Consider the following 132,371-nt stretch of genomic DNA (forward strand, 5'->3'; position numbering starts at 1 on the left):
CTTTTTTATCATATATGGAGGGAAATATAACTTGAGGACTATGGAAGTCATCAATCTTAATTCCTATTTATTCATATTCAGGTGAATATTATACTTAAGATTGTGCTATTTTAAAGTGGCATAAGGATTATAATAGAAAATAAACTATTCTGTGTTTTCAAGAAGGGCACACTTATGAATTTGTTGGAAAACAACAATGCTCCTCAATTATATACCATTATATTTATTAGTTATGTGTAAGCCTTGTATATTAAATGTGAAAATTTGTTAAAGGCACATATTTCTATCAGTTTTATTTTAATAAGGCCATATTGTTTTTCTGTATTTAAACAACCTTCATTTCTAAATGAAACACAATTATATCTAGGTCACTGGAATTTCACTCCGTGCTTTTTGTTGGCTGCCATACCTTGGGGGGGAAAAAAGAGATAAAAATTAATGGCTGTCTAGTTGAATTTCTTGTATATTAGTTTGTCACGTATGTCAACAGTAATTCAAGGTGGCAGTTTAATTGAATCTTCATGAAGAAAAATAAAAAGGATAAGACTGTGAAGAAGCACGAAAATGGTAAGATGACACTATAGTCATCCACTTGAGTGTCAATTACATAAGCAGCGGGTGAAATGATTTATGCACGTTATTTAATACTAATGATAAGTTATAACATGTAGATATTATCACCCCAGTTAACAGATAGGAAAACTGAGAATCAGAACATTGAGTAACTTGAACAAGACCACCAGGCCAGTATGGCCGAATCCGATTTTATACCTTGAGAAATTAGTCAGTCTAACTGGAGGTTTAGCTAACTGGAGGTCCTAAGGCTAAAGGCCGGGTGGTGGTGGTGTGGTCTTTAAAGTCATGTTTGACTCTGCGACCCCATGGACTAACCCGTCAGGCTCCATGCAAGGCCCACTAATAATCGCTAAACGGTACCCCACTTTGTACTAGCGGCAGCCCCTACCCTAAGGCAGGAACCGCTTAGCGGCGGTATTTAAAGCCACCATCAGCATAGGCCCCGCCTCTCCGCCCTGCGCAGGCGTCGTTCCTTCTGCCGCCGTTCGCTGTTTCTTCGCCCCGCTCCGCCCCTGCTCGGCTGCCTTCGCAGCCGCCTTCATTCGCCTGCGACCGCGGCGCCCCGAGTGACGTCACGGGGACCGGCACCTTTCATTGGCCCATTTCAATAGTCGCGGGATACTTGAACTGCAGGAACAGCCGCAGCTCCGGCGGGCTGCTCGCTTCATTTCGGGGGCGTCCTCGTCCCTCCACGCCCGGCAGTTTCTGCGTCCGCCTTTCTCAGTCTCCTCGGTCCTACAAGGTCCCGAGCGGACGGGCAGGCTGGCTCGGGCTGCGGCGGGCGGGTACGGCTGGAGTGTTCCTCGGCTGGCCGGCGGGACGCAGTGCACGCTGCTTGGCGCCGGGCTGATCCCGCCGCGCCCCCGGGAGCAGTGATGTTGGGTAGCTCCGCGCACGGGCCTGCGGCCCGCGAGGCGGGTTCGGCGCTAACATTGCAGCAGACGGCGTTCCAGGAGGACCAGGAGAACGTCAACCCCGAGAAGGCGGCGCCCGCCCAGCAGCCCCGGACCCGGGCTGGGCTGGCGGTACTGAAGGCGGGGAACTCGCGGGGTCCAGCGCCCCAAAGGCCTAAGACGCGACGGGTAAAGCAATGAACGATATCCTCAGGAGGGAGGGCCTAGCGGGGGTTTTGCACGGGTCTAGTCGGCAGAGGAGTGTGGCGAGAAAGCATTCCCTGGGATTTTCGCGGGAGGCCAGAATCTGGAGTCCTTTGATCCCTGGGTTTCTGTAGTGTAGGACGCCACATTACTCCCATTAGTTTCTCTCCCATACTGTCCCTGACAGCGCTATGCGTTCATGCTGCCTCTCCTCTCCATTGGGAGTATTTTTCCATCGATAATGGGATCAAACCGAGCCCCACAACGTTGCGTGTGGTCTTTGCCCGCCTCCGCGCCTTTCTCCTTTAAACCCCAGGCACTATTCCGACCTTCTTCATCTTCCCCATATGGGTAAAGAAACTACCTCTACTTTGGGCAAAGGTATAAAAAATACTTTGCTTTTGGTCAATTCCGCCATCTTACTGATTTGCTCTGTTGCTCCACCCTGGGGTGAAAGAGGAAAACCACTTTTGTTTTTTGCCATCTCTGTTAAATTTGGCATCTTTCGGCCTGCCACTCCAGCCATCTCGTGGCCTAGTTTTGCGTAATTCCATTTGGTGTGACTCTGAAATCTTTGGTGTCACAGGAATGCCTATGACAAATTGAAGCATCTCTTCTTTCTCCAGCTACTCAAATTTCCTTGCCTGAACTTTGCCCCCCAAAGTTTTAATTTTCCTGATAGAGGATTTGGGACTAAACTCAGCAGTATAAGGGGGTGAAAGTAAAATTCCATTTAATAGGCTCAAAGCAGTTAATTATTTCATTTTAGGTTGCACCTCTTAAGGATCTTCCTATAAATGATGAGCATGTCACTGTTCCTCCCTGGAAAGCAAACAGTAAACAGCCTGCATTTACCATTCATGTGGATGAAGCAGAAGAGACTCAAAAAAGGCCAACTGAATCTAAAAAATCAGAAAGTGAAGATGTCTTGGCTTTTAATTCAGCTGTTACTTTACCAGGACCAAGAAAGCCACTGGCACCTCTTGATTACCCAATGGATGGTAGTTTTGGTAAGTTTTAAAGAAAACTTGAATAAATGTAATTATTAAATAGGTTGGATTAATATTTTCCTTTTAAGACGTTTTACCTGAGCCTTACTACATTATGAGTTAGGCGTAATGTAACGAGTTTAGAAAGGGTGTGACTTACCTCAGGCCTCACAGCTAATCTGTGACCTGGTGACCTCCAAGAAGATTCTAATCCTGCGCCCCTTCTGGTACACTGCTAGTCACATCAATTTCATTAGATCCCAAAGACTTAACTGACCCTCGACACATTTGCTTGGTTGGGAGAATATATTTCAGTTAACTTTTTTCGTACCATTTCAGAGAATGCCGTCTGAGGATGCAGCTTTAAATACTGAGATAGCCAACATCCCTTCCAGCTCTAAAACTTTGTTTCTGTAAAACCCGTCTGAGTGATTGTCTGATATCAGAGAAGGACAATTGTCTTCCTGTGAGTCAGAGTAACTGCTATGGACAGCTCTGTCTACAGTTTGTGCTGTTTTACCATCAGGCTATGGGTTCACTGGACAGCTCACTGAATTCACTATCAGTTTTAGTTGTATAAATGAGAGGTATAGCAGAGAACTTTGGAAATACAGTAATTTGTGTATTCTTATTTAAAATTTGCAGCAAATTTTAACCTCAAAGTAAACTTTGAGCTGAAATAATAATGGACGACATTCGTTGCCTCCAAAGATGAATTTACCAATCACCCATAAATTGTACCGTTAATATGTCTGAACTGCCCATGACAAATCTGATTTCCCTTTAGCACACTTGTTAGCCCTGCTTCCAATAGTTGCCTGGATTATGCTTTGCCATGTTAGACTTTGGGGTCTGCACACTCTCTTATGACAAATCCTAGATATTATCTCAAAGTTTGGATTTTAACCTTGTTCTAACAGAACCGCTGTCCTCCTATCATGTGAGATGAATGATGGTTTAACTTAATAACCTGCTCCCCGAATTCATTTTCCTGTTAATGGTCTATCGATATTTTAATTAAAATCATTCCAAAACTAAGTGGACAGAGGTACTAAAATGAGAGTTAAATCTTATATGTATTTTGTCATAAAAAGCTCTTTTAGTTGGATGAAATAAGCTTATTGGTAGTATGGGACTCCTTACAAGGACAATCATTTTTAGCTCTTAAGTCAAAAACTAAGTGAACTTAACTGTATTTTTGAACAGTCCCAGAGTCTCCACATACTATGGAAATGTCAGTTGTATTGGAAGATGAAAAGCCAGTGAGTGTTAATGAAGTACCAGACTACCATGAGGACATTCACACATACCTTAGGGAAATGGAGGTAACTGCTCCCTGAATCTACTCTTGATACTGCTGTTTATTTACTGTGGGGAGATGAAATTAAGATGATGTTTTTAAATTTTTTAACTGCCAGTTAATTACTCTAATACTATATTTAAGTTTCTGGCATGTAGCTAGTATCTGTTAATGATAGAAGATCTAACTGCAATTTTAACACTCAACAGGTTAAATGTAAGCCTAAAGTGGGTTACATGAAGAAACAGCCAGACATTACTAACAGTATGAGGGCTATCCTCGTGGATTGGTTAGTTGAAGTAGGAGAAGAATATAAACTGCAGAACGAGACCCTGCACTTGGCTGTGAACTACATTGATAGGTTTCTTTCATCCATGTCTGTGTTGAGAGGAAAACTTCAACTTGTGGGCACTGCTGCTATGCTTTTAGCCTCGTAAGTCCAACTTGGTTCATTGGGTTAAAAGTGATAAGTAATATTTTTCTGTGTAGGGAAGAAATGGTGATTTAAAATACATGTATTTGGCAAGTGATGTTTTAACATATAACACAAAGCAGGACTCAAAACCACTTGAGTGGTAGTGTAGATGAAACCACAAATTTAGGACATTAATTTTCCTAGATCTGTCTTTCAGGGCACTTGAACCTACAGACTGGCAAGATTTTAATACACTAGGACCAGGTTACAAAGTGTGGTTCCTTCCACAGAAAAGTACCTTCTGTTAAATAAGCAAAATCTTACCTTTTCCCCATTAAGACATGAAAACTAAAATATAAAGCATTTCTTTTTCTAAGGAAACTTCCTACATTTTCAGTTACTTGATGACCTTGCTCCAATCTTGGGAAGTCAGTCTCTCATTTCCTTGGACTTCAGTAGATTATATATCTGGGGCTTTTAATTAGCATTTACCCAATTTCAGCTAAAAATGGTCAAGTATCAGTGGAAACAGCCAATTGGTTTCAGATTCATTCCATTTATTCTGCTTAAGGGATTTCAAGTTGGGATAAACAAGCTTGCTTTTCTTTTAGAAGGACTAATTACTTCTTTCATTGTAGAAAGTTTGAAGAAATATACCCGCCAGAAGTAGCAGAGTTTGTATACATTACAGATGACACTTATACCAAGAAACAAGTTCTGAGGATGGAGCACCTAGTCTTGAAAGTCCTTGCTTTTGACTTAGCTGCACCAACAATAAATCAGTTTCTTACCCAGTACTTTCTGCATCAGCAGCCTGCAAACTGCAAAGTTGAAAGTTTAGCAATGGTAAGTTCTTTTAATTCTGTTGAATGAAGATTCTAAGGTCACAATTGGGCAAGCTCTAGTTTCATTACACAGCCTTGGTCAAGGAATGTAGTGTTCTCGGACAGATTAGTGCTGCAGCACAGGAAAGAAAGCCTATCACTCGCAAAAGATAATATAAATTGAGAAGGCACTGGGAATATGAGAATGGAAAATGAATGGTAGCCAGAAGGGTTGTTCTTAAGGCCAGAGGGAAAACACAGGATGAGAATGAAGCAAAACAATGCAGTAGTGGATATATTTACAGATGTGACTGTGAAAATGTTTTATATGGTTGCTATACAGCCAGTCTTGAAAGACAGGAAAAAATTAGGTCAGAAAGGGAGGATTTGAGGTTTGAATTCCAGAGCTCTTATGATCATAAAGTTATTTACTTTTTCATTCCAGTTTTTGGGAGAGTTAAGTTTGATAGATGCTGACCCATATCTAAAGTATTTGCCATCAGTTATTGCTGCAGCGGCCTTTCATTTAGCACTCTACACAGTCACAGGACAAAGCTGGGTATGTATTACAACATCTTCACACATCTACCTTGTGATTTTAAATGCCTGTGCCAGATAAGTAACTGTACTAGACAATTGATAGTTGTCTAAATGTACTGAACGAGAAGAGTTGTTCAACCATCTACCCTGTTTAAAGCGTCCTGTCTTACCTTTGTTAGGTAGAAAGCTTAGTTACTACTTGGATTTGAAAGATTACTTAAAGAATTTGGGTGACAGGGCCTGCCACTGGCAGGGAAAATCGTTATTGAAGTCAGCAAAAAGGAGCCTAAGAAAACTGGAAAATGTTCAGTTCAGTCGCTCAGTCATGTCCAACTCCTTGTGACCCCATGGACTGCAGCATGCCAGGCTTCCCTGTCCACCATTGGAGGTGTTAAATACTAAAGTTTAACAAAACTCAAGCTTAATGCCAACTACTAACTTGTGTTTAATGTCTGTTACAAAAACAAAGTAAAATGGTTTTCTCCTCCGTCCTGCAGCCTGAATCATTAGTACAAAAGACTGGATATACTCTGGAAACTCTAAAGCCTTGTCTCCTGGACCTTCACCAGACCTACCTCAGAGCACCACAGCATGCACAACAGTCAATAAGAGAGAAGTACAAAAATTCAAAGTAAGAATTAACAGCAGTAGATATTACACAAGTTTGCTTTTCCAGGCTATCCTACAGTTCAGAGCTCCTTAATATTTTAACTTTATTATTTAAACAACTGCTCTCTTAGCAGCCATGTGTTCTGAGCTTTCTGTCCTATATTTGAGGGAGAAGAGGGGAGAGGAAGAGGGCATGCATGCATGTTTGGGGGACCAGACTGGCTTTGTAAATATTAAATCAAGTAGGCGGAAATTTGTGAGTTCCTGGTATGTGTATAATCCCATGATCTGCTTCACCCAATGAATGTTTACTAAAAATGGATTTTTTTTTCCCTACTTACAGGTATCATGGTGTTTCCCTCCTAAACCCACCAGAGACACTAAATGTGTATCAGTGAAAAGACTGCCTTTGTTTTCTAAGATGTAAATCACTCAAAGTATATGGTGTACAGATTTTATCTTAGGTTTTAATTTTACAATCATTTCTGAATACAGAAGTTATGGTCCAGTACAAATTATGGCATCTATTACTTTTTAAATGGTTTTAATTTGTATATCTTTTGTACATGTAACTATCTTAGATATTTGGCTAATTTTAAGTGGTTTCTGTTAAAGTATTAATGATGTCAGCTGTCAGGATAATAATTAATAAATTGATTTGGAAAATTTGGTTTGTAAGTCAAATTTAATTTGAAGTAAAAATCTGACTTCAGGATTTCACTCATAAAAATTCATATCGGGACTGGGAAGGCTTCTCCTTCCGACACACAGGTGCTGACATTCACTTCCTTAAAGAACTGGGCCAGCTGTGACTTGGGAATAATCTGAGACTCTTTTAGGCCTGTGTACACACTATGAAAATACTTTTTCATTCATCAGCTTTTTCATTTGTACACCTGACCTACCAAAATGTTATTTAAAACCTGTAGAGTTCTCCAAACATTTATTTTAAAGCGTAATGTAAAAAACTGTATAAAGTAGATTTTATGATGGATTTGTGAATAAAATACTCAAGGTTGTTAGCACTGAATAAATACCTTTTTAATAGTTATATACACAAATACACAACTATGTGAGCTTTAATTGGCCGCTCTCTTCTTTTTTCTCTTCTTCACTGGCTTTTTACTTGCTGCTTTCACTTGTGTTGCACTGATGGCCTGTGTTCTGTGAACAAAGTAAATTAACGTCTCAACAGTATTAGTACTATGAGCTGATTCCAAAAATGGTTTGCCAACTTTACTTCCTACACTGCCCCCTACTTTGGTGATCCAAACTTCACTTTTTCCAGCAGGCTGGATGTTTGCCAACTATGGCAGAATACTGTAACCTTAAGGCACCCATGCAGTTGTATAGAGAAACCATAGAAAGAACATCTGAATTGCTAATGAAAAAGGTGTCTGTTTAGAGGTGGGTAAGATGACAATAAAGCCTCTAAAGAGTCTTGAGTACATATTTGAAATAAATCAGAAAATTGTTACCTTATTTTCTTTGGATTCTTATCTGGTTCTAAAATGATCATTTCTTCTTCTTCACTGTCCGAGAGCACTATAGGGGCATCTTTAAGAAAATGTTAGAAGAATCAGATTTCAGATAGAAGAGGCCCAGGTGGCATTTGGCTGAAGGCTCACAGATCTGTTTGGTTCTTCCCTTCCCTGAGTCCCTTCCTTGGAGCTCTGAAAAACCATGTGTGCTGCTTTCACAGAAAAGTTAGGGGGGGAAATCTATATATTTTATAGATACAGTCCATCTTTTATAGAACTAATCTGGAAACAAGTTAATATGCCAACTGAAGTCCTTGTGCTTTCCAAAAGATTTTTGCCAAACTCCTCCAGAAACTGTCAATTTAAATTCCAAAAAACAGCCAGGACATGGAAGCAACCTAGATGCCCATCAGCAGACGAATGGATAAGGAAGCTGTGGTACACAGAAACCATGGAATATTACTCAGCCATTAAAAAGAATTCATTTGAATCAGTTCTAATGAGATGGATGAAACTGGAGCCCATTATACAGAGTGAAGTAAGCCAGAAAGATAAACACCAATACAGTATACTAACGCATATATATGGAATTTAGAAAGATGGTAATGATAACCCAATATGCAAAACAGAAAAAGAGACACAGATGTACAGAACAGACTCTTGGACTCTGTGGGAGAAGGTGAGGGTGGGATGATCTGAGAGAACAGCATTGAAACATGTATATTATCAAATGTGAAACAGATCGCCAGCCCAGGTTGGATGCATGAGACAAGTGCTTGGGGCTGGTGCACTGGGAAGACCCAGAGGGATGGGGTAGAGAGGGAGGTGGGAGGGGGATTCAGGATGGGGAACACATGTAAATCCATGGCTGATTCATGTCAATGTATGGCAAAAACCACTACAATATTGTAAAGTAATTAGCCTCCAACTAATAAAAATAAATGGAAAATAAAAATAAATAAATAAATTCCAAAAAACAGCACATGAAGAATCCATTTCCGATAAATCCATTTCCGATCCACATAAGAGTTTTCCATTCCTTCCTTTGTTTGTATGTGTGTGCTAAGTTGTGTCGGTCGTGTCTGACTCTTTGCGACCCTACAGACTTGTAGGCTCCTCTGCCCGTGGGATTCTCCAAGCAAGAAAACGAGTGGGTTGCTACTTCCTCCTCCAGCGGATCTTCCCCACCCAGGGATCAAACCCACGTCTCTTAGGTCTCCTGCTTTGGCAGGCAGGCCACCTATATATAGAGAGAGAGGCATATATAGTTTACAAAAAAAAAAAAAAGTATCAAGCTGAGTAAGGGTCTCAATCAATGGGGATTTTTTTTTTTTTTTTTTTTTGCCTTACAAAAAAAACCCCAGTAGGTTCTCAGTAATATTTATAGGCAATAATCTTCCTTAAAGGAAGGCAGGTATGTGCAACTGTTTTCTCAGTCAGTAACTGAGATTTAGTAACTATCCTTTAGTTTTCTATCAACCTACTTTATGTCTACATAAATAATTCATGATAGAATTTAACTGTCCTTAAAATATCCACAAGTGAGAACCATTTCTATAGTTGTGTTGCTTGCAGGATGTCAGGAACATCTAGGACTACTACTGTTCATGCACATTTAGGATGCTGTGGGTTCTCATACAGCTTGACTGAGCTGTATGCGGCTACTTAACTACATCAATTAAAATCCAGCATTCAGTTACACAAGCCGCATTTCACTGCTCAACACTGGCTTAGGGGCTACTGTGCCGGACAGTGTAGACGGAACATTCCTAACACTGCAGAAGGCTGTATGGACAGTACTCTTCTAATACATGTTATGATACTTCCTTTTTATATTTGAGGCTTCCCAAGTGGCTCAGTGGTGTAAAGAATCTGCCTGCCAATGCAGGAGACGGGTTTGATCCCTGGGATGGGAAAACTGCCTGAAAGAGGAAATGGCAACCCGCTGCAGTATTCTTGCCTGGGAAATCCCACAGACAGAGCCTGGCGGGCTATCGTCCATGGGGTCGTTAAGAGTCAGAGACAACTTGGCAACTGAGCATGCACTAAAAACTATACAAAGGAAAAACAGCATGCACGAATGAGGTTTAAGAAATTTATCCTTTTAAAACTGGCCTGGATATATAATAATAATAAAAAAAAAACTTATGCCACTCTCCTCACATATCAAAGAATACTTACAAAGATAAGTAAATTCTCAGAAAAGAACTGGAAGTTAATATTGCAGTAAGCCTCAACAGTTTAAATTAACATTTAATCCCTCTAAATAAGTAACTGCTGACGTAAGATTCCTAAGAGAGAAATATATATACACACACACATTACATATAGCCATAAAGTGTCACATACCTTGGCTTCCAATATTAGAGACTTCTACACCTGGGTCCATCTTTACACCATCAAGAATGACAGCTTCATCACTGCCACCTTCATCCTCGTCTTCCTTCTCAGAGTCTTCAAGACGACCCCAGGAGTTTTCAATTCCCTCTCCAATTTGGGCGGTTCCAGGAGTCCACAGCACAGGTTTAGAAACACTTAGCAAGTTAAGAAAACTGAATAACAAATATACTGCTATTTGATGCAGTTTTGAAAACAATTAGAATGAAAGTTCTCTTCTGTTAAGTCTGAAGTTCACCTCAAATTCTTAGAAAAAAAAAATTATTAACGACTACACTATGGATGGCTGAATAATGAAGAAAAAAATGTGTAACTCAGGTGAAGATTTTATGGATAGAATGGGTGACAAATATTAAGACACACACTGGCTTGGAACATTTCAGTTGTAGTAATAAATTTGGTGAATGAGTCAATTTTAAGAACAATGTAAAATGTTTGACTATGTCACTGAGATTCAAGAATTTTTCCAAAGGAAAATGAAACACTGTAAGTTGTTAAAATATAAAATTTTCTGATTTCTGAGGATAGTTGAAGAGAAGGCAGATGTTACACCATCAATTTACCTCATCACTATCTTGTTTTGTAAATGGTTTTTTCTAACTGTTTTCAGAAAACAAATTTCAGTATGCACGCACTTCACACAGCCCTAATCATGCCACAAGTATTATAAATCGTTTTTACTGGAAAAAAAAAAAAAAATCACCCAGTAAAGATACACTTCTGAAGGAGGTTCAGCTTCAGAAATGATTTCTTCTGCTTTCTCTTCTACATCGGAGGTATCAACAGGGGCCTTTTCCATTTTAAATGCTGTAATCCTTTGATTTGCCATAGACTCTGCAAAGCCAAACTTTCCACCTTCTTTCCTATGTGGATTTTTTTAGGGAGTGGGGAGGGAAAGGGAGAATGAGATGGAAGAGAAGACAGGAAGGAAAAAAAAGTTAACTATTTTATCATTTTGATAGATGAGACATTGGATGAGAAATTATTTGACTAACTTAATCTCACCCATTTATTTGGCCTATCAAGTGAGATAACAGAAAGCTACTATAATTAACCATTTATTAAACCACGTATCAAGCACGTGCTATGTGCTTGAGGTATACTATTCTCCAATCCTCAAACCAGCCCCACCAGGTAGGCAGTAACCTCGCAGGCCACAGCAGACACTGAAGTGCCAAGACATAGCCATCACTTAATGTCACAGAGTAAGAAGAGATGGGGATCAACCCCAGCTTGTGTTCTGTTAATATAAGTTACCAGATTCTCTTTTTTCTAAGAAAATGTTAATTTTTTTTAAAAGAAAATCACTGTGTGGCTTTTCAGTACAGATTATGCTTAAATGGAATGCAATACAATAAACAGTTTGATCAACTTTCAAAAACATTAAGTAGTATATTCAACTGCGATTATTACATAAGGAAAGATTTGAGTGTAAAAATTATATGGTTATGCTTGTGCGAGAAAAGTCATTAACAGAAAAATTTATAACAAGACCATTCAATTCTAAAAAAAATTAAACTTACCTAACTTTCTGGTCGTTCTCCAAAGCTTTTTGTATTAGCTCTGTAATTTCCGCTACTTTCACACCAGCTATTTTACTACATCTCAAAACCTCAAAAAAAAAGACAACAAATCAAAGAGTTTTCTTTAGCAAAACTAAAAACATAAGATTAGTGTTTCTACCTTTGCAATTTAAGCCTTACTTTTTTTAAATTAGAAAATAATAAAATATAAAAATACAAATTAAGACAAGATATAAGAGACTTTTAATTAAGGTAACTGACCCGAAAATTTTTTATGACAAGATAAGATACCGCTGAAAAGGCCACAGATACACTCACTTCCTTTCTGTGAGTGATCACTATCTCTGCTCAAGACAGAGCTGCAAAGTGTCCCCTCAGAAGTTTTTATAAAGCAGATTCCCAGGCCTCAGGAACCAGTGGATCAGGATCTCTGGAAATAACACTTACTGTATACTTAATTTATGCCATACAGCCCAAAGTATCCATATTGATCCTTACATTCTCCTAACAAGAAGGTGCTGACATTAAGATTACTTCCTATTTTACAGATAGAGACTGAAGCACAAAAAGATGAAATAATCTGCTGAAGGTCAGTTAGTATAAGGCAGAGCTGGAATTCCAACCAAGTAGCCTTTGTTCTCCTAACCAGCTGCATCATGCTCTGTGTGGCAATCTATTTTCTAAAAGCCCTGACATGAACCTTATATGCAGCTGGATTTGAGAATTTCTGCCCACTGTACCCAAATCTCAAAAGTAAAATTTTTACCTAAATCTACTTTACGGCACTTTATAAAAATATAAACCCCTTTCCTCACTGGGAGGAAGAGTATTCCTCTATGTAGAGGGATTAGACTGTGGAGCGCCACCCAGGGGAGGAAGGGAGGAAGAACCCCGTGTAGCCACACATCAACAGACCATCAGGACAGTCATGAAACCAGAGTCTAACAGTCTAGAATCACAGAAAATACCTGTTGGATTTTAGGCAAAAATCAAGAAAAAGCTTCTAAAAATAATAGACCTATTCTTAATGGAACATTAATCAAAATACTGACTTGATCTTTTAGCAGCATTATCCCACCACTGGACTGGATGGTACAAATCTCTCGATGCTTATTCATGGCAATCACCAGCAAGCCATCCATTACACGTTCTTCTCGTTCACTGGGATCCACCAATAAATATGTTCTGAAATGAATGTTAAGTGTACCTGAACAAATGTGATACTGAGTGCCTGTCAATTTTTTTAAATTGGATAACTGCTTTATAATACTGTGTTGGTTTCTCCCATATATCACCATGTATCACCCATCAGTTCAGTTCAGTTCAGTTGCTCAGCTGTGTCCGACTCTTTGTGACCCCATGAATCGAAGCACGCCAGGCCTCCCTGTCCATCACCAACTCCCAGAGTCTACCCAAACCCATGCCCATCGAGTCAGTGATGCCATCCAGCCATCTCATCCTCCGTCGCCGCCTTCTCCTCCTGCCCCCAATCCCTCCCAGCATAAGGGTCTTTTCCAATGAGTCAGCTCTTCACATGAGGTGGCCAAAGTACTGGAGTTTCAGCTTCAGCATCAGTCCTTCCAATGAACACCCAGGACTGATCTCCTTTAGGATGGACTGGTTGGGTCTCCTTGCAGTCCAAGGGACTCTCAAGAGTCTTCAATACCACAGCTCAAAAGCATCAATTCTTCGGCCACAGGTATACCTCTGTCCCCTCCCTCCCACCTCCCACCCCTCCCCTCCCCTCAAGACTGTCACGGAGCACCAGGTCTGAGCTCCTGGGTCCTACAGCAAGTGCCCACTGGCATTCTAATTTTACATATGGTTATGTATGTGTTTCAAAGCCACTCTCAACTTGTTCCCCCTCTCCTTCCCTGTGTCCACAAGCCTGCTCTCTGTGTCTGCATCTCCACTGCTGCCCTGCAGACAGGTTCATCAGTGCCACCTTTCTAGATTCCATATGTATGTGTTAGTATATGACATTTGTCTTTCTCCTTCTGACTTAGTTCACCCTGTGTAATAGGCTCTAGGTTCATCCACCTCTTTAGAACTGAGTTAAATGCTTTTCCTTCTTATGACTAATATTCCATTGTGTATATGTACCACAGCCTCTCTATCCGTTCATCTGTCAATAACCGTCCACGCTGCTTCCCTGTCCCAGCGACTGCAAACAGTGCTCTGGTGACACAAGAATATATACCGTCTTTTTCAGTTAAGAGTTTTCTTAGGGTATACATATATATATACACGCCCAGTAGTGGGACTGCTGGGTTATGTGGTGGTTTTAGTTCTCATTTTTTAAGGAAATTCCATACTACAGTAGTTGTATCAATTTGCATTCCCACCAACAGTGCAAAAGGGTTCCCTTTTCTCCATACCTTTTCCAGTATTTATTATCTTTAGATTTTTTGATGATGGCCATTCTGACTGGTGTGAGGTGATACCTCATTGTAGCTCTAATTTGCATTTCTCGAGTAATGAGCGATGCTGAGCATCCTTCCATGGGTTTATACACTGTGTGTACAGTAATGAGCAATGCTGAGCATCCTTCCATGGGTTTATACACTGTGTGTACAGTAATGAGCGATGCTGAGCATCCTTCCATGGGTTTATACACTGTGTGTACAGTAATGAGCGATGCTGAGCATCCTTCCATGGGTTCATACACTGTGTGTAATGAGCGATGCTGAGCATCCTTCCATGGGTTTATACACTGTGTGTACAGTAATGAGCGATGCTGAGCATCCTTCCATGGGTTTATACACTGTGTGTACAGTAATGAGCAATGCTGAGCATCTTTTTATGTGTTTACATGCCATGTGTATGTCTTCTTTGGAGAAACGTCTGGTTAGATTTTCTGCTGATGTTTTGATTGGGTTGTTTGTTTTTCTGGTATTTAGCTGAATGCTGCTGCTGCTGCTAAGTCACTTCAGTTGTATCCGACTCTGTGCGACCCCATAGACGGCAGCCCACCAGGCTCCTCCGTCCCTGGGATTCTCCAGGCAAGAACACTGGAGTGGGTTGCCATTTCCTTCTCCAATGCATGCAAGTGAAAAGTGAAAGTGAAGTCGCTCAGTCGTGTCTGACTCTTCGAGACCCCGTGGACTGCAGCCCACCAGGCTCCTCCGTCCATGGGATTTTCCAGGCAAGAATACTGGAGTGGGGAGACATTGCCTTCTCCACTGAGCTGAATGAGCCACTTGTAAATTCTGGAAATTAATCATTTGTCAGGCTTGCTACTATTTCTCCCATTCTGTGTCAATTTTAAGATAACGGACATTTTAAAAAGATTTGTTATTGTTCACCCAAGTCATGTCTGACATGAGCTGTAGCCCACCCAGCTCCTCTGTTCATGGGATTTCCCAGGCAAGAGTACTGGAGTGGGTTGCCATTTCCTACTTCAGGGGAATCTTCTCGACCCAGGGACTGAACCCACATCTCCTGCACTGCAGGCACATTCTTTACCACTAATCCACTCCTCCTGCCAATGCAGGGGGCACGGGTTCAATCCCTGGGTCAGGAAGATCACCTGGAGAAGGAAATGGCAACTCACTTCAGTATTGATGCCTGGAAAATCCGATGGACAGAGAAGTACCAATCTAATCACACCATTTTTAAAAGACAGCATTATAATAAAGTGAAGAGAGTGTATGCAGGTCTGAGCCTATGAATTTGGGTCACTTTAACGTGAAGAGACAACAGAATTATTAAAACACTGATTTGGTTAATTTTAAAGCTTCCTTAATATTCTGTACTTTGAAATTCTTCCAGGTTCTGCTTATGGCTCATTAAAAAAATGCAAAATATCTCAGGAATAATTTTTAAGATACTGATTACATATTAAAATAATATGTTAGATATACTATGTAAAATAAACTATATCAAAATTAATTCTACCTGTTTCTTTTTACCCTTTTAATGTGGCTACTAAAATTACACATATGGCTTATGTAGTAATTCTACCGGACAGTGCTATTTCCCTCTAATAAAATTCAATGACTGAAAGATGAAAGCTTTTCTCCAATTTTCAGTTATAAAATTGCTAAAATATTTATACTTTTGTTTCTAAATTAAGTTTTCATTTAAAGGCACCTAAGCATCACTTAAAGGACCTAAGATTTCAGGTTTTCTGTTGTAGGAGGAATTAGCAGTGAGTTGTGAAGAAACTGCTGGAGAGCTGAAGGAACCTAGATTTTTACCCATCTGTGAACCATTTCCCCTCGTGACCTGTTCTTATCCTATAATTATTGCATCTAATATGCTCCTCAAATATACTCCAAAGTCTTCTTCCATTAATCCACAGTAAGTCTCACCCACACTCCAAAATTAGAGCCTAATATCTGTATCTAGGGAAGATACACTAACATGGTGTAGTAAACCCATAAATTTCTAAGTATGCCATGAAAAGAAAAATGTGAAGTCTCTTCGTTAGAGGAGAGTTTATCACTTCTATTGAGGAAACTCTCAGTAATGAGCATTCGTCAACTAACACTCTTACAAAGAAAGAAAAGAACTATAAAGTACTTTAGTATTAAAGGAAGGATTTGTTCATTTGCCTATGGCACATCTGAGTGGAACAAAAAATTTCTAGCTTCATTAATAATTTTGGCCATGACGAGGATGAGACTTACCCTTGTTGGAAAAAGGCAAAACTGACACAAATGGGCATGTGATGGATGCTTAATGGTACAGGATCACGTTCTTCAAGTGTATACTGTTTGAAAATAAGTTTCAATAATTACAGTCACTAAGTTATATACATACAAAAAAATCATCTTGTACATCAAATATTAAGGTAAAAGATGAAATCCCTTTAATCTTGAGTATCTAAATAACTTCTTTTGCAATTACCTGTTTGACTTTGCCATTCACCTTCCTTATAACTTTATGTATTTGTCCAAAAGGTTTATTGAGGTATAATTTACACACCATAAAGTCCACTAATTGTTTGTAAATAATCCACTTTCTAGTAAATATATCAGTTCAGTTGCTCATTTGTGTCCGACTCTTTGTGACCCCAGAGACTGCAGCATGCCAGGCCTCCCTGTCCATCACCAACTCACAGAGTTTACCCAAACTCATGTCCATTGAGTCGGTGATGCCATCCAACCATCTCATCCTCTGTCATCCCCTTCCCCTCTCGCCTTCCATCTTTCCCAGCATCAGGGTCTTTTCCAATGAGTCAGTTCTAGCATCAGGTGGCCAAAGTATTGGAGCTTCAGCTTCGACATCATAGTTGTGTAATTATCACCACAATCCAGTGTTTTTTTTAAACATTCTCATTACTCACCTCAAATCCCTTTAACATGTCTGAGGTTGATCACTCTCACTCCCAGCTCAAAGCAACCACTGATTTACTTTGTCTCTAGAAATCTGCCTTTTCTGTGCATTTCATGTAAGTGGAATCAATTTTCCATCTCCTGCATCTACCTCCTTTCAACTGAACCTGTTTCATCTACCTTGAAGTATACATGACTTCAGCAGCTTGGTCCTTTTTGCTGTGAGATAATATTCCACTGTGTAGATATACCACACTTTGCTTTTCCATTCACTAGTTGATGAACATTTGGAGAGTTTCCAGTTTTTGGCATAGCAAACAATGCTGCTATGAACATTCACATAGAAGTCTTTGAGTGAATGTATACTTTCATTCTCTTTGAGTACACTCTTAGGGATAGAATTGGTGGACTGTATTAAGTTTACACTTAACTTTTTAAGAAACTGCCAAAGTCTTCCAACATGGCTGTACCACCATCAATATCTGTTGAGTATCTTTTTTTAATGAATAATTAATTTACTTAGTTGTGGCTGTGCTGGGTCTTTGTTGCCGCGTGGGCTTTTCAGGGGTTACTCTCTAGTTGCACGGGCTTCTTGCTGTGGCGGCTTCTCTTGCTGCACAGCACAGGTTCCAGGCAAGCAAGCTTCAGCAGCTGCAGCACGTGGGCTCAATAGCTGCAGCTTATCGGCTCCAGAGTTCTGGCTCAGTATTTGTGGCATGGTGGCTCAGGTGCTCCATGGCCTGTTGAGATCTTCCTGGATCAGGGATCGAACCCTGTGTCTCCTGCATCGGCAGGCAGATTCTTTACCACCCAGCCACCAGGGAAGTCCTGTACAGTATTTTTTAATCGGTGTCTTTTTTGCCTACTAATCATACTATACTTTCTTTTTTACTTCCTTATACCAACTCCCTTCCCTAAAGGAACATCTCCATTGTTAACAAAACTTTGTCTACATCTCTGTCCTTCAAGAGTCTGTTCCAACTTAATTCCTAAAAATAGCATCATGAATGACAGCTTAAGAGAATCTGGGCATCTGATGTTTCCTTTTGTAACTTCAAAAATCAAACTATCACCACAGTGCACTTTCAGTATCCTAGCATGTAATTTATATAAACTGAAATTGAGATACTCTGTACACACAAAAAAGGACAATGTAAATAGTCAAAGTCCATGGTTTTCGAAATGTGATCCTTATACCAGCACTATCAGTATCACCTGGGAACGCTGTTAGAAGTACAAAGTCATACATCCTATCCCCATCCTACTCTGAGGATGGAGACTAGCAATACGTTTCAACAATCTTTCCAGGCTTTTCTGATGGCTTCTGCCACAGAATAAGAAAAAGCATCTCCCTGTGAAAATACCGAGAACTGTTTATTTTTCACACACCCCCTAAGGATAAGCCAGCCACTCTATCAAATGCTCAATCCAATCTAGTTCTATTCTAGAACATCAAGATAGCGTGTACTTCCATTGACAAAACTTCTGCATAGGAGATTTAAGAGATTTCAAGGGCGATTATGAGCACATGTAGTTTTTGCCTTGTGAGCAAATTTTAGAACATACCTAATTGCCATTTACAACAAAACTTCATTAAAAACAAGTCGTCCTGCACATCATTCGTTCTTAAGAAGGAAACTGGCTCACACCATGGGAGCTTACCAATGTGACTTCATCTCCTTGGACAGAGACATCAGGCCTTCGGAAGTGACATAAGGCTACAATTGCAGCAATGCTGGCAGCATCGATAATATTTCCATCATGATTTAATAAATGCAGGTCCACGCGTATTTGCCAAACCTGAATGTGAATTTAAAACAAAAATAAATCCTAAATGGTCACAGGCACAGATTTACAAAGAAAGATAACATTGTGTGCAAATTCTTCTCTTGCTGTTAAAACATGCCTTTATTCGTTCCAGTGTACCAGTAAAAATATATTTAGAAAAATCTTAATCCAGACCAACACCTGAAATATCAATAGTTCACCTTTCTATGAGTCATTTGACAACAGTAAAATATATACTCCAACTGAACAGAACCACTCTTATGTTTAGTACTAAGATTTCCCTAACTCCCAAGACTAACGTATTATTCTCTCCTAACAAAAAACTCCAACACTTAGGTTCCTGGACAATATTTATGATAACCTTACAAGTAAAGGAAGTATAATATTCAAGTATGAAATGTGGAAAGATTAAGTGACTTCTCTGAAGCCAAAAAGATGGTTAAAATACCCTAATCAAGAATAAAGTTTTAATACTATTAAGCAGCACAGTATGTTGACAGTAATATTTCCAATGTCAGACTACCAGTGACTCACTATGAAGCCCGTGTAGGTCAATGAACTTATCCAAATGAAGGACTTAATCAGTTCTTTAGTTCTTCATCCATACAGAAGGATAGCATTAACTGCTTCCATCAACTCATAAGAAAGAGATATAAGAATATGTAAAAACCACAAGTTCTTTGAATAAGGAATCTGTATACAAATCTAAGCTGTTATTTTCACCAATGTTTTCTGTCCCTCCAAAGAGAGATTCTATAGAAAGTTCTATAGACAGCACTCTGTAACATCTGAAGTGAACCAGAATAAAACTGAATTAACTGAAGCTCTGAGAATGAAACTACTGGTACAGAGATCCACGAATCAACAGTATTTATCCCAAGATTAAGAACTTGGGGTATATTCCCCACCTTTTCACCAGCAACAACACAGAGAGATTCAGTGTCTATACACTTCGAGTTTCTTAGACATCTTTCCAAGAGGCGATTCAACTTCACCAAGAGATCTGACTGCCTGTGAAAACAGGAATGGGCTAATGTCATGAAATGTAACACCAGGCATTAAATCAATAGCTCATCCCTGTTAGGCTTTCCTCTGGTTAAAGCAGTTTTTTAAAAAAAGATTTAAATACCTGCCAGGTTCAAAAGCTGGGGCAGCCATCTGAGAGAGTTCAAGGTTAAAAAAAAGAATACCTTCTGTTGCCCTATTGAGTTTTGGAGAAACAAGTTCACAGGAAACCTGTCCAAGAACCCTACAAAAATAAAGTACAAATCTGTTAATTAAAATGTTCAGTACAATATATCCCTATGGTTGAAGTTACATACAAAGTACAGTAGTAGAATATATACAGAAATAAAACATATTGGCATACCCCAAAACATCTCTTATTACAATATTTACTATTCCACAGATTTCTAAGCATCAAGGACAATTACTCCTCTTTTCACAAATATTTAGTGATACAATCGGACATGCAACCTTGGGACACCTTAAGTTTTCATATGGCATAGTTCACCAACATTACTGACCAACATCTCCACAATTTCCAAATGAACATTAAAAATCAAATTCTCATGTCACTCAGTAAAAGGAGGAAAGTAGGTTCTTCTCAATGACAACAAATGTAAGGAACAAATTCAGTGCAATCACTGCTGGCTGTATATATGATTCACAGAGCTCAGAACCATGTGTGGCTCGTGTTGACAGAAAATATATTCATGATTAAAAATGTAAACTGTAGTTATAAAACTAAAGTCCTACATTAAAGAAAATATACTTGTTTGGGGCAGCTAAACAAAGTACTGTTCAGACTTCTTATCTGCTTTGTAAACTGAGTCAATAAAGTTCTTTTAAATTTCTCCCTATTGAGCTTATGCCTAATTTGAATTCAGTTACCTTGTTTTCCCAAGCTCCACAATGCAGCACCCATAATCTGTTCCAAATGAAATCTTGATGTTCCTATAATCATAGGTTTGTCTGCCATCCAGCCGCTGTAAGTAGAACATTCATTCGTTTATTCCTAATACAAATATCTATTACTCTTTGCTAGGCGGGCCCCACGGAGAAGGCAATGGAGACCCACTCCAGTACTCTTGCCTGGAAAATCTCATGGACGGAGGAGCCTGGTGGGCTGCGGTCCACGGGGTCGCACAGAGTCGGACACGACTGAAGCGACTTAGCAGCAGCAGCAGCAGGCAGGCCCCGGGCTAAGGACTTAGAGGTTAAGTGTGATACTAACTACTCCACATGGGAGAGTGGAAACTAGGTGCCCGGGCACTGACAGTCGCTGGCATGACCCGAGCCTTGAAAAGACCCCACCTGAGCCAAATAATTACTGGGGGTTTGGGGGAGCACCAGCGGCTCCTCCTGGGGTTCCCCGGGCCTACGAGAGCTAAGTCCAAGCATCCAGGCCGGAAGGCTGCGAGCCGCCTGCAACCCTACCGCTGACGCAGCGCTAAATTCCCAGTTTACCTTTTTCTCTTCAATGGCTCGGAGCAGAAAGCGGCGCTCGCAGTTCGATAGCGGCGTCTCCTTCATGCCGTCGAATCAGGAGACCAACAAGTACTGGAATCCGCGGGGAAAACCGAACTCGAACCTCTTCACGCGCGCCCAGCTCGCACCGCGGCGCAGAGGATTGACGTCATCAAAGCGCGGTGCCTGAAGCTGGGAAAGCCGAGGCTTGCGGGGCGTCGCTAGTGCGCAGGCTCAAAGCGAAGTTACGCCGTCCTGACTGAACTCTTCCTGCTAACTGGAGAAGCAAAAGGAGGCGAAATTCAGAGAAAAACGGAAAGATCTTTTTTTTTTTTTTTTTCATTACAAAGTAAGAGAGAAAAGGACCCTGACAAAACCACCAGTGATAGAAATTAATATCAGTAGAGCACTCTCACACTTTTACACTTCGGTCTTCAGTTCTAGCGGAGTAGACTAGAAGGTATTATTGCTACCTTACAGATGAGGAGGTTGAGATTTGGCTACTAAAAAGCTGCAGAGGCAGAGTTTGCTGCACATTCATTGGAGAAACACTGGAATTGGAGAAACGCCGTAAGTGAAGAGTAGGGGAAGGAAGAAAGTTGAGATGGTGATTAGGGTATTACCGGCTGACGGTGTAACCTCGTAAGCCTTGAAAAGCTGACAAGAATTGAGAATATTCGCAGTTTGTAACTAATCGTGTTATACCTACCAGTGACTGAAACAAAATTTGCTGTTTGTTTTCTTACAGTCTCCCCAGTTATTTTAAGGTCTTAACCTCCTTTTGTAGCAGGCGTAGAGGACTTTTAGTGTGTCCGTCTGCCAACCACTTGCCTTTTGGGGAGAGACAGAATCAAAAAGTACAGATCTTCCTCCACTTAGAGTAGAGTTATGTGCAGATAAAGTCATGTTAACTCAAAAATATTTTAATACACCTAACCTAAGAATGTCATGGCTTAGCCCAGCCTACCTTAAACTTGCTCAGAACACCTACATTAGCCTACAGTTGTGCAAAGTCATCCAACACAAAGACTACTTTATAATAAGGTGTTAAATATTACGTGTAATTTACTGATATTGTCCTGAATATGAAAAGCAGAATAGATGTATGGGTACAGAACGGTTGTATCAGTTGTTTGGTGGTGGTGTAGTCACTAAGTCGTGTCCAAGTCTTGTGACCCCATGGATAGTAGCCAGCCAAACTCCTCTGTCTGTGGGATTTCCCAGGCAGGAATACTGGAGTGGGTTGCCATTTCCTTTTCCAGGGGATTTTCCTGACCCAGGAATCAAACCCAGGTTTTCCTGCATTGCAGTGGACTCCTGGATGGCTAACGGAGCTGTGGTTGCTACCAGTGTCCAACATAACCATAAAGTATCGGACTGCATATCCATTGCCTGGGAAAAGATCAAAACTCAAAACTCGGAAGTATGGTTTCTACATATTGCTTTCAAACCATGGAAGAATTGAAAGTGGAACCATTGTAGTCCAGGACTGTCTGTAGTTAAAAGCAGGAATTAATTCCACACTGAGCCCAGATTCTGACTCTGCCTTTTAATTGTTCTGTGACGTTCGCCAATGTAGCCTATATATTTCACTTTTACTCATCTGCAAAATAGCAATGATAAACTTATTGATTATGAGAAAAACAGGTTAGCACATGTCAAATGCTTAGAACAGGGCCTGGCTTGGTGTTGGGCACTAGTATTCACATATTATTGTTTTATTTGCTTTAGTAATAGGCAATGTAACTCCTACACAGGCTCCATTCCACTTTTGTCTCCTCTCAAGTGTGTTTTCCTAACAGTGATACATTATAGTCTCAATTTATACCTCTTGTAATAGGTGTACTCAATAATTACTTCTATTACTTGTGGAGCTTCTTATGTCCTAAGAATGATTCAAGAGCTGGCATAAGCAGGGTGGACAAACTCCTGACCCTTAAAAAACTGTATATTCTCTTTGGAGGAGATTAACAATTAAAACATACACAAATAAAACAGTTTCACATACTAAATGTTATCTGAGGAGTCTATTTAATAGGGCTAGCTGCTGGAAGAGGTCACTATGTAGAGGTGACATCTGAGTTAAGTAAATCATTCATGATTAGAAGGATCAGCCAGAATATCATCTGCAGGAGAGGAAAAGTCTTTCAAGAAGAAGGACCCATGTGAACCAAGACTGAGGTAAGCAAGATCTTGACACTGTCCGGAGACAGAAATTGTGAAGAAGGGAATTGAACAGATCTTATATCTACACATTCAGACAGCTGACTGATTTTTTAAAAGGGGCAAGGCAATTGCAGGATATAGGTCACTTAAGTTCTTTAACAACACAATTCATGTTTATAGCTTTGCAACAGAACTCCTAGCTACTAAGTTTATCATTTAAATCTTTGGGTTCTTTTAGTGGGCATTTGTTAATTTCTCTTTCCTGTCAGAAAGGATATAGGCCTTTATTGAAATAGTCTGTCCTTTCCTGGAAAACAGCTTGGTGGTAGAAAAAGAATGGACTTTGACTTCAGATAAACTTGAGATCAAAGGGACTCTAGGTGAATTAAATAATACTTCTGAGCTTCAGCCTCTGTGTCTTTAGGTTGGAAATAATTGCTTTGTGTTAAGTGGTCTGAATAAAAGCCTCTGACATGTTTTTTGATGTAATAGCTATTCAAATTGTTAGTTTTCTTCCTTTTTTGATTTGTCAAGGCTTTGCATGAACCTGCCCCAATGCACCATGTCTGATCGCTATTCTGAGATTGCTGCTTGATTGCTTTGCCTGTGCTCGCCTACCTCTCCCCTTTGCACCTTCCACTTTTATATCATTTCCATCATTCCTTCCTTCTTTACTATCTCAGGATTGTAATTTTAGCACTTCAGCATTTGCCTTTTATTGGGGTTAATCCAAAGGTGCATAATCCATTTCCACTCCCATCTACATACCATCATAAAATATATTTACTTCATAACCTTGTTTTTAGTAAGAAATTTTTGAACTGCCCAAGGAATATTTGTTTGCTTTCAGGGGGGAAATTTTTTTGTAATTTGAGAAGAGATTCAGATAATGTTGTACATTCTGCTCCTTAAAAAGAATCAGTTTGAGTCAGTATTTTGACCTAGATGATCCGTCTAAATATAACCTGGTTTTCAACAAAATCTTTCAGTATAGAACTTCTCTCCTCTTTATTGGACATCTGTTGCTTTGTCTGATCAGCATTCTTCTGTTTCTTGGTAAAATGCCTTTTCCTGACCCTACATGATTCTGGTGTTATTGTTAATAGCAGGCATGGGTGTGATTAGGCCCTGCTAATTGTGGAGCCCCATCCCTCTCTCCTCATTGACTATACACCCAGGCTGGGCCAAAAAAGTTCCTCCATCAGTCTTGAGCATGTGAACTCTGAGAGAGGGTAGGTCTTTCCTTCTCTAGGATTATAAACACTAAGGATCATGAAGGTCTAGAACTGTGAGGGGCCATCTTGCCATCCCATGGAGAGAACCTGTTTGAAGATGTTCTCTAGAAGAGAGAGAGATCCTTTACATAGAAGTAGCTTGTACCAATTTTTGGACTTCCCAGTTGGTGAGTCAATACATTTGAGTTGGTCTTTTGTTAAATGTGTCCAAAAGAATACTGACCATATATGCTTCTATTAGAAGTGTATAAAGATAACCATGTTGTATTAACCTTTATAGCACCCACTGAGATTGGTGGAGTACCTTGTGAAGAAGTGAATGAAAGGCCTATTTCATAGCACATCTGGTGAAAGAAATCAATGGGCAGATCACAAAATAAATGAAAACTTATACTTTATTTACTGTATAATATAATACATCTGCTATGCAATTTGTCTATATAGAAATTGGTTTTCTATAACTTATCATGGAAAGAAATAATGCAAAATTTTAAGATGATTATTTCTACATACTGGGATTTGGGGAAAATTTTTTTTTCCTTTTGAATTTTTTTCTTTATGAATATCCCACATCTTCTGTAAGGCATGTGAGTAGCTTTTATGATCAGAAAGAGTTAAAGGCAGTATCTTTTCTTGTTCTGACACATTTTACTATTTCTTTATTTAAAGAAATTTTGGTGTTCAAACATTTTATCAGAGATACTTGTTTTGCTGTTTTTCAAGATTCAAACAGGAAGCTACATGATCAATATCTGAAAAGATTTTATGCCTTGTCAGCTCCTATAGTGTGAATGTTTGTGTCTTGCCAAATTCATATGTTGAAATCCTAATCCCCAAAGTTGATGGTGGTTGAAGGTGGGGCCTTTGGGAGATGAGGTGAGGGTGGAGCCCTCCTGAATGAAGTTAGTGCCCTCATTAGAGAGGCCCCACAAAGCTCCACCATGTGAGGACACTACAAGAAGTCTGCAACTTGAAGGAGATGATGGCATAACCATCAGGGTGGCATACTGATCTCAGGCTTCCAGTCTCCTGAACTATGAGAAATAAATTCCTGTCGTTTATAAGCCACCCATGGATTAAGCTTGAATGGATTAAGACAACAGCAGTTGAACACTAATAAGTCAGATGTAGTATATACTTTCCTTCCATATTTTTTTACTTCATGTAATAAATAAAAACCTTGAGCTTATCAAGTTTGGTTCTGGTTTCTATTGAATAATTGAAAGAGTTTCTGCTTTCATTCTTATCATTCACAATGCTAGGAATCTATCTCTCCTGTTATTATTAAGCTCTTCTATATGTTCAGAGGAATTAAGTCTTCAGCTTGTCATAAATACAACAAAATGAGGGGGAAGAGATGCAGGGGACCTTTTGATTTTCAGGGCACTCAGACTACTGTAATACGTGGGTGATCCTAGGCCAAAGCAAATTAGGCATATGGCTCTGTCTCAGGCATGTGACTGAAGTCCTTTGACTTACTCTCTTCTACAAAAAGAAGATTCATACTCATTGATAAAAATCTGTAAGAAAATACTTCTGTCTTTAAAGACTGAGGAGGGTGTGCAAACCAAGGAATGTGGGTAAGCCAGTAGAAGCTGGAATAGGCAAGAAAATGGATTTTCTTCTAGAGCCTCCTTTCCAAAATGAAAGTGGCCTTGGGGACATATTTTAGATTTCTTACCTCCAAAACTGTAAGATAATAAATTTTATGTTGCTTTGAGCCATTACGTTTGTAATAATTTGTTAACAGCAGCAATAGAAAACTAACATAGATTGCCAGATAAAATACAAAATGGTAAGTTACAATTGAATTTCAAATAAACAGTAGTTTTTTTGGTTTTTGTTTGTTTAGTATGAAAAGGGAAAAGTGAAAGTTTAGTTTCTCAGTCATGTCTGACTCTTTGCAACCCCATGGACTGTACAGCCTGCCAGGCTCCTCTGTCCATGGAATTCTCCAGGCAAGAATACTGGAGTGGGTGGCCATTCCATTCTCCATGGGATCATCCCGACCCAGGGATCGAACCTGGATTTTCCACATTACAGGCAGATTTTTTACCATCTGAACCACCAGGGAAGCCCATGTCCAATTTGTTTTCCAAATATTTGCATAGGGCATACTTATACTGAAAAATAAAAATTCTTTGTTGTGTATCTGAAATTCAAATGTAACTGGGCATCTTATATTTTTAAACAAAATCTAGCCACCCTAAACTATTATAGTTTGCCTTATTTATTCACATATGTATTAATTTCTGTTTCTAGTTTTATATACCAAGTTTTCTTAAAGGACGATGCTTATGTTCATCATAAGCTATATTGTTATGGGAAGTCATAGTATTCACAAAGCAATTTTTACCTGGATATTTCTCATTGCAATGTGAAGATACATAGTTGAAAGTTGCTGTTGTTGAACAGCATGACTTGAAAGTCTCCAAGTCATGTCCAACTCTTTGCAGTCCCATGGACTGCAGCACACCAGGCTCCTCTGTCCTCTACTGTCTCCTGGAGTTTGCTCAAATTCATGTTCATTGAGTCAATGATGCTATCTAACAATCTCATCCAAGCACATAGTTAAAAGTATTGGATGGCAAAGGCTCTTTTTGTATGTTTGTAGGAACTTCTTCTCTGGGTACAGGAGGAAAGCCTACAGATAATATCTCATAATTTTAAAACTATAATGGGTCTGATAGATCATTAAGTATAGGACTTGGAAAGTCAAATGATTCGCAGGTTATAAATGAGTGAAGCTGGTCAGTTTGGGACTTAGGAAGTGATGGGGACTGTGGTGACCTACATAGCACATGCCCTGTCTTAATGGATCAAAAAATCATTGAAACTTTCTGAGAGCAAAACAAAACACGGGCTTTTAGTTTGCTTAGTCTCCCTCTCATAGTCTCCATCACCCCAGTCTATCCAAATAAGCTCTTATTCTAAGTAAATGTGGTGTATTTGCCAAGTAGATGCAGCCTTCTGAGCAGTTCCTTATTCCCTTTCAGCCAGATTGCTGGTCCCAAGCTCATCCTATATAAATTCCAGAACTTCTACTGAGGAGATTTCATCTTTAAAAGCCATCAAGATTCTTGTAACTTCTGAATGTGACCCACTGACCACTAGCATCAGTATCACCAGGGTGCCAGTTGACAATCCAGATTCTCAGGCCCCACTGCAGACATTGAATCAGAGTTTTTGCAGAAGAGGCCCTGCAGTCTGTTTTAACAACTTCTCTAAGTGATTCCTACACGAACTCAAGTCAGAGAAGTCCTGATCTAAATGTCTTAGGGAAAAAAGGTACATCCGATTCTGGCGCATAGCCCTGGGATTCCCAGTCTGTTTTGTGCAAAATGTGCCTGCAGGCATCATCCACTCCCCTCTCCCCAGAGGACACTGCTAGTGGAGGGTTTACAGATTTCTGGAGTGAGGTAGAGACAGCGGAGGTTTTTTGGACCTCGTACTATTGGTGCCAGCAAAGTTGTGACTTCCTTAGGATAATTTCCAACTTGCTCTTTACTCAGGAGAACTTTAAACCACAATCTAAACCTGAGCTATGTTTTAACATCATGAAGTTTTAAAAACTTACTAGACATTGCTAAGAGCACAGCAAGACTGAGAGGAAAATACAGAGTTCCTATATACCTCCCCTCCGAGTATACAGACAACTTCCCTCACTGTTAACATCCCCTATCAGTGTGCTATATTTATTACAGATGAGGAATCTACATCAGTATCACCAAAAGTTCATAGTTTATTTTACAGTTCACTTTTAATGTGCATTTTGTGGGTTTTGACAAATGTATAATGACATGTTTGGGCTTCCCTGGTAGCTCAGCTGTCAAAGAATCTGCCTGCAATGCAGGAGACCCCGGTTCGATTCCTGGGTCAGGAAGATCCTCTGGAGAAAGGATAGGCTACCCACTCCAGTATTCTTGGGTTTCCCTGGTGGCTCAGCTGGTAGAGAATCCACCTGCAATGCAGGAGACCTGGGTTCGATCCCTGGGTTGGGAAGATCCCCTGGAGAAGGGAACAGCTACTCACTGCAGTATTCTGGCCTGGAGAATTCCATGGAATATAGTCCATGGGGTCAGAAAGAGTCAGATAATGACATGTATCCACTATTACCATATCATACAAAATAATTTTATTGCCCTAAAAGTTATTTGTGCTTTGCTAGTCATCTAGTCATCCTTCCTTCTCCCCTAACCCCTGGCAACAACTGATCTTCTTACTGACTCTTTTTTTGCCTTTTCCAGAATATCATGTGATTGGAATTACACAGAGTTTAGCCTTTCCAGGTTGACTTCTTTCACTTTGCAATATGCATTTCACGTTCTTCCTTGTCTTTTTGTGGCTTGATAGTTCATTTCTTTTCATTACTGATTAATCTGTTGTAAGGATGTTCCACATTTTGTCTATCCATCCACCTATTGAAGGACATCTGCATTGCTTATACTTCCTTATTGTTGAGTTCTTTGCATATTTTGGATAACAGAACTTCAGCATATTTGTCTTTTGCATTATTTTCTCTCAGTCTGGCTTGTCTTCTCATTGATAATGTCTTTCACAGAGAAATTTTTAATTCTAACAAAATGCAATTTATCAGAATTTATTTTGTGGATTGTTTCTGTAGTGTTGTAGCTAAAAATTCACATCCAATCCCAAGATTATCTAGATTGTCTCCTGTGTTCTGTGTGTTGTGTACTTTTTCTGCTTGAGCCCTAGAGTATAAATGATAGTTATTTTAAATTGCTAGATTGATCATTTCTGATATCCTTGCTATAATTGAGATCAGTTTGCTCTGTCTCTTCAAACTGTGCTTTTTGTCTTTCAGTATGCCTTGTAATTTTTTGTTGAAAATTAGACATCATGTGTAGGATAAAAGGAACTGAGGTATATAAGTGCTTTGTGATGTGTTGGTAAGGTGTGTGGGAGAGGAGCATTCTATAATCTCACATTTTGGTCTCAGATTTTTAGCGAGCCAGCGTGACCTTTGCAAGTCCTTAGGTGATACTATAAGGCTGGGAGGGATGAAGTTGGGTCCTTCTCTTTCCCAAGATTAGTGAGGCTATGGTAAAATCCCAATCTGTTGGGCTCTGCTTGCATGCTTGCTTGGTTGCATCAGTCGTATCTGACTCTTTGTGACCCTATGGACTATAGCCCACCAGACTCCTCTGTCCATGGGATTCTCCAGACAAGAATACTGTAGTGGGTTGGCATTTCCTTCTGCAGGTGATCTACCCAACTCAGGAATCGAACCCATGTCTCCTGTAGTTTCTATTAATTTGTGTGAATTTCTGCTCTAGTAAATTATGGTTTTCTGTATCTGCCTGGCTGCCTGGCCAAATTCTGTGGCAGTGGCTTATCCTGTGACCTCACTTCTATGATAAATCTAAGAAAAGTTATTGACTTAGTTTGTTCAGCTTTCTTCTCATTGTGTGAGCAGGGATGACATTTCTAAGCTGACTTTGTGTTGGACCAGAAACTGGAAGTTGTACAACATAAAAACTTAAAATAGATTTTTAAAATTTGAGAAACATGAATATAACACTTACTATATCCCAGGCCCTGGTTTAATGTGTTATAAATATTAATTCTAATAATTAACCTGTGTTGTTGTTCAGCCACGTCCAACTCTTTGCGACCCCAAGGACTGCAGCACGCCAGGCTTCCCTGTCCCTCACCATCTCCCAGAGCTTGCTCAAACTTATATCCATGGAGTTGGTGATGCCATCCAACCATCTCTTCCTTTGTCATCCCCTTCTCCTCCTGCCTTCAGTCTTTCCCAGCATCAGAGTCGTTTCTAATGAGTCAGCTTTTCACATCAGGTGGCCAAAGTATTGGAGTTTCAGCTTCAGCATCAATCCCTCCAATGAATATTCAAGATTGATTTCCTTTAAGATGGACTGGTTGGATCTCCTTGCAGTCCAAGAGACTCTCAAGCGTCTTCTCCAACACCACAGTTCAGAAGCATCAATTCTTTGGCACTCAGCCTTCTTTATGGTCCAACTCTCACATTCATACGTGACTACTGATAAAACCATAGCTTTGACTATATGGATCTTTGTCGGCAAAGTAATGTTTCTGCTTTTTAATATACTGTCTAGGTTGGTCATAGCTTTTCTTCCAAGGACTAAGTGTCTTTTAATTTCATGGCTGCAGTCACCATCTGCAGTGATTTTGAAGCCCCCCAAAATAAAGTCAGCCACTGTTTCCACTGTTACCCCAACTATTTGTCATGAAGTGATGGGATTGGATGCCGTGATCTTGGTTTTTTGAATGTTGAGTTTTAAGCCAGCTTTCTCACGCTTTCCTCTTTCACCTTCATCAAGATGCTCTTTAGTTCCTCTTGGCTTTCTACCATAAGGGTGGTGTCATCTGCATATCTGAAATTATTGATATTTCTCCCGGCAATCTTGATTCCAGCTTGTGCTTCATCCAGCCTGGCATTTGACATGATGTACTCTGCATATAAGTTAAATAAGCAGGGTGACAATATATAACCTTGATATACTTCTTTCCCAGTTTTAACCAGTTCATTGTTCCATGTCTGGTTCTAACTGTTGCTTCTTGACCTGCATAAACATTTCTCAAAAGGCTGGTAATGTGGTCTGGTATTCTCACCTCTTTATGAATTTTCCACAGTTTGTTGTGATCCACACAATCAAAGGCTTTAATGTAGTCAATGAAGCAGAAGTAGGTGTTTTTCTGGAATTCTGTTGCTTTTTCTGTGATCCAACGCATGTTGGCAATTTGGTCTCTGATCCCTCTGCCTTTTCTAAAACCAACTTGAACATCTGGAAGTTCTTGGTTCACATACTGTTGAAGCCTGGCTTGTAGCATTTTGAGCATTACTTTGCTAGCATATGAGATGAATGCAATTTTGTGGTAGTTTGAACATTCTTTGGCAGTGCCTTTCTTTGGGAATGGAATGAAAACTGACCTTTTCCAGTCCTGTGGCCACTGATGAATTTTCCGAATTGCTGGCATATTGAGTGCAGCACTTTAACATGAGGTAGGTAAAATTATCTGTTTTACAGATGGCAAAATCCAGGGCACAGAGAAACTGAGTGATTTTCTCTTAAGGTCACACAACTAGCAAATCATACAACCAGCATTCATACCCAAACAGTCTGTCTCAGGAGACTGTGTTCATAACTACTATTCCATTGTGCTTCTTGTAAATGGGAATCCATGTCTATGCTAAGTGTGTGAACTTCACCTTAACACTGAACCTGCTTATTTTTTCTCTCTGTGAGGATCTTAAATTTCCTCACTTGATTACTTTGCCTTTGATATCTGTATAGATAAGAAAGCTGCTACCATGGGCAGAGGAGCCTGGTGAGCTACAGTCCATGAGGTCTCAAAAGAGTCCAATGCGAATGAGTGACTAAATACCAACCAAATTATTAGATTATCAAACTCAATTTTTTATGCTTAGATTTGACACATAGTTAGAAGTACAACCAAGAAGTAGGGCTCATTAATGCAAAGAGACATGCACTCCAGCTGTAATCCCAAAGCTTGTATACAGGCAAGAGTGAGATGGGTATTGAGTGTTTATTAACAAGCAGTGGAAGACGCTGCATGTGCAGAAGGAGTGTCCGTCCTTGACTGAGAGCCTCTTACAGATTATATCATTTGTATGACATTCCCCTCTCTCCTTTAGCCCAAAGCTCAAGGATGCTTCACCTACATCATGACCAATTCTTCATTCAAATTTATAACTTCAAGGGAAAAGTTTCTACCTTTTCTTGTTTTCACCCTGTTTTCCTCTTTTTAAAGTTGCCCAGGAAGAAAGGCTTAGGTTGTTTCAGAAGCAGCAGTGTCAATAAAAGTGGGAATATACCAGACGATGCCAACTCTCCAGTGAGGTAGCAGTGGACAACCAAAGCCAAAAGGTGGTATCAGGTGGCCTCGTGTCTTTCACATGAAGTATGGTTTTATCTTGAGATAGTACTTCAGTGGTAGACAGCCTTTAAGATGACCCCCAGTGATCCCCACCTGCTTGCATTCAGGGCCTGTGTAATCCTCTCCCTTTGAGTGACTTGCATCTGGCCAACAGAAAATCTCCACACCAAGGGGATGACACTTCTGTGATTAGATGGACTGCAATTTCCATCCTGCAAGTAGGTTCTCTCCCATGTTGGTTTTGATGATGCAAATTTCTATGATAATGCAAAGTTCCATGTGGCAAGGAACTAAAGGTGTCCTCCAGCCAAGAGCCTAGTAGATATTGAGACCCATAATCCACAGCACAAGTGGAATTGAATACTGCCAACAATCACCTCAATGATTGTGGAAACATGCATCTCAGATTAAGCTTTCAGATGAGATCCCAGCCCTGGATGACTTTTTTTTTTTTTTTTTTTTGGCCGCACTGAGTCTTTGTTGCTGCACTTAGGCTTTCCCTAGTTGCAGCAAGTGCGACCTGCTCTCTAGCTGTGGTGTGCAGGCTTCTCTTCTTATCACAGAGCTCAGGCTGTGAGGTGTGCGGGCTTCACTAGCTTTGGCATGCAGCTTAGCTGCCCTGTGGCATGTGAGATCTTATCAGACCAGGGGTTGAACCGATGGCCTCTGAATTGCAAGGTTGATTCTTAACCACTGGACCACCAGGGAATTGCTCTGGCCAATATCTTGACTGCAGCCTTCAGCGAGAATTGTAAGCAGGCCCAGCTGAGCTCTGTCTGTATTCTTGACTTCACAGAAACTGTGAGATAATAAATGTGTGTTGTTTAAGCTGCTAAGAAAGAATAAACAGCTAGTGCCATTTCTACCATAAATTCTTCTCAGTAAGCTTTACTTTTGGTTTTCAAATTCCATTGTCCTAGTCTCATCTTTTAGAAAGAAATGCAGAGAAAACTGTATTTGATATTTTTTTTGCAACCTTCAAATCCATCAAAATGTTGCTAGAATATTTTATGAAGAAGTTTGTAAAACATAAAATGTCAGATCTATATCATTGAAATGTGCTTTCTTTAGTGATTAGGAAAATTTTTAATGATCTCTAAGAGGTGGCCTGAAAGGAAAGCATAGTAAGCATTTCAGGAATCTTGTTTTAGCTAAGTACTATTGGATTAGAACTATAATTTCTACCTCTGAAAATATAAAAGGCAGGGAAAAGTGACTTCTAATGTGCAAATGGAAAATCTTTGACCAACTTTGCTTTTACTTAAGAAAACAAAAGTAAAACAAAACTGAGCCTAAAAGGGTGACTAATTGAAGGTCACTGACTGAGAATCCATTCAGAATTGATTTTTTATTTGATCTGGTAATGTTATCTGAAAAAGTAAAATCATATTGGAAGCTCTGTTATGAGACTGTGCGCATGTATGTGTGTGTGCACAGTCAGTCGTGCCTGACTCTGCGACCCCATGAACAGTAGCCCACCAGGCTCCTGTGTTCATGGGATTTCCAAGGCAAGAATACTGGAGTGGGTTGTGAAAGAAATAATATCTGCTTATACATAGGGTCTGGAAGGAAAGACTGAAATTAGTAGAGGTTATATATTATAGCTGATCATGGTACTTTTTTTTTTCAATCTTTGTTTCTGATACTACTGATAAGTTAGATTGTATAACAAGCATATGTAAGAATTCAATCATTTATAGAAATATTTTTTGTGAGCATACGATGTACCAGTGTTTATTCTAAATACTGGGATAATGTAGTAAAACAAAATACACAAAGTCCCTAGGAGCGTTTGTTATAGAGACTGGTGGACACTAAAGATATCAACAAATAAGCAAATGTTTAAAACTGCCTGGCAGGGGTGAGTGATAGAAAGAAAAGTAAAGCCAAAGTCAGGCATGCATGAGGGAGAGTGGCTAGGAGGTTGCTGTGAAGTCAGCGTCATCAGGAAGTTGGCCTCCCCAGTGATGAGGCATTTGAGGACACCTGGAATGGGGGCGATGAGTGATTAAGTCAGTGGACTTTAGCGATCAAAATAACCAAATGGCTATGAAAAGGCTTGCTGGAAACAAGCAGGGTAACTTCCTGGAGTTTGTTCAGCAAGTACTTAGTACCCTTGGATGTGGTTTCTTGAGATAGAGTTTAATGAATAAAGAGCTCCAACTACCTGGTTTGAATTCCAGATCTTCAGCTTGCTTGCTGGGTGACCCTGGGCAGGTTGTAAACCTCTCTGAAAACAAAAATGGGGCTCATAATACCCTAATAAAGTGGTCATGAGGACTGAATAATATGTGAAAAGCATTTAGGACAGGCTTCAGTTCATGTTTAACAATAATAAACATTGCCTACAGCTCTTACTAAACTTCCTCTGTGACAATATTCTTTTTTTTAAATTTTATTGAAGTGTCATTGATTTACAATGTTGTGTTAATTTCTGCTGTACAGTAAAGTAAATCAATTGTATATATTCTTTTTCATTTTCACAGGCTATTGAATATAGTTCCCTGAGCTATAGTGTAGGAGTTTGTTTTTTATCAATCTTATGTATAATAGTTTACATCTACTAACCCCAAACTTTCAGTCCTTCTTTCCCCCACCCCTCCTTTGCAACCACAAGTATGTTCTCTATATCCATGAGTCTGTTTCTGTTTCATAGATATTTTCATTTTTGTCATATTTTAGATTCCACATATAAATGATATCATATGGCATTCGTCTCTTTCTGACTTGCCTCTCTTAGTATGATAATCTCTAGTTCTATCTATGAGAGTGGCATTATTTCATTCTTTTTAATGTCCAAGTAATATTCCATACTGGAATAGGAAATGGCAACTCACTCCAGTATTCTTGCCTGGAGAATTCCATGGACAGAGGAGCCTAGAAGGCTAAAATACATGAGGTCAAAAGAGTCAGACATGACTGAGCACACACACAATTTTCCATACAGTATTTATTTTTTATTAAATTAGGTTAACACATGTGACTCTCCAGACGTATTACCATATGCCTTTGATATATGACGGCTGTAGCCTTCAAATTTTCGAACCTGATTTCCTCAATAGCTTTTCTGGCATCTAGGAACGTTTTGGCACAAGATCCCAGAAATAGCTTCCCAAACAACTTAGGTATAAAGTACATTGTTAGAACAAAGGTATAAAGAAGTGTGTGGATATCAAGGGTTCTTCAAAATCATTTAAGAATCCCACACATTTTTTAAAATGTAAATTTTCTGGTGGTTCAGGGCATGGGCTTTGATCTCAGTGTTGGATTTAGGTCCTGGCTAGAGGAACTGTAGCATTTTGGATATGTCATCTTACTTCTCCAAAGTGGAGTTGTGACAGCTGACATTCATAGAATTTATTATGCACCAGATGCTTTTTAAAGACGTGTACATACATTAGCTCATTTAATCTTCACAGCCCCTTTTGAAGGGAGTTACTATTATTATCATCATGTTACACATGTTCAACACAAGGCAGAGATCAAGTGACTTTTCAAGGTCACACAGCCATTTAAGTGATAGAGTCAGGATTTGAAAGGATGCTATCTGGCTTCAAGTCTGTGCACTTAAGCCATACACTCCACTGCCTCTTGGTAACAAGAGTTTCTACCTCATAGGTTCAGTTCAGTTCAGTCGCTCAGTCATATCTGACTCTTTGCAACACCGTTGACTGCAGCACACCAGGCTTCCCTGCCCATCACCAACTCCAGAGCTTGCTCAAACTCATGTCCATCAAGTTGGTGATGCCATCCAACCATCTCATCCTCTGTCACCTCCTTCTCCTCCTGCCTTCAATCTTTCCTGGTCTTTTCCAATGAGAGCTTTCCTTGGTCTTTTCTAATGAGTCAGTTCTTTGCATCAAGTGGCCAAAGGATTGGAGTTTCAGCTTCAGCATCAGGTGAGTGAGTGAGTGAGTGAGTGAGTAAGTCATTCAGTTGTGTCCAACTCTTTGCAACCCCAGGGACTGTAGCCTACCATGCTCCTCTGTCCATGGGATTTTCCTGGCAAGAGTACTGGAGTGGGTTGCCATTTCCTTCTCCAGAGGATCTTCCTGACCCAGGGATCGAACTGTGTTAAAACATGTGGTGTATAAGCACTTAGCATGGTGCAAGACACAGAGTAAATATTTGTTACAATCATAGTAAATCATATCATGGCGAGTAGAACACCTGCATGCTCTGTTATAGGTAGCTTCCCTGGTGGCTCTAGTGGTAAAGAACCCACCTGCCATTGTAGGAGATGTACGAGACATGAGTTCAATCCCTGGGTTGGGAAAGTCCCCTGGAGAGGGAATGGCAACCCACTGCAGTATGTTTGCCTGGAAAATCCCGTGGACAGAGGAGGCTGGCAGGCTACAGTCCACAGGGTTGCAAAAAGTCAGACAGGACTGAAGTGACTTAGCAAGCACACATGCTCTATTATGGCTGAATAGTTAAATTATTTTTACTTTTTAAGGTTCCTTTGTTTGTGTTCCATCAGCTTTGCAAATCCATTAGTCTAGTAACCCTATTTTCTTAGAACATTGACTTAGCTAGTGAAATTTGTTTGTACTGAGCCCATGGTGGTTCCTGATGATCACCTCTTATATTTCTAAATGCTCACAGACCATCTGTTTGAGACTCTATTTTAGAATTTTGCTTGCAATCAATGTCAAGCTCATAATTTACATATTTGCCTTTTTGCATTCTTTTAGAATTTGGGGGACCTCTAGCTCTCTTCAGGGTAAAAATCTGGTTTATGTCATTGGTATACTTCATTAGTGATGAAAACTGTTAGAAATTTTCTCCATAATTTCAATTTTTTTGTTAAAGTAATGAGATATCTGTGTTGTTCTCAAAGAGCATTTGAATCATACAACTAGCAACTCTCCTATTTCAAACCCATGGCTGTATCAAACTGTGGGGCTGATCCAGCATAAAATAAGATTACTCATCTGTTAGAGGAAATTTTCCAGCAGGAACAGAAAAATTTAGGTAGGATGTGAGTCATATGATCTGACATTCATCTGCTATCTAAATAAATCCTATTTCTTTTGACTAAACCATATGCTTTAAAGGAATAAAAAAAAAAAAAGAAAATGTAAAATTTTTATACATTGAATCCTTTGACCAATTAGAACTTTTAGATATTTGAATTTCTAAGTTATAGTTGGACTTTAAAAATTCATCATTTGTCTTCTTTGTAGTAAACCTTTTCAACTGCATGTTTTCCTTAATTTCTGATCATCTAATTATGGCAAAGAAATTAAGGTATGCATGTTTGTGTTTGTGTCTATAAATGGTATTGTTTAGATCAAAAGCTAGCAGTAAAAGTTCTTAAATGTTAAAATGTATACTCCAGGGTCTCCCTTCTTAAATTTTCCAAAGGTCAATTGATTTATTAGAGACAAAAATGAAAAGTCCTAACTTCAGTTGGTCAGGCCAGCATTTTATTAACACAATGTACATTTAAAATGATAAGTGGCATCCGTTTCCATACCATAGCTGGAATCCAGGTACCACTGAAATGGATTTTGCCATGATCACCAAACTTTAAGTTGCCCACAACCCCTGTTTTATCTTTTGGTCTGATAAAGGCTATAGGTAAGCTGCAGTGCAACTACAAAGGATAGGGGTGGGAAGAGAAAAAAACAAGACAGACCAGAGATGGTGGATCATAGAAGAACCCTAACATATTATTTGAGGATTTAAAGTCTGTGTGAGTATATGTATATGCATGTAAGTGTGTGTGTGAAATTTAGATTGACTTACACCTCCTTGCTGTTAAAACCAATGGAATCTGAAGCCTCTTACTCGGTTTTTCGATAGCATTTGATGTCATTTGTCTTCTTGAGATAATTCTTTCCCATGACTTTTGTGACCTTCTTGAGATACTTTTTTCTCTTTGTTGTTGTTTGAGTTGCCCAGTCATGTCCTACTCTGTGACCCCATAGTCTGCAGCATTCCAGGCCTCCCTGTCCCTCACCATCTCCCGAAGTTTGCCCAAGTTCACGACCATTGCGTTGGTGATACCATCCAGCCGTCTCATCCTCTGATGCCCTCTTCTCCTTCTGTGCTCGTTATTTCCCAGCATCAGGGACTTTTCCAATGAGTCAGCTGTTGTCATAATACTGGAGTTCCAGCTTTAGCATCAGTCCATCCAATGAGTATCCAGGGTTTATTTTCCTCAAGATTAACTGGTTGAATCTCCTTGCAGTCCAAGGGACTCTCAGGAGTCTTCTCCAATACCACAGTTCAAAGGCATCAATTCTTTGGTGCTCTGCCTTCTTTACAGTCAAGCTCTCACAACCATAGTGACTTCTAATTCATCTGATGTTTCTACCTGTTTGGCCATTCCTTTTCAATCCCTTGTGGGGATTCCTCTTCCTCAGTTTATTTGTTAAGTGTCTATGTGTCATGGGATTCTGTCCCAGAGAATGTCTCCATTTCTATACTCTCAGTTTTCCACTTCCATGGTTTCATTGACCAGTTATCTGCTGATTACTCCCAAATATACTATGCTACCTCTAACCTCTTCTGGACTCTGAAGGTCTCTAAATGTTCTGTGGACATTTGAAATTTTTTTTGTCCACAACTGAACTCATTATCCTTCTTCCCAACCTTGTTCTTCCTTATAGTCTCTCTAGCATGTGCCAACACCCCAGTTGCTGATAAGCCAGAGTGGTGTTCTCATATCCATTCTCACTACACCCACCTCTCTCATAAATCACCAATTCCAGTTGATGACATCTACTTGAACACCTAACCCATTTATTTTCTCTGATGCTATCATCATGACCAAAGTTCAGGTTGCTGTTTTCTTTTGCATAAATTATTGTACCAGCCACAAACATGGCCTCCTGGTCTCCAGTCTTTCTTCTTCAAGTTCACTTTCCACATTATGATGCTTCCCAAACACAAAGCTAACCATGCTGTTTTACATAACAACCAATGACTTCCCATTGGTTTTAAGATAAATTCCAAACTCTACACCGTGGTTTACAGTGCCTTTTATAATTTTTGTTTGTTTGTTCAGTCGCTCAGTCACATCTGACTCTTTGCAACCCCAAGGACTGCAGCACGCCAGGCTTCTCTGTCCCTCACCATCTCCTGGAGCTTGCTCAAACTCATGTCCATTGGGTCAGTGATGCCATCCAACCATCTCATCCTCTGTCGTCCCCTTCTCCTCCTGCCTTCAATCTTCCCAGCATCACGGTTCTTTTCCAGTAAGTTGACTCTTTGCATCATGTAGCCAAAGTATTGGAGCTTCAACCTCAGCATCAGTCCCTCCAATGAATATTCAGGATTGATTTCCTTTAGGATGGACTGGTTTGATCTCCTTGCAGTCCAGGGGATGCTCAAGAGTCTTCTCCAACACCACAGTTCAAAAGCATCAATTCTTCAACCCTCAGCCTTCTTTGTCGTCCAACTCTCACATCCATACATGACTACTGGAAAAACCAGAGCTTTGAGTATACAGACCTTTGTCAACAAAGTAGTGTCTCTGCTTTTTAATATGCTGTCTATGTTGGTCATAGCTTTTCTTCCAACGAGCAAGCATCTTTTAATTTCATGGCTGCAGTCACCATCTGCAGTGATTTTGGAGCCCCAGAAGATAAAGTCTGTCACTGTTTTGTTTCCGCATCTATGTGCCATGAAATGATGGGACCAAATGCCATGATCTTGGTTTATTGAATGTTGAGTTTTAAGCCAGCTTTTTCACTCTCCTCTTTCACCTTTATCAAGAGGCTCTTCAGTTCCTCTTAGCTTTCTGTCATAAGGGTGGTGTCATCTGCGTGTCTGAGGTTATTGATATTTCTCCCCACAGTCTTGATTCTAACTTGTGCTTCATCCAGCCTTTCATTTTGCATGATGTACTCTGCATATAAGTTAAATAAGCAGGGTGACAATATACAGCCTTTTATAATTTGGTTCCTATTTATTGCCCCGGTTTCTTCTGTGAACTCTTCTGTCTTTATCTAGTCCTCAGCTATATTGAATTATTTTCAGTTACTCAAAGGCACCAAATTCTCTCTCACCTCTAAGCAGTTGCATTGGAGTTCCCTCTGCATAAATACTTTGCCTCACTTTTTTTTGTTTTTTGGTCAACTTGTAACCATTCTTCACTTCTCAACTCAGAGAAAGGAAATATTATTTCATGAAAACCCAGACTGGATAAGCCCCTTCTCTGTGTTCCTAGAGCATTCAAGGCATATATTTTAAGCCGTCTGTTTGTCTCGCTGTGTCTCTCACTTATCATCATCTGGAGGGCCTGTTTCATTCACTTTTCTATCATTAGCACCTGAGCCTGACACATGGCAGGTACTTACTAAATACTGAGTAAGTGAGAGAAGAGCAAGAATAGGACGGAGATGGGAACATATTTACTGGGATCCACAAGGCCTGCACTGCGCTCCCAGCAAAAGCAATCTTCAGTTACTTTTGCCTTTCTACTGTGGTGCAGGCACTATTCAGAGCAACTGCCTTACATTTAATTTTCCCAACGATCCTGAGTAGAAGAGGATTTTGATGCTTAGATAAATAAGGTAGCTTACCAAAAGTCAGACATCTTTAATTTGAGGCTTTCTCCTCTTTGGTAGAGGAGCTGTGTGTTCACCAAGTCTAACAAGGCAGATTACTAACAGTATTTTGCTTGAAAGTACCACCAACGTGATTATGATAGACTTAATAAACACATATATTCTTCAAATTAGAAAATGTCATTTCATTTTAAATAGCCATACATCCTTGTTATGAGAAAACTCTTAAGACTATTATTAAGAACCTTTACCAACACTGTATAAATTAAGTACAATTTCAATGAAACTACCCTCTTTCAAAATAGTTTTGAAACCTTCTCAAGAAGGATGGATGGTGTTTTCATCATAAGCAATAGTATGGACTATACCAAAGCCAGTGAGGTGAGCCAAAGCACCACGTACCTTTCAACCAGCCTATCGATTTAAGATGCATAAATAAATTGGTTCAGTATTGGGAAACTTTACAGAATTAAAAAAAAACACATATTTAGCCATCTAAAATGTATTTCACCAGCTGCTTAGTGCATTCTATTTTCCTGTAAGAGATTAGTCAATATTTTGGTAATCAAGACTTGGAAGGCAGTTTGAAATTCTGCTTTTCACAGAGAAAGTGATCAGTATATATTTTCCTGAAATGATTTTAAATGGCAATACTCTCAATTTTATCACGAAGGAACTACAAGCTAGTTAATTAACTTTGTGTGAAAATAAATCCATAGCAATAAGCACTGGAAAGAATTATAGAAGACTTAAACTAGTGAATGTGTTAGAGTGCTGGGATGTTTTCTCCCGTAATTTGACAGATGATGCTGTGTTTGCCATTGGTAAAAGTCAGGGACAAGTACAAGGTCTACCAGCAGTGTGTGCCTGGGCAGCCTCTAATATCCGGCCCACATCTACCTAAACTCTTGTTAAGCAGCCCTGTGGACTGGAAGTAGGTGGCTTCAACCTGCAATCACTCTGCTCAGGCTATGATGTCTATTTTGGCTCAAGACTTATGACACCAAGGAACAAGATTCATTCTGTTCCAAAGTGCAAAGCAAATTGTGCTGATTAGCCCAAACTCTGTAAACGCCCTATGCTCAGTAATTCACGGTTGTGTCGGGTACTTAAGAGCTTTCAATGGAGCCGAAGGATAGAAACAGGGATGCTGGGGGTTGACTTCTCCCCTGATCCTTACTGTAGGCGTCACATGGGTGGCTGGGGAAAAAATAGGGGAACAGCTGGAGCAAAGCAGGGCCCTTGGCAGCAGAGCAGGGTGTCAGAACCCGATTTGGCTAAGCAGAGTGCCGTTGGTAGTTGTATCAGGAGTGCCAGATCCTTTCAGGCTGCCAAGAGAGAGCAACTGTTGGTGAGTGGGTAGAACAAAGAGGCAAAGGGAAGAACGTGAGCCTGTTTCCAAGGAGGGGTGGGAAATAAGCAATGGAGAAGATGTCTTCAGAGATGCGACATGTTAGAGGCTATTTTCTGTGTGTATGTCGGGAGGTCAGGGGTCATAATCTATATTAAGTGAATTACATATAAGGTAAGGTCGGTGTGTGTAAGGAGATGATACATAGTGAGGAACTTCCAGTGAAGCCAAGATGGACTTTGTTCATGGGCTCACTCTGACTCTACACAAGAGATTTAGAGACAAGTACAGGGCTCTGATCATCTCTATGACAGGCTGGGCTTGGCACAAGAAGTAACCCATTGGAACTATGAAGCTCCCTTGTGACTCCTGATCCAGAAGAGGGCTTCTTGCATTTCAAGGAGACCTGATATTAGAACCCCAGGAATCCACCAGGCTTGCCAAAGCAGACTAAGTAGTCCAGTTTACCAGGTATGATCCCTTGAAAATAATGTGTCTAACTATGGATGAGTGACCTCCGGGTAGGATTAATGAAATATTAATATTCAGCCTATTGATTGCTTATCTGTAGTTCATTTAATACAAATTTTGACCTTTTATGAAGAAACACCTCCCATCTCTGTGGGCATCTACCCCATTGCTAATTACCCACCACTCCTTGATAATTTGACCTATCTGCCTTTTTGTTCTGCACCCTCCCCTTCCCCCACCCTGCAGACCTTCTTTCTTGGCAGCTCAATAAATAAGCAATGGGTCCAAAGGAAATCAACTAGAAAATCTTGAAATAAAAGTTTATCTCAGTTTTATCTTACTATTTCCACCTCAGTCTGCTTGTTTTCATCACTTTGATACACACTATATTAAATTATAATGCTCTTTTCCATATTCTGCCCTGTAATTGTTTTCTACTTTTTAAAATCTCTGAATATAGTTTCTTCTTATGCAGAAAGTAACAATTCCTGAAAGTTGGGGATGCATTTTTGTTGTTTGGTGTTCTATCTAATGCATAAGGATTGAAGTGTGGATGATGCAGATATAACGTTAATACCAAGTGTTTTTAATTCTTTACTTAGTACCTGAAACAGGACATGTGCAATTAGACCTTTAAAACCCATTTGTCAATTAACTCGATGGCTCTTATGTGTTTTTAACTGTAAATCTCTTTTGGATAAACTGTTTGACCACTTTCAGCATAGTTTTATTAATATGCTTCCCAGATCTACGTTTTAATGGTATAATAATAAAACCAACCCACTCCAAATCACTACTTTATTATGTATGTTTCTAAAATGTTCTGAAATATAACAACAAAGTATATTTGGCTGAAGAATATTGACATTATTAAATTTGAAGATAATTATAAATGACTCTCTGGACTTAAAGTGTGTTCATCTTTGAAAACAATTCAGGAAACTCTACTCATCTCTTCACATTGTTGGAATTGAATTTGTGCACTTTGAAGAAAGTACTTTGTTCTAAATTGGAGAAGGTAGTTGGGATCAAATTAGATAATGTATATAAAAGTGCCCTGTTAATTCCTTGGTAGATGTCATCAGTATCATTAATGATGATGATAGTTATGGAACAGCCGAGAATACGTTTAGGCACATTTGGAACTAGAACCTCGCTGGGTGGGGCTGTCACCCATGAGACAATTAGAGGCTGCCAAGCTAATGCTTCTCAAATTGAATGTGCCTAGGGATCATTTGGTGCTATTGCTGAACTACTGTTTCTGATTCAAAATCTGGAGTCTGGCCTGGGTGTCTTCATTTCCAAAAAGCTTCCAGGTGATGCCAACTCTGCTGATCCAAAGAAAACACTTCATTCAGCAAGGGTTTACACCTTCATAAAGTTTGCCAAATAGGGAAAAAAAAGAATATTTGGCAGAATGAAGCCAAGCCTATGTTCTCTGGAGTGCAGACCACATGTAATCCATTCTCACAGCAAATTTATGAAAACAGGCAGAGAAAGAATCTTTATATCCTATTTTGCCTTTGTTTTAAATTGTAAATATTTTATTTTCAATTCAATTGATCTCAAAAACATCTACTGAGCAACTATTGGGAGAGTGGGCTCAAATTACATAACTTTTGTACCTGGCACACTTAAACACAAACACAAACACACACACCCTCAAAGTGCCTGAATAATTCCAGCTGAGTATGAGAATGGAGGAGGTGGTGGTGGTGGTGAAAAAAAAATTGCATTCTAGGATTCTTTTTTTTTCCTTTTTTGGTCACACCACACACCAAAAAAGAAAACAGGAAACATGTGCGATTTCAGTTCCCTGACCAGGGGTTGAACCTATGTTCCCTGTAGTAAAAGCATGGGTTCTTAACCACTAGACTGCCAGGGAAGTCCCTGACAGTCCTAAGATTCTTTTTAGGATATTTTTTATCACAGTCCCTCTAAAAGCTACTTGAAAAACACTACTTCCCGAAAACATTTAAAATTGACATCTAAAAAGTTTCATTATAAGTGTATAGTACTAAAGTTTATGTTGTTTATGACACATTGGAAATATCCATTTTTTTTAAAGCAAACTATCACTCTTCAGTGGAAATAAAAGTACCACAGTGATTTGAACTTGACACCATCCATTTAAAACACTAAAACGAGCTCCTCTCAGTCAAAAATTTCATATTGCCTCTTTTTCTCCCTCAGCTTCCATTTCTATTACATTTCTCCCATAGATTTTAATCCTAATGTAATAGGCTTTCACATGCCATGTAGGGCCACCCAAGACAGACGGATCATGGTGGAGATTTCTGACAAAACATGGCCCACTGAAGAAGGGAATGGCAAGCCACTTCAGTATTCTTGCCCTGAGAACCCCATGAACAGTATGAAAAGGCAAAGAGATATAACACTGAAACATGAACTGCCCAGGTTGGTAGGTAGGTTTCCAGTATGCTACTGGAGAAAATTGGAGAAATAACTCCAGAAAGAATGAAGAGATGGAGCCAAAGCTAAAACAACGCCCAGTTGTGGATGTGACTGGTGATGGAAGTAGTCCAATGCTGTAAAGAGCAATATTGCATAGGAACCTGGAATGTTAGGTCCATAAATCAAGGTAAATTAGAAGTAGTAAAACAAGAGATGGGAAGAGTGAACATCAACATTTTAGGAATCAGTGAACTAAAATGGACTGGAATGGGTGAATTTAATTCAGATAACCATTATATATACTACTGTGGGCAAGAATACTTTAGAAGAAATGGAGTATCCCTCATAGTCTACAAAAGAGTCCAAAATGCAATACTTGGGTGCAATCTCAAAAATGACAGAATGATCTCTATTTGTTTCCAAGGCAAAACATTCAATATCACAGTAATTCAAGTCTATGCCCCAACCAGTAATGCTGAAGAAGCCAAAGTTGAGCAATTCTATGAATACCTACAAGACCTTCTAGAACTAACACACAAAAAAGATGTCCTTTTCATCACAGGAGACTGGAATACAAAAGTAGGAAGCCAAGTAATACCTGGAGTAACAGGCAAATTTGACCTTGGAGTACAGAATGAAGCAGGGAAAAAGCTAACAGTTTTGCCAAGAGAATGCACTGGTCATAGCAAACACCCTCTTCCAATAATACAAGAGAAAGCTCTATACATGGACATCACTAGATGGTCAATACCTTAATCAGATTGATTATATTCTTTGCAGCCAAAGATGGAGAAACTCTATACAATCAGCAAAAATGAGACCAGGAGATAACTGTGGCTCAGATCGTGAACTCCTTATTGTCAAATTCAGACTTAAATTGAAGAAAGTAGGGAAAACCACTAGACCATTCAGGTATGACCTAAATCAAATCCCTTATGACTATACAGTGGAAGTGATAAATAGGTTCAAGGGATTAGATTTCATAGACAGAGTGCCTGAAATGGATGGGGGTTCATGACACTATACAGGAGGCAATAATCAGGACCATTCTAAAGAAAAAAGAAATGCAAAAAGGCAAAATGGTTGCCTGAGGAGGCCTTAGAAATATCTGAGAAAAAAAGATAAGCTAAAGGCAAAGGGGAAAAGGAAAGATATACCCATTTGAATGAAGAGTTCCAAAGAATAGCAGGGAGAGATAAGAAAGCCTTCCTCAGTGATCAGTACAAATAAATAGAGGAAAACAACAGAATGGGAAAGATTAGAGATCTCTTCAAAAAAAAATTAGAGAAACCAAGAAACAGTTCATGCAAGGATGGGCACAATAAAGGACAGAAATGGCATGGGCCTAACAGAAGCAGAAGATATTAAGAAGAGGTGGCAAGAATACACAGAACTATACAAAAAAGATCTTCATGACACAGATGACCATGATGGTGTGATCACTCACCTAGAGCCAGACATCCTAGAATGCAAAGTCAAGTGGGCCTTAGGAAGCATCACTGCGAACAAAGCTAGTGGAGGTGATGGAATTCCAGTTGAGCTATTTCAAATCCCAAAAGATGATGCTGTGAAAGTGCTACATTCAATATGCCAGAAAATTTGGAAAATTTAGCAGTGGCCACAGGGCTGGAAAAGGTCAATTTTCATTCCAATCCCAAAGAATGTTCAAACTACCGCACAATTGCACTCATCTCTCATGCTAGCAAAGTAATTCTCAAAATTCTCCAAGCGAGGCTTCAACAGAACATGAACCATGACCTTCCAGATGTTCAAGCTGGGTTTAGAAAAGGCAGAGGAACCAGAGATCAAATTGTCAACATCCGTTGCATCATTGAAAAAGCAAGAGAATTCCAGAAACACATCTACTTCTGCTTTGTTGACTTTGCCAAAGCCTTTGACTGTGTAGATCACAACAAACTGGAAAATTCTTCAAGAGATGACAATACCAGACCACCTTACATGCCTCTTGAGAAATCTGTATGCAGGTCAAGAAGCAACAGTTAGTACCAGACATGAAACAACAGACTGGTTCCAAATTGGGAAAGAGTATGTCAAGGCTGTATATTGTCACCCTGCTTATTTAACTTATATGCAGGGTACATATGCGGAATGCTGGGCTTGATGAAGCACAAGCTGGGATCAGGATTGCTGGGAGAAGTATCAATAACCTCAAATATGCAGATGACACCACCCTTATGGCAGAAAGTGAAGAGGTACTCAGGAACCTCTTGATGAAAGTGAAAGGAGAATGAAAAAGTTTACTTAAAGCTCATCATTCAGAAAACTAAGATCATGACATCTGGTCCCATCACTTCATGGCAAATAGATGGGGTTGGAACAATGAGATACTTTATTTTCTTAGGCTCCAAAATCACTGCAGATGGTGAGTGCAGCCATGAAATTAAAAGACACTTGCTCCTTAGAAGAAAAGCTATGACCGACCTAGACAGCATAATAAAAAGCAGAGACAGAAGCAGGTGCCACCTTCACCCTGAATCCTCATGGGGAAGAGCTGCCACAGGGGGGGGGGGGGAAATCTTGCTTCTATGCACTCAGGGTCACTTCTGTTGTGTCCAATTCTTTGCGACCCTTTGGACTGGCTTGCCAGTCCTCTCTGTCAGGGGGGTTCTCCAGGCAAAAATACTGGAGTATATTGGCCAATAGGTTGCCATACCCTTCTAGAGCACTATATTTCCTGCTGCCCTAGCCACCAACTCCCCTGAGTACCTGGTGGCTGCCAGAACCCCTGTGACCCAAGCAGCTACACCACCTCCACACCTCGCCCTCACTTGGGCAGACCAAAGGCCTCCAGGCAGCCTCAGGAGCAAACCCAAGTATATGGGATGACTCACATGCAGAGGTGGAAATAAAACCACAATTGAAACCTAGGGGCAGTGTGGCTAAGGAAGACCCAAAACCTTCCCACCAGCTGCACAAGCTGCAGATTATATCCACATGATCAACTAGGCAGACTCTATGTCTATGGAATATATGAAAGGACATTGACAGCTCCCTCATAAGAAAACGTACTAGTTCTGATAGCTGTGGACATTGGAAGCAAGAACACACAGGAGCAGGACCAGTTTAGTATTTGAGCTGCCCCCACAGCAGTTTCAGGGACCAGCACCGTGTTGGAGGGCATCCTAGGGAGAGATCAATTTCTGAGCCTTTGGAGTGGGATCACTAACTCCAAGACCCTAGACTACCACAGAACTAACCCTAGGAAGTATCAGATAGTGAGGACTCATACAAAGGGAACAACTTGAATACAAGACCCGGCATCACCCAACCATCAGTAGCAGCCTGTGCAGGACGCCTCATCTAAATAACAAACAAAACAAAGATACAAACCAAATCATCAGCAGACAGGATTACCACCTCATTTAGCCTTGCCCATCAGAGGAAAAACAACAACAACAAAACACTCAGCACAAATCTCAGCCTATATGTAGTTTACACAAACCACTGTACCAACTTTCAGAGAACAGAAACCAAAAGGAAGAAAGAATTCAACCTTGAAGCCTGGGGAAAGGAGACCTCAAACACAATAAGTTTAAAATATATATATAATGAAAAGGCAGAGAAATACTACACAAATGAAAGAACAAACTAGAAGCACAGAAGTTCAAATAAATGAAGAAGAAATAGGGAAACTATCTGAAAAATAATTCAGAATAGTGATAGTAAAGATGATCAAAAACCTTAAAAACAGAATGGAGAAAATGCAAGAATTATATAACAAAGACCTACAAGAATTAAAGAGTAAAGCATACACAAACAGCACAATTACTGAAATTAAAAATACTCTAGAAGGACTCAATCCCAGAATATCTGAAGCAGAAGAACGAATCGGTGAGCTGGAAGATAAAATGATGGAAATAACGTCTGAAGAACAGAAAAAGGAAATAGAATGAAAAGAACTGAGGATAGTCTCAGAGACATCTGGGACAATAGCAAATGCACCAACATTCGAATTATAGGGGTCCCAGAAGAAGAGAAAAAGAAAGGATACAAGAACATTTTTGAAGAGATGAAAATTTCCCCAGTGTGGAAAAGGAAATAGTCAATCAAATCAAAGAGGTGCAAAGAGTCCCATACAGGATAAACCCAAGGAGAAACACACCAAGACACATACTAGTCAAACTAACAAAGATTAGACACAAAGAAAGAATATTACAAGCAGCAAGGGAGAAGCAACAAGTAACATACAAGGGAAACCCCATACATTTAACAGCTGATCTTTCAGCCAGAAACTCTGCAGGCCAGAAGGAGATGACAGGATATAAAGTATTGAAAGCAAAAAAATAAACAACCAAGATTACTATACCCAGCAATGGTCTCATTCAAAATTAATGGAGGAACCAAAAGCTTTTCAGGCAAGCAAAAGTTAAGAAAATTAAGTACCACTAAACCAGCTTTACAACAAATGTTAAAGGGACTTACATAGTCAAGAAATACAAAAGAAAAAAAAAAAGATCTCCAAAATCAAACCCCAAGCAGTTAAGAAAATGGCAATAGGAACACACATATCAATAATTATTTTAAATATAAACAGATTAAAGGCTCCAACCAAAAGACACAGACTGGCTGAATGGATACAAAAGCAAGAAATGCACTTCAGACCTAAAGACACATATAGACTTAAAGTGAGAGGATGGAAAAATATATTCCATGCAAATGGGAAGCAAAAGAAAGCTGGAGTAGCAATCTTCATATCAGACAAAATAGACCTTAAAATATAGAATATTGCAAGAGATAAGGAAGGACACTACATAATGATCAAAGGATCAATCCAAGAGGAAGACACAACAATTGTAAGTATCTATGCACCCAAATAGGAGCACCTTGATACATAAGACAAGCACTAACAGACATAAAAGGAGAAACTGACAGTAACACAATAATAGGAGGAGACTTTAACACCCCCCTTACACCTATGGACACATCATCAAAACAGCAAATTAATAAGGAAACACAAGTCTTAAATAATACATTAAATGAGATGGATCTCATTGATATCTTCAGGACATTCCATCCAAATGCAGAAGAAACCTTCTCCTCGAGTGCACATGAAACATTCTCAAGGATAGACCACATCTTGGGTCACAAATTAAACCTCATTAAACTTAAGAAAATTGAAATTGTATCAAGTATCTTCTCCAACCACAATGCTGTGAGACTAGATATCATTTACAAGACAAAAAGCTGTAAGAAATACAAGCACATGGAGATTAACTAATACATTTCTAAATAACCAACAGGTTACTGAAGAAATCAAAAGGTAAATCAAAAAATTTCTATAAATAAATGACAATGAAAACATGACAACACAAAACCTATGGGATGCAGCAAAAGCAGTTCTAAGAGGGAAGTTTATAGCAATACAATTCTACCTCAAGAAACAAGAAAAACATCGATTAGACAAGCTAACTTTACACTTAAAACAACTGGAAAAAGAAGAACAAAAACACCCCAAAATTAGTAGAAGGAAAGAAATCATAAAGATCTGAGCAGAAATAAGTGTAAAAGAAATGATAGAAACAATAGTAAAGGTTAATAAAACTAAAAGTTGGTTTTTGGAGAAGATAAAACAAAATGGACAAACCTTTAGCCAAACTCATCAAGAAAAAGAGAGAAGCATCAAATCAACAAAATTAGAAATGAAAAAGGAGAGGTTACAACAGACAATGCAGAAATACAAAGGATTATGAGACTATTCTGAACAACTATATGGCAATAAAATGGATAACCTGGAATAAATGGACAGATTCTTAGTAAAGTTCAATCTTACAAGACTGAACCAGGAAGTAATAGAAATTTGAACAACCCAGTTACGAGCACTGAAATTGAAGCTGTGATCAAAAATTTCCCCAAAAAACAAGAGGCCAGGGCCAGATGGCTTCACAGGAGAATTCTATCAAGCATTCAGAGAAGAGCTAATGCCTATCCTTCTAAAACTCTTTCAGAAAATTGCAGAGGAAGGAACATTTCCAAACTCATTCTACAAGGCCACCATCACCCTGATACCAAAACCAGACAAAGACAACACACAAAAAGAAAACTACAGGCCAATATCACTGATGAACATACATTCAAAAACCCTCAAAAACTTTTAGCAAAGAGAATTCAGCAACCCATCAAAAAGCTCATACACCATGATCAAGTTAGGTTTATTCCAGGAATGCAAGGATGCTTCAATATATGCAAATCAATTAATGTGATACACCATATTAACAAATTAAAAAATAATGATCATATAGTCATCTCAGTAGATGCAGAAAAAACCTTTGACAAAATTCAGCACCCATTTATGATTAAAGCTCTTCAAAAAATGGGCATAGAAGGAACCTACCTCAATGTGGTAAAGGCCATATATGATAAGTCTACAGCAAACATTATTCTCAATGGTGAAAAATTGAAAGCATCAAAGATGGTAATGATAACCCTATATGTGAGACAGAAAAAGGGACACAGATGTATAAAACAGTCTTTTGGACTCTGCGGGAGAAGGCGAGGGTTAGATGATCTGAGAGAATAGCATTGAAACATGTATATTGTCATATGTGAAACAGATCGCCGGACCAGGTTTGATGCATGAGACAAGGTGCTCAGGGCTGATGCACTGGGATGACGCAGAGGGATGGGATGGGGAGGGAGGTGGGAGTGGGATTCAGGATGGGGAACACATGTAAACCCATGGCTGATCCATATCAATGTATGGCAAAAACCACCACAATATTGTAAAATAATTAGCCTCCAACTAAAATAAATAAAAGAAAATTAAAAAAAGGAAAGATATTCCCATTTGAATGCAGAGTTCCAAAGAATAGCCAGAAGAGATAAGAAAGCCTCTCTCAGTGATCAATGCAAAGAAATAGAGGAAAACAACAGAATGGGAAAGACTAGAGATCTCTTGAAGAAAATTAGAGATCTCAAGGGAACATTTCAGGCAAAGGTGGGTTCGATAAAGGACAGAAATGGTATGGACCTAACAGAAGCAGAAGACATTAAGAAGAGGTGGCAAAAATACACAGAAGACCTGTACAAAAAAGATCTTCACGAGCCAGATAATCACAATGGTTTGATCACTCACCTAGAGCCAGACATCCTGGAATGCGAAGTCAAGTGGGCCTTAGAAAGCATCACTATGAACAAAGCTAGTGGATGAGATGGAATTCCAGTTGAGCTATTTCAAATACTGAAAGATGATGCTGTGAAAGTGCTGCACTCAATGTGCCAGCAAATTTGGAAAACTCAGCAGTGGCCACAGGTCTGGAAAGGGTCAGTTTTCATTCCAATCCCTAAGAAAGGCAATCCCAAAGAATGCTCAAACTACCACACAATTGCACTCATCTCACACGCTACTAAAGTAATGCTCAAAATTCTCCAAGCCAGGCTTCAGTAATACATGAACTAAGAACTTCCAGACGTTCAAGCTGGTTTTAGAAAAGGCAGAGGAACCAGAGATCAAATTGCCGATATCCGCTGGGTCGTTGAAAAAGCAAGAGAGTTCCAGAAAAACATCTATTTCTGCTTTATTGACTACGCCAAAGCCTTCGGCTGTGTGAATCACAATAAACTGTGGAAAATTCCGAAAGAGATGGGAATACCAGACCACCTGACCTGCCTCTTCAGAAACCTGTATGCAGGTCAGGAAGCAACAGTTAGAACTGGACACGGAACAACAGACTGGTTCCAAATAGGAAAAGGAGTACGTCAAGGCTGTGTATTGTCACCCTGCTTATTTAACTTATATGCAGAATACATCATGAGAAACTCTGGGCTGGAAGAAGCACAAGCTGGAATCCAGATTGCTGGGAGAAATATCAATAACCTCAGATATGCAGATGACACCACCCTTATGGCAGAGAGTGAAGAGGAACTGAAAAGCCTCTTGATGAAAGTGAAAGAGGAGAGTGAAAAAGTTGGCTTAAAACTTACCATTCAGAAAACTAAGATCATGGCATCTGGTCCCATCACCTCATGGGAAATAGATGGGAGACAGTGGAAACAGTGTCAGACTTTATTTTTTGGGTCTCCAAAATCACTGCAGATGGTGACTGCAACCATGAAATTAAAAGATGCTTACTCCTTGGAAGGAAAGTTATGACCAACCTAGATAGCATATTAAAAAGCAGAGACATTACTTTGCCAACAAAGGTCCATCTGGTCAAGGCTATGGTTTTTCCAGTGGTCATGTATGGATGTGAGAGTTGGATGGTAAAGAAAGCTGAGCACCGAAAAATTGATGCATTAGAACTATGGTGTTGGAGAAGACTCTTGAGAGTCCCTTGGACTGCAAGGAGATCCAAACAGTCCATCCTAAAGGAGATCAGTCCTGGGTGTTCATTGGAAGGACTGATGCTGAAGCTGAAACTCCAATACTTTGGCCACCTCATGTGAAGAGTTGACTCATTGGAAAAGACCCTGATGCTGGGAGGGATTGGGTGCAGGAGGAGAAGGCGATGACAGAGGATGAGATGGCTGGATGGCATCACCGACTCTATGGACATGGATTTGGGTAAACTCCAGGAGTTGGTGATGGACAGGGAGGCCTGGTGTGCTGCGATTCATGGGGTTGCAAAGAGTCGGACACAACTGAGCGACTGAACTGAACTGAACTGAACTGAAAATAAATAAATTGAAGAAAGAAAAATGAGTCTTTAAAAAAAAACTGAAAGCATCACCCCTAAGATCAAGAATAAGACAAGGGTGCACTTTCACCACTATCATTCAACATAGTTCTGGAAGTCCTAGCTATAGCAATCAGAGAAGAAAAAGATATAAAAGGAATCCAGATTGGAAAAGAAGAGGTAAAGCTCTCACTGTTTGCAAATGACATGATACTGTACATAGAAAACCCTAAAGATAGTATCAAAACATTACTAGAGCTAATCAGTGACTTTAAGAAAGTCACAGGATACAAAATCAATACACAGAGATCACTTGCATTTGTATATACTAACAATGAAAAAGCAGAAAGAGAAATTAAGGAATCAATCCCACTCACCATTGCAACAAAAAGAATAAAATATCTAGGAATAAACTTACCTAAGGAGACAAAAGAACTGTACACAGAAAATTATAAGACACTGATGAAAGAAATCAAAGACGATATAAACAGATGGAGAGATGTTCCATGTTCCTGGGTAGCAAGAAACAATATTATGAAAATGATTATACTACCAAATGCAATCTACAGATTCAGTGTGATCCATATCAAATTATCAATGTCATTTTTCACAGAACTAGAACAAAAAATTTCATAATTCATATGGAAACACGGAAAACCCCAAATAGCCAAAGCAATCTTGAGAAAGAAGAGTGGAGCTGGAGGAATCAACCTTCCCGACTTCAGATTATACTACAAAGCTACAGTCATCAAGACAGTGTGGTACTGGCACAAAAACAGAAATATATACTAATGGAGCAAGATAGAAAGCCCAGAAATAAACCCATGCACCTATGGGTACCTTGTTTTTGACAAAGAAGGCAAGAATATACAATGGGACAAAGGCAGCCTCTTCAATAAATGGTGTTGGGCAAACTGAACAGTTACATGTAAAAGAATGAAATTAGAACACTTCCTAACACCATACATAAACTCAAAATGGATTAAAGGCCTAAATGTAAGATCAGAAACTATAAAACTCTTAGAGGAATAGGCAGAACACTCAATGACATAAATCAAAGCAAGATCCTCTATGACCTACCTCCTAGAGTAATGGATATAAAAACAAAAGTAAACAGGTGGGACCTGATTAAGCTTAAAAACTTTCTCACAGCAAAGGAAACTATAAGTGAGGTGAAATGACAACCCGCAGAATGGGAGAAAATAATAGCAAATGAAGCAGCTGAAAGGATTAATTTCTAAAATATATAAGCAGCTCATACAACTCAATACCAGAAAAACAACCCAATCAAAAAGTGGGAAAAAAACCTAAACAGACATTTCTCCAAAGAAGACATACAGATGCCTAACAAAAACATGAAAGATGCTCAACATTGCTTATTATTCAGTTCAGTTCAGTTGCTCACTTGTGTCTGACTCTTTGTGACACCATGAACCGCAGGCCTCTCTGTCCATCACCAACTCCTGGAGTTTACCCAAACCCGTGTCCATAGAGTCGGTGATGCCATCCAGCCATCTCATCCTCTGTCATCCCCTTCTCCTGCCCCCAGTCCCTCCCAGCATCAGGGTCTTTTCCAATGAGTCAACTCTTCACATGAGGTGGCCAAAGTATTGGAGTTTCAGCTTCAGCATCAGTCCTTCCAATGAACACCCAGGACTGATCTCCTTTAGGATGGACTGGTTGGATCTCCTTGCAGCCCAAGGGACTCTCAAGAGTCTTCTCCAACACCACAGTTAAAAAACATCAATTCTTCAGCACTTAGCTTTCTTTACCATCCAACTCTCACATCCATACATGACTACTGGGAAAACCATAGCCTTGACTAGATGGACCCTTGTTGGCAAAGTAATGTCTCTGCTTTTGACCATGCTACCTAGGTTGGTCATAACTTTCCTCCCAAGGAGTAAGTGTCTTTTAATTTCATGGCTGCAATCACCATCTGCAGTGATTTTGGAGCCAAAAAAAATAAAGTCTGACACTGTTTCCATCGTTTCCCCATCTATTTCCCATGAAGTGATGGGACCAGATGCCATGATCTTAGTTTTCTGAATGTTGAGCTTTAAGCCAACTTTTTCACCCTCCTCCTTATTATTAGAGAAATGCAAATCAAAACTACAATGAGATATCACCTCACACCAGTCAGAATTGCCACCATCAAAAAGTCTACAAACAATAAATGCTAGAGAGGGTGTGGAGAAAAGGGGACACTCTTGCACTGTTGGTGGGAATGTAAATATACATTTACAGCCACTATGGAAGACGATATGGAGATTCCTTAAAAAACTAGGAATAAAACCACACCATATGACCCAGGAACCCCACTCCTAGGCATATACCCTGAGGAAATCAAAATGGAAAAAGACACATGTATCCCATAGTTCATTGCAGCACTATTTACAATAGCTAGAACATGGAAGTGACCTGGATGTCCATCAACAGATGAATGGATAAAGAAATTGTGGTACATATACAGAATGGAATATTAGTCATAAAAGGGAATACATTTGAGTCAGTTCTAATGAGGTGGATGAACCTAGAACCTATTATAAAGAGTGAAGTAAGTCAGAAAGAGAAAGAGAAATATATTCTAATGCATATATATGGAATCTAGAAAAATGGTACTGAAGAATTTATTTGCAGGGCAGCAATGGAGAAACAAGCATAGAGAATAGACTTATGGACTTGGGGAGAAAGGAGGAGAGGGTGAGGTGTGTGGAGAGAGTGACATAGAAACTTACATTACCATGTGTAATATAGATAGCCAACGGGAATTTGCTCTATGTCTCAGGAGACTCAAACAGGAGCTCTGTATCAACCTAGAGGAGTGGGGTGGGGAGGGAGATGGGAGGGAGGTTCAAAAGGTAAGTGATATACGTATACCTATGGCTGATTCATGTTGGTGTTTGACAAAGAACAACAAAATTCTGTAAAGCAAAGTATTACTTTGCCAACAAAGGTCTGTCTTGTCAAAGCTATGGTTTTTCCAGTAGCCATGTATGGGTGTGAGAGTTGGACTATAAAGAAAGTTGAGTGCCGAAGAATTGATGCTTTTGAACTGTGGAGTTGGAGAAAACTCTTGAGAGCCCCTTGGTCTGAAAGGAGATCAAAGCAGTCAATTCTAAAGGTAATCAGTCCTGAGTATTTATTGGAAGGGCTGATGCTGAAGATGGAACTCCAATACTTTGGCCACCTGATACAAAGAACTGAATCATTGGAAAAGACCCTGATGCTGGGCAAAATTGAAGGCAGGAGGAGAAGGGAACAACAGATGATGACATGGTTGGATGGCATCACTGAGCTGACAGAGATGAGTTTGAGCAGGCTCTGGGAGTTGTTGATGGACAGGGAAGCCTGGCGTGCTGCGGTCCATAGGGTTGCAAAGAGTCAAACACAAATGAGCGACTGAACTGAACTGAATTGAATAGGCTTTTCTATTGAATTTGCTTTACTGGCATTCATATCATGCTGCTTTCACCTCATATATGTATTCTATGATACACATAGTAATACACATTTGATTAGAATGTCATAAATTATGAATTCTGATAAACAATTATTTGATGAATTTTAGTTGGCACTAATGTCCCCAAACAACACACACAGGAGATATGCAGCAAGGCTTAATGGGAAGTCTTACATCTAAGACACAGCAGAAGAGCACACAGGATTTCTCCATCTCTCATCTTGCCATTAGAGGCATTTAGACCTAGGACCCCATTTATGTAAAATTATGGCACTGAGAATGGACAGAAGTCATTTGTTTAACTATGTAGCAACAGGGGCTTCCTAGAGGTGAGATGACTTTCTTGGAAGAGAGAACTAGTTGGAGCTTAGTGAGGTTGACCTCAGCTAGAAGCTACTTCCCAATATTTTTAACTGAATCATTGCTAGGCTGTCTAGTGGGGCAGGGAGATAGAGCTACTGAAGCCTTTCAGCAGACAAAGTGTATGTTCCTTGTCACCTAAATAGTAAAATTTACTAGAAATGTATTTGTTGATGAGATTTGCAGGGGAGAATGCGTTATGGTTTCCTCATTAAAGGAGTTGTTTAAAGGATTATTCATTTGGCAAAGTACAGTATTAAGATTAGGACTAGGTAAGAGATACGGCTTTCTTGTTGAAATGGGAGGAAATTTGGAAAGAGGAATATGAGAAGAGACCCTTGACATTGGAAGGTGAAAGATACCAATCTGAAAAAAGCTACATGCTGTATGTTTCCAACTATGACATTCTGGAGAAGACAAAACTGTGGAGACTAAAAAGATCAGTGATTGCCAGGGTAAAGATGGGAGAGAGAGGAGTGAACAGGCAGAAGACAGGATTTTTAGGGCAGGGAAACTATCCTGTATGATAGTGTCATGGTGAATACATGTCATTATTTTTGTCAAAATCCACTGAATGTCCAATGTGAAGAGTGAACTTTAATGTGAACTGTGGACCACGGGTGGTAGTGCGTCCCTGCGTATTCAGCACTTGTAACAAACCGGGCCCTCTGGTGGCGGGCACTGAGGGTGGGGCTTGCTGTGCCTGTGTTGGGGCCAGGGGTGCATGGAACTGTACTTTTCTAGTCAGGTTTACTTTGTATCTGAAACTGCTATTAAAAACAGTCTATTTTTTAAAAGAGAGAAAGAGAGAGATCCTTGGTGACTGGCATCTTCCTAGGCAAACGATTTTAGGAAAATGTAAGTGGAAGTTGAAGATCTGTACATGACCACCAAAACCATCCATGCCCGTGTGCCATTTAGAAAGTCTTCATGTATCCTCAAGCGTAACTGAAACCTAGTTTGAAGATTTGGTTTAAGGTTATGGGAGATGAATAGACACAGAAATGTAGTATGAAAAATGAGTTATTCATTGAACAAAGGTTCGGGGAAAACAGGGTAGTCATATGGAAAAAATATGGGTGGATCTCTACCTTACACTTCACCAAAAATTAAATTCTGGATGTATCAACAGTTTAAACATCAGGAGAAAAAGCTATAAATGTAATAGCAGAAACATGACCTGGAGACACTGCCAGATGTGATCAGTGAGGTAGGCAGTGAATCACACAGTGGTTTATGTAATCACAGATCAGCACTGCCGCTGCTGTTACCATCCTGACGTGTGAAATAGTAATGAGAATAATAGTTAGCTTTTATTGGCACTTACCACTTTTTTGGAAGTGTTCTGAGCTCTTAATAGGTATTAATCCATTTAATCTTCACCACAACCCGAAGTTGAGGGTATCATTCCTACCTCCATTTTACAGACGAGGCAACTAAGTCACAGAGTTGAAGTCACATACTGGTCAGGGAAGCCAAGACTTATTAATTCAAGCAGCCTGGCTTTAGAACCCAGGCACTTAATCACCATACTCGATTATGAAGCAATGCTTAATTCTATGTCCTTTTAAAACATGCTAGATGCATAGATTAATATTAAATTTTGAGAAACTTGTATCCACAGCAGTAAGTTTAAACAATTTGTGCATTTATTTTCTTTAGGAAAGCTTTAGGAAAAGAGTGTTTTTCATTAAAAAGAGAATTATTTTATCCCTCATGTATTTCAGTAACTGGAGAGTATAATTTTGACATCTTTGCAAGGTTTATTTCACAATTTAATTTCATGGTATTTATTTTTAAAAAATCACAGTGTAGACTTGTTTTAGAAACGCACTGCCATTAAGCATGAACTGTTTAACAAACATGATTATCAATAGTTTGATGAGCAAACTGTTGTTCTTTAAATTAATATTCTGCTTGTGTTGAGGTGGAGTGCAAATGTTGTCCCATTATTTCCTTGGTAGGGTAAACCTCACTGGAAAAGCATGAATATCAAATAGCACCCCAAATACACTAGCTTTATAATGTGATGTGATGTGATGTGAAGTCGCTCAGTCGTGTCCGACTCTCTGCGACCCCACGGACTGTAGCCTACCAGGCTTCTCCACCCATGGGATTTTCCAGGCAAGAATACCAGAGTGGGTTGCCATTGCCTTCTCCAAGCTTTATAATACTGTCATTAAATGGTTATTGTAATGTTAAAGACAATATATTGATATAATAATGGACTGTCAACTGCTTAATAACAAAAGCACTCAACACTCTTTAGTATTGAATAATCTTTATGATGAGATCAATTTTGGTTCAAAATTAGATAAAAACTAATAAAACCTTTTTCTTGGGGTGCTGGGTATTTAGAAGGCTTCATGTTTAAGCCTGTACAGTGGCGTTTCACTCATTCTGATCTGAAGGAGAAGAAACACAGTGCCTGCGGTTGCGCTGACATGACGTCCATCCTCAGCACCTTACCTGGGAGGTCTTCTTAATATAATAATCCTTCTCACACATACTTTCTTATTTGGAAATTATTTGGGCTTGATCAGAGAGGTTCAAGAGTTACATGTAATACTCATGGGAAAAAATATCTTCTTGGCAGCTGATAGAATTCCTGTGGGCAGGAACTTTAAAAGAGAATTTGATAAACTTACAGTTAGAAGCTAGCTCAGATTGGTGCTCAGGTTTCCTGCCTAACAAAGAAAGCAAGTAGGAAAAATAATGACTCTGGGGAAGAAAGGGTTAATAGGAGTGCACAGCTGAAGTTGTCCCAACAGCCCATCAGGGCCTTTGGGAGCAGCAGAAATGTCCAGTGCATGTTTGTTGGCTCCGCAGTCTAAATTCTTCCTTGGGTAAGTTCTGCGTTGTTCAGTGATGCTTTGTAGCATGATTTTCCGTTTAGAAGGAACCCCGGTTGTGCTGAGTCCTGCACATAGTGAAAAAAGTGGCTGCTTTGGGGAGCCACTGATCTGTTGGTTACATGTGAGAAGCTTTGCTTCCTTAAAGTTAAAAGGAAAAATGTCATGGTGGGGGTTGAGCAATGAGCAGTGGTTCGCTAACCTCTCCTGTTAATGTGTCAGAAGCCCTTCCCAGAGCAAATTGCTTTCCTGAAAGAAGGCGCCCTGGGTTCCAAGTCTACTCCATCATCATGACAACTGGGAGCATAATTTCACTCTTCCACCACCCCTGGTTTGGGCAGTAAAAATGATAAGTCATTTGCATTTGGGGACCAGAAGGGACATGGCTATCGTTATGTTCAAGTCCCCTAATTTAGAAAGCAGAAGCATAGAGAAGTTAAAGACATGCCCAGAGTTAACATGGCTTTGCAAGCATGGGATGGTTAGCCAGGCCTTTGTTTCCCACCAGTGTTCTTTCCACAACAACAGAAAAGTTGAAGAAATGTGGAAAAGGAGGAGGAAAATCAAACTGGCAAGTATAGCTAAGGTATCAGCAAAAACGACAAAGCTGATAAATGGCTGTTTTCTTCTAGGAACAGACTTTTTCATCCGAAGAAATATACAAGGTAGAAGAAAACATGAAGAACCAAAAAACATGTCGGTAGCAGGTGCTGAGTTTTGTATAATGAGTTGTGTGTTCTTCCTTCTCATAGGTGAGAAGAGGGTGGGTGGAGAAGTGCAATTCTTGGCGGTGTCTAGTGACAGTCAGAGCCCGCCTGCGCAGCCATACAGCACATGAAGAGACCATGATTAGGAAGGGCACACGGAAGGGACAGGTGCGCAACAGCCAACAAGGAGTATACGTTTTTTCCAGATGCCGCAGAGCTTCGTTTTCATTATTGAGTAATCACGGTAATCACATCACTCAGTTCAAGCAACAGTATCCGCAAGAGCAAAAGAAAATCTCATGACGGTATTAGTAGTCGAGTGCCACCAGTTTCACACACATCCTGAGCTTTCTCTGTTTACAGTGTTCCACAGGGCATAGGAAATGATGGGATGATCTCTATACTGCTGAAGTTATAATCTGTAACATTTAAATTCTTCAAAATGTGCCTTAAAGGTTGCTGTCTCCAGGATGCTGCCCTCCTGGTGTTTAGATGCTCAGTTCCTTAAGTTAAAAGAAAGTGAATGAAGCAGTACAGAGGCTTTGCCTGTCCCAAGCCAGCAGTCTCCAGTCGGAAGTAACAATTTCTACGGCGGGGGGCATAGGAGGTTAGGAGAGTCCTCGGATTGGTTCACAGATGATGCAAAAGCCAGAGGGAAGCTTGGGTAAGCAGTCATTTGTTGGCTGGTTTATGATGATGATTACAAAAGGAATATCCAGGTATATTTCCTAGTGAAGGCCTTAGTCTCTCACCAAGAGTTTCTGTTGTAGATTCCAACCAGCATTTACAATAGCAGGCCTTCTAATATGACATATCACAGAGGCAATAATACTAGGCCTACACCTTAACCACTGTGGAACTGGCCTCTCTAACTACAGAAAACCCCAAGGAAAATTATTTTTCACATATACGAAATAGCAGTGTGATTTTCTGCATTAAGAATATTCAACTCTTCAGGAAATAGTTCTTTAGGAAGGATATGTACATGCCTTCTTATAGCATACAGTCAAAGTAGATTATTTAAATACTTTAGATCATGTGGTAATGCTCTTATTTTACTCAAAATAAAACATATTTATATGGATGGTAAACATATAGAATGGAATATGTATTAGTCAAAGATCTCCAGAAAAACAGCAGAAAATAGGAAATCTAGTGAGATAGAAACAGATAGATATGGTTTATTATAACGAATTGGCTCATGTCATTATGGAGGCCGAGAAGGTCCACAGTCAGTGAGCTAGAGACCCAGAAGAGCTGAAGGTGTAGTTCCAGTTTGAAAAACAGCAGGATTCTATTAGTAAGAAAGAGATATGAGGTGCTTGGTAGGCAACCAGGGATGTCCAAGGTCACCCAGCTAGCAAGAATCGAGGCCAGGATGCGTGTCCAAGCCCATCAGGCTGGGAACACCGTACAGTGTATAGCACAGGGACGGGTATACTGGGCTGGGGCCCAGGTCTGCCACCGCCAGTGTGCACCCCTGTGTCTGTGTGTGCCTGGAGGACGGCTTGGACCCCAGGTCTGGGAATGCAGGCCCTGCTTGTTGGGTTGTCAGAGCTCACAAGGTGGCCTTTCACTAGGGGAGTATGCATGACAACAAATTCTACTTTTTCCTAATTCTTTTTTCCCCTGGGGCAATCCAGTTTTAGCCCTGTGTATGTACATTATTCTGCAAGCCCACAGCTCTGATCATTATCAGCTCACATAGAAGCTTGCGGACCTTCCATTAGTGGTGACAGTTTCACCACTGTCATTATTAAAGTTGTGCTGAACAAAGGGCATATTGCTTTCCATAATGCTCAGGTGTTTCATTTTGCCGCATGACATGGTAATGATCAAGTCGAGGGTCAGTCACAGTCACATCAGCTTTCTCCAATGTTCCAACTTGCTGGAAAGAGTCTGAATTAAAGAAATAGCATTTGGATGTTACCACATCTGTCACTTAATATTTTCTTTTTTAATATTAGACAGACTTGGGTATCTTCCTTTGTGTTTGGAGACATTTGAAGCTAAGGACGGGATCTAGAGTTGCTGTTGTGATTGTTTCCATAGAATTATTCTTAGTGGTGAATCCTGGATTCATGGTGTACCACATGGCATGATCTCCACCATGCCCCTCAAATAAATTTCGCCCATAGATTTCCTTCCCTCCCTTCTAAACTTCCTTCCTTCCCTCCTTCCCACTCACTGGAATTTCTAAATGTTTATATCAGATTTAAGCAGCCCATCATGCACATTTTATGTATTTCCTTATAGCTCATTTTGTAAGCATTGCAAAACTGCCCAGCTCATTCTTTTTGGGATGGAATGGGGGAAGAGATGAGGGTGTTGGAATGTTACAGTTACTGTTGATTAACTTTAGATGACTCGCCATGATAGAACAACTCACTTTTCTCTCCTACAGTAGTGAACATTCTCATAGATTTTCTAATTCTGATCTTGAGGGTTTAGGGATGATAAAGTATATAAAAGGCAATTCCAGGGAGGCCCAGATGAATATGGTGTTATATCTGTATGTGAGGCAGGGGCAAGGGAGATAAGGCGTTGAAGGAATGTGGATAGTTTGGAGCCATTCAGAGTTGCCAGGATCACTAGGACAGATTCAGGCCCTGACTAGCTAGGACAGAGCTGCTTAGGGCCTGGAAACTTCCCTAGAGCATGGACCTCATTCCCAGCACACAGACGGGCACTTTAAAAGACATTCCATCTAAGCAGAAACCAATGACCCAATTTGTATGGTCCACAGTATCTGTTACTTAAAGACCCAGTGTTACTAATCATGATCAATAATACATTTTGAGGCCGTGGTGCACAATATTTTTTTCATTTCCTTTGGATTTATTTCAGGCCAAATTGAGTCGGCCTTGTGAAGCTACCTGCAAATGTCTTTTTCTCTATCTCCTACTCTTACCCTGCCTTTGTATTAGGGAAGTTGCTTCTAACTAGCAGGTGCCCCCAGTAGGTAGGTTCCATCCTGGGATCTTGACAGATTTTACAGCCCTTTCTGAGTGTCTTCTTAGGGCTCCAGGCTCTTTAGAGACACACAGTTACAGGGCAGCCTCTTCTGTTACTGTTAATCACTTCCCATAAACACCTTTGATGCTCCTTATGATAAAAGACCCCCCTTGCTTTCAGAGGTGAGGGTAAGGAAGAACAAAGGAGGCAAAGGGTTGGAGAGCCCCATCCTGCTACACACCATGGATGTCCGTGGGCAGGGACTTGGAGCAGTTGTTTTGAGACTCCTGAAGAGGGGATGGAGGAGTTGAAATTGTGCCTCTGAGTGGTGGATGAGGCTTGCTGTGTTATTAAAGGATATGCAGGGTCCCCTCTGTGGGCAGTGCAATTCCACCTTACCAGTGTGTGCACCAGGACTTTCTCTTTAAATGATGGAACTGGTCAAGCTCTTATCTACAGCGAGTGTCCTTCTGGTTTTTTAAATTCATGGATTTGCTTTCTAAGGATTTCTATTCAATGCATATTTAGGTGGAGAAAGATGATATCTTATTCCTATGGAGTCACTTGTAATAATGTGAACTGAAATTGAGACCATCTTATGAGATATATACATATGACCAGAGGCTAAAAAACATTGGGAGCATCTAATAAATGTAATATGTTATTTTTGTGGCAGCAATATTATTTTAAATACAAATTTTATTGAGAGTGAATATGAGGATTTATTAGTCAATATTTATAAATTCATTTAAGCTGCTGAGATAAATGGATAATCTAAATAGTTACAGTTAGGAAGGCTGAAGTGGATTTGAGTTTGGTGACATAAAATCCTCATTTCTTGGCCTCTTTCCTCGGCATTCTGTAGGGAAACACGGGTTCATTTGAAGCTTCAACCTTCAAGATTTCAAAGGAAGGAGATGAGATATATGTAAGCAGAAGGTATGTGTCTCTTTGTTTCTTTCAAGTTTGACACTCAAAAAGAAAACAACACTCATTGATTTGACAGTCAAAGACAAGAATAGAGCACTTTCCCCCATGAAATAAAGAAGGGTTGAGAATGCAGCCTGCCGCTTAGCAGCTGTGTGGTCTTGGGCAGGTCACTGAACCTCTGTGTGCCTCAATGTCCATCCTTTAACAGCGTGACTATCCAGTGGCAATGTGCCAAGTGGCATATGCCTTTTCTGCCAGACACCTTGTTGGTTATGAGTGCTTGACATATGCAAAGTGTGTACGTCATACTTCCTTTTTCAGTCAGTATTCTCGTCTGCAAGCTGTCATTAACCACTAATGCTTTTCTGCAATAAAGAGATTTACTGGAGAGCCAGTGGGGGTTCAGAGAATAGGAAAGAGGCAGTTTAGAAAAAGGGCAGGAGCCAAGGATGCCGCAGACGCAGCAGCAAGAGCCGTGCCTGTCCCCCAGGGGCTGGGCTGGCCTGGGAGCCCCTCTGCCCTTAATGCATCTGACCTCCAAACTTTTGTCCTGGCCCATCTGCTCCCAAGCTTCGGAGTCCTGGAACCAAGGAAACGTGGGTGAGACCTGGCAAGGCTCTTCCTGCCCTCCCTTCACTGTATCAGGAGTGGGTAGAAGATGTATCTGACCTACTTGATTTCCACAGTGGGAGGTGGCAATGGAGAGCAGTCACTGGGGTCTGTCCTTTTGCCAACAATAGAGAATTCTACCGGTCGGAATATGTGGTGCCTAGAGCAGAGGTGTGTGGATTCTGGGTAGTAAAAAAAAAAAAAAAAAAAAAAATCACAGCTATCTGCTTTACTCATGTAAGACTTCAGATTTTCCTCAGTAACTCTATGAGGAGTGATATGCTGGTAAATGTTTAACAACTGGTTCTCTGGCCCTGATTTGTAGCACTTATACATTTCCACAGGGCAGATGCTCCTACTGTGGCCAATTTCAAGCTACCTCCATGACATCAGAGCGGCTGGAGATACACAATAGTGTACCACTATGTAACATTTCAGGTATATAGCTCGGACAGATATATAACCTCCAATGCATAGATGATAGTAAAGTCTGGTGAAGTAATTAGGAAGTGATGAGTTTTGAGTATTCCTTACCTTTGTTAACATAATTTATTTAATTGTAAGTTTATACAATAAGGGAGTGACCAGGTGGCTCAAGTGGTAAAGAATCTGCCTGCTAGTGCAGGAGCCACAGGAGACATGGGTTCCATTCCTGGGTTGGGAAGATCCCCTGGAGGAGGAAATGGCAACCCACTCCAGGATTCTTGCCTGGGAAGTCCCATGGACAGAGGAGCCTGGTGGGCTACAGTCCATGGGGTCACAAAGAGGACATGATTGAGCACTCATGCGTGCACTTGAGCAATTTCATTTTTAATGATAGCTGTATTTTAGCACATGGCTTGCAAAATTTTTGAAAAAAGCTTTGAGCCAGTTCCAGCATTTTATTGCCCATGAAGTGGATCAGTAATGTTATTGAGAGAAACAGAGAGACTTGAGAGATTCCTTACACAGTAAGATGCTTGGTGGAGAGGCCTAGGGCCTGGGGATTTTGCAAAGCAGTAAAATGGGGACTCTCAGCAACAGAATAATAATAGTGTCTGTCATTTATTTAGCAAAACACATTCTTACTCAACATCCCAATCATTTTTGATCCTCACAACAAACTCAAGAAAAAGGGAAGCAAGATATGTAACAGTTGAGGGGATGGAGAGTCCAAGAGCTGAAGTGACCCCTGCCATGTGGAGCTGAGACTAGAATTGGGACTTTGAGATTTCCAGTTCACAGCTTTTCCCATGCCATCCTATTTCTTTGAACCCCCTGCCTTTACTGAGAGAGCCACTTATTGCAGACAGCCCATTAAATAATCTGGGATGTTGTACATCAGCCCTTATTCCCCAAATTCATTTCAGGGGCCTCTCTTGTGTCTTCACAAATAAGGAATGGAATAAAGTCGGAGGCTCACAGAGTGGGCAGTGATGACCAATTGTGTTAGCAGCTTTGATAGCTGTACCCCACGTTGGCCACCAATGTCCCCTACATCGAAGAGGGCTGACCTGTGCGACCGATTCTGTACTGCAGGAGTGACAGCGTCTGCCTTCTGAAGCCAACTGTTAACGGCGCTACAGCTTCTGCCTCCTTTCGGACCCCTGGGGGAAGTGCCCTCAGCTCTGGGATCCTGTGCTTTGCAGGTTGCAGGCAGAGGGCTGTGCAAACACCCAAGCAGCCCTGTGGGGAAGCCCACACTGGAAGGAACTGAGACCCCCGACAGCCAGCACCACTTGCCAGCCATGCAAGTCAGCTACCCCGGAAGTGGATTCTCCAGCTCCCGACAAGCCTTCAGAGGACTGCCTCTTGGGCTAACATCTGATGGTGGGCTCATAAGAAACCCCAAGTCAGAATCACCCAGCAAAGTGCTCCCAAATTATTGACCCACAGAAACTGTGAGCTATGAACAACGTTTATGTTGTTTTGAGCCGCTTAGTTCTTGGGTAATTTGTTACACAGTGGTAGATAAACTGGATTTTTTTTCAGAGCTGTACCATATGGGCTGTGGGTAATCTTAATTACAGAGAGGTGGTAGGGGCTTAAGGAAGCATTTTAAGTAAATTGTTTTTTGTGTTGTTTTTGTTTTCCACCAAAGAAATTGGATTCTCAGTCGACCTCAGAGGGCTTTGTACAGTTTAACTAGAAATACATTTTTCTCTTTAATGCTTTTCTAAATGAGTGCCGCTCTATACTGAGGACATTTGCAAGTCTGAAGAGCAAGGCAGCTTGAATTGGCATTCACTCAGGCACCCTTAAGTCATCTCACAGCCCTTTGGACCCCGCCTTCGCTGTCGCTTTTGGGTCTCTGGGCCATGGCTTTGCCTGCCCTTTGGGAAACCCTGGACAAGGGAAAATAACGAAACAAATCTACTAGAAAGGGGAAAGGGTAGAGACCCCACTAGATGTTGGAAGTGGAAATCTTAAAATCATTTGCAAAACATCAGCCCCAACACCCGCTGGTGTCTCCACCCACTGAAGTTCGAACCTAGAAAAATCTGCTCATGTCCCCAAGAGCTCTGGAGAGGATCTTGGCGTAGAGAGGCTGTTGTGCCTACTGGGAGGGTGGGAGCCAGGGTTACACTGGCTCCTTGGCGCGTTTCCTCTGAGCTGGACGAGGCTGCGTGTGGACCTCCGAACCGTGGCCCAAGACGAGGCGCCCTTGCGCGGGCGGGAGGAGCCTGGAGGTGGGACCCTGCAGGCGCGCCTCACCGGCAAAGGCAACCGGCGCCGAGCGCGCACGGCTGCTGAGCGCCGGCGCCTCCAGCATGGAGTGGGAGCTCAACTTTCTGCTCTACCTGGCGCTCTTCTTCTTTCTGCTCTTCTTACTTTTCCTCCTGCTCTTCGTGGTCATCAAGCAGCTGAAGAACTCGGTGGCCAATACGGCCGGGGCGCTCCAGCCCGGGCGTCTCTCCCTGCACCGGGAGCCTTGGGGCTTCTCCCGCGAGCAAGCGGTGTGACGGGCGCCGCGCGCACACTGGCGGGAGGGCATGGAACCGTGTGGGCACCGGGCCGGGGCTCGCCTCCATTCTCTGGCCGCACGGCCGCCCGGGTTCTAGGGCCAGGCTCGGCTGCCTCGCTGGCAGGTCCGTTTGGGCATGGGAGCTGTTGGCAAATGGGCGAGTTTCTCTGTTCCTCCGGGAAGCTGAGGGCTCACGGCGCGCTGGGATGTCAGGGATGATGGGTGCCTGGGGTCTGGGCTGGTGGTGTGCTTTTAGGGAGGGACCCTAAGCTTTTCCGGGGCGGGTAGAGATACGGAAAAGAGAGAAGTTCAGCTTTTGAAGCTAGAATGGCTTTGAGCACCCGCTAGCTCTTCTTTCCAGTCCAACTGCATTTTTATCTTGTACCCCAGGGATCCAAAACTAAATTATTCAGATGATTCAGTCCAGGCACTTTCAAACAAAACCGAACGTCAACCTAACCTTTGGGATAAGAGACAGGAGAAAACAGGCCACACTGGGAGTATTCCACATACTGTTTGAATGTTTGTGCTGTGGTAGACCCTACGTGGGGTTCAAGCAGCGGTGCGCGGGAGAGAGGATTCAGTGGCCCATTTGTTATGGGGTATCTCCCCTTCCTCCTGATCCCTGCTCCTATTCTAGACTCCGACCCTGTAGGTGCCTGCAGATTGCTGTGGCGGGTGGGTTTAGAATCAGCAGGAGGGTGAGCGTTAGAGTGGGAGTCACTGGGAGGTTTCTTGGGGTTGCCATGGAGGGCTGAAGAAATGAGGCTATTTACGCGTGGTAGGGCAACAGGGATGGATAACACGGGAAGATCGAGGCTGACGGTTCTGCCAGGCTGTCCTAGGGGATTAGAATGATGGGCTTAGGCTGTCCTAGGTGATTAGAATGGTTAGACTGATGGGCTGAAGTAACTTCTCACGCGGGTGCCCTAAGTACCCTCGGGCAATGTCAGTTTGGGAATGACCCCATCTTCCAGGCTCTCTTTCCTCAGCCTCGGCCATCTCAGGTTCTGGAGCGGAGTTGCTGCCCTGCGCTGGTGTGTGGAGGACGCTGGAGGTCCAGGCCAGTAGCCAGGCGGGCGTCACTGGAGACAGGCGGCTTCTGCCATGGTAAGCAGGGACCACCCTTGGTTTTGCTTTGTCCCTGGGTAAACTTCTAAAGACACAGGCCCTTACAAAAGTGAGGATTTAGGATGAAGGAAATGGGTGCAGTGACATAAAGGGCTCTCTCCTTCCCAGAGCCAGTGAGCTTCTATAGAAACCAAGGAGCCAAGCCCATTCCCAACCTAGTACAGCATCTAGGTAGAGGATCATAAAAATTAGAATGGGATGTGAGAAATGATTGCGATTGATAAATATGCCCTTTTGGAAAATAGAACAGGGGTTCTTGAAGTTGAAATATGTAATGCAGATATAGTTTGTCTTTTCAATAAGGGAAGATTTTTGGTTCAGCCATGTTTAGGGTAAGATAAGCCATCCATATCATGACTGTAACACTGAAAACACTTATTAATTTTAAGCACAAAGACAGACCATGTAAAAAGGCTAAAAACAACAAAATGCTAAGTAGTAACCTAAATTGAGAATATGAAAGTGAAGTGGAAGACAATTATTTTAATAATTCGGTAGAAGGGAAAATAATCTCACTACTTATGGGGAAAGTTTTGGTATGAAACATTCAGATAACTTCCTACATTTTCTATTTCACTTTACTGGAATGGAGCTATTGTGAATAAAGTAAGCAGTTTATTTTAAGTATAAGGTCATAAGTAAATTCATATATATGTATATATATGAATTCATATATATATGAATTTTAAATGTCATAAGTAAATTCATACATATATATGCATGTATATATATGTATATATACACACACACATACCTCTCTTTATGGGAGGTATAATAAGACTTTATTTGAATTCCCAGTTTGAATCCCAGAATCAACTACAGTGATTCTAAATTACACTTTGAACAGTAGTTCTCTAATTTGTTGACACCTCAATAATGACATTTAATTATACAGTTGTGTGGTTATTACAGACTTTGAAGATGAGTGTAGGAATAGTTAATAAGCAGTAATAGCTTATAAGGATGAAAACAATCACTTCAACTTTATAAATAATCAGAATGCAAATTATTTTAACCACATGTTTGACTTGATTTTATAATCCTTTATTCTTCCTAGTAATGCCACTGGTGTCCAAAAGTTTAAACCGCCCCTGACTCTTCTAGACAGGAGACTAGAGAACTCAGGGTGAGTAGTTTGCTGCTATCCCAGTTTTAAGTCAATTTCTTTGCTGGTTCTATTAACTCAACTTCCTACGAAAGGAGTGGTTGCCTTTCTCTTTTGTGGCCAGCGCCATTTTACGACCTACTCAGAATCTAATTCATGAGTTACTGAGTTCCCATTTCTACAGGCAAAAATGAACACTTACTTCTTTTGTCCAGTCTCTGCCTTGAGCCTGCCCTAAACCCTAGGAATTAAAGATTCTCATACTGCCTTGTTCTATTCATTTATTCAGTCGCTGGTTTTCAGAACCCAACATAGACTGATCTCACCTTAGAACTACTTTTTAACTCAAATTTTTTGCTACCTGTATACATTCTTTTTTCAAAAAAGATTATTTATTTACTTGGCTGTGCCCATATTGGCATGTGAGTTGCAGCAATATCTTAGCTGTGGCATGTAGTATATAGTTCCCTGACCAGGGATTGAACCCAAGCCCCCTGCATTGGGAGCTCAGAGTCTTAGTCACTGGACCACCAGGGAAGTCCCAACCTGTATACATCCTTGATCTAGTGCTCCAGCATCCACAATGGTTTAGGTGATAGGCTTGTAGATATTTATTGCTCCATCCGCTGACCACACCCTGGTCCTGACAATCACTACACTAAGTCTGTTTTTGAAGACAGTGTACATATGAGCTAGACATTAAAGCATTTGAAAAGTCAGGAACATTTAAAATAACTGCTCATTATATAAGTATAACTTGATTATAGAAAATTGCTATATTTTATTTTCAGTAAGCAGTTTTTAGTGATTCTTCAGCAATGTTAGAAGCTGAGTTGAATTTCTTACATTATAAGGAAATGGGCCATAATTCAGTTGTTATATTAGTATTCTATTTCAACTGTTCTTATTTCACTGTTGTTTCTAAATTTCAGCTATTTTAAATGACTCAAATTTTATTAGGATGATCTTGATTGTTTCACTGATTTCCATACTTGAAAATACAATTAATCTGCAGTTCTACTTGAAAAGATAAACATTTTATGTTGGCTAAGAATGCCATCACAGTCACACCTGAAATCTAAAATATCTAATAAAGTCAATTCCTGTGTCTGAACTTCAGTTTTAAGCACAGCTGTAGATGCAGGACTGATGCCATCTGGTGTGATTCCACAGAATAAGAGAAAGTTTTCCCAGAGTGTGCCATGCACTGGCTTTTCTGGGAATGACAAGGTGCCAGGATTTGTTTTTGGTTCACTTGCAGGGGTGGAAACTTGGAACTAGGTGAGTTAAAAAAAAAAAAAAAGCAATATCCCATTTTTAGCTTGACATTTCATGTTTCCAATTTTGCCTATAGTTTCAAAATAAGTGCAATAGAGTCGAACATTTTTAATGGCCAAAATTCTGAACAATGTCAATGGTAAAACCATTTAGGATAGTGGTAAAGCTTTTTTATTCTCCATATCTACTAATATAGGGACTTGCAGAATACTAAGGGTATACTGATGTAATGCAAAGAAAGTACTTGCAGAATACTGTACTCTGTTTTTAATTTTTATAACTCCTCTAAGGTACTTGTGCTTATTTAAGCTAAATCCACAATTAATTAAAATTCTGAGACCATTAGGAAATTGCTGTCAGATGTCTCTGTTACATACAAGGGAGAATTAAAAGTTGAGTTGTAGGTTGTTGATGTTGATATTTCTTTTGGGGGGGTTTGAATTAAGGAAATCAATGATAAATTCTTCATTTTTTACTTTGTCTATACAAAATAAAGTTATAGATGAAATGATATGATTAAGTATCTGAGTAGTTAGCATCTTACCATATGAGAATTTGGATAAGCAGAAGGGTAGACCTGTGTTCAGAAGAGTAATCAGAACATAATAGACACTCAAAGAAAAACTTCCTGATGGATTAATCTAAACATCCTCTTATTTGCCTTAATAGCAGCTATTTTACACAATAAACCTGCTCATTTCCTCCACCTCTGGTCTGTTGAGGCTTTGGTGGGTTCAAATAAACTTTTGTTCTATTAATATGATTCTGCTGCTGCTAAGTCACGTCAGTCATGTCCAACTCTGTGCGACCCCATAGACGGCAGCCCACCAGGCTCTCCTGTCCCTGGGATTCTCCAGGCAAGAACACTGGAGTGGGTTGCCATTTCCTTCTCCAATGCATGAAAGTGAAAAGTGAAAGTGAAGTCAGTCAGTCATGTCTGAATCTCAGCAACCCCATGGACTGCAGCCCACCAGGCTCCCCTGTCCATGGGATTCTCCAGGCAAGAGTACTGGAGTGGGTTACCATTGCCCTCTCCTAATATAATTCTATGAAGTTACTTAAACTTACTTAATATGCACATATTCTTCAGGCACGATATTTTTTCCTTGCAGAGGAAAATTTTCTTTTTGGTGGTCTGCTTTGTTCTCGGGTAACGTGGAGGCTGGGGGGTCAGCTCCTGCTGGTACTGGCTGGTTCAGCAGCTCACAGGCATCCGGGTCAGAGTGGCCCTTGAGATTCCTGCGGCTTTTCCCTTAGGTTCCAAGATGGTGGTTTCGGTTCCCAGCAAGAAGACGGAGGAAGCCCGAGGGAAAAACAGGGCATGCCAGTGTGAGGCTACCTCTTTTTAAAGAGCTTTCTCCGCAGTCCAACAACTTTTGCTCACATCTCATTGGCCAGATGGTGTCCTTGGCCCCTGCTATCTCTAAAGATGCCTGAGAAATGTAGTTTTTGTAGGTGGACATGTAACCACCTTCAACAAAAATCTGAGTTCTCTTCATAAGGAAGAAGGTAACGGTGTATCTTGGGTGAACAACTTGTAGTCTGTGCCCTGAATACAAAATACAGTGGTAAAGAGGCATAATGTTTGAGATGGTTCAAAACGGCAGCTCCTTCACAACTGGCAGCACACCAAGCAGACTGCTGTGTCCGAGAGTGACCAGAGTGAAGACAGGCCAGGTTTTCTCGTGAAACACTCACAGCACTGACTGCTGTCTCAGCCGGTGTACCTGTCCCCACCAGGCGTCTCCAGACAGGACCCTGGGAACCAACTCTTGGACTTTCTCGGAGGACGTGCTTGCTTCTTGTAGGCTTGAAATGAGATGAGGAATGTTGTACCTTGCTGCTTCCACATCTGCGTTGTTTATCTTTTCTCTAATCTTCCTAAAAAATTTTTGGTGCAGTCTAGTTGTGTATTTGATCCCCATAAAAGGATCACTCTTTTCATGTACAGGCGAGGGTAATCTATGTAAAGAAAGGCTACTTTACTCCCTGCTGTGTCTCCACCACCTCATCTAGGAATATCATAGAAGAATTGCTTCTCGGAGCTGCCTCCATAAACAGCCTACATCCTGACTGAGCAAAGAGAGAAGAAACACTTCCCACATCCAGGGCTGTGCAAAAGAACTTTCTGTGATGACAGAAATGTTCTGTATCTGCAGTGTCTAATACAGTAGCCACCAGCCACCTGTGGCTAGTGAACGACTGAAATGTCACTACTGTGATTGAGGAAGTAAATTTTAATGTTATTTAATTTTAAATACCTTAAATGTAAATAGCCACATGTGGCTAGTGACTAGTGTTGTAGACAAACCTTTCTTGTGTTTTAGAACTTGCTGGGTGTGTGTGTGGGTGGGTGGGGGGGGTGGTTGAATAAGTTGTATGCTTGGCATTCCATGGTCTTCACTATTCCACCTTGCCATCAAACTTGTCTCCCAGACACAGAGGAAAACTGGTATTTTGGAACTAAATTCAGATGTTACTTGACATTTACACATTGAACATATGTATTTGTATGTGTTCCTGTGTGAATAGAATGGTCTTCTGGGAATAGGTCCTGTGATTGATTTTCGTGATAACTGATGATGGGAAAGTGGTGGTGCTGGTCACTTTACTTTCCTAGTGAACATTATGTGTTCCTTGTCATAGTCAGTAGAGATTCTGTTGCGCAGTTCATTCTGTTACTTTATTTTTGTAATACTGTGGCTGCTAAATGATTATTCCATGTCGTTTCCCAAAATACTTTGTGGTTTATATTTTTTAAAAGGCTATGAAATAAAAAATAGTAGATCAGCCTTATGTGTGAGTGAATTATTATTACCCACACCCTTTGAAGAGTTAATTAGGATGAGATAAATGGATGGAAGGAAATATTTATTTTTATATCAGATTTTCTTTATAATGGGTGTGCCTATATGCCAGTTAATGTTACCTTTTAAAAATAATTAACAATTCTTTCATAGTATACAGAGTTTGGGTAAACTATGGGGAGGCAGCGGTATCCAGTTAACTCTCTCCAAGCCTCTAGATGTTTTTCTACACTGAGCGTCTCTTGACTCTTGCTTTAGTGTCCTGAGTTGTTTGGGTTTGTTTGTCTTTTATTATTGGGTTATTCTTAAAAATATCCTGGACACTGTTTCTTAATCTAGTGTGTGCCTTTTTTCTCTAGTTTGTGGATAGCCTATTCATTGTATTAACATGTCTTTAAAAGAGAAATTTTTATATGGTTGATTGATGTTGATATATGGCAGAAACCAACACAATATTGTAAAGCAATTATCCTTCAATTAAAAATAAATAAATTTTTTTTAAAAAGAGGGATTTTTAAATTTAAATTTCTCTACTTTTTTTGTGTTATTTCTTTCTATGTACTCTTTAATGGAATTCTTCCTTTCTTTTGAGTCACAGAAATATACTCCAGTGCTTTCTTCTAGACTGGAAGTTTTATAGTTTTAACTTTTACTGTGTCTGTTATCCACCTCAGTGTAAATTTTTGTGTATGCTGTGAGGTAAGAATTGGGTTCTTTCTCCCCTTGCCTCATATTTTTCCCCCTTTCCTTTCCCTATTGGATTACTTTGGCCTCCATCACAAATCAAAGACCATATAAATGTGGGACTATCTCTGGGCTCTCATTTCTGTTCCATAGAGTCATCCTGAACTACTACCTCACTGTCTTCCTTACTGCATTTTCACAATAAGTCTTGGTATTCACCACAATGTTATCAATCCTAACTTTTGTAATAAACTTCTACTGAAGACTTAGTCTGTGTGCATAAAGACACTTGAATAATTTCAGTTGAAAATATTTAAATTCGATAAGAACCCCCCACCTGTTACCATGCTTCCTTTATTCTAGCTTATAGCTCCACCTGTAATGTAAATCTAGATCTGGAGTAGAACATGGTCCAAAAAATTGTCATAGGTAGAAAATATCCCTTTTCTCCCCCTGTTACTAGAATTGAGAGAAAACTGTACTTTAAAGTGATACAAAAAAAAAAAAAAAAAACCAGGAAGCACAGCAGCTTTTGAGTTGTTAGGGTCCCTGCTTCTTTACCAACAGAAGTCGGGCCACAGATGGATTGCCTAGCTCAGGTATCAGGACATTCATTTGGATGTTTTCCACTTGTCTGCGTGGTGTCTTGACCTTTGAGTAATTGGATCGTGCTTCTTAGAAATTTGGCTGAGGTGGTTTTTATTGGCACCAGATCACGTCTCATGCCCTATTTTATTTGCATGCAGTTTCCCAGACTTCCAGTTTTCATGTGTTCTTGTCCTTTACATGTCTCAACTGGGGCCTCATTGGGAAGTGTCTTCTCATTATAGGAAGAGTAAAGGGTCTCATCCATCTCCTACAACTATAATCTCACTCTGTTCCTTGGAGCTAACAGTTCTTAACAGTTTGCTACATATCTTTTGAGATCATTTCCTGTGTATTTTCATGGTCTTACCATGTGATTTTGACATTGAGAGACAAGGTCTGTGTCCCTTCCCCTTGAATCTGGGCAGACTTGTGACAGTAGAAATTTTCAGAAGCAACACTGTCTTGTCAAGCTCGATCAGGAGAGGCAATGCAGTCTCTCCATTGTTTGAGGAAATATCTACTTTTGGAGCCCTGAGTCAGCATGTAATATGGGAATATTCTGAGTCTATCATTTTTCTGAAGAACCCCAGGTCCAGGTCCCATGTAGGTGCCGTAGTTGAATGTTCCCACAGACAAATACCTCAACGAATGACGAGTCCTGCCAGCTGAGCTTTCAGGCTTCCTGGAGCAGAGACCAGACCATCTCACTGTGTCTTGTCTGACTTTTGGTGATTGCCTTAAGTCACTAGGTTTGGGAGAGTTTGTTATAGCAATAGTAACTGGATAATATGTCTCACAAAGTTGTACAGAGTACTCAGCAATGTAACAGTACATGCTCTTTGAACATTAAATTTGTTGCCAATTTTCTACAGATTATATTTATACAAGTGTGATTGCTGGGTCAGTTGGCTTAGAAACCTCAAGAGTCGGTAGATACTGACGATCTCCACCCTAGATGACTATGCCAGTATACACCTACCCATGTTCCTACACTATTTGACATCATGGATCTCTTAAAAAGTTTGTGTTGTAGTGAAAAAAAAGCAATAAAACCTCATTGGTTTGATTTGAAAGATTATGAGGGACCTTATCCCTCTTGTTTTATATTTATTGGTAATTTTAATTTCCTCAAACCTAAGTGCCTATTCATGTATTTTACCTATTTTTCTAATAGGTTATCTTTTAATAAGTAATTTATATATAGAGAGATATATAATGACTATGTATATAATATATTCATATACATAAGATGATACATATATAATGATCGTATGTTGTCATTGTTGTTTCATTGCTAAGTTGTGTTCGACTCTTTGTGACTCTATGGACTGTAGCCCGCTAGGCCCCTCTGTCCATGGAATTCTCCAGGCAAGAATACTGGAGTGGGTTGCCATTTCCTTCTCCAGGGGATCTTCCCGACCCAGGAACTGAACCTGCATCTCCTGCATTACAGGCAGATTCTTTACCACTGAGCCACCAGGGAAGACTGTTATAATGATCATATACAGTATATAAAATCACTAAATGCATATGCATATATACATACAATCATTAATCATTCATCAGCTGGAAGTTGAAAATATTTTCTCCTGGTCAGTTGTTTGTGTTCCCTTTACTCTTGTTAATTCTGCATTTTGAAGATCTTTTTAATTTATAAATTTGATAGGTAAAAAAAGTGATTATTTGTTGTTTTTATTAGAATTCATTCTATTATTAGTTTGAGTATTGATCATTTCTCTTTCTTCTTTTGTGAGTTTCTTACTCATGTCTTGCCCATTTTTTCTACGGGTGCATTTTTTAGTTTCTTACTAAATTTTTTGTTGATATTTATTTTTCTTTTCTTTTCTTAAAGAATTTTATTTATAAATGTGAACACAATGAGGTTAAGGCTTCTGCCTCTCCATAACTACCAGTTTCCATTTCTTCTTCTTGGATACCAGATTCTTATGTATTTTTGTAGACTGATAAAATATATTATATTCATTCATATGTATTTATATATTTTAAATTTACATAAATGAAGTCACACTTATATGCACATTGTTATATTTCTTGCTTTAAAAAAAGTGTAACAATTATTCCTTACTTATTTATCCAGCAAATATTTATTGTGCACTCATCATGTGTTAGGCACCATCCAAGTTATTTGGGATTTGAAAGTGAAAGTGAAAGTCGCTCATTCGTGTCTGACTCTTTGTGACCCCATGGACTAAACTGTCTGTGGAATTCTCCAGGCCAGACTACTGGAGTGGGTAGCTTTTCCCTTCTCCAAGGGATCTTCCCAACCCAGGGATCAAACTGGGGTCTCCTGTGTTGCAGGTGAATTTTTTGATTTACTAGTGAAAAAAAAAAAAAGACAATGGACTCCTTCCATCATGAAGCTTATGTATACTCTACAAATGAGGCTGCTTCTTTTTAACTATAGTATTCCATGCACTGTAGTATTCCATGAGTAAAGGAAGCACCATTAACTTATCTATTTCTTTTGTAATGGGTATTTAGTTGTTCCCAGGCACTTGTTATTTCTAAAAATACTACATAATCCTTTGACATAAATCTTTAACAAATGTTTCCATATATTTATAAATATAAAATCCTAGATGTGGAATCTCTAGACATGTACATTGTATAAATTTTTTGTTAATAGAAATTTGAAAGATATATAAATGAGGGAATATTGCTATAAATTTTTATTCTTATTGATTATTTAAACATTTTATTAATTTTTATTTATTTGTTTTTAATAATATTCCATTATCTCAGTGTACCACAAATTGTTTATCCACTTACCTATTGAAGGATGTCTACTTTTGCATTTGGGTAATAATGAATGATTATTAAAGAAATAATAATAATATAAAAATAAATAATAATGAAGCCTGAAACAAGCTTCTGTATGCAGGTTTTTGTGTGGACATGGTGTTCAGTCCATCTGGGTTGAAAGAAGCGCAGTTGCAGGTCACATGGTCAGAATGTGTTTAATTTTGTAAGAAACAGCCCGAGAGGGTTCATAGGTGAGGTCAGAGGTTTCGTGGAGGTGTCTGTGTAGATCTTTTGCTCATTTTTAAGTTGGGTTGTTTTCTTACTGATGAGTTTTAAGGATTCTGTATGTATTTTGGATATCAGACCTTTATTTGCAGAAATGTCTTTGTAAATATTTTCTCCCAGTTTTTGGCTTGTCTTTTTGTTTTCTTAACAGTGTTTTTTGCAGAGCAGATGTTTTTAATTTTAATACAGTCTATCGTATCAACTTTTTTCTTTTATGGGTCATGATTTTGGTGTTGTATCTAGATTTTCTCCTATGTTACCATCTAGGAGCTTTATAATTTTGCAGTTTATGTTTAGGCCTGTGATCCATTTTGAGGTGATTTTTGTGAAAGGAATATGATCTGTGTCTAGATTCATTTTTTTTTTTTTTTTTGCATGTGGATGTCTAGCACAATTTGTTGAAAAGACTCACGATTTTTTAAAAAGCAAAGTATGTCAGTGGAAGATGAATCCTCATCTCTTCATGCTCCAAAGTTTTACTCATTAAATTGCCTGCCTGGTGTTATCTGTTTTACCAAATAGAAATGACTGACATATTCTGAATTTAATGGATTATCAAGCCCTTACTGGATTAGACTACTGGTCCTCCCTATTTTCCTATTGCCTTTGGTTGCAAGTGAGAGAAATCCAAACACAAACTGGTATAAAAAAACAAAAGAAAATTTATTGTCTTAGTAACTGAATGACCTCGGGGTAGATTTCACTGAGGTACAGATATTCAAACAATGTCCAATCCAATGTCCAATTAATAAATCCAATTTTCCCTTCAACTTTTAGCTCTATTTTCAGATAGTTACCATTCAGTCATGTCTATTAACTAATTCTGAGAGATAGTGAAGGACAAGGAAGTCTGGTGTGCTGCAGTCCATGGGGTTGCAAAGAGTTGGACATAACTGAATGACTGAGCAGCAACAACAACATACCTATTAAGTATCTACTCTGCAGCACTGCTTTAGATGCTGCGGAAGCAGTGGAAATAAGATAAGAAAGGAAGGTCCCTACTTTTATTGGGTTTGAAAGTGAAAGTGAAGTCGCTCAGTCGTGTCCGACTCTTTGCAGCCCTATGGATGTCCATAGGATTTTCCAGGCAAGAATATTGGAGTGGTTTGCCATTTCCTTCTCCAGGGGATCTTCCCAACCCAGGGATCGAACCTGGGTCTCCTGCATTGCAGACAGATGCTTTACCGTCTGAGCCACCAGGGAAGCAGTAAAAGTTTCAAGACTCAGTCTGATTGGACTAGCTCAGATCATGCACTCACCTTATGAACCAGTCACTTGGCCAGCTGTGGGCTGATCTGACCTAAACCTGGGTAATATGTTCCATCCCTAGAACTAGGGATGGGCCTGGACCACATGGACTAAGAGTGGGATGGGGCTAGGTACCCAAATGAAGACCAGAGATGATGTTGAGAAAAGGCAGAATGGTTGCTGGGAGACAAGTGATAAATGTCTTTTTTAATTATGTTTTCGGAAGATTGACTAAGAAAATTCTCCAAGAAGATATTTTTTTAACCATAATTCTTTAGGATTTAGGATGTATTAGGACAAACTAGCAAGCTTTTACAACATTCATGTTTCTTGGGCCTCTGAGAACCTGATTCTATCCAGAGTTGTACGTTTGAGACTCCCTTGCCAAAGAATTAAAGGCTCACATTGCTGGACGGTGTTCTCTCTTTAAAAGGAGAAAGTGCTTGGGCGGACCCTGTGGCCCTCTCTGCCTTTCTTTTTCCTGCTGCTTGAAGTGTGGCCGTGGCGGCTCCCTCTCCAGTAGGGCCCTGTAACATGAGCACACCGTTGTGATGGAGGCCTGTGCTGAGAATGGCAGGCGTCTAGAGTGCATATAGGATAGGCACAGGAAGAGTGCTCCTCGTGGTCACCTGTGCGTGTATGATCTCATGTGGACAAAGTCTGCTTGCCTCAAATTTCTTAGGTAACAAATGCCTAAGTTACTCAACATACTTATTCCTCCCACACACTATCAATGTATTGGTGTTTCTGACTTCTTCTGAGATTTAGAAAAGATGAATTTCTAATCAACATAGATGCTAATTGGATATGAATTTTTGCTCACATTAGATTATCACAGTGCTAATTTTTATGTGGGGCATGAAGTATGTATAGACTTTTTATTGGACCACTTGTAATTATTCATAAAACCATGATAAACTTTTCTAAGAATCACCTGAAATCACATTGTAATGGCGAAAATGGTTTCCTTAGTCATGATGTTTACTGAGTTTCAAACCATGCATAGTAAACATGATAAGGATTCAGGACACCTTGAGGGGACTCACTATGTCCTGAGGCTTCTGCAAAATGTATTTATTCCTCAACAACATCCCAGGAGAATGAAGATTAAGCAGTGAAATTCTTTGAAATTAGAGAATATAATGGAGAGGTCTGGGAATGTAAAGAAGGCAATATAATGAGATTTCCTTTTTAAAGTGTTTTTCTTTTGATGTTTCAATATGAGTTTTAAAATATGTTTTTTTGATTATATGGCCATTTCAGTTTTTGTCAGCTTTATACATCATATTAATTGCTTTTGTTTCTGTCCTAGAGCCTTGTACCCAGATGTGAAAATACTTGAAAAGTTAAAATTGCGCTCATAAGTGTGAGTTACTGATCATGACCATATCATTATCCTGCCAGCTTTTGGTCTGAAACAATATTGAAAAAGGCATAATCTTTGAAGAAGAACAAATAAAAATGGGAATTTTACATATCCCCAATACATATATGTTTGGGTAATTTAATAATTCCAGTATTCCCCTCTCTACAACTCTGTATGACATTATCTCCTAAATTTACTAATTTTGTGTGGATTGTAGATTTTCTTCAGCTGCTTTGCAGTTTCTTAACAGTTGTTTGATGTCCCTTCTGTTTGGTTGAAATTCTAACAAAGGGACATAAACTCAAATTCTTTCAAAAGTCAGGTAGGTAGCATAAAGACAAAAGTGTGGGTGTCTGTGTGATATACATATGTCTGTATGTGTGTATGCATGCAGTTGTACCTGTATGTGTCTGTGTGATTGAATGTGTTTGTTGGTTGTATGTTCAGTTTTGTGTGTGTGGTTGTGTGTGTTTATGGTTACATGTTTTCGTAGTTGATGCAGTTGTGTGTATTTCTGGCTGTGTCTTTATGTGTATGTTTTAGTTGTGTGTATTTCTGGCTGTGTCTTTATGTGTATGTTTTAGTTGTGTGTATTTGTAGCTGTATGTGTATGGTTTAGTTGTGTGTATATTTGCAGTTGTGTGTGTTTATGGTTACATGTTTTCATAGTTGATGTAGTTGTCTGTATTTCTGGCTGTGTCTTTATGTGTATGTTTTATGTGTGTGTCTTTATGTGTGTATATTTGCAGTTGTGTGTGTGTGTGGTTGTCTGTGTTTGTGCATTGTACTGTAGTTATGTGTGTTTATATGGTTGTGTCTGTAGTTGTGTGTGTTTGTGGATTACATGTCCAGTTGTGCGACTGTGATTATATGTAGAGTTTCCATGATTGTGTGTGTTTATAGGTGTGTGTGTGTCTGTAGAGGTGTGTGTATACACAGTCACACACACACACAGGCGTGCCCATACCCGTGAGGTGAGAGGTAAGCACTATGGCTGGCTGCATGGTACCTGCTCTTTTTAGATGTGCTAGTTCAGAAGTTTGTAAAATATTGTGCTAGTCAAACAAAACATAATAAAAAACAAGTCTTTATGCTCAGACTTAAAATGCCTTAGTTTTAGTGTAAGGCTGTTAAAGCTGTCCTTTATTTGTTTATAGAAAATGTTAGACAGTTTTAAAGGTTGTACTGCATCTTCAGCTATTACAAAATACGGGCTATACTCCTCATGTTGTGTGACGCCTCCCTGAGCTCAGCTTACAGTAGTGTTTCCTTCCCACTTCCCCACCCTTACATCGTTCCCTGCCCCCTGCTGCTTGGTGACCATTTTCTGCTCTCTATATCTGTTGAGTCTTCTTCTTCTTTGTTATATTTATAGTTTGTTGTATTTTCTAGATTCCACATATAAGTGATAGTATACAGTAAGCTGGATGGCATCACTGACTCAATGGACATGGGTTTGGGTAGACTCTGGGAGTTGGTGATGGACAGGGAGGCCTAGCGTGCTGCAGTTCATGGGGTCGCAAAGAGTCAGACATGACTGAACGACTGAATTGATACAGTATTTGTCTTTCTCTGACTCACTTCACTTAGCGTTATCGCCTCCAAAACCATGCATGGTGCAGCAAATGATGCAATTCCATAATTTCTTTTATCACTGAATAGTATTCCATTTCATATATGTGTATATACACACCACATCTTCTTTATCCATTCCTCAATCGATGGGGACACCTAGGTTGCTTCTGTATCCTGGTAATTGTAAATAATGCTGCTATGAACATTGGGGTGCATGTATCTTTTTAAATTAGTCAGGTTTTTTTTTTTTTTTTTGGTTTTTTTGGATATATACCCAGGAGTGAAATTGCTGAGTCATATGGTAGTTCTATTTTTAAATTTTCTGAAGAATCACCATACTGTTTTCCTTAGCGGGTATACTAATTAACATTGCCAGTGTTCCTTTTTTTCCTCTCCAACATTTGTTATCTTTCTTATTTTGATAATAGTCATCCTAGAAGCTTCCCTGGAAGTCCAGTAGTTGAGACTCTGTGCTTCCACTGTAGGAAGCACAGCTTTGATCCCTGGTCAGTGACTAAGATCTCACTCTCAGCATGGGCAAAAGAGAAAAGAAAAAACATAGCTGTCCTAGAAGATGTGAGGTGATATCACATGGGTTTAGTTTGTATTTCCTTGACAATTAGTGATGGGCTTCCGAGGTAGTGCAGTGGTAAATTTGTAATCTGCCTGCCAATGCAAGTGATGCAGGTTCAACCCCTGGGGTGAGAAGATCCCCTAGAGAAGGACATGGCAACCCACTCCAATATTCTTGCCTGGAAAATTCCATGGACAGAAGAGCCTGGCGGAATACAGTCCATGCGATTGCAAAGAGACAACACGACTGAGTGGCTGATCACGTAAGATAATTAGTGATGTTGCATACATTTCCACATACCTGTTGGTGATTTGTATGTTATTTTTTTAACCATAAATTGGAACCTATTCTGTATGTTGTTTTCTTATTTACTTGTCTTATATAACAATGTTCTGACAATTTTTATTCACTTACTTTTTAATTTGAACCATGTTATTTGTAATCACACCAGAGGTTTCTTGAAAATAACTGAATAAATAGCCTGCCATGGAGAACTATCAGAAAAGATACGTTACTAATTATCCAATATAGCTATTCATCTGCTTCACTCTGCTTCAAAAGTTATAGTAATGGCAATCAAATAACATGGCTTTTATCCATGTGAAGATTCTTTTTAGGATAATAACACTAAAATGTTCTCTATTCTAACACACTTGCTATAAATTTGTTTTGCTTTGATCTTCACCTTTCCTTTTGTCTGCTGCTTTTATTAACCTTACTATACAGCCTTGGTTGAAAGCAGTAAAATTATTGTCAGAGGTTATCTTAGACCAAAATAGACACTTTCAAACAGTTTTGACCAAGATTCATAGTAAAAAAATGCATTTTGTCTTGTTATCCAATACATAGACATGTACATGAAAATAAATTAAATGTATTTCATTATCTAGTATACTTATATGAAATACATTTAAATATTTTTATTTAATATAATTCTAGTCTATTTTATGTCATCAAAAAAAAAAAATACAGCTTGCCCCCTCCCACTCCATCCACTAAATTGATTTCAGGACCTACTTCTGGGCCTTTGTCTGCATTTTATAAAACAGATTTAGAAGGAACTTCTGCCTTGTTGCTAAAGGAAATCCATACTACCTATGAAAATAAAATCCAAAGCTGCTTAGAAATTGTTCCTATCCCAGCTGCAATCTAAATTATTAATTAAAAGTTAACCTTGATAAGGTCTTATATATTTAGAAAAAAACTTGAAACATAATATATATGAAATATGTCTTGATATTGAGAAAAACAGTATTCTCATTTAAAAATCTTCCTGAAGTTTTAAAATTAAGGCTGATCACCTTATATGTGGGGCTTCCCAGGTGATGCTAGTGGTAAAGAACTCGCCTGCCAATGCAGGAGATGTAAGAGACATGGGTTTGATTCCTGGGTCGGGAAGGTCCCCTGGAGGAGGGCATGGCAACCCACTCCAGTATTCCTGCCTAGAGAATCCCATGGACAGAGGAGCCTGAAAATCTACAGTCCGTAGGGTTGCACAGAGTCAGACATGACTAAAGCAACTTAGCACACCTTATAGATTTTTATTTTAAACGTGTGTTGGAGGAGGTAATCATATGACTGTTTAGATACCTGACCTTTCTCCCCTCAATGGGGCTCTTACTGCTTTATTTAAATCCATGCTTGTTGGTGGGTCCTTACTGTAATGTGACATGCCAGGACATGTTCCCACTTGATTATAAAAGGGTTTTGTAACATTACTTTTCCTTCTTTAACTCTCAGCTTGATACTTTCCTCTTTAAGTTAGTATAAAAAGCTGCAAATTTTTGTGCATTTTAAACTCTGTATGCATCCAAATTTTGTTGTGTCCCATAAGCAGCGACATATGTTTTGATATACAATTTTGGACTAGTTAAGATGAAATTCTCTGCATTTCTTTACTCTGTTGTCTTTGAACTGTCAATAGTAGATGGCAGAAGCTAAACCTGTATTATAGGGTTTAGGGAAACAACAAAGGCTGGTGAAGCCCCCTGCCCTGAGCACAGTGACAGTGGTGAACTGAAGCTATGACCACCATAGGTCTAACGGGTAAGGAGAAGTGTGGTTACTAGGACCCAGCAGGGTCGTGGCAGGAGACGGTCTCTTGACAGACGCCAAGGGCTTCCGAAGAGGGCCAGCACCACCCAGGGTGACTCAGCAGGGAGGAAACAGGAATGGAATACTCGGATTGCACAATCTGCCCAGTGGTTCATTTTCTGCCAGTTCCTCCCAACGACCAAACCCAGCCAGAAGTCAGAGACAAGGATGTAGATCTGGTGGGTCAAATGGGAACTAATCCAGCACATAGATCTACTTCAACATTTTAAAGGCCACATGTATTCCATTATTAAGAGTCGTGTTCGACTCTTTGCAACCCCATGCACTGCAGCACACCAGGCTTCCCTGTCCATCACCAACTCCTGGAGCTTGCTCAAATTCATGGCCATCGAGTCGGTGATGCCATCCAACCATCTCACCCTCTGTCATCTCCTTCTCCTCCTGCCTTCAATCTTTCCCAGCATCAGGGTCTTTTCCAATGAATCGGTTCTTCACATCAGGTGACCAAAGTATAGGAGTTTCAGCTTCAGCATCAGTCCTTCCAATGAATAGTCAGGACTGATTTCCTTTAGGATTGGTTGGTTTGATCTCCTTGCAGTCCAAGTCCATTATACCTAATACATAATTTACATAACAAGTCTTGCACAGATGTATCTTTAGATTGTTTTCAATTATTCATTAGTATAAATGAATGACTGTCCATGTTAACAGTCATTGTGCATATCCATAATTATTTTCTTAGGATGAATTCCTAGAAATAGCATTGTTGAGTTAAAGCATTTGCACATTTTGTATTGTCATAAATTTAATGATTTATTTTCAGAAGGGTTATATCCACTTATATTCTACTCAGTAGTACACCAAATTGTTCATTTCCTTACACCTTTGCAAAAAGCTTCTGTCAGTCTTTTATATCTTTTCCAATCTAATAGATTGAAAGCAAGCTCTTGTAGTTTAAAAATTATTGGTAACATTGAACAAATTTTCACAGGTTAATTGGATGACTTTTATCTAGGACATGTCATCTTAATATCAGGGTGCAAATAAAAAATGAAATGTTATTACATTGTTACAATTACCATATAAGATGGAGTCAGCTCCTTAACAAACATGATACCAAAAAAGATAGGTTATTCCATTGATATTTGGCCCTATGGTCATTATTACAAAGACCATGGTCATTATAAGGTCATTATTTGAATAAAATGCAGTATTTAAATAAATGATTTGAGTCATTAGCATATTTAGGAACGAGTCACACCATGGAATTTAGAACCAGGTGTGAGTGGACTTACTTGCCTTGTACATGTATGTGGGGAAGCAGAACTTTACCCTCATTAGAGGTGATAAAGAATAATTTGAGTTCTTTCACATGAGAGCTCTTTAAAATTCCACTCTTCTAGGTTAAACATCTGAAGCTTCTTTGGGAATATGCCACACTGTACCATTCTGTTTGCTCTTCTCTGGAAGGCCTTCAGTTTGATCATATTCCCCTTAAAAAGTGGTGCTGTTGGCATGGGTATGGGTGATCAAGTCCTCTCACACACTCTGACAGGTGTGTGAGTTTGAGCGGATACACTGGAGGGCAGCTTGGTAGTATCTACTAATACTGAAATTGCACATGAGGAGCAATTCTACTAATTCCTGTCTGTTATAGAGAAACACATAAATGTAAAATAGATAACACTGTGCGTCTGTCCCATTTACAGTGGATCAGAGACTGAAATGAAAGAAAGCTGGACCAGAGGGTGAGAGCAAAGGGTAAGCCTCCAGGACACTCTAGAATTAGAGAGGAAGCAACAGGGCTTGAAGCCTCGTCGTAGATCTAGGCTTATCCCATGATGAGTATAATTAGGCAGCCAACCAGAACTTCAGGCTCATTGGATACCCAGTTGGTGACAGAAGGACTGATTCCAGATTCCCATCGCCAGCACACCCAGCCTCTGAGATGGCTGGTGTCCTGTCTCACCTGGGCACAGTAGATTCCAGCCAGGAAAGGCTGAAGTTGAAAGAACTGGAAACCATTGACCTACATCTAGAATATTATCTTCACCCTGCAAAATAAGTATAATTCAGTAGCTTTCAGATGGCTTCATTTCTAATGCACACAAACTATATTTTTAAATATGGAATTTTGATGTGGGTTGACATTAAGCCTTCCTTCATAATTTGCAGACTCTTCACCCCCACCCACTCTGCCTGCTTTTTGAAAACAGGACCATTTGCCTGCCTCCAAACTCAGTTTCTACCCTGTTCCTGTGACTCCTCTGCATCCCTTGCAGTTTTGGTGTGAAACCGCCTCTGCCAGCCTTGGTTTCTCAGAACTCAAGCAGAGGAAGGGAGGGCATTTGGACAACAGCTTTTCCCACAGCCAAAATTGCCAATCACTCTACTACATTCGTTTCTCTGCCAGTTTTCCCTCTGAGTTAAACTGCGTTATTATATCGGGTGTCTGGCCAGGATGCCAATCTTATAAGAATTTCACTTCTCTCTTTCTCGTTTTACTTCCAACTGAGATCATCTCCATGATTCCACTCTGTTAGCTTATGGATTTCTCTCAGCCCACATTGGTCACTCTAATCTTAGGGAAAAAGTGCTTAAAAACTCAGACACTGATTCCAGACTGTTGCATTCAAATCCTCCTTGTATCACCTTTCTGTGCCTCAGTCTACCGTCTGCAAAATACAGATGTGATGTAATAGAGCAGGGCAGAGTGGAGCCCTTGGCATGTTGCCACTGCTGCTGGCCATCACTCCGCATCCCCTGAGCAGGCAACAGTTGGCGAGGGACCGATCGTGGTCCTCCTCCGCCACTGGTCAGGGCTGCCGTGGGCCCACCCCCCAAGTGACTGTCCATGAGTGAGGCTGTTAGTGATCCTGCTCAGCCACTGGTCAGTGCTACAGTGAGCCTCTCCCCAGATGACCAACTGTCAGTGAGCACATGTAAGTGGCTCATTCAGCCAATGGGCATCAGAGTGGTGGCTGTCGCGTGAGGAGGGAGAGAAATGGTGGATCCTGTCCTGCTCACCCAGGCCTCCAGCTCACTCTGCCTCAGGGTGGGGAACAGGCCGGCAGCTGTGTCCTGCGGGGCTCCAGAGCCCTTGCCAGGAATGCCCACCGGTCGGGCCCAGGCCTTCAGGTGGCAGTGACCCTCTCCCCATCCCAGCCTCTGTGACCTGATGGCAGTGGCCGTCTGCAGCGTGCAGGACCTGACCTCTCCCCATCCCGGCCTCTGTGCCCTGATGGCAGAGGCTGTCCACAGCATGCAGGACGTGACCTCTCCCCATCCCGGCCTCTGTGCCCTGATGGCAGTGGCCGTCTGCAGCGTGCAGGATGTGACCTCTCCCCATCCCGGCCTCTGTGCCCTGATGGCAGCGGCCATCTGCAACGTGCAGGACCTGACCTCTCCCCATCCCAGCCTCTGTGCCCTGATGGCAGAGGCTGTCCGCAGCGTGCAGGACGTGACCTCTCCTCATCCCGGCCTCTGTGACCTGATGGCAGTGGCCATCTGCAGCGTGCAGGACCTGACCTCTCCCCATCCCGGCCTCTGTGCCCTGATGGCAGTGGCCATCTGCAGCGTGCAGGACCTGACCTCTCCCCATCCCGGCCTCTGTGCCCTGATGGCAGCGGCCGTCTGCAGCTTGCAGGACCTGACCTCTCCCCATCCCGGCCCTCTGTGCCCTGATGGCAGTGGCCGTCTGCAGCTTGCAGGACCTGACCTCTCCCCATCCCGGCCTCTGTGCCCTGATGGCAGTGGCCGTCTGCAGCGTGCAGGACCTGACCTCTCCCCATCCCGGCCTCTGTGCCCTGATGGCAGTGGCCGTCTGCAGCGTGCAGGACCTGACCTCTCCCCATCCCGGCCTCTGTGCCCTGATGGCAGTGGCCGTCTGCAGCGTGCAGGACCTGACCTCTCCCCATGCCCAGCGGCCTCAGCGTGCGACCTCTCCCCATCCCGGCCTCTGTGACCTGATGGCAGAGGCTGTCCGCAGCGTGCAGGACCTGACCTCTCCCCATCCCGGCCTCTGTGCCCTGATGGCAGCGGCCGTCTGCAGCGTGCAGGACCTGACCTCTCCCCATCCCGGCCTCTGTGACCTGATGGCAGAGGCTGTCTGCAGCGTGCAGGACCTGACCTCTCCCCATCCCGGCCTCTGTGCCCTGATGGCAGTGGCCTCTGCAGCGTGCCTGTCTGTGCCCAGCGTCTGCAGGACCTGACCTCTCCCATCCCGGCCTCTGTGTCCCTGATGGCAGTGGCCGTCTGCAGCGTGCAGGGACCTGACCCCTCCCCATCCCGGCCTCTGTGCCCTGATGGCAGCGGCCGTCTGCAGCTTGCAGGACCTGACCTCTCCCCATCCCGGCCTCTGTGCCCTGATGGCAGTGGCCGTCTGCAGCTTGCAGGACCTGACCTCTCCCCATCCCGGCCTCTGTGCCCTGATGGCAGTGGCCGTCTGCAGCGTGCAGGACCTGACCTCTCCCCATCCCGGCCTCTGTGCCCTGATGGCAGTGGCCGTCTGCAGCGTGCAGGACCTGACCTCTCCCCATCCCGGCCTCTGTGCCCTGATGGCAGCGGCCGTCTGCAGCGTGCAGGACCTGACCTCCACCTTGTTGGCGGCCTGAGGAGCCTGCGGGCCAGCTGGGGTCTGGGCACCTGGCTGCCTCAGCAATGACTGCCAGGCAGGTGTGGGAGCCTGGCCCTACGGGAGCTGCCAGCTGAGACCTGCATCCTCTTAGTTGGGACCTGGGCCTCAGAGGGGGACACTTATGCCTTGGGACATGGCTCTTTCTTGTCAGAATAGAGAATGCCGTTTGTTTGGTAGACATTTATAGGAATTTGGTTAGCTGCCCATGGCTTGACCTCTGGAACAAAGAATCTGACAAGTTTCCACAAATAACCACATCCCTCCCTCACCTTTCCTAGCAAAGGGCTTTGCTGAAAGCTTTCCAAAGTGCGGGATTTTTAGAGCATGAGCCACCCATCTCCTTGCATGGCCCTGCAGGAAACCTTTCTCTGTTCCAAACACCAACGTTTTGGTATCGTTTGGTCTCACTGTGCATTCGGTACATGAACTTGCACTTTGGTAACAATAATACCTGTAAAATACCTCGAATATATATGACAGGATCAGATGTGACATATAGTAAGTGCTCCATAAGTGATAGCTAGTGTTTCTATCAGACAAGATACTCTTCCATTACTGATTCTAGCTGTTGCTCCCTTTTCACCATAGCTTCTTTCTCTAACACAGCATTCCTTTCCTTTGGCTAAAATTCCAAGTTAACTTGATTCATAACCTATACTTTGTTAATTTATATATACACATGTGAGATAATAGTATCGTTCCCATTCACTTCCTTGTTTTCTGCCAAAACTTATCAGTCTTCTCTGATGTTATTGTTCTCATGTCCTACCTGACATTTTCTGTATGAATATGGTTTATCTGGGCATCTTTCCTCTCCTGAAAACTTCAGATTTCAGGTTGACACTATGCTATCAAATGTATTTCTTCCAGCCCGTGTAAAAATATCTGGCCTCCGCAGGAGACCACTATCCTAGAAATCTGAACTCATTCCTACTTCTCACTTCTCACATGCTCCTTTATCTTGCAGAGTCAGTCTTTTCCTGGAAGGAGAGACACAAACACATCTTATGCCTGATGTCCTTCAGCTTCCTGCCTAGAACGTAAAAATTGCACAGAGAGACATTTTGGACAGTTCTGACAATGGCCTGTAAACGCAGGTGAGCCATTAGAAGTTAGTCCTAAAAGGATTTGATCAAGAGCAGACTGTTTGTCCTAACTCAGATATAATCAAGAGCCAAAAATATGTGGGCACACAGCTAATGAGGATCTGAGTGGTCAGGGAGAGAGATGCAAAGTCGGACTCTGAACACTTGTAGTGTGAGCTCTCTTATAAGTGTCTAGGAGAGTCTGAAGGGTCATACATTCATTATGCTTGTGAGGTTTCTGCCCAGCAAGGCGCTGGAGATGCACAGAGCATGGGTTGTGTGATGAAGGATACGGGGAACAAGGACTGAAGTATTCCCACATTCATTATACCTGGAGGTTTTATTCCATGTAAAGAATCTCTGAATTATAATAAAAGCCTTTACCACATGTTTAATCTTAACTGGATCCTTTCTCCTGTGGGAATTTATGATGTATAATGAGATGTAAGCTCAGGCCTGCCTCTGATGAGAGCTTCTCTCCACATTCGTTAAATTTCATTAAATTCATAGTCTCACTCTCTTATTTTCTCATGTGAAACTTCTGTGCTGGGAGAGGGAGTCTGCCTTTTGTATTTCATCTTACTTATCCGACCTGCCCTCGAAAACTGCAGTTCCCTTTAAAAGTGGAGTTTGGGATCGTCTTTTATTTCCATGGGCATCTACCACATATCTTCTTAAACTAATGACAATAACAGCATCTACTAATTAATATTAAGGACTTATTGTTTCAGGCTCTGCGGCGCAGTGACGCGGTTCTGACATCACCGCAGGAGGGCGCTGTTCTCACGCCTGTGTTGTTCCCCTGTGCCGTCTTTCCTTGTATCGTCTTGCACCCATAACATGGGGCACCCCCAGTTTGCCCTTCCCCTGGGGCCCAGGGTCCCCCATTGTGACCAGAGGACTCGGTACCCCAAATGTGTTTTGGGGAACACATTGCCACCCTGACTGACTCTTTCTGGTCCCAGGTGGGAGTATTGAAACTGTAAGGAACTCTCCAGAAAATAGACTCACTGTGATTGTGAGGTGAACCACCCTAAACAGGCTGCTTATTATTTCAATGGGTGAAAATGCTTATCAAAATCAAAGCCAAACCTTTTTTATGAAAGCACATTTTAGCTATTTCAATAATACCAGAGAGTGGAATATATCAGAAATACTGCACTGTTTTGAAGATTTTCTAGAATATAACACCTCCATAACACATCTGCCCATAAGCACAAGCATTCTTCAATTTACAGTTCTTGTTACTAATTCCATGAACACTGGGATTATTATTTCCTGGGCTGATGCTTCTCCAACTTGCTCCCAGCAGCAGAGGAGAGAGAGTAAACGTGCATCCCAAGAACTACTAGATTCTAGCCTAAAGTGACCCTTTGGAAAGAGCAATGTCTTTGAAGTCCCAAGTTTCACTTCACAAGTTGTATGGGTTTTGCTTTCTATTCCTTAGGATATGTAAGTGTTTTTAATTTCACAAATAGCATTGAGTAACATGGCTGGGAAACGTGGCATGTTTAACTTCTGGTCAAGGAGTTATAACTTCTGGAAAGGCAGGAAGGGACCAGACGTGCAGTGTCCCTCACTAAGGAGAGCGCTTCAGTCTGTGTCTCCATCAGGATGTCCTTTGCTTATCTTCTCCGTGTTTGACCCCTCTTTGCTGCTTAGATCATCTTTCATTTTGCATCTTGGCCTTTCATATTTGTTTTGATTAATATTTTGATTATTTTTTGAATAAATGGAGTCTTGAAAAAAACAAGGCTTTCTTTCTGGCCTTCAGCAGTGCCCTTTCTTCCATTCCTGAGGCTACCTTAACTCAAGATAACTCCCAAACTCCTCTCTGAATGAAACCCATCTGAATAAACTTGGTCTTGTCTTCATTCTTCCACTCTATCATTTTAGTACTGTTCACATTGTCAGATCTTGTTTTAAAAATAACTAAATAATGTATGTATAGTAGCCTTAACATTTTTCCAGTACAAATTTAAAATGATTCCTATAAATACACATAAGATCATCACAAATGGGAGAAAGAGAAAAGCATGAAGTGACTAATAAAAGTATGCTGTTTATGATATCTATAATGATGATGATGGTAAATAAGGCTGGTAAACATAAGAAGCAGCTAGGGAAAACATGAGTTTACATGGGCTCACTTAGGGGCCCAGTCTTTATCTTCAGACATCCTTCCTGGATTTTTGCCAAACTCGGAGTAGAAATGCCACTGATGACTATAACCACATTTGGGTGAATTTAGAAGTGTGTTGCTGTTTCACAGTTTCAATTATAGCTCTTTTTTTACTGCCCTCATTTACCCCCACCCCCATCATCCTTTATTAAAGTTGAAATGTTGGAATTCATTAATGACTACAGGAAGAGTGCTGCAGAATATTTTGTTGCTTTAATTGACACAGGAACTTTCATGTGATTTCGACCTGGAACTACTCAAGGAGGTGAAACATTTATTAAAGATGCCAGGTTCTAGACACTCATGTTACCAGTTGTGGTAGATTGTATCATTTCTTCAAAACATTGCCTGCCCCTCTTTAGTGGATTTATTCCTGCAAAATCCCTTCCTGGGGAAGGATTTTATTGGTCAGGCTTAGCCACATAACTTACTTTAGCCAAACAGCTGTGAGCTGCAGTAGCACATGCCTTATTCAAGAAGATGCTGTAGGAGTCAGCCTGTGGTTTTCCCACTGTCCTTTCCCTCTACCATGAGAACAAGATGCCCGAGTTAAGGGCATCTCCTTTAGTCAGGATCCTGGAGTGAGAAAATCATGTGAAACAGGCCCTATGAGTGAGAAACAAATCTGTTTTGTTAGCCACTGAGATTTTGAGGTTGTTTATCACAGCAACATTGGAGAAGGCAATGGCAACCCACTCCAGTACTCTTGCCTGGAAAATCCCATGGACCGAGGAGCCTGGTAGGCTGCAGTCCCTGGGGTCGCTAGAAGTCGGACACGACTGAGCGACATCACTTTCACTTTTCACTTTGGAAAAGGAAATGGTGACCCACTCCAGTGTTCTTGCCTGGAGAATCCCAGGGATGGCAGAGCCTGGTGGGCTGCCGTCTATGGGGTCGCACAGAGTCGGACACGGCTGAAGCGACTTGGCAGCATCACAGCAACATAACCTAGCAATGGCCATGTGACACACCAGTGAAATCTTATCAGGAAATTTCACCTATCCATGAGCAATGGTAGATGGTCTTTGATATAGTGTATCTATTATATCTTTAATATATTAGTCATGCAAGAGAAGTGCAGCTGGAGACTATAGTCCTTGATTATTTTCAGCAAAATCCTTTCTTAAATTTTACTTTTTGATAAATAAGGACATATAGGGTCTAACATTGTGGTATTTTTCCTTCTCCTCTTTGTATTTTAAAGACAATCCATAAGTGAACACCCTGTACAGGCCTATAGTACTTTGTCAACTCAACTGGTTTTCTAGGTACAGTTATGAGGTATTATGCAACAGTCAAGATTCCTGGGTTTCAAGGTCTGGTTCCCCTGGAAGAAGAATCTGAGATGGAAACTGCTTAGGGTACAAGCAGTTTAAGGATAACTCCTGGAGTCAGTACCTGTGGAAGGGAAGGGAAGAAAGCATGACTGGGCAGAGAGGAAAGCTGGACTGTCACAGAGTCTGGAGAGAGGACTCAGCCAGCCTCACAGGGAGCTCTGAAGTGGTGTGAAGAACCAGGCTTCAACGTTCGTGGCCTGACACCTTGGCACGTTGGCATTAACCAACACCTGGCAACGGGGTTGCCATCCACTGAGATGGAGCAGCCAGGGCAAGGAGCCGCTGCAGAGGTGGGGGCAAGAGAGGGAACTCAGCTGTGGACACATTAAGCTTGCGATGCCTGCTGGACGTCCCATCAGCACCCAGATATGTGAGCCTGGAAATCACGGAAGGGTTCAGAGTTATGCATTTGGGAATCTCTACCACAGAGATGGCGTTTTAAGCTGTAAGAATGAATGAGATGGCTTACTAAGCGTGGTAAGAATCAGTGAGAATGCTCAGGAGTGAGAGTGGGTAGGAAAGAAAAAAGGGAACCAACCAAAGACCGGACCTAGTGCACTTCATGGTCCGAGTGAGCGGGAAGGAGGCGGCTGCAGCAAGAGATGGAGCAGGAGCAGTCGGAGAGGTGGCAGGGGCCCCGGCCAGACAGCTATCCCAGAAGCCAAGCGGAGAAAGTGCCTCAACAGGGCGCACGGAAGAATGAAGGCACCAGGCACACGGTCTCAGGGATGTTTCACCAGAGTCGGCTCCCTGGGCTGCTTGAACCTGATCCACATCAGGCTTATGTGAAGGGTTACAGAACGTGCGTGCATGCTTGCATCCCTTTGGAGCATTGATAAAAGTTCAGCTCATCATTTCCAAAACAAGCCTGACGTTCTAGAGGGGCGACTCAAGGGTATAGAAGACGTTTCAAAGCATTCGATCAGGACTATAGCTCTTTCATCTCTATTTTTCTGAAAGCACCTATTTTAACAAGTTGTTTTTGGACTCTTGCCTGGAAAGCTAAAAAAAGCCAGAAGCTGTCTGTTGTCTTGAGCCCGCAGCCTAGCACAGTACATGAGAAGAATGTGTGAATATCCATTGGGGCACTGGTACCGCCATGCCCAGAAGTGGCAGTACCAAGTAAAAACAACCTGGAAATTTCATTTGCTGCCAGCTGACTTTGAGAATGCTTTTCTCTTTTCTTAAATAAGACTTTTGAAGAGAGGAAAGCAGCAATAGGAATTTTAAAACAAATATTTTCAGAAGACAAAAAGATTGACTTATTTTCTTATTAGTAACTTCAAGCAGAAATGTGAATGCACATTTAAAAACTGTAATGAAGACGACTTTTTTCTTGATAAGAATACAATATTTGGGGAGAGTATGGATCAAATATTTCCTCCTGAATCACTGTGTCATACTACATTCGGTATGATTTCATGAAATTCAAATATATTTTAAGACACAGAAATGGAAGGAAGTAGTTAAATAAATCAATATTCAAAGCAATTTAAAGTAATGAAGTTTCCTTTCCATAGGAAGTAATAATTTTTAATGTTTAATTATTTTTAATGTTGTTCATTTCAAATTTAAATGTTATTCATAGGACAGCTATTGGAAAGTTTGTACCTTTGGGCAAATTTTCTTTTTTAAAGGAAATTTTTTTTTTTTTTTTTTTGCTTTTGAGTAGCTTATTAAGAATAAGCAAATTCGTTAAGCAACGGTCATTTATTTCTAGCAAACTTTGGTTGGGTATTTATGAAAATTAATGGTAACTGATTTCTTCACACCCTGGGTTTAAACATTAGTATGTTACTGGATTATTGCCCCAACCTGCATCCTTTAGGCCCCACGTCCCTTCAGGAGCTTTCTCCAGTTCTCAGTGAGTCTCTGGGTCCAAGCAATTATTCCTTTTGCCGCGTGAGAAACCACTTGGGGGCGACATCTCACTGCAGGCGCGGCTGCCTGAGCCCTGCAAAAGGGAGGGCTCCCTAAATCTCCAAACCTTGGTTTCAAATTGGGAGAAGGCAGCCCCTTGCTAAACTGCTTCATTTTTTTTTTTTGGCCATTCTCTGCCCCAAGGCAGCTCTTTCTCTCTGTGAAAACAGGTCCTTCACCTGCTGTTTGAGGCTTCTTTTTCCATAGCAGGATTTTTCCAAACGTGAGCTGATAAGTTATGAAACCAATTTAGTGAGTAAGGAGGGAATTATTAATAACTACACAGGTTGCAGGCATAAATTGGGACTGTCCTGGATGAGCCATTCATATGCTCACCTGCTAGCTCAGAATCACAGTTAAAGAAAATGAAGCGAAATCAGAACAGAAAATATCAGAGTGTCACATGTGTAAAGTGTGAAAGTGAAAGTATTAGTCACTAAGTCATGTCTTTGTGGCCCTATGGGGTGTAGTCTGGCAGGCTCCTTTGTCCGTGGGGTTCTCCAGGCAAGACCACTGAAGTGGGTGCCATTTCCTCCTCCAGGGGATCCTCCTGACCCGGGGATCCAACCCACGTCTCCTACATGGCAAGCAGATTTTTTACGCTTTGAACCACCAGGGAAGCCCCTAGAAAGTGTAAGTAGTGTTTAACGACATGTGTTGGGAGTAGGTAAGACGGATTTCTTACTGGAGTCAAGGACGAAAACATTTGAAAGTCATGCTCTACAGGGCTGAGACTAGCCTGCAGAGGGGACTTTGGGAAAGGCCATTATGCTTTCCTTGTAGGTTATTCTCTACTCCAGCCTCCTTTCACCCTAAGGCTCTCAAAAATCACAAGTCTTATGATTAAACTCATCCCACTTGAACACTAGCACTGGGCCTGGACTAAAGCAAAGTTCCCTGAAACATCTTGCTTATAGGATAACACTTCTCTGAAATCATTGAGGAATATAAGTGGTTTGTCTATCATTTGTTGTTGTTTAGTTGTTAAGTTGTGTCTGATGCTTTGAGACCCCATGGACTGTAGCCTGCCAGGCTCCTCAGTCCATGGGACTTCCCAGGCTCCAGAAGATCTTCCCTATCTAGGGATCAAACCTGCATTTCCTGCATTGGCAGGTGGATTCTTTACTGCTGAGCTACCAGGGAAGCCCTCATCTATCATAAGTGTATCTAGATGTGAACTTTCATGGAATAGAAGCTGATGCACACACACACACACACACACGCATATATATGTATATATACATATATATATATATATATATTTTTTCCCCTCTCTCTGCAAGCTCCTTGAGGGTAAGGGCCTTCTAAGAAAATAGCAGCAAGCTGACAGGTAGACGTCCTCGGTAACTGCTCATGAACTCCACTGGTCTGATGACTGGGTTTTCCCTCCTGCTCAGTCCTGTGAAAACTGATACCCACCTGCTGTTTCTTGTGGTGTAACTGCCCTCTTTGTGGAACGGCTTCAGTGTGTTTTCTCACAGCAAGGGTACTTCTCCAGCAGGAGAAAGCGTGCACTCTGGGAGTGACGCTGCACTGAAGGAGGGCTCAGTTAGGACTCACGGAAGGCAGGTGGCAGGGCGCTGGGTGCGGGTGAGTGCTCAGGAGAGCCCGCTGTGGCCGTTATTAAGTGAGCAGAGGAAAGACAGAACAGCACGGGAACGAACCATGGCTTTTGTGTCTCTTCACAGGAGGAGGGAGGGCCTTTAGTAGAGTCTTCTCTTGTGCTGTTGGAAGAGGGTGTTTGCTATGACCAGTGTGTTCTCTTGGCAAAACTCTATTAGCCTTTGCCCTGCTTCGTTCTGTACTCCAAGGCCAAATGCAAAGAAATAGAGGAAAACAACAGAATGGGAAAGTCTAGAGATCTCTTCAAGAAAATTAGAGATACCAAGGGAACATTTCATGCAAAGGTGGGCTCGATAAAGGACAGAAATGGTATGAACCTAACAGAAGCAGAAGATATTAAGAAGAGGTGGCAAGAATACACAGGAGAACTGTACAAAAAAGATCTTCACAACCCAGATAATCACGATGGTGTGATCACTCACCTAGAGCCAGACATCCTGGAATGTGAAGTCAAGTGGGCCTTAGAAAGCATCATTATGAACAAAGCTAGTGGATGTGATGGAATTCCAGTTGAGCTATTTCAAATCCTGAAAGATGATGCTGTGAAAGTGATGCACTCAATATGCCAGCAAATTTGGAAAACTCAGCAGTGACCAGTTTCCAGTTGAAAAGGTCAGTTTTCATTCCAATCCCAAAGAAAGGCAATGCCAAAGAATGCTCAAACTACCGCACAATTGCACTCATCTCACATGCTAGAGAAATAATGCTCAACATTCTCCAAGCCAGGCTTCAGCAGTATGTGAAGCGTGAACTTCCAGCTGTTCAAGCTGGTTTTAGAAAAGGCAGAGGAACCAAAGATCAAATTGCCAACATCCACTGGATCATCAAAAAAGCAAGAGAGTTCCAGAAAAAAACATCTATTTCTGCTTTATTGACTATGCCAAAGCCTTTGACTGTGTGAATCACAATAAACTGTGAAAACTTTTAAAGAGATGGGAATACCAGACCACCTGACCTGCCTCTTGAGAAACCTATATGCAGATCAGGAAGCAACAGTTAGAACTGGACATGGAACAACAGACTGGTTCCAAATAGGAAAAGGAGTACATCAGGGCTGTATATTGTCACCCTGTTTATTTAACTTATATGCAGAGTACATCATGAGAAATGCTGGGCTGGAAGAAGCACAAGCTGGAATCAAGATTGCCGGGAGAAATATCAATAACCTCAGATATCCAGACACCACCCTTATGGCAGAAAGTGAAGAGGAACTAAAAAGCCTCTTGATGAAAGTGAAGGAGGAGAGTGAAAAAGTTGACTTAAAGCTCAACATTCAGAAAACTAAGATCATGGAATCTGGTCCCATCACTTCATGGCAAATAGATGGGGAAACAGTGGAAACAGTGGCTAACTTTATTTTTCTGGGCTCCAAAATCACTGCAGATGGTGATTGCAGTCATGAAATTAAAAGACGCTTGCTCCTTGGAAGGAAAGTTATGACCAACCTAGATGGCATGTTAAAAAGCAGAGACATTACTTGATCAACAAAGGTCCGTCTAGTCAAGGCTATGGTTTTTCCAGTGGTCATGTATGGATGTGAGAGTTGGACTATACAGAAAGCTGAGCACTAAAAAATTGATGCTTTTTTTTTTAATTACTTAAATTTTTATTTCACAAAAAAATGTACATAGGTTTTTATATATTGATGAATCTGTTTCTGTGGAGTGTATCCCCAGGACTATTATTGCTTGTTTAAAAAGTATTTGTTTTTGTTTTGTTTTTGAAGGTTGTTTTTGTTTTGTTTTAATTAAAATTCACCAGTCTTAAATGACTTTTAATTAGTTATATATACACATATACACACACACACACACACACACACACACATATACATCAGGTCTTGCTGAGTAGACATGTTTAAAGGATACTTTTGCAAGGTTTATTAGTCCTGTGTCATGAATAGCATAATTTAAAATGTCTCGCCTTTTAAAATGCAGCATGGAGCAAGAAATCACTCCCCATATTCTCTGAACACTCCGCGCACAAGCCTTGCCTGCTGCTGTTTACAGTGTGCTTCCCTTTCTGGGCAAACTCCTGCTCACCCTCCAACACCCAGCTCAAATGTCACGTTCTTTAAGAGAATTCCGTGTGTTCCAGTGGTATCTTATGTATATATTCTACCACTATTCTTACATATTATTTTCACTGTTTATAGGTCTGCCTCCCCAAAAGGGAGGAGCTTTGTCTTCACTTTTCCACCTCCAACCCTCAGCACAATGCCTGTCACAGAGTTTTTCCACAGTAAATGGCTAAGAGCTGATTGTCAGAGACACAGTGTGGAAGCTACAAATCTGAGCTTCGATTCTACTCTGCTTCTTTTTAACTGTAGAACTTTAGACAAGGCAGTTAACTCAAAAAGGCAGCTTCTTCATGGATAAAATGAAGATAATAGTGTTTACAACTTAATAATTTCGTGATTTAAAAACACTCAGTTACATCAGTGCCTCTTTGAGAAATGAACTGTGGCTGGTAATGGGCTAGAGTACATGAAGTCCATCCTTAGAGCTGGGCAGAGCATAGTTCAGACTGAGGACTCCTTGGGGAAGTTTTATGCATTATTATTTGATTTTTGACTATGTAATAATTTAATAACCATTTGCATTAAATGTTTTTTAAAAAGAATTGTGTGTAAGAATTGTGTACTGCAACTCCCAGAAGTATATCCAGGAGGCTTCATTCAGGGCCGGAAGGAGGCCTAGAACCACCATTATTTGAATATGGGACCTCATTAGCACCACAGGCTGAAGCTACCTGGTAACACTGGCTTACATCCTCATAAATGGGTTACTCCTGTAGGGAATATTATCATACTCCTGTGATTCATTTTCTCTCTGCATGGTCCATTGGGAGGCAACCAGGAACAGAAAGATCATGGACTCTGGGGCCAGATGATCCACTTGTTAAAGTATAATCTTTAGTAAATTGTTCAACCCCTCCAAGCCTTGTTTTTCTCATCTTTTAAACATGGGAATAGTAATGATAAAAACTCATAGTTGTTTTGAAAATGAAAAGAGGTCACATACAATGGATTTTTCAGACAGTGAGAGTACTCTGTGTAATGTATACATGTCATTATACATTTGTCCAGACTCACAGGAGGTACACCACCAAGAGTGAACCCAAGGGCAAGCTATAGTTTTGGGTGATTGCTATGTGTCAGTGTTGGGTCACCAATTGTAACAAATGTACCTGTTTGGTTGGGGTGTTGATAACTGGAGAAGCCACACATGTGTGGGGGCAGGGAATAAATGAGAACCCTCCGTACCTTCCTCTCAATTGTGTTGTGAACCTAAAACTGCTATAAGAAGTAAACTCTATTAAAAATAAGAGGTCACATATATAAAACATCTAATCTATGCCTAGCTCATGGGAAGTACTTGCCCAGTATTAGCTACATTTTTTTCACAGATGACAGAGTGTGTTTCAAACATCACTCATCACTGTGTCCACTATGTGGAAAACATCTGACTTGCCTCCTTACTATCAAAGGCTCTGCTGCAAAGAACCATGAACCCATGTCAGGAATTAATCCAGTATTAATAGGGGTTTATTATTGCCTATATATAATCATAATCATATTAATGACAATATTAACCACAGTAAATAGGTGTTAAACATTGATGTGCCTGCATTTTTCTACATGCTTCATATACACTAATTCAACAACCCTATGCACGAAGTTCAAATAACCCACAGATGGGTTAATTATGCCATTTCATACACTTCAAAGTGCGGGAGCCAGAACTCAAAACCACAGACATCAGTCACTAGAGTACAGATGGATTATCTGTGTCTGCAGAAAGAATGATAATCAATTATCATGTGACTCAGAGCTAGGTAGTTCCTTCCATTGTTTTCATAATCAGTAAAACTGATAAATTGTGAAGCAGGTACTCAACTTGTTCTGTAGCAATAAAGTGCTATCCTTTGATGTTTATGTTCTGTGATGACACTGTTTTTTCCATGTTAGGCTGCAAAATGCTGGTCTTGAGGTTTGTTCTGAGCAGGAGGAGATTAGTAGGAAACGTTTCAGATTATGTCCTCCCTCTGCCAGGGTTTGTCTTCTGAGTTGTTAGGGAAAATGTGAAAAGGCAGGACTCCTCAAAAAAACTGCCCACTGAGCACATATTTGTGCTCTTCTCATTTTTACTGATGTTGTGGAAGAGAACTGCCGTCTTGGAGAAAAAGCCATCATTGTGGCTTTCAACCAATGCATCACTTAAAGGATGGAAAACCGGTCCGTGCACTCAGGGCCTGTGGGTTTCCAAATGAGCAGAGAAATGAGCTTGCCTCGGTTCCAATGTTAGTGTTTGGTAGCACAGACTTTTCCCTGCAGGAAAAACAACAACAACAACAACAAAACTTGTGAATTTAAGGGAGACTTCTTACATAGATCTCCTAGGTAGCTGGGTTAAAATCTGTGGGAATTTTAAGCATTTAAAAACACCAATAGAAACTAATTCTAAGCACGGTGAAATTGCCTTCATTATGATACGACGCCTTGTGCTGTGAAAGGAGATTTGCACAGGGATGTGATGGGGAATTGGAAAGGAAGGGGCTGCTGAGGGAACAAGAGGCCTGCTGAGGCGGGGAAGGCGCGCAGAGCAGGGGCTTTCTGTGGTGACTGCAGACTCAGCGTGGCACGGGGCTTTTACGTGTCTGGGTCAGTGCCTTTCCTCACCTTTTCTTATTTCTCTGCCCCTAAACGCTTGTCAGACACAAACATTTGTAGGAGACACTGTTGCAGGGCTGGGCATCAGAAACTGGTGGAAAGGGGACGCTGGCAGGAAAAGGGATGAGGTGGGGAAGGGAAGAAAGACAATTTTAAAAACCCAACCCAGTGAGCGGGAACCAGCCTCCTCAGCCTCCCGGGCGCCATCAGTGCTCCAGGGAGCCCTCTCCTGTGGGCTTCTGTGGCCGATGCCACCACCCCTCAGGTTACGCTGGTTCACATGGAGACCACTTCTATGCATCTGTTCGTCCTAAGTTCTCTGGAATTTCCCCAAACACATCTGCTACCCCTTCCCACATGACCCTTCTTCAAATACCAGGAGTCAGACTTCTCTTTTTCACATTAAACTTGTGTTATTAAAAAAATTTTTTTTCAATTATTTTGCCAATTATCTTCTTAAAAAAATTTATTTTTTACTTTTAACCATGCCATGTGGCATTCAGGATCTTAGTTCCCTGACCAGGGATCAAATCTGTGTCCCCCGAGTTGGCAGATCAGAGTCTTAACAACTAGACCACCAAGGAAATCCTTGCTATTTGTTTTCCCACCCATCCTACACTCTCATCCCTCAGAATGCCACTCTGTGTTGGGTGAGGCCAGGTAATCTGAAAAGCAAATCCATGATGCTGTGTCAGTGACTGGTAGTAAGTTACGCTTATGTCTGAGTGTGTGCTAAGTCACTTCAGTCGTGTCTGACTCTTTGGGACCCTATGGACTATAGCCCTCCAGGTTCCTCTGTTCATGGGCATTCTTCAGGCAAGAATACTGGAGTGGGTTGCTGTGCCTTCCTCTAGGGGATCTTCCTGACCCAGGGATTGAACCTGGGTCTCTTATGTCTCCTTTATTACCACTAGGCCACCTAAGTCTATAATCACAAAACAGGAAGAGACCTTCGAGATCAGCTCAACCCAACCTTCATTCCACATGAAGATTCAGGGTCACTTAAGTTGTTGGTGGGTGAATTAGGACCACGACACAAATTTCTGAATCCTCAGCATGGCAGGCCATGTGCCAGACCACAGTCCTGGGAAACACTTTGACAGGCAGAAAATCAAAGAATACGGTGGGGTTAACTAACAGTGCTGTATAGAAGCCAGCCTGCTGCAGTCTTTTGCCTATGTTGGCATACTACATATATTTCTATTTTACAAGATAAGATCATCCTCAAACCACTGGGGCTCCTAAGGATGCTTGTTTCTTATTATGAAGCTGATAGTTTGTGGTTGTTACTGTTTTGTTGATAAGATCCTCACAAAGTGAGTTGCTCTCCCCCTTATTTTCAGTTGGTGGTATTTTACCTTGAAAGATACAGTTCTCCGGATGCAAATTATTTTCAAAATTGAAAGCTCATTAAGGGACCAAATAGTCGGACAGGGTGGGATTGTGCTACATAGCAGCTGTATCATTTACTCTGAAGGAAACAGAGAGAAAAAATTTCACAGCGATATTATTACTGTAAACATTTTGCTGAAAACACACAAGAAGTTCATGTAATTTTCTAAAATAAAGTTTAAATTTTAAAATAGTATAAGATTTACAAAAAATTGCAAAGATACTACAGAAATTTCCATATACCCCCCATCCAATTTCTATTATTAACAGTTTGCAATGGTATTAGTATTATACATATAATGGAATTAATATTGACACATTATTATCAATCAAAATCCTTTCTTCATTCAGATTTCCTTTGTTTTCGTCTAACGTCCTTTTTCTGTTACAAGATCCCACCCAGGATATAACATTACATTTAGTCATCGTGTCTTGGCTATGACAGTTTCTCATACTGGCCAAATTTTTTTCCAGGCTTTTTTTTGGCTGTGTCACACAGCTTGCGGGGTCCCAGTGCTTGGACCATGGACTGAGCCTCTGCCACAGCAATGACAGCCAGGAATCCTGACCACTAGGCACCAGGGGACGCCCACTGGCCAAGTATTTTGTAAGTCTCTCAATTGGAAATTGTCTGACTTTTCCTTATAATTAGACTGGGATTGGGGGTTTTATTGAAGATGAAGGTGATCAAAGAGGTAAAGCACAGTTCAGTTCAGTCACTCAGTTGTGTCCAACTCTTTGTGACCCCATGGACTGCAGCATGCCAGGCCTCCCTGTCCATCACCAACTCCCAGAGCTTACTCAGACTCATGTCCATAGACTCTGTGATGCCATCCAAACATCTCATCCTTGGTTGTCCCCTTTTCCTCCTGCCTTCAATCTTTCCCAGTAGCAAGGTCTTTTCAAATGAGTCAGCTCTTCACATCAGGTGGCCAAAGTATTGGAATTTCAGCTTCAACATCAGTCTTTCCAATGAATACCCAGGACTGATTTCCTTTAGGATGCACTGGTTGGATCTCCTTGCAGTCAAATGGACTCTCAAGAGTCTTCTCCAACACCACAGTTCAAAAGCATCAATTCTTCAGTGCTCAGCTTTCTTTATAGTCCAATTCTCACATCCGTACATGACCACTGGAAAAATCATAGCCTTGACTAGACGGACCTTTGTTGGCAAAGTAATGTCTCTACTTTTTAATATGCTGTCTAGGTTGGTCGTAACTTTTCTTCCAAGGAGCAAGTGTCTTTTAGTTTCATGGCTGCAAGCACCATCTGCAGTGATTTTGGAGCCCCCAAAATAAAGTCTGTCACTGTTTCCATTGTTTCCCCATCTATCTGCCATGAAGTGATGGGACCAGATGCCATGATCTTAGTTTTCTGAATGTTGAGGTTTAAGTCAACTTTTTCACTCTTCTCTTTCACTTTCATCAAGATGCTCTTCAGTTCTTATTCACTCTCTGCCATAAGGGTGGTATCATCTGCATATTTGAGGTTGTTGATATTTCTCCTGGCAATCTTGATTCCAGCTTGTGCATCATCCAGCCCAGCATTTCTCATGATGTACTCTGTATATAAGTTAAATAAGCAGGGTGACAATATACAGCCTTGACATACTCCTTTTCCTATTTGGAACCAGTCTGTTGTTCCATGTCCAGTTCTAACTGTTGCTTCCTGACATGCATATAGGTTTCTCAAGAGGCAGGTCAGGTGGCCTGGTATTCCCATCTCTTTGGGAATTTTCCACAGTTTATTGTGATTCACACAGTCAAAGGCTTTGGCATAGTCAATAAAGCAGAAATAGATGTTTTTCTGGAACTCTCTTGCTTTTTCTATGATTCAGTGGATGTTGGCAATTTGATCTCTGGTTCCTCTGCCTTTTCTAAAACCAGCTTGAACAGCTGGAAATTCACGGTTCATGTCCTGTTGAAGCCTGGCTTGGAGAATTTTGAGCATTACTTTGCTAGTGTGTGAGATGAGTGCAATTGTGCGGTAGTTTGAGTATTCTTTGGCATTTTCTTTCTTTGGGATTGGAATGAAAACTGACCTTTTCCAGTCCTGTGGCCACTGCTGAGTTTTCCAAATTTGCTGGCATATTGAGTGTAGCACTTTCACAGCATCATCTTTTAGAATTTGAAATAGCGCAACTGAATTCTGTCACCTCCAGTAGCTTTGTTCATAGTGATGCTTTCTAAGGCCCACTTGACTTCACATTCCAGGATGTCTGGCTCTAGGTGAGTGATCATACCACCGTGATTATCTGGGTCATGAAGATCTTTTTTGTAAAGTTCTTCTGTGTATTCTTGCCACGTCTTCTTAATATCTTCTGCTTCTGTTAGGTCCATACCATTTCCGTCCTTTATTGAGCCCATCTTTGCATGAAATATTCCCTTTGTATCTCTAATTTTCTTGAAGAGATCTCTAGTCTTTCCCATTCTGTTGTTTTCCTCTATTTCTTTGCATTGATCACTAGGGAGGGTTTTCTTATCTCTCCTTTCTATTTTTTAGAACTCTGCATTCAAATGGGAATATCTTTCCTTTTCTCCTTTGCCTTTCACTTCTCTTCTTTTCTCAGCTATTTGTAAGGTCTCCTCAGACAACCATTTTGCTTTTTGGTATTTTTTTTTCCTTAGGGATGGTCTTGATCCCTGTCTCCTGTACAATGACATGAACCTCCATCCATAGTTCATCAGGCACTCTGTCTATCAGATCTAGTCCCTTAAATCTATTTCTCACTTCCACTGTATAGTAATAGGGGATTTGATTTAGATGATACCTGAATGGTTTTCCCCACTTTCTTCAATTTAAGTCTGAATTTGGCAATGAGTTCATGATCTGAGCCACAGTCTGCTCCCAGTCTTGTTTTTGCTGACTGTATAGAGCTTCTCCATCTTTGGCTGCAAAGAATATAATCAGTCTGATTTTGGTATTGACCATCTGGTGATGTCCATGTGTAGAGGCTTCTGTTGTGTTGTTGGAAGAGGGTGTTTGCCATGAGGTAAAGCACAATTCTCAACAATTGTATCAGGAGCATATGTGGTCAGTGTGACTTATAGCTGTTAATATTAATCCTGATCACTCAGCTGAGACAGTATTTGTTAGGTTTCTCTGCCATAAAATTATTCTTTTTTTCCCCCTTTCCATTTTGTACTCTGTGGAATGAAGTGGCTATTTGTAGCCCACTCATAAAGAATAAGGAATTATGTTCTACCTCCTATACCTAACTCCTATTCTGAGCTGATTTTTGTGGAATGTGTAAGGTTTGTGTCTAGTTTTATTTATTTTTGCACGTGAATGTTCAGTAGTTGCAGCACTATTTATACACTACCCTTCAGATTGCCTTGTAAAGATTAGTTGACAATATTTTTGTGGGTAATTTTCATTTAACTGAAGGTACACTTGAGAATGATTCTTAAAATTAATTGATTCTGATTTTATTTCTACTGGTTTGTGTAATTTAATTTTATCATAAACACTTATTGCCGCATAGGTAGCTATCATCTCAGACTTTGAAAGAGGCATCTCTAAATAAGAAATAAAAATCTTCAATTTCAATTTTCCCTCACTTAAATAAGATTAATAGAGAATTTAGAAACCTTCCAGGCTAACAGTATTTTTTATTTTGTGAGAAAAGGGAAGATGCCTGTGAATGACTTACTCAAGATCAAACAGCAGATAAGTGGTAGGACCACTAACCAATGATCAATGATTCACTCAGGACTCCAGCCAAGCCTGTCACCCCGCATGGTCTCCTAGTTTAAAAAGAAGCTTCCACCTCTTTCCATCATTTTCTCCAATCATACTAATTCATAAACACATACTTCTCAGGTGACTGAGTAAACATATCCTCCACAACGCTAACCAGAAATCCATCCCACGGGAAATCATTCTGAGAATGTCAGTTAGAGTAAGACATTAATGAGGCAACTCCTGAGTTCTTGCAGCCTGGGAGACAGTTGGCTTGTTTTTGATCTGAATCCAAGTGGCACCAATAGAACCTCTTAATGACTTTCTGGTCGCAAAAGGACTCTGTGAGAAAATTCTGGAGTTTACATGTACAATCCACTAGTATTATTGAAAAATATATTTCAGTGGGCACATCATGTTGGTAATGAGTTAGGAGATAATTTTCACATGACAAAAACAATGCACCTAACCTTGTGTGGGTGGGCATTATGTTAGGTGAGTATTTTGCTCACAAGTAAATAGACAAGTGGAGAGATGATGAATCACTCAATAAATGGAGAGAGAATATTCAACATTTTGGAGAAATAAACAACATTTTGATTACATAAAGAATTTCTTAAATATGTTAGATTTGTAAATCTATGGCTATTAGGGTCTGTATGCTAAACAGTTAGCCCCCAAGATACTTCCAAGTCTTTCATACATCATCCTAAGTAGTAAAAATGTTCTTGCACAGTGGCTGGAGGGGTTAATTTTATTCTTACTTTAAACTTTATTCAGACCTACTGTCATCACCATCTTGCCAATTCTTTTAAAATACATTTGATGTTTAACAATTTCTCCATCATTGCCATAGTCATTATAGTTAATTATAAAAGTCATCATTTATTCACCACCTACTGTGTGGCTAATATTATCTTAAGCACATTTATGCTCATTATTCTCATGCAATCTCCATTTTAATTTTGTGAGGTAGATTGCATTATAGTTTTCATTTTGAGGGATTAAGAAAACAACCTGTAGTTTATGTTCACAATTGTCATGACTTGTGCTTGCTGCATCCCAGTCAAAACTAACTCCTTTATGCTTCCGATCACAGCTAGCTGCCCATGAGATCAAGTCACTAATATGAACATGATGATGAATGTTTGATTCATCTGTATAGAAGATTTGGAGAAATCAAACCTAATGGTAGTTTTTTCTGGCAGTGAAAAGACATTGTTGGGAATGGGAGTGCAGGAGATAGGGTGGGCTTTCCTTCTGTGTAGTCCACCTTCCTTTCAAAAACATTTCTTAAATGTTCACCAGGTATGTGTGTTTGTCAACGAGATTGGCATGTGTTAGAGAATGTACTTCAGGAAGGACTGCTGAAAGAGCAGAGGTTTAATGTATGTGGGGGAGCCTTCTGTCGTGGTTACCTACCCACAGGGGGATAAGTGAATTAACTGTAGTTCTGCAGCTAAGAATTCATAGGTGGCACTTACAATAATTAGAGGGTGTCCAGGCAAGAGTTTACAAAAATAACTTAAGTAGTGGTTAGTACTGAGTATTATTTTGGGTCAGATTTCACATACTTGTTTTTATTTCCTATTTTTTGTCTACTTAAAAGTAGACATTTCTCCTTGGCCTTCTGTCCTTTCAGATAAACATGACTGGGCTGCTTGGGTTCGAGAATACATCACTACGCAATTTAGGCTAAGATGGAACTCTCACCTTCTCGTGTTTTGGGGTCTTGAGAAAACAAAACAGCATTTTGCTGCCCTGAATAATTTGAACCGCCAGAATTCTATATCTGTTTAACCCAAACATATACTGTCCTACGGCCACTGTAGTGGTACAAAGTATGAGCTCTACACAGCATTGTGATTAAAAGTGAGGGCTCTGGGACTGCACCGGGCTCAAATCCCAGCTCTGCCGTTTACTAGTTCTGTGACCACAAACACTTATGTAACCATTTTGACCTCAGTTTCCTCATTTGCAAAGTGGGGGCAATAATACTACTTCATGGAATTGTGAGAAATCAAAGAATCACTTAAAATGATGCCTGATATAAAGTAGTCATTTGGTAAATGTAAAATACTGTTATTATTACTTTTTGGACATATGTTTCACTCCACAGTTCATAGCTATAGTTTTAACTAATGACATACATTCTTTTCATCTGTTTTTCCTGAGCATATTAATCATACTTATTTTAAGTATTTTCTGACAGCTAAAATATCTGGATCAATGTGTCTATTTCCATCTTTTTCTTTATGATTTTTAGTAACTCCTTCTGTATCCTGGAATGCCTGGTAAGTATTGATCCAATTTGATCCAGACGTTGTATTTCAAAAATTAGAGAGCTTTGAGGTGAAATCTTCCACAAAGAGAGGCCTTACCTTTTCTACTAGAGAACTGATCACTTTAATCCATTCAAAGGTAGAACCTACTACAGGCTGCATTACAGGTTTTATTTTTAAAGCTGTTTTTAGTTCACAGAAAAACTGAGAATAAAGTACTAAGTTCCCATTTGCTTCTTGCCCTTACCCTTGCATAGCCCCCTCCATTATCAACATCCCTCACCAGAATGGTACATTTTAAAAATAATTTTTTTACTTAAGTACAGTTGACTTATAGTATTGTATTAACTTCTACTGTAGAGCAAAGTGATTTACTTTTATATATATATGCATATATACATTCTTTTTCAAGTTTTTTTCCATTATGATTTATCCCACGATATTGAAAATAGTTTCCTGTGCTATATAGTATGACCTTGTTGTTTATCCATTTGATATATAATAGTTTGTATCTGCTAATCCCAGACTCCCAATCTTTCCCTCCCCTAGCTTGCCCCCTTCTCTGTGAGTCTGTTTCATAGATAAGTTCATTTTTGCCATATTTTAGACTCCATATAGAAGTTATATCATATGGTATTTGACTTTCTTTTTCATACTTCACTTAGTATGATCATCTCTAGGTCCACTCTTGTTGCTGCAAATGCCATTATTTCATCTCTTTTCTTATGATTGAGTACATTCCATTGTATGTATGTACCACATCTTCTTTATCTCAGAATGGGACTTTGTTTTTAACCAAGGATGACTCTCCATTGACACAGTTTTAATCACAAAGTCCACAGTTTGCATTAGGGTTCACTCTTGGTGTTGTACATTCTACAGGCTTTAACAAATGTATAACAACATATATTCATCATTATAGTATCATACAGAGTAGTTTCACTGCCCTAGAAATCCCTTTTGCTCCATCTATTCTTTCCTCTCTATCCCTAACCCATGGAAACTACTGATTTTTTTTTTTTTAGCTTTGTCTTTTCCAGAATGCCATATAATGCATCATAGTTTTGTGAGGCTTTGTCCCATCTCTATAGTCCATGGGGTCTCAAAGGGTCGGACACAACTGAGCTGCTACGCACAGTGATCCCTTCGGAGCACCACGATTCCATCCCTGATCAGTCGCTGTTCCTAGACAGTAGCCCTCTGCTGTGGACTGGGTGTTTATGTTCCCCTCAAAATTCACACGTTAAGACATATTTTGTGTGTGTGTGTTAGTTGCTCATTCATGTCCAACTCTTTGCGACCCCATGGACTGTAGCCTGCCCGGCTCCTCTGTCCCTGGTATTCTCAGGTAAGAATACTTGAAGCAGGTTGCCAAATTCCCTTCTCCAGGGGATCTTCCCTACCCAAGAATTGAACCCAGGTCTCCTGCCTGCAGGTGAATTCTTTACTGTCTGAGCCGCCAGGAAAGCCCATTATGTTGAAATCCTAACCCCCAAATGTGGTGGTTTCAGGAGGTGCAGCCTCGAGAGGTGATTTGGTCATGGCAGAGGAGCCCTCGTGAATGGGATTAGTGCCCGTATAAAAGAGGCCCTGTAGAGCTCGTCTGCTCTAACATGTGAGGAAACAGCAAGAAGATGGTCATCTGTGAACCAAGAAGTTGGCCCTAACCAGACACTGAATCTGCCAGACTCTTGATCTTGGACTTTCCACCCTCCAGAACTGCAAGACATAAATGTTTAAGTCACACAGCCATGGTGTTTTTGGTATAGCAATCCCACCCAACTAAAACACCTCCTGGGGTTCCACCTGAGCACTTGGTTCTCACTTTGGCCCTCCTCCTGGTGAGTCTTTTGAGTTTTCCAAATCTCTGCTCTACTTTACAGAGACCTTCTGCTTAGTGTAGCCTGATCCATGTAGCATTGGAACCTGGGAAAGCAGGGTAAGTGTTAGACTCTTTTTTCTATCCTCCCTTCTCACTGGCATCCCAGCTTCAGAGAATTCCAATTTTTCTCTCAAGCTCCCCAGACTGCTAAGAATTCTGCTGCCTTCTCTGCCCTTGGTGACCTCCTGCCCAAATCTCTTGCCTAGATTCCTGGCCTCTTGCCAGGTCCTCAGAATTGGCAAGTGCCCCAAAAGAAAAATCAGTTGAAGAATGTCAGCACTCCCCTCCAAGTCTCATCCTTCTCCAGAATATGATTGCTCAAGTCTGAGTTTCCCCTGCAGTTCTTCTTTGCCTTCAAACAGGTACTGTTTGTGTATTTTATCCAGCTTCTCTGGTCATTCTCAGTGAGAGCATTGGCCTTCATCTCAGCTGAAAGCAGAAGTCCTGACATACATTCCTGACATGCGTACCCTTATTTTCCCATTTATTCTACTATTAACAAATATATTATTTAAGAATTATAACTTGCTTTTTAATCATATATATTATTATGTAAATTATATAAATATATATAATTTGTTTCATAATTATAATGTATTCTACTATTTGTTATTATTAACAAATAGTAGAGCTTAGCCAAGCAGTCTACCTACGTGCTTGATTTTATGGATGATTTGTCTTTCACAAGTATAAATCTGTACTTTAATTTAGAATGTCACTATATTAACATATTTGATCATCTGTTATGTAAATGCTTATGGATTTTTTCATGAATTTATGAATATTTAATGAATAAAAATGAATATTTAATGGCCATAATCACCATATTTTATGTACTGTACACAAATTTTAACTGAGCAACAGAATATATTGGGGAAATATAATTTTTTAAACTGAAGTATAGTTGATTTACAATTTTGTGTTAGTTTATGGTGTACAGATAGTTTTTTTTTTTATAACTCAAGTTAATTTCAATCTTGAGCTTCCATTTTACTTGGGTGGCATAAACTTAATCTCAGTCACTTTGAGGGTCTCCCTAGGGTTGTGTTTAAATAATGAGAGGCTTACATAGCATCAAAGCCACAGGGGTGGGAAGGATCTCAGTGTCATCTGTCCATGAAGCATCTGCCCACATGGGCATCCCCTGTCCATGATGCCCTGATCCCAGAGTCCCTGATCTCTGACATGACACCATCCTGTCTTCCCATTCAGGGGTCCAGCCTGGCACTTCTTGACCTTCATTCTTACCTGTGAAACACCCGTTAGGTCCACCGGCTTTCTCTGTTTACTTTGTTTTCACCGTTGAATGCAAAGGAAACTTTCTGGGTCTCCCAAGCCAACCCAGTGGGAAGAAATGATTCTCACTGCCTGAGCATACTATTTATTTTTTCTGTAAGGCTTTGGTGCCTCCCTAGAACTGGGTTCTGACTACCTTTTGGATCAGTCTTTCAGTTTTAAAGGAGAAATAGAGGTATACCTCACAACTTTCTGTCCCAATATTTTGTTTATGCCGTAAGCGCTTTGAATTTTCCTAAAGACATAAATATTTGAAATTCAAAATCCGGGCAGAATTTTCTTTCTGTTGTCCTATGCATTCCCTGAAGCCTAGATAACATATTGACCTAGCTGAAAAGGGGAAAATGAAATACTAGAGGGAAAAACAAAGTAAACATTGGTTACTATTTCAAGAAAGTTACTGTGCTACATGTGTATTCACTCAATAGACCCTTACTTTCTTATTGAACTCCTAATTTATGCCAGGCAATAGGCTAGACTCCAGACTGTCAAGATAAATGAGCTGCAGTCCTCAGCACATGAGAAAGAAGCAATTTCAAGATTTCTGGTTAAAATATGGCAGAGGAAACATGTTTTCTCCCTCCCCAAATTACATAAAAGTAACAGTAAAGTAATTTTCTTTATTAATAGAAGCCATGAACTTATAAAGGCAAAAAATGAAATAGTTGTAAATAGAGGATATGACAGCAATGGAATGTTGGAAACTAAAGTAGGTGGACCAGTGGCAAAACTGACTTAACAATTGAAACAAAGCTTGCAGTAAGGAAAGCTAAGAAGAAGGCTGACTTGAATTACAGAACCTCAGAAATACTCAGGACTATTAGAATAAGGGAGCAGAAGGTGGTGACAATGGGAGGGCTAGTTGCAGGCAGGTCTGTAAAAGAAATTAATTGGCAGCTAAACTTTTGCTTTCGTGGTGAGAGTGTGGTTGAGTCCTCTGTGGGAAGCCAGATGAAAATAAAAACAATGAAAGGGTGGAAGGTGGGAAGGAGGTTCAAGAGGGAGGGGACATATATAGACACCTATGACTGATTCATGTTGTTGTATGTCAGAAACCAACGTAACATTGTAAAAAAATTATCCTGCAACTAAAAATAAATAATTTTTTTAAAAATTAAAAAATAAATTAATTAAAAGAAACAATGAAAAACCAAATCAGATTGCCCTACAGGTGTGGATACCAGTCTATTCCAGGCAGTTTTTAAAAACTGCTTTATTTTTAAATATAAGCAGACAGCAGTGTTGCTCAAAATTCTCCAAGCCAGGCTTCAGTAGTACATGAACCGTGAACTTCCAGCTGTTCAAGCTGGTTTTAGGAAAGGCAGAGGAACCAGAGATCAAATTGCCCACATCTGCTAGATTATCAAAAAAGCAAGAGAGTTCCAGAAAAACATCTACTTCTGCTTTATTGACGATGCCAAAGCCTTTGACTGTGTGGATCACAACAAACTGCGGAAAATTCCTAAAGAGATGGGAATACCAGACCACCTGACCTGCCTCTTCAGAAATCTGTATGCAGCTCAGGAAGCAACACTTAGAACTGGACATGGAACAACAGACTGGTTCCAAATAGGGAAAGGAGTACGTCAAGGCTGTATATTGTCACCATGCTTATTTAACTTATATGCAGAGTACATCATGAGAAACGCTGGGCTGGATGAAGCACAAGCTGGAATCAAGATTGCTGGGAGAAATATCAATAACCTCAGATATGCAGATGACACCACCCTTATGGTAGAAAGTGAAGAAGAACTAAATAGCCTCTTGATGAAAGTGAAAGAGGAGAGTGAAAAAGTTGGCTTAAACCTCAACATTCAGAAAACTAAGATCATGGCATCTGGTCCCATCACTTCATGGCAAATAGGTGAAACAAATAGTGGAAACAGTAACAGACTTTATTTTGGGGGTTCCAAAATCACTGCAGATGGTGATTGCAGCCATGAAATTAAGACACTTACTCCTTGGATGGAAGTTATGACCAACCTAGACAGCATATTAAAAAGTAGAGACATTACTTTGCCAACAAAGGTCCGTCTAGTCAAGGCTATGGTTTTTCCAGTGGTCATGTATGGATGTGAGAGTTGGACTATAAAGAAAGCTGAGTACTGAAGAATTGATGCTTTTGAACTGTGGTGTTGGAGAAGACTCTTGAGAGTCCATTGGACTGCAGGGAGATCCAACCAGTCCATCCTAAAGGAGATCAGTCCTGGGTGTTCATTGGAAGGAATGATGTTGGAGCTGAAACTCCAACACTTTGGCCACCTGATGTGAAGAACTGACTCATTGGAAAAGTGGGGGCAGGAGGAGAAGGGGAAGACAGAGGATGAGATGGTTGGACGGCATCACCGACTCTATGGACATGAGTTTGAGTAAGCTCCGGGAGTTGGTGATGGACAGGGAGGCCTGGCATGCTGCGATTCATGGGGTCCCAAAGAGTCGGACACGACTGAGCAACTGAACTGAACTGAAGCAACTTAGGGACATTTGTAGTATATGTGAAGGCTTCCCAGGTGGTGCTAATGGCAAAGAATCTGCCTGCCAATGCAGGAGAAATAAGAGACACCAGTTCAATCTGTGGGTGGGGAAGATCTCCTGGAGGAAGGCATGGCAAACCACCAGTATTCTTGCCTGGAAAATACCATGGACAGAGGAGCCTGGTGGATGACAATTCTCGGGGTTGCAAGAGTGCAGACAGCCTTAGGGAGGAAACCACCACCACGACCACCTGCAGATTCTTCACACAGCGGTTTTCCCCAATGTGGTCCTTTGCTGCCTTGGCAAGCTTCCTGTTCTTGCCTTTTCCTGCCTTCCACCACAGAGGGGAGCGAGGGGCCCTTGTTCTTAATTGCTCCCCTGGCCCCTCACCCCTCACTCTGTGCCCCCCGAGGCCCAGCTTTCCCCACTCTGGGTTCAGCATCCAGTGCTCAGCTCCTTTTCCATTAGCCATCCCACCTGTCTCTCAGGCAGCCCCAGTCCACAATTGTGAAGCCCTTGTCAATATATTTTCCTCCTTTGTCTGTTTTATGTACCCAAAGCCCTCCTCCTCCGCCCTTGTGGGATTCCTGCATGCTGAGTCACACATGGCGCCCTGCCCTCGACCCTAACTACTTTGCTCAGCCTCCAGCTTGTTTTCCGGGGTTTTGTGCTGCGTGGAGGGTCCCCTTCTTGCAGAGTGCTATTAATATCTGGACAGAGCCTGTCCAAAGTGAGGCGAGTTGAATGTTGATTTCCCTACCCAACTCAGCTGAGAATCAGTGGGTATTTATCGTGGCTCAGGGGCTGGGGTTTCCTTTTCTCAAGGTAGTGTTTGGGAAAATATTTGGAAATATTTACTTTGTTCCACTTGTGTGATATGAAAGCTCTTTCTATTTGGTGTTCTGAATTCCCAGTTTTCTCCTTCTGAAAGAGAGGTTATCCTTTCAAAAGGGAAACATGATTTGGTTTTGGTGTTATGCACTATTTTTTTTTTAATGTTGTCTTTTTAAGATTGAGCTAAAAACATAAGTAAACATAAGTAAACTGTGATTTTTGATAAATATTTACACCCATGTAATTATAATCCAAATCAAGATAGAGAAAGTTTCGGTCCTTTCCAGAATTTTTCCCCCCTTTTTTAGTTGTTAATAGCTTCAACCCTACAAAAAACTACTCTTGATTTCTATCACCTTAGCTTAGTTTTCATGTTCCCAAAATTCATATAAGTGAGATCAGATAGAATCTTTCTTTTGTTCTGCCTCTTTTTCTTTTGTTCAACACATATTTGAGACTATTCCCTGTTGTTGTGTTCTTTTTTTACTGCTGAATATCATCCCATTATATGAATATACCACAATTTATTTATCTATTCTCACTTTGATGATCATTTCAGTTGTTCCTACACACTAATTTTTAAAATGCAAACTAATTGCATAGAAAGAGTGTTACAGCAGAGTGTGTTCTTCATGAAATCAAAATTATATCCCTAACTGAGAACAAACCGCTGGTAACCAGTGACGAGAGGAAGTGGGGAGGGGCAAGAAGGTAGGGGATTAAGAGGTACAAACTATTCTGTATAAAATAAGCTATAAGGGTATATTATATAACATGGGGAATATAACCAATATATTATAATAATTGTAAATGGAATATAACCTTTAAAAATTGTGAATCACTATATTGTACACCAATATTGTATGCCAGTATTATACTGTACAGCACCTATACATCAATTTTTAAAAATTACATCCCTAGCTGATTATCTAAAATATAGGAATTAGATTCTCTGTATCCTATAGAATCTGATTATTGAAAAAAATAGATGCTTGAATGTCAAACAAGAATGTCCTGGGAATTCCCTGCTGGTCTACTGGATACAACACCGCACTCTCACAGCCAACAGCCTGGTTTCAATCCCTGGTCGAAGAACTAAGATCCTGCAAGATGAGTGGTGTGGCCAAAAAAGAAAAGAAAAAGAAAATGTATTAATGTTCTCTCAATTTCCATCCTGAGTCTTTAAGGCCATATTAAATAATAATAATATAATTTTGAACTCTTACTTTGCATATTACTGTATGAGCATTAAGTAGTTAATCCACTACTAACCCATAATTAGTTTTACTATGTTTCAAAAAGAAATTGGAGAAATAAAAGGCAGTTGATTGGTACTGTTTAAAGACCCTCGAGGATTGAGTTGGGAAGACCGAGCCCATGCACCTGAAACTTGGGTCTAGCATTTCATTCATGTTGACCTCTGCAAGTGAACTGTTTCAGTTGGTTTTCTACTGCTCTGTCACAAATTATCCAGCAACCACCTTGCTGGCTTACAGCCGTAAATTCTTTTTATTTCCTCATTCTGTCGGTCAGGAATTTAGGAGCAGCTTAGCCTGGTGAGGCTCAATGTCTGTGGTGAGGTTGCCATCAAGGTGTTGGGACACAGGGCCAAAGAAGCCTTTCCTTATTTGTGGCTGTACTGGGTCTTCGTCGCTGTGCTCAGGCTTTCTCTAGCGGAGGCAAGTTGAGGTGCTCTCTGGCCGTGGTGCAGGCGCTTCTCACCGCAGCGGCTTCTCTCTTGCGGAACACAGACTCCAGCTGCGCGGGTTCCAGTGGCCGCAGCACGGGGGTCGGCAGTGGCCGGCCGGGTCTAGAGCACAGGCTCAGTGGCTGTGGTCCACAGGCCTAGTGGCGCGTCCCTGATGGCTCAGTTGGTAAAGAATCCGCCTGCATGCCGGAGATCCTGGTTCGATTCCTGGGTCGGGAAGATCTGCTTGAGACGGGATAGGCTACCCACGCCAGTGTTCTTGGGCTTCCCTTGTGGCTCAGCTGGGTAAAGAATCTGTCTACAATGCGGGAGATCTGGGTTCGATCCCTGGGTTGGGAAGATCCCCTGGAGAAGAGAAAGGCTACCCACTCCAGTATTCTGGCCTGGAGAATTCCATGGACTATATAGTCCATGGGGTCGCAAAGAGTCAGACTCGACTTTCACTTTCACTTTCACGGGCTTAGTTGCTCCATGACGTGTGGGGATCGAACCCATGTCTCCTGTATTGACAGGTGGATTCTTTACCACTGAGCCACCAGGGAAGCCCCTAAGGAGAGTCTTAGGAGAAAAAATTGAGAAGATGCTTAACAGTGGGCCCTGAGGAGGAATAGGAACTCACCAGGAGAGCTAGGAGCATATAAGGGAGTGTGTTTGAAGCAGGCAGAGAAGGTAAATGCAAAAGATGGAGTTTTAAGTAATAATTAGCAAAAAAGTAGAGAGTGTCAGTAAAGTTGGAGAAAATTTTCTAGAAGGCCTTTGTACTTCTTGCTAGAGAATTTGGAATATTTCCTACAAGGAATTTGGATTTGCAAATAATCTATTGATTTTAGGCATGGAGTAACACAATCAGATTTGCATTTAGAAGGCAAATTAGAGAGAAGAGAAACTAAGAGGCCAGTAGAAAATGATTGCTGTAGCAAATGAGTAGAAGTGAGCCAGGACGAGACAGGAAGGGCATTATTAGAACCTACCACCTTAAATGTGGTGGTGGCAGGGCTGGTAAGGGAAAGTGAAGAATCCAGAAGCATTGCCTGGATTCATCAGGAGTGACTGGCTAACAGGGATTCTTTAACCAGAACGGGGAGTATGAAAAAATCTGGTCTTGAAGGAAAAGTGATGAATTTGATTTGGATGTGTTGGTTTTATCTGTGGCCCATCCTGGCTGAAACATGAGAAGCAGGCAGGTAGCTACGTGAGCCTAGAGCACAGGAGAGAGGTCTGAGCTGCAGATGAAGATGCGGAAGTGTACTTTGCTATGGCTAGTACTCCTGACAGAGGAGCCTGCGGGGTACAATCCACAGGGTCGCAGAGTTGCACATAACTGTGCGACTAAGCGGGCTCACACACACACATGCACGTGAGTATGCGCACACACACACACATGTGTGTACACACACACACGCACACGTGCACACACACACACACACACACACACGGAGCAAGTAAAGAGAACACCGGGGATCTCTCCCAAAGCAGCGAAGAAGTGTTTCCTTGAACAGCAAGGGGAAATTTTAAGCTAAGGTTACATACATAGTCAAGAAGGGGCTTGAGCAGAGGAGAATTCAGCATAGAATTGGGGCATAGGTCAACAGAGGCCAAGCTTTAGTAGACTGAAGTCAGCAAAGGTCAGGAGCATCAGTCCTTCCTCCTGTTGGGTGGGGCTTATTTCCTGCAGATCTGGAGGATATGTCGAAGACTGTTGTGTGTTCCTCCTGGAGCTAGGGCTCTATTTCATGCTGAACTATTATTTCTTGTAGCCATATTTTGCCACAAGAACAAAGCTGGTCTCTGAGACAGGAAAGTGAAACAGAGAGAGAGCTAAGAATATGCGATCCGTCATACTTTCCCTTCATTGACTTTTCTTCTTCATCTTTCTTTTTTTTCTGTTTTAACTTCTATGAAATTGATGTGGGAAGGGAGGAAGGGTCCTGCTTCCATAAACTTGAAACTAGCACTCACTTCCCCAAACCTTGAAGTATGACTGATGACAAATTCTTAGCTCTCTGCCTTTTTACCTAAACTAGCTTGAGTTGGATTTCTGTCAATTGCAGCTAAGAGAGTCCTGATTTAAATAGCTTTGTTAATTTAGCCTGAGAAGAAGCTAGTGAAAGGAAAAGATTTAAATATAGGTGGGAATAAGATCATGATTCTGGAGAATGAACCTTAAATCTTAGAACAATAGGAAGACGGTCCTCTCACCCTCTGAATGAGGAGGTAAGAATAGGTATGGGCCAGGATGAGTTTGTAGGTGTAGGGTGAGAATTCAGGGCAAGTAGACTTGCTGATAGGAATGAAGATCATCTGCTGGGAGAAAGGGTGAGGGCGAGGATCTAAAGGAGAGCAGTGAAGATCAAATACGATGCGGGATGGTAAGAGACCCGAGCAGGGACATGTTAAACGGTCACTAAGGAATGCTGAGGGCCCGGTTGAGACTGATGACTCCAAGCTGGGTTTTCGGCTGATCTATTGTGTGATTTTGTTGTGCCTTACTGTGCTCAGCATGCATATAGTGATACCCTGTGGGGCTCCTGGGCGCAAGGCCTTCGCGTCTCCCATTTCTTTGATTATAGGAAATGGCCTTCATGCAGTCTTCGTGACCTTCCCTGAGTTCCAATGGGCAGATTCAAGCAGTTGTCCATTAGGGGAGGGAGAGAAGGGGAGGGCAAGGAGAAACAGTCAAGAGCAACGGGGGTGAGGTCCTGTTTCCCCATCCTTGGACACACACAGTATCTCCGAGCTATTCTGCAGATACTGAAACCCCCTCCAGGCAGGAGAAGTTAATGATTAATGATGCTATGCTGCCACAAGCATGTGAAACCCCAGACTAGCTGGACCTGAAGGCTGCCGAAGTGGACTCCTACTTACCACCTCATTCTTCTGAAGAATGTTCACATGGGCTTCCCTGGGGGTCTAGTGGTTGAGAATCCACCTGCCAACTCAGGGGACATGGGTTCCATCCCTGACCCTGGAAGATCCCACATGCCACAGAGCGCCTAAGCCCGTACTCTGCAACTACTGAGCCCATGTACCTGGAGCGTACGCCCTGCAAGGGGAGGGGCAGCTGTAACGGGAAGACTGCCCTCTGCAACTGGATGGTAGTCCCTGCTCACCGCAACCAGAGAAGGCGGAGCACAGCCAGATATCAGTACAGTGATAAATGCCACGAGCAATCACACCCTCTAGATGGTAGTCCCTGCTCACCACAACCAGAGAAGGCCCACAGGGGGCAGTGAAGGCGGAACACAGCCAGATATCAGTACAGTAGTAAATGCCACGAGCAATCACACCCTCTAGATGGTAGTCCCTGCTCACCGCAACCAGAGAAGGCGGAGCACAGCCAGATATCAGTACAGTAGTAAATGCCATGAGCTGATCACGCCTTCTCTGAACAATTACTATAAAACTTGCCACTATTTTCCCCAAACGTATGGGTTTGAGGGCATGAACCTGCTGTGTCCCTCTTTGCCTCGTGAGGCAATAGATCTATCCTTTTCTACTTCACCCAAAGGTCCATCTAGTCAAGGCTATGGTTTTTCCAGTGGTCATGTATGGATGTGAGAGTTGGACTATAAATAAAGTTGATCACCGAAGAATTGATGCTTTTGAACTGTGGTGTTGGAGAAGACTCTTGAGAGTCCCTTGGACAGCAAGGAGATCCAACTAGTCCATCCTAAAGGAGATCAGTCCTGGGTGTTCATTGGAAGGACTGATGCTGAAGCTGAAACTCCAATATTTTGGCCACCTGATGTGAAGAACTGACTCATTGGCAAAGATCCTGATGCTGGGAAAGATTAAAAGTGGGAGGAGAAGGGGACAACAAAGGATGAGATGGCTGGATGGCATCACCAACTCGATGGACATGAGTTGGAGTAAGCTCCGGGAGCTGGTGATGGACAGGGAAGCCTGGCGTGCTACACTCCTTTGGGGTCGCAAAGAGTCAGACACGACTACGTGACTAAGCTGAACTGAAATTTACCCTAAACTCTGTCTCTGAGATTTGATTTGACACTGGTGTACAGAGAAGCTGAGCTTTCAGCATCAATAGGGGCATATGACGGTGGGGTAGTGGTCAGCGGGACATGTGAAGAGAGTAGGCAGACTGAAGGAAAGTGACGGGATGTGGGGAACTTCGCAGGCCATGGGTAGGATGGAGAAGAAACAGCAGGAGAAAGGACGGACGTGGACTGTGTGGGAAGAGAGGCTGGAGGTGGGTAAAGTCTGAGAGTACTGGCAGGTTTATGATTGGAACGGTAAGAAGACGGGGAGGACAGCAGGGGGCCGGTGGGGATGAGAAATAGTAAGTAAGGTATTAGAGGAGCCGAGAGAGAACAGCAGTGCTCGGGGTGTGACACAGGGAGCCCTCACGCCCGTCTCATCCGAGCAGTCAGACTGCATGAAGGGAACGAAGGAACGCTGCGTCCACCCGTCACGTGCCTTGATATCTCTGTTAGGCTGACTTCTGGGAAGGACGACCCCCCCCTAGGCCCCCAATCACACAAACATACCCGCCTTGCAAAGCTTTCCTAGTTTAAGCCTACGTCCTGCTCTTGCCTCCTACCCTAAAGTTAACAAGATTATGCTGTCATCTCATTTAATCTGTTAGACTGAGCACTATAATTAGATTCTTTTTTTCTTAATTACTGTATCCTTAGTGCCAATGACAGGATGTAACACACAATAAGGTCATTGAATGAATGAAGATAAAGTTCAGATAAAGAAACCAGTGCTGAGAGGACTTAACACTGGCCCTAGAAGTGGGGGTGGGCTGGTATAGGGGCCAGTGCCTAGAAGCTGTCTGTTGATGGGCAAAGCCTGCCTCAGTGGAGCAGTGGATTCATGGGAATTTAATTTGGGATTCTGAGGGAAACTGGTAGGGACTGAATCATCAGCATGGAATAGATGAGGGTGGGGTTTAGGGGTAAGAGGTTTTGGAAGGACGAAGAGGAATGAGAAATTGAAACCAGCCCTCCTGTTATTTTTAAACATTAAACAAGTGAGCTCATCTAATCCTGACCACCACTCCAAATTAGGAAAAAATCAAATCATTGTCTGAAGTCACACATGAATAAGATCATGAAACAAAACTTCACCCACCCAGAGATGAGTCCTCTCCAGAATTCAGAATCCCAGTCTGACAATACAGCTATTCCACTGGCAAAATTCTCACTTACAAGGTTACCTTTTAACTTTTTTCCATATCTTCCTCATCTTTCTGAATATCACCAGTTTGCAGTTAATAACCAACACCACAAGTGGATTCATTCATCCATTCACTCATCTTTTTGAAATAGTCACCTAACTGTTACTCAGTCGGCAGTAAGTGCTACGAAGGGCACTGTGCTAGGCGCTGGGGATTTAGCAACGAGCAAGAGGGGCAGGTGCTTGCCCATTTATAAATATGCTGAGTACTTCTGTGATTCTTTTTACTAATTTCTCTGAAGATTTAACCAGGCTTAAACATTCTGCCTAAAAGATTCCTTTAAGAACACTTTTTACATAATTATTTACCTAAGACCTATATTCCAGTCTCTTGCTAGGCAAATTGACTTAGCTTTTACTGGATAAACAAAAATATTGCTTTGAATAAAAGCAGTGGAAGGACTTCTAAAGCTAAAATCTCCTGAGGAGTCTCTGCTTTTAGTTTCTGGTGAGCATGTGGATCTCAATAAGGGGGAATGAAGTAGTCTCCTAATAATTTCTCACTGTTGGCTCAGGACGAGTTTCTCTGGACCTGTTTCCCCAGGGGACGTTACAACCACTTCAAATATAAAAGGCAAGGTTGGGGAGCCACTAGAATGCTGGCTATGTTCAGTATCACTTCTGGGAGAGAGAAGTGATGGTGAAAATGGAGGGGGCAGAATCTGCAGAACAAGGTGACCTCCCCTCCCCTCCCACCCAGAAGGTTCAGGGATGGACAAGATGAGGCCAGGCAGGGGCTTGAATTCAGGTTGACATGCTGCTTCTGATGCCTTTGGCCCCAGCAGATGGGACCGCAGGGGCCTGCATATTGTGAGGAGTGTGGAGGGTGGGAGTCTCGTTTAGCTATACTTGATGGAGGCCACTGATGGGAGACTCCAGTGTGGAGAGACAGGAGGGAACCAGGAAGCACCAGCTTAGCCCTGGAGAGTTGGGGCCTGTCAGGTCTGAGGGATCGTCTGCTGATAGGATGGGTCATGCTGCAGTGGAGCGGTGGGACCATCAGAGATTCATTTGTTATAAATGTGAAGGGGGGCCTGAATAATCAGGTTAGGGGCTAAGAATTACCTGGATTCTCAAAGGAGGAACACCAATTCTCTTATCATCTTAGGCACTTTTACAGATTCAGTTCAGTTCAGTTCACTTCAGTGGCTCAGTCGTGTCCGACTCTTTGCAACCCCATGAACTGCAGCACGCCAGGCCTCCCTGTCCATCACCAACTCCCGGAGTCCACCCAAACCTATGTCCATTGAGATGGTGATGGCATCCATCCATCTCATCCTCTGTCGTCCCCTTCTCCTCCTGCCCCCAATCCCTCCCGGCATCAGGGTCTTTTCCAATGAGTCAGCTCTTCGCATCAGGTGGCCAAAGTATTGGAGTTTCAGCTTCAACATCAGTCCTTCCAATGAACACGCAGGACTGATTTCCTTTAGGATGGACTGGTTGGATCTCCTTGCAGTCCAAGGGATTCTCAAGAGTCTTCTCCAACACCTCAGTTCAAAAGCATCAATTCTTCAGCACTCAGCTTTCTTTACAGTCCAACTCTCACATCCATACATGATCACCACAAAAACCATAGCCTTGACTAGACAGACCTTTGTTGGCAAAGTAATGTCTCTGCTTTTCAATATGCTATCTAGGTTGGTCATAACTTTCCTTCCAAGGAGCAAGCGTCTTTTAATTTCATGGCTGCAATCACCATCTGCAGTGATTTTGGAGCCCTAAAAAATAAAGTCTGTCACTGTTTCCATTGTTTCCCCATCTATTTCCCATGAAGTGATGGGACCAGATGCCATGATCTTAGTTTTCTGAATGTTAAGCATTAAGCCAACTTTTTCACTCTCCTCTTTCACTTTCATCAAGAGGCTGTTTAGTTCTTCACTTTCTGCCATAGAGTGGTGTCATCTGCATATCTGAGGTTATTGATATTTCTCCCGGCAATCTTGATTCCAGCTTGTGCTTCTTCCAGCCCAGCATTTTGCATGATGTACTCTGTATATAAGTTAAATAAGCAGGGTGACAATATACGCCTTGACATACTCCTTTCCCTGTTTGGAACCAGTCTGTTGTTCCATGTCCAGTTCTAATTGTTGCTTCCTGACCTGCATACAGGCTTCTTAAGAGGCAGGTCAGGTGGTCTGGTAGTCACATCTCTTTCAGAATTTTCCACAATTTATTGTGATCCACACAACCAAAGGCTTTGGCATAGTCAATAAAGGAGAAATAGATGTTCTTCTGGAACTCTCTTGCTTTTTTGATGATCCAGCGGATATTGGCAATTTGATCTCTGGTTCCTCTGCCTTTTCTAAAACCAGCTTGAACAGCTGGAACTTCACGGTTCATGTATGCTGAAGCCTGGCTTGGAGAATTTTGAGCATTATTTTACTAGCATGTGAGATGAGTGCAATTGTGCGGTAGTTTGAGTTTTCTTTGGCATTGCCTTTCTTTGGGATTGGAATGAAAACTGACCCTTTCCAGTCCTGTGGCCACTGCTGAGTTTTCCACATTTGCTGGCATATTGAGTGTAGCACTTTCACAGCATCATCTTTTAGGATTTGAAATAGCTCAACTGGAATTCCGTCACCTTCACTAGCTTTGTTCATAGTGATGCTTCCTAAAGCCCACTTAAGTTCACATTCCAGGATGTCTGGCTCTAGGTGAGTGATCACACCATCATGATTATCTGGGTCTTGAAGATCTCTTTTGTACAGTTCTGTGTATTCTTGCCACCTCTTCTTAATAGCTTCTGCTTCTTTTAGGTCCATACCATTTCTGTCCTTTATTGAGCCCATTTTTGCATGAAATGTTCCCTTGGTATCTCTAATTTTCTTGAAGAGATCTCTAGTCTTTCCCATTCTATTATTTTCCTCTATTTCTTTGCATTGATCACTGAGGAAGGCTTTCTTATCTCTCCTTGCTATTCTTTGGAACTCTGCATTCAAATGAATACATCTTTCCTTTTATCCTTTGCTTTTCACTTCTTTTCTTTTCACAGCTATTTGTAAGGCCTCCTCAGACAGCCATTTTGCTTTTTTGCATTTCTTTTCCATGGGGATGGTCTTAATCCCTGTCTCCTGTACAATGTCACCAACCTTCGTCCATAGTTCAGCAGGCACTCTGTCTATCATATCTAGTCTCTTAAATCTATTTCTCACTTCCACTGTATAATCAGAAGGAATTTGATTTAGGTCATACCTGAATGGTCTAGTGGTTTTCCCCACTTTTTTCAAGTTAAGTCTGAATTTGGCAATGAGTTCATGATCTGAGCCACAGTCAGCTCCTGGTCTTGTTTTTGCTGATTGTATAGAGCTTTTCCATCTTTGGCTGCAAAGAATATAGCCAATCTGATTTCAGTATTGACCATTGGTGATGTCCATGTGTAGAGTCTTGTCTTGTGTTGTTGGAAGAGGGTGTTTGCTATGACTAGTGTGTTCTCTTGGCAAAACTCTATTAGATTAGCTTATTTAATTCTTAGCTTAATTAGCTTCTTTAATTCTTCTTGCTATTCACTTTAATATTGCAAGTCTTCTTCTTCATTCATAATTAGCATATAACAAATAAAATTATTAAATGAAATTAATTTAAAAAGGCTAGTTGAAAATTTTCTACTCTGAAAAACAGGACTAACTCTACTAGAATCAGGTTAAGTTGTCTTGAACTTACTTATAGAAAGCCTATTACTCATTTTTTTTTCTGTTATGGATCAGTTAATTAAGGGAAACAGTAAGTTAATGAATATATGGTGAAAATATTAGTTTTGAAACATGTAGAAATTGCAACACAAAGAAGTTAGTGACCTATTTAGAATAAATTGGCTAGTTCCTGACTGATTGGGGTAAAGAGGGAAATCAGGAAAATCTCGAGTTTACAGATAAACTCGAGGTTCAAAACTGTGTTTGTAAATCAGTTATCTGACATTTGGTCTATTTCCCCAACGAAAAGAAAATTTTAGGTATGGCTGCCACCTGGTTATCTTATCAGAAAATAGCTGAAGTCTATTATTTGTACCCCAGAAATACAGCAAACAAACCAACATTATTACAAAATACTTAAAACTAACACAACATAAAGACAACACATGAGTAATTTTAATTTTAAATTCAAGAAAGAGAAGGTATAATTAGGAGAATGAAAGAATTAACTGAAAAGATCGAGTGGAGAGTCTGAAGATGACTTTTGGTCACTGATCAGGGGCTTTTGTGATACATAACAGACACTGTTTTTAAGAGTTAATATGGATTTCCTGAGTGTGCATCAATTATAACACCTAATAGTTAAAAAAACACCACTTATTCAAAATGCATCCATTAAACATGCCCTTCAAAGCAGAGTCTTTGCATACACGTGTACTCAGTCCATTCAGTTGTGTCCGACCCTTTGGGCCCTGTGGACTGTAGCCTGCCAGTCTGCTCTGTCCAAGGAATTCTCCAGGCAAGAATACTGGAGTGGGGTGTCATGCCCTTCTTCACAAAACAGAGTCTTTAAGTGACAGTTTTTATGCCCTTTTCACTCCAGCCATTTTACAAATTCAATTCACACATACACAAAGGAACTTTGCTGATTTTGGTTTTGCTATTCACTTAACCAGATCACCCTTTCTCCTCTTCATTGTCTGACAAAATATCCTCCCACAAAGCCCAATTCAGATGTCACATCAATTAATTTTTTAAATTCTTTGACAAAATATTAGCTGTCCCTCTTCTGACCTAACAGAAGCAGAAGATATTAGGAAGAGGTGGCAAGAATACACAGAAGAATATACAAAAAAGATCTTCATGACCCAGATAATCATGATGGTATGATCACTCTCCTAGAGCCAGACATCCTGGAATGTGAAGTCAAGTGGGCCTTAGAAAGCATCACTACGAACAAAGCTAGTGGAGGTGACCGAATTCCAGTTGAGCTACTTCAAATCCTACAAGATGATGCTGTGAAAGTGCTGCACTCAATATGCCAGCAAATGTGGAAAACTCAGCAGTGGCCACAGGACTGCAAAAGATCAGTTTTCATTCCAATCCCAAAGAAAGGCAATGCCAAAGAATGCTCAAACTACCGCACAATTGCACTCATCTCACATGCTAGAAAAATAATGCTCAAAATTCTCCAAGCCAGGGTTCAGCATACATGAACTGTGAAGTTCCAGCTGTTCAAGCTGGTTTTAGGAAAGGCAGAGGAACCAGAGATCAAATTGCCAATATCCGCTGGATCATCAAAAAAGCAAGAGAGTTCCAGAAGAACATCTATTTCTGCTTTATTGACTATGCCAAAGTCTTTGGTTGTGTGGCCCACAATAAACTATGGAAAATTCTGAAAGAGATGTGACTACCAGACCACCTGACTGGCCTCTTGAGAAACCTGTATGCAGGTCAGGAAGCAACAATTAGAACTGGACATGGAACAACAGACTGGTTCCAAACAGGGAAAGGAGTACATCAAGGCTGTATATTGTCACCCTGCTTATTTAACTTATATACAGAGTACATCATGAGAAATGCTGGGCTGGAAGAAGCACAAACTGGAATCAAGATTGCCGGGAGAAATATCAATATCCTCAGATATGCAGATGACACCACTCTATGGCAGAAAGTGAAGAACTAAATAGCTTCTTGATAAAAGTGAAAGAGGAGAGTGAAAAAGTTGGCTTAATGCTTAACATTCAGAAAACTAAGATCATGGCATGGATCATGGCAAACAGATGGGGAAATAATGGAAACAGTAGCTAACTTTATTATTCTGGGCTCCAAAATCACCGCAGATGGTGATTGCAGCCATGAAATTAAAAGACGCTTACTCCTTGGAAGGAAAGTTATGACCAACCTAGATAGCATATTGAAAAGCAGAGACATTACTTTGCCAACAAAGGTCCATCTAGTCAAGCCTATCAGAGAAGGCAATGGCACCCCACTCCAGTACTCTTGCCTGGAAAATCCCATGGATGGAGGAGCCTGGTAAGCTGTAGTCCCTGGGGTCGCTAGGAGTCGGACATGACTGAGTGACTTCACTTTCACTTTTCACTTTCATGCATTGGAGAAGGATATGGCAACCCACTCCAGTATTCTTGCCTGGAGAATCCTAGGGACGGGGGAGCCTGGTGGGCTGCCATCTGGGGTAACACAGAGTTGGACTCGACTGAAGCGAGTTAGCAGCAGCAGCAACAGTCAAACCTGTGATTTTTCCAGTGGTCATGTATGGATGTGAGAGTTGGACTATAAAGCTGAGCGCGGAAGAATTGATGCTTCTGAGCTGTGGTGTTGGAGAAGACTCTTGAGAGTCCCTTGGACTGAAAGGAAATCCAACCAGTCCATCCTAAAGGAGATCATTCCTGGTTGTTCATTGGAAGGACTGATGTTGAAGCTGAAACTCCAGTACTTTGGCCACCCGATGTGAAGAAGTGACTCAGTGAAATGATCCTGATGCTGGGAAAGATGGAAGGGGGGAGAAGAAGGGGACGACAGAGGATGACATGGTTGGATGGCATCACCGACTCAGTGGACAAGAGTTTGAGTGATGGACATGGTGGACTGACATGCTGCAGTCCATAGGGTTACAGAGTTGGACACGACTGAGTGCCTGAACTGAAATTCTGACACCAATTGCATTTTGATTGTGTTTTATGTATCTCTTAATATTTAGTTTGTTCCCCCATTGAAGTATCTGTATTCATGCTCTGTCTGTAATACTAAGGGCCAGACTCTTGTGTAGACCTTTTCCACAGGTGCTCAGTAAATTGTTGTCAAACATAATCAAATTATATCAACTCAGGTTTCTTGTCAAGTCTCTGAGAAACTCCTCAGACCACCTTTGGCAAAACAATGCTCCCTTCAGCCTGATTCCCCAGCCCCACTTTATCTTCTTATAGAAAACTTCATAGTGGACATGAGTATCATTTTATTGTCTGTCTCCTCCGCAGAACGTGTGACCTGTGAGGGCAGGCACTTTGTTTCATTTATTGCATCAGCCTACCCCCAGCGCTGGGGGCTGTGCCTGATCCAGAGTAGGAGTTGAATAGATCCACGTGACCGAAAGTGAGAGAAATACGAATTGAGTGTGTGTATCAAAATGCTGTCTAATAATTCATTGACTCTATCAGTATTTAGCTGCAGGACACAGAGCAAGTTGATAACCTACAACAGGCATCATTATCCTATAAAATGAACAGCATTGTTAAAACAGAATCGCTGAGGTCTGGCGTTATTCCATTGTTCTCAGAGTAGGAAGTGAGAAAGACGGTAAGAAAAGGACTTTAAGGAAGTGGATGTGTGAGGAGAAAAGAATGCTCCGGGCCACGCTGAAGGAGCTCCTCTCAGTGAAGTTCAGTAAAATGAAAAGCATTAATCACACTCTGTGGCTGTCTCCAGGGCTCGGGGGGGGGAGAGGCTCAAGTCAGGGAGCATGAGGCCACCGCAGAGATGCTGGGCTGCCTGACAAGAGGCTTCCGGGGAAGAGGAAAGGCAAGCTGAAAGATGAGAGAGAGTGTATGTGTGTGTGTCAAGCTCCACATACTTCGAAATTTTGCCTCCATTTCCGGCAAACAATCACTCTGTTGTGACTTTGTCAGGGCCTGATTAAGCATGTGGCTCTTATGTGAATGAAAGAAGTTTTATCCATACAAAGAACCACACTAGTTGGACGTTTATTAATAATTTATGAGAAAAACCTCTTTATTCCTCAAAGCAGACTAGCTTCTTATCTATCTCGTATCGCCACAGGACTTTGCTCTTCGGGTCCTAGAATACATCATTGTGTCTAGAGTTGCACACTCCGTCCTCTTGCCTCCGGGAGCCCACTCCAGCGTCTCCCCTCCCCGAGGCCTGTGAGTCTGAGAAGGGCACGGCTTTCCGTGGGCCTTCTCTGCATCAGCCTACTACAGTATCCTTCCGTGTCTGTGTCTTTGTCTCTGTCCCCGCCGTCC

General features: G+C 41.0%; 3 protein-coding genes, 1 long non-coding RNA gene and 1 other non-coding gene across 5 annotated transcripts; 3 read left to right on the forward strand and 2 right to left on the reverse strand.

Annotated features, from left to right (window-relative positions):
* The first annotated feature begins 1,179 nt into the window (after positions 1 to 1,179).
* Positions 1,180 to 7,016, forward strand: CCNA2 (cyclin A2). The gene is made up of 8 exons (XM_043438375.1): positions 1,180 to 1,658; positions 2,443 to 2,683; positions 3,869 to 3,987; positions 4,172 to 4,395; positions 5,016 to 5,223; positions 5,647 to 5,760; positions 6,239 to 6,372; positions 6,694 to 7,016. The coding sequence occupies exons 1-8, from the start codon at positions 1,452 to 1,454 to the stop codon at positions 6,746 to 6,748; spliced, it is 1,302 nt and encodes a 433-aa protein (XP_043294310.1). The 5' UTR covers positions 1,180 to 1,451; the 3' UTR covers positions 6,749 to 7,016.
* Positions 7,017 to 7,369: 353 nt separating this feature from the next.
* EXOSC9 (exosome component 9) lies at positions 7,370 to 21,458 on the reverse strand. Its single transcript, XM_043438374.1, has 12 exons — positions 21,288 to 21,458; positions 20,712 to 20,806; positions 19,948 to 20,067; positions 19,727 to 19,829; positions 18,693 to 18,830; positions 16,383 to 16,465; positions 12,804 to 12,936; positions 11,752 to 11,840; positions 10,945 to 11,091; positions 10,181 to 10,365; positions 7,829 to 7,907; positions 7,370 to 7,514 (listed from the first exon to the last, which is right to left on the reverse strand). Exons 1-12 carry the CDS (start codon positions 21,351 to 21,353, stop codon positions 7,430 to 7,432), a joined length of 1,323 nt encoding a protein of 440 aa, XP_043294309.1. The 5' UTR covers positions 21,354 to 21,458; the 3' UTR covers positions 7,370 to 7,429.
* A 1,079-nt stretch (positions 21,459 to 22,537) lies between these two features.
* Positions 22,538 to 75,103, forward strand: LOC122422116. Its single transcript, XR_006263733.1, has 3 exons — positions 22,538 to 23,468; positions 69,792 to 69,909; positions 73,571 to 75,103. It is a non-coding gene; the product is annotated as an uncharacterized LOC122422116 (long non-coding RNA).
* On the forward strand, positions 68,501 to 68,917 carry SMIM43 (small integral membrane protein 43). The gene has a single exon (XM_043438377.1). The coding sequence runs from the start codon at positions 68,606 to 68,608 to the stop codon at positions 68,795 to 68,797; it is 192 nt and encodes a 63-aa protein (XP_043294312.1). The 5' UTR covers positions 68,501 to 68,605; the 3' UTR covers positions 68,798 to 68,917.
* Positions 75,104 to 80,571: 5,468 nt separating the features above from the next.
* On the reverse strand, positions 80,572 to 80,643 carry TRNAC-GCA. Its single transcript has one exon. It is a non-coding gene; the product is annotated as a tRNA-Cys (tRNA).
* Between the last annotated feature and the right edge of the window lie 51,728 nt (positions 80,644 to 132,371).

Source organism: Cervus canadensis, chromosome 19 (assembly GCF_019320065.1).
Source record: "Cervus canadensis isolate Bull #8, Minnesota chromosome 19, ASM1932006v1, whole genome shotgun sequence".
NCBI lineage: Eukaryota > Metazoa > Chordata > Mammalia > Artiodactyla > Cervidae > Cervus > Cervus canadensis.

Bases quoted from the DNA above. Each gene is read 5' to 3' on its own strand.
- CCNA2 (XM_043438375.1), top strand. From the start codon at position 1,452: ATGTTGGGTAGCTCCGCGCACGGGCCTGCGGCCCGCGAGGCGGGTTCG. The intron at 3,988-4,171 runs GTAACTGCTCCC...AACACTCAACAG, and splicing joins CATACCTTAGGGAAATGGAG to GTTAAATGTAAGCCTAAAGT. The intron at 4,396-5,015 runs GTAAGTCCAACT...CTTTCATTGTAG, and splicing joins GCTGCTATGCTTTTAGCCTC to AAAGTTTGAAGAAATATACC.
- EXOSC9 (XM_043438374.1), bottom strand. From the start codon at position 21,353: ATGAAGGAGACGCCGCTATCGAACTGCGAGCGCCGCTTTCTGCTCCGA. The intron at 20,068-20,711 runs GTAACTGAATTC...TTATTTTTGTAG, and splicing joins GTGGAGCTTGGGAAAACAAG to GGTTCTTGGACAGGTTTCCT. The intron at 7,515-7,828 runs GTAACAATTTTC...CTTTGTTCACAG, and splicing joins AAGAATCCAAAGAAAATAAG to AACACAGGCCATCAGTGCAA.
- SMIM43 (XM_043438377.1), top strand. From the start codon at position 68,606: ATGGAGTGGGAGCTCAACTTTCTGCTCTACCTGGCGCTCTTCTTCTTT.